The sequence below is a fragment of the Elephas maximus genome, chromosome 11 (assembly GCF_024166365.1).
Source record: "Elephas maximus indicus isolate mEleMax1 chromosome 11, mEleMax1 primary haplotype, whole genome shotgun sequence".
Classification (NCBI taxonomy): domain Eukaryota; kingdom Metazoa; phylum Chordata; class Mammalia; order Proboscidea; family Elephantidae; genus Elephas; species Elephas maximus.
The window spans coordinates 96,824,187-96,964,424 of NC_064829.1; the positions used below are offsets into that span (position 1 = coordinate 96,824,187).

Sequence of the window (140,238 nt, forward strand, 5' to 3'; positions counted from 1 at the left end):
TGTGAAGTGCTCGTAGAAGGCATGGGTAATTGAGCATGTCACACGCTGCTGCAAGGGAGGCATAAAAGAGAACAGAAACCGTCTGTTGGTTTTCACAATTTGAAATCTTTGGTGGTCTAGACAAGAGCAAGCTGAGTAATATAATGGGGAAAAAAGTATGATTGGACCAGGATGCGCAGTAAACCAATAAGGGCAGGTCTTTGGAGAAAGGTTCCTGTGAAGAGAAGCACAGAGAAGTCTCAAGGTTATAAGGAAAGAGGAGGAGGGGGCTGATGGTCTCAGAACCACCTCCAGGAACTTCTTGAGAGCTGCTTCTAGAAGGAAAAAGGTCAATCCGCAGGCAGGGTCCCAGAAGGGTCTATTTTCCCACTCCTTTATATCAAGCCCAGCTCTGCTTCAGTTTGGCTGTGGACACAACAGCTGTCAGACCCCAAGCTGTCCTTACCTGGTCCTAGAGTCCATAGCCTCCTCACTCATATGTCTCTGGAATCAGGCCTGAGGTTCAGTGGGAGACCTAGCCCTCATGGTAGCCCACAATCTCAGGTGGGGGTTGAGAGGCCTCCAGCCTGGAGTACCCAGAGTAGTCACAGATTGGCATCGTCTTCCCCAAGACTCTCTCTGTAAGCCATTCCTGGATGTCCATCTGCTGAGGTAAGGATCTCCCAGGCCACCCAAAAACCCAGTGCCTTCAAGTCACACAGCAGGTGTCAAAGACTCCTCTCTTCCTTCTCTGGCTGTCTAGGCAGCATAGAGTAGTGTGGAGAAACCCACAGAAGGACTGAGGCAATCTGTCCTTTTGGGTCCTACCCCAGTTCATCCTATGTTGTTGTTGTTAGTTGCTCCAACATGACCTTATATACAACAGAATGAAATGTTGCCCAATCCCGCACCATCTTCCTGATCATTGGTATGTTTGAGTCCATTGTTAACAGCTCTTGTGTCAATCCATATAATTTAGGGTTTCCCTCAGTTTTCCTGACCCTCTACCAAACATAATGTCCTTTTCTAGTGACTGGTCTTTCTGAATGACATGTCTAAAGTAAGCAAGACCAAGTCTAACCATCCTTGTTTTTGAGGAGCATTCTGGCTGTATTTCTTCTGAGACTGGTTGATTGATTCTTCTGGCAGTCCACGGTATGTTCAATATGCTTCACCAAAACCACAACACCGCAATTCAAATGCAAGAAATCAGATAACTGATTGCACTGGAAAATTTGCTGTAAAAGATCTCCTTAAAGTTTTAAAAAGAAGAGATGTCACTTTGATGACTAAGATGCATTTGACCCAAGTCACAGTCTTTTCAATCGCCTCATATTTGTCCCACAGAAATATGAAAATGCTCAAAGGCAGAGGTGGGTGGGGCTGAGGGTGAAGCTTCTGGGCCTCATTTCTTAGCTCACTCAGGACAAGCCCCCACCAGCACCCAGGTGTCTTTTCTTTGACTCTGGTTCCCCCTAGGAGAGATACTTCCTCTGTGAGCTCTGGAGAGTGGGGTGACCTGTCTCAGCTTGAGGGCTCCTGGGAGAAGGAAGCCTGGCTCTCCTAAGAGAAATCCTAAGCTAGGCCTTGAGGACTCAGGGCTCAGACTGAAGGGAAGGTGGTGTGAGAGCAAGGATGGGGCTAGGGCAGGGACACCAGAAGGCCACCTCTTCCAGGAGCACTTTCTGACTACCCTGTACCATGAGGAGCTGGGCCCTCCTTCCCGGGGCCCCATCACGAAGGTTTGTCCCAGGATCGAGGCATTTATGAGCACATTAGAGCTTTTCTGTTTCCAAGAACCTTCTAGGTCAGACACTGGGTTTGGTTTTTCTCCATGTCCCAAGCATGTGGCCCAGGGCCTGGCACACACGAGGTCCCAGTGCAGGTAGGTGGAGTAAGTAAGCACAGTGTCTTCACTTGACCAAAGTAGAGAGTCATCCCCACAAGGACTGAGAGAGTTTGTCCCACTCACCCATATCCGCCTGTGCCCTAATGCTGCCTAAAATTCCCCCATATGCATTACCTTTGGGAGCTGGTGTTCACATCACAACAGGTGCTGTGCAGACATACATGTGCTATGAGTAAGCGTTGCCCAAATGTATGGCAGGAGCGAAAAGGAATATCAGGAAGGGGGCCAAGACCAGGGGTCTGTGTGCCCACTAGGGAGGGCTAGGATTAAGACCAACGTGGAGTTGCCATATACATTGAATAAAAATATGAGACTTCCAGTTACACTGGCATTTGATAAACAAATAACCTTTTTCAGTACCTTATTCACTTTTAGTTCTTTTTTTTTAATTTTATGGTGTTCAAATTAAAAAAAAAATTGCCATTTTGTCTGTTTTTAATTATATAATTCAGTGACATAAATTACATTCACCATGTTATACGGTCATCACCACTGCCTATTTCCAAAAGTTTTTCATCACCCAAAACACAAACTCAGTCCCCCTAAAGCAATAATTCTCCACTGTCCCCTCCCCCCAGCCCCTGGTACCTGATAATAAACCTTTGCCTCTGTGGATTTATCTGTTCTAGATATTACACATAATTGGGATCATACAATGTTTGTCCTTTTGTGTCTGGCTTGTTCCACTCAGCATAACGTTTTCAAAGTTCATCCATGTAGTAGCATGTGTCAGGACTTCACTTTTCTTTCAACAAATCTTTTCTTTTTTGAATCTCAATAGCATAATTTTTTTTTTTTTGTAATTTAAAAATGATGGTTTACAGAGCAAACTATTTTCTTATTAAATAATTAATATAAATATTGTTTTGTGACACTGGTTGCCAACTCCATGACAAGTCAACATTCCCCTTCCAGGCTTTGGGTTCCCCATTACCAGCTTTCTTGTCGCCTTCTGCAGTCTTGAACTTGCCCCTGGGCTAGTGTGCTCATTTAGTCTTATTTTGTTTTATTGGCCTGGCTAATCTTTGGCTGAAGGGTGAACCTCAGGGGTGACTTCATTACTGAGCTATAGGGGTGTCTGGGGGCCATACTCTCAGGGTTTCTCCAGTCTCTGTTAGACCAGTAAGCCTAGTCTTTTTTGTGTGGGTGTGAGTTAGGGTTTTGTTCTACATTTCTCTCCAGCTCTGTCCAGGGCCCTCTAGTGCGATCCCTGTCAGAGCAGTCAGTGACGATAGCCGGGCACCAACCAATTGTGCTGGACTCAGTCTGGTGGAGGCTGTGGTAGTTGTAGTCCATAGTCCTTTGGACTAATCTTTCCCTTGTGTCTTTGGTTTTCTTCATTCTCCTTTGCTCCTGATGGGGTGAGGCCAGTAGAGTATCTTAGATGGCTGCTCACAAGTTTTTAAGATCCTAGACGCAACTCACCAAAGTAGAATGTAGAACATTTTCTTTATAAACCACGTTAGGTCAGTTGAGCTAGATGTTCCCAGAGACCATGGTCCCCACAGCCGTCAGCCCAGTAGTTCGGTCCCTCAGAGAGTCTCGATGTGTCTATGGAGCTTCCTTGACCTTGCCTTGGACAAGTTGTGCTGGATTCCCCAGTATTGTGTACTGTCTTACCCTTCACCAAACTTACCACTTACCTATTGTCTATTTGGAAACCCTGGTGGCATAGTGGTTAAGTGCTACGGCTGCTAACCAAAGGGTCAGCAGTTCGAATCCACCAGGCGGTTCTTGGAAACTCTATGGGGCAGTTCTACTCTGTCTTGTAGGGTCATTATGAGTCGGAATTGACTCAATGGCACTGGGTTTGGTTTTTTTTTGGTTTATTGTCTATTTACTGTTTTTGCCTTCTACCCCTCTCCCCCCTCGTAACCATCGAAGATTGTTTCTTTTTGTGTGTAAACCTTTCGTGAGTTTTTATAGTAGTGGTCTCATACAATATTTGTCCTTATTGTGATTGACTTGTTTCGTTCAGCATAATGCCCTCCAGATTCATCTATGTTGTGAGATGCGTCACAGATTCATCATTGTTTTTTATTGTTGCATGGTATTCCATTTTGTGTATGTACCAGTTTGCTTATCCATTCATTTGTTTATGGGCACCTAGGTTGTTTCTATCTTTTTGCTATTGTGAGCAATGCTGCAATGGGTGTGCATATGTCTATTGGTGTGATGGCTCTTATTTCTCTAGGATATATTCCTAGGAGTGGGATTGCTAGATCATGTAGTATTTCTATATTGTTTTCCAAAATGGTTGTACGATTTTGCATTCCCACCAGCAGCGCATAAGAGTTCCAATCTCCCGGAGCCTCTCCAACATTTGTAATTTCCTGTTTTTTTTTTTTTTTTGATTCGTACCGGTAATATCAGGGTGAAATGGTATCTCACTGCGGTTTTGATTTGCATTTCTCTAATGACTAGTGATCTCAAGCATTTCCTCATGTATCTCTTAGCCGCTTGACTATCTACTTTGGCGAAGAGACCGTTCATATCCTTTGCCCATTTTTTAATTGGATTATTTGTCTTTTTGTTGTACAGGTGTTGGATTTTCCTGTAGATTTTAGAGATTAGAACTTCGTCAGACTTGTCATAGCCAATTTTTTTTCCTAGTGTGTAGGTTCTCTTTTTACTCTTTTGGTGAAGTCTTTTGACGAACACAAGTGTTTAATTTGCAGAAGATCCCAGTTATCTAACTTATCTTCTGGAGTTCTTGTGTTGTTAGTTATGTTTGTATCTTGTTAATGCCACATATTTGGGCCTCTAGCATTCATCCTATTTTTAATTCTATGATCTCCATAGTTTTTGGTTTTATATTTAGGCCTTTGATCCATTTTGAGGCATGACATCCAGTTTTGCCAGCACCATTTGTTAAAAAGGCTGTCTTTTCCCCCCATTTGATGGACTTTGGGCCTTTGTCGAAGATTAGGCAACTATAGGTGGATGGATTTATATGTGGGTTCTCAATTCTGTTCCATTGGTCAATACGTCTGTCATTGTACCAGTACCAGGCTGTTTTGACTACCATAGCTGTATAGTAGATCCTGAGGCCAGGTAGTGCGAGTCCTTGTACTTTGTTTTTCTTCTTCAGTAGTGCTTTAGTTGCCTGAGGCCTCTCATATAAAGTTAATGATTCATTTTTCCATCTTTTTAAAGAATGCTGTTGGTATTTGGATCAAGATTGCATTGTATTTGTAGATTTTTTTTTTTTTTATGTAGAATTGACATTTTCACAATCTTAAGTCTACCTATCTATGAGCGTGGTATGTTTTTCCATTTATGTAGGTCTCTTTTTGCTTCTTGCAGTAGTATTTTGTAGTTTTCTTTATATAGGTCTTTTACATCCAAAAAAATTTTTTTAGGGGCTATCATAAATGGTATTGTTTTCCTGATTTCCTTTTCATAGTTCTATTTATTGGTGTAGAGGAATCCAACTGATTTCTGTATGCTTATCTTGTATCCTGCTACTTCGTTGAATCTATTAGTTCCAGTAGTTTTCTTGTGAGTCTTTTGGGTTATCTATGTATAGTATCATATCATCATCAAATAGGGACAATTTTACTTCTTCCTTACCAATTTGAATGCCCTTTATTTATTTATTTATTTTCTTGTCTTAGTGCTCTAGCTAGGACTTCCAGCACAATATTAAGTAGGAATGGTGATAAAAGGCATCCTTTCCTTGTGCCTGTTCTCAAGGGGAATGTTTTCAGCCTCTCTCCATCAAGAATGATGTTGGCTGTTGGTTTTGTATAGATGCCCTTTAACAACAAAGAATTCTTTAATATAAGTATGCCAGTTTGCTGTACTGTGGTGGATTGCGTGTTACTGTGATGCTGGCAGCTATGCCACTGGTATTTCAAATAGCAGCAGGGTCACCCATAGTGGACATTTTTCAGTGGAGCTTCCAGACTAAGATAGACTAGGAAGAAAGACCCAGTGGTCTACTTCTGAAAAAAATTAGCCAGTGAAAACCTTAAGAATAGCAGCGAAACGCTGTCTAAAATCGTGCCGGAAGATGAGCCCCTCAGGTTGGAAGGCACTGAAAATACTACTGTGAGTACGGTCTGTGAGTTCTGTGTGGCCATTGCAATGAATTACAGGACCCAGCAGAGAAGCAGAGAGTGCAGGGACAGCTGGTGTCAGAACTGGTAGAAAGGTTGGAGAGCAGAGGTATGCCTGACCTCTACGTTACAGGAATCAGCTTTGGGTTGATGGTGATTCTCTCTCCTCCTGAAGTTAGATGACTTCAAGCACTACTACTCGAACATTACAAGTTTTACTAAAAAGTTATTGTTTCTCTGAAAGTCAACTTCTACTGTATGCCCTGATTTTATTTGGCAACACCAGTCCCTCCAGGAACCCTCCCTCCTGCCTCCTACCCCCACCACCAAGGCCTAGGAAAGGGGAGCTTGCTGAGGACTTTCACTTCTGCTTCTTCAACAACCCAGGGCCCAGTGGGAGAGCCCCCACCTTCACCCCAGCCAGGCCCCATGGCTGACACCTGTCCTCCCCAGCCCTCCCTCAAAGGTGACTTGGGAAGGACCAGCTCAGCAAGCCCAAACCCAGGCTCCCCAGAAAGACTGAGAGCACCAGTGGGCAAGTAGGGTGGGGCATGGGGAAGATATAGAACGTGGGTCCCATGGTCTCAGGACCAGAAGCTCATTTCATGCATCAGTCCCCAGGCGCAGCTTCCGCCTTCGGCTTCCCCTTCTGCCCCAGCCCAGAGCCAGTCCCGGCGCCAGGGAAATGAGCCGGCACCAAGATGCTGCTGCTGCTGCTGCCCATGCTGTTGGGGGGTGAGTGGGCTGAGGACCAGAGAGGTCTGGGGGAGAGGGTGCTAGGGGTGGGGTTGCAGGTCGAGCCTCTGTCTCTCTTCAGGGTCCCTGGCTCTGGGTGTGAGATTCCACCTGGAAGTGCAGAGTTCAGTGACGGTTCAGGAGGGTCTATGCGTCCTTGTGCCCTGCACTGTTCACTACCCCAAGATTGGCTGGACTGACTCTGAACCAGCTCATGGCTACTGGTTCCGGGAAGGGACCAACACTGACACTGGGGCTCTAGTGGCCACAAACAACCCAGATCAAGAGGTCCACAGGGGGACCCAGGGCCGATTTCAGCTCCTCGGGGACCCCCGGACTGGGAGCTGCTCGCTGGTGATCAGAGACGCACAGAGGGAGGACATGGCCACATACTACTTTCGGATGGAGAGAGGAAGTTATGTGAGATATAATTTCAAGGAACACATGCTGTTCCTGGAAGTGACAGGTATGGAACTGGCTGGAGCCAGGCTGGGCTGGGGAGTCACTGTAGAGGAAGGCTGTGGTCTGGGGCTAGGATCCCCCTCTGTCTGTCCCAGGCCTGACACAGAAGCCTGATGTCTACGTCCCTGAGACCCTGGAGCCTGGGCACCTGGCGACACTCCTCTGTGTGTTTCCTGTGAACTCTGAGGGCTGTCCAGCCCCCACTTTCTCCTGGTCAGGGCCGGCCGTCTCCCCCCAAGGAGCTGGACCACGAGCCTCCCTCTTCTCAGCATTCACCCTCACACCAAGACCCCAGGACCACAACACCGAGCTCACCTGCCGGGTGGATTTTGGGAATGGCATGAGCACCATGAAGACCGTCAGACTTAGTGTGGCCCGTGAGTTTGCAGGCAGGACTCTAGGGTGTGGGGACAGGCTAGGCGTAAACGGAGGTGAGAAATCGCTGTGGCAACTAGCCAACCAGAGCTTGGGAGTGTCTGGGGAGGAAAGGTGTCCAGGGAGGCTGTCTTAGCCCTCGGAGGTGACTGGGATGGCTCTGGCCCTCAGGCCACAAATGTGTCTTCTGAACAGGCTGTCCCTAGTCTTCCCTGGGGTTCACACTGTCCTTCCCAGGATGCTCTGACTGTGGGGAAAACATTCCCCCCAAAACCAGCTCACAATCTTGTTGCAGACGCCCCGAAGGACCTTGTCATCAGCATTTCCAGGGCTAAAGCGTCAGGTACTGCTGCATGTGTGTGTGGGGAGGGGGGTGGTGGTGGTGGTGATCTGAGTGGGGTTGAGCCAGTCTGTTTTGGGGAACAATAAGGTTTTGGGGGGCCTAGGGAGCTGGTACCCCTTCCTGCAACTCTCCCCCCTCTCTCTCCAGCCCTGGAGCCCCAGGGAAATGTCTCACCTCTGGAAGTCCAGAAAGGCCAGTTGCTGCGGCTGCTCTGTGCTGCTGATGGCCAGCCTCCAGCCGTACTGAGCTGGGTCCTGAATGACAGGGTGCTCTCCTGGTCCCCCCTCTCAGGGTCCAGAGCCCTTGAGTTGGAGCTGCCTCGGGTGGGGCCGGGGGATGCAGGGCGCTACACCTGCCGAGCAGAGAACAGGCTGGGCTCCCAGCAGCGTTCGCTGGACCTCTCTGTGCAGTGTGAGTGTGGGTGGAGCGGGTTTCCAGGAGGGGTAACAGTTTGGGGGTGGGGGCTCTGGGGTCAGGGTTCCATAGGTGGGAGGGGGGCTGTCCCCAGGGTGCTGGCAGCAGGCTTCCTACCTGTCTGAATCCTTGTGTGGTTTGTATCTAGGGCTCAGCCATTCCCTCCCGTCCCCAGCCCTGCAAGGGCCCCCTTTGCCCACAGGGAAGCCTCTGCCCGCCTTGAGCCGGGCCCCTGTCTCCCTTTCAGACCCTCCAGAGAACCTGAGAGTGATGGTGTCCCAAGCAAACAGGACAGGTATGAAGGAGGAACAGAGAACCACACCGTGGGCCTGGGTGTCTGGAACACTGGTGTGAAAGAGGGTCCCTGTACCATCAGCTCTGAGTCTATCCTGCCTCTTTCCTCCCCTCCCCCCAGTTCTGGAAAGCTTCAGGAATGGCATGTCCCTCCCAGTCCTGGAGGGCCAGTCCCTGCGCCTCGCCTGTGTCGCCGACAGCAGCCCCCCAGCTACACTGAGCTGGTTCAGGGGGAGCCACCCCGTGAGCCCCTCACAGCCCTCCGACTCCGGGGTCCTGGAGCTGCCTCGGGTTCAGAAGGAGGACGAAGGGGAAGTCACCTGCCGAGCTCAGAATCGGCTAGGCTCCCCGCGCCTCTCTCTGCACCTCTCGGTGCTCTGTGAGTGTGAGGGCCCCTGGAGGCAGGGATCCCAGGTCCTGGGTGGGATTGGCCGCCGCTGAGCCCTCCCCTCCCTCCGCACAGACGCCCCCCAGGTGCTCCGCCCTTCCTGCTCCTGGGAGGCCGAAGGTCTGCAATGTAACTGCTTCGCCATAGCCCGGCCGGCTCCCTCCCTGCGCTGGTGGATTGGGGACGTGCTGGTGGAGGGGAACAGCAGCAATGCCTCCGTCACGGTCACCTCCAGCTCCGCTGGGCCCTGGGCCAACAGCTCCCTGAGCCTCCGCGGGGGGCTCAGCCCAGGCCTCGGACTCCATTGCGAGGCCCGGAATGACCATGGCGCCTACAGCGTCACTGTCCTGCAGTTCTCAGGTCGGGGTCGGCTGGGTGTCCAGATTCTGTTGTGTCAGAGGGTGCGGGGTGGGGCTGAAATCAGAGTGATGTGGCTGGAGGATCTGGGCCATGGACCTGTGGATGCAGAAGGAAGAACAAATTGGAAGCCTGACACCTGGGGCGCAGCAGGGTTTCTGAGCAGCAAGATGTTGGGGTTGCAGGCATGGGAGCCAGAAGCCTGAATGCCTAAAGGTGCAAGGGCACGAGGGTCCACAAGGCTGGGAACAGCTAATCTGACCCTTTTGTTGAACAGATAAGGGACCCATTTCAACAGCCTTCTCCAAGGGCGCATTTCTGGGAACTGGCATCACAACCCTCCTTTTCCTCGGCCTCATACTGATTGTGTGAGTTAGGGGGAACAGTGATGGGGTGTGGGATCTGGGGTTGGGGAAAGGGAGGGTGCAAGGGTGCATACCAAGGTGGGTTCATTTCCTTAGCGCGAAGACGTTAAGGAAGAAGTGGACCCAGGCAGGGGCTCTTCTGGCCCGGGCCTCGAGGGGCAGCTCGGTCATGGATTACATCAACGTGAACCCCAAAGCGCCTCCCTTGGTGAGTAGCTGGGCTCTCCGCCACTCCTCTCTCTTCTCTGACTGTGGTATACGCCCTCCCCTGTCCTGCACCCTCCATCGGCTTAGAGACATCAAGGCATCATTTGAACCCTGGCTCTGGCACCTACTGTCTGTGAGACCTTGGACATGTCACTCACCCTCTCTGAGCCTCCACTTCTCCTTCCATCACCTGTGAGAGCTGGTCAGAGGATTAGAATACACAGGTATTTCTCAATATGTAGCAGCTATTCCATTATTCAAGGAACCCTGGTGGCACAGTAGTTAAGTTCTTGGTTGCTAACCCAAAAGTTGGCAGTTTGGACCCACTAGCCATTCCAGGGGAGAAAGATGTAGCAGTGTGCTTCTATAAAGATTACCCATTGACTGGAGAAACCTTGAGAGTATGGCCCCTGGACACCCTACAGCTCAGTAATGAGGTCACTCCTGAGGTTCACCCTTCAGCAAAAGATTGAACAGGCCCATGGAACAAAACGAGACTAAAGGGGCATACCAGCTCTGGGGCTAGGCCTGGAAGGCAGGTAGGAACGGGAAAGCTGGTGATAGGGAACCCAGGGTTGAGACGAGAGTGTTGACAGGTCGCAGAGTTGTTAACCAGTGTCATACAACAACGTGTGTACTGTTTGATGAGAAACTGGTTTGTTCTGTAAACGTTCATCTAAAGTACAAAAAAAATTACGCATTGCTGTGGAGTCAGTTCCAACTCATAGCAACCCTGTAGGACAGAGCAGAACTGCCCCATAGGGATTCCAAGCCTGTAATCTTTACGGGAGCAGGCTGCCACATCTTTCTCCCTCAGAGTGGCTGGGGGCGTTCAAACCACTGATTTTTTGGTTAGCAGGGACTCCCAACGCCCCATAAAACAAACAAAGAGACAAAACAAACCCATTGTAGCCGAGTGGATTATGACTCATAGTGACCCTATAGGACAGAGTAGAACTGCCCCGAAGTTGTAATCTTTAGGGAAGCAGACTGCCACATCTTTCTCCCACAGAGCGGCTGATGAGTTCCACCTTTGGTTAGCATCTGAGTGCTTAACTACGGCCTTGAAAGCCCTATGGGGCAGTTCTACTCTGTCCTGTAGGGTCACTATGAGTCAGAATTGACACGATGGCAACGGATTCGGGTTTTGGTCTTCTATTATTCACAGTCACCAATGCTATTACCAAGAATAATCAATTATCTAATAATTATTAACATTATTGGGAGGCAGTCAGTCACAGTATTTAAGGGCTGAGACTCTGAAGTCAGCCTGCCTGGGTTCAAAGCCTGCTTTCATTGCTGTGTGTTCTTGAACAAGTCACTTAACTTCTCTGTGCCTTAATTTCTTTAGCTGTAAAGTGGGAATCAGAGCAGTGCCTACCTCCTAGGATTGTACTAGGCATGAAGTGTGCTCATATTGTATCTGTAAAGCATTTAGAATAGTACCTGGCACCTAGTAAGTGTTCAGGAAGCACTGGCTATATGTTAGGAGACAATAAGTATACGTTGACATCTCCAGTATTTACAACTCCCGGCCTCTCAGACTCATATCCAACTGTCTGTGCAGCATTTCTGTGTGGACATCTAATAAACTTGTTGCCATCAAGCCAATTTTGACTCATAGCAACTCCATGCGACAGAGTACAACTGCCCCATAGGGTTTCCAAGGCTGGAATCTTCATGGAAGCAGATCGCCAGGTCTTTTCTCCCGTGGAGTGGCTGGTGGGTTCAAAGGCTGACCTCTCAGTTAGCAGCTGAGCACTTAACCACTGTGGCACCACAGCTCCTTTGGATGTCTAACAGGCATCTCAAACTTCCACTGTCCAAAGCCAAGCTTAAGACTAATTCCAACCCCTTATACTGTCCCCTCCATCTTCCCATCTTAGCAAATACCACCACCACCACCATCTGTCCAGCTGCTCAAGCTAAAGCCTCAGAGTCATCTTTCATTCCTTTCTATCACTCCCCAACCAATCCACCAGCAAATTCCATTCGCTATACCTTCAAGTATAGCCAACGTCAAACTACCTCTCCCCTGTCGCTTCTGCCTCCCTCATCCACGGACCAATATCTTTCACCTGGACACACGACAGTAACCCTCTACGTGGCTTCTCTGCTTCCACTCTTGCTCCTTAAGCCTATTGCCTGTACCTAATACCATTTTAAAACACAAACAGGTACATCCACACCATGGAGTATCACATAGCAATAAAACGAACAAGCTGTTGATACACGCACAAATTGGGCAGACCTCGAGGACAAAAAAAAAAAGTATAAAAAGTCAATTTCGAAAGGTCACCCACTGCATAAGTCCATTTATATAGCATTCTTGAAATGACAAAATTACAGAGATGGGGAACAGGTTAGTGGTTGCAAGGGGTTAGGGACGGAGGGGTGATGAGTGGAACTATGAGGGAAACTATGAGTGGGCTGGGACATCACCAGGTGGGTGCAGGGGGTGTGGACCACACTGGCTGACCCTGTCAGACGGATGACACCAAAATGACTGTCTAAAATTGTTGTGCAGTGTTTCCGCAGAAATTTATTATTCTTTATAAAAATATCCCTGTAGTTAGTTATAACAACAAGAACATTTTTTGTAAGCCAGCTTAAACCTGAGCAAACCAAACCCGTTGCTGTGGAGTCGATTCTGACTAATAGGGACCCCAGAGGACAGGGTAGAACTGCCCCATAGGGTTTCCAAGGAGCGGCTGGTGGATTCAAACTGCTGACCTTTTGCCCAGCTCTTAACCACTGCGCCTCTAGGGCTCCAAGCCCAGTTTACATGTATCGATATACCTACAAGGCTAAAACTCTATGCTGTTTGATTTTTGAACCAAAACCCTGGTGGCATAGGGGTTAAGAGCTATGGCTGCTCTTAACCAAAAGATTGGCGGTTTGAATCCACCAGGTGCTCACTGGAAACTCTATGGGGCAGTTCTACTGTGTCCTATAGGGTCGCTATGAGTCAGAATTGACTCAACAGTGACAGGTTTGGTTTTTGGTTTAATGCACTCCAGTCAGAGCTGTCATTATTACCCGATTACAATGATGCTTCGAATCAATGTGGTTTCATCTGCACTCGCTAGTTGCCGCCAGTGTTTTTATGGTCTGGTAAGGGAGGAGGTCCATGGGGGGTGGGTAATACCATGAGTTACCACACCAGGGGACACCAACCCTAGTGACACCACTGTGGGTGGGACAGGAGTCCTTGGGTGGTGCAGATGGCTAAGTGCTTGTAAAGATGGCCCAGTAGTAGTGTCAGAACCTGTCTTACTTTAAGGGGGATAATGACCAGGATCAGCCCAAAGCTGATGCCCATGAGGCACAGGTCAGACATGCCTCCACTCTCCAGCCATTTTTACTAATTCTGACACCAGTGCTTCACAACTAGCTGAAAGGTTGGCAGTTCAAACCCACCCAGAGGTGCCTTGGGAGACAGACCTGGCAATCTGCTTCCGAAACATCACAGCCTTGAAAACCCTATGGAGCAGTTCTACTCTAATACACATGGGGGTGCCATGAGTTGGAATCAACTCAATGGCAACTAACAACAACAACATGGTGGGACAGTTCTGCATCTTGATTGTGCTGGGGTTACGGGCATCCACATGTGTGAGAAAACTGAATATAACCACACACACACATTGTACAAATGTCAACATCCTGTTTTTTATAACGTCCTATAGTTATATAAGATGTTACTACCGGGGGAAGGGCACATGGAACCTCTACTATTTTTGCAACTTCTTGTGAATCTATAATTACTTCAAAATACAAATTAAAAAAAAAAATCAAGGCATGTCACATCCCTGTTCAAAACATCCAGTGTCTGTCCATTGTACTTAGGATAAATCCAAAGCTCTGATGAGGGGCTACGAGGCCTTATGTGATCTGATCCCCGATGACCTCTCTGACCTCATTTTCGACCATTCTTCCCCCATTCCATTAGCCATTGACTGTCTTGCTCTTCCTTGGACACAGGATCACGCTTCTGCTTCGTGGTATTTGCATGTTGTTCCCTTCCCCGGGGTTAATCCTCTCTCAAATATGGCATGGCGCCCTCCCTCATTTAATCCATTCTCTCTGCTTAAGCAGCCCCTGGGTGGTGCAAACGGCTAAGCTCTTGACTACCAGCTGTAAGGTTGGTAGTTCAAACCCACTCAGAGGTGCCTCAGAAGAAAGGGCCTGGCAATCTGCTTCTGAAAGTCCACAGCGTTGAAAACCCTATGGACCAGTTCTACTCTGCATACATGGGGTCACCATGAGTTGGAATCAACTCAACAACAATTGACAACAATTCTGCTTAAATAGCATCTCCTCAGAGAGATCCTCCCTGATTGCCCTGTTTAAAAATAGTCATCCCACCTGTCCCCTCACTGCCTTCTTAGCCTACTTGGTTTTCTTCACGGCATTTGCCACTACCTGATACTATATTTTGACTTGCTAGTTATCTGTGCTTGCTTGTCACAAGATTGAATGTCAGCTCAGTGGAGGCAGGGACTTTGTTTTTATTCCCCCCTGCATCCTCAGCTCCTAAAACAGAGTCTGGTACATGGTAGGTGCTCAAATATTTGTTGAATGAATGAATGATGGACAATTGTTATCCCTTTAGGCTCGGAATTGGAAGGCCACACCAAACATTCCTTCCCAGCTCCCTCCTTCGGGGGCTAGTGCCCCAGAATCAAAGAACCTCGGTTGCCCGGGATCTAAACCAAGCATTCAAGGCCCAGTATCAGAGAATAACCCAGAGGACTTCCACTATGCTAATCTCAACTTCCAGGGCCTCAGACCATGGGAAACCCAGAAGCCCAAGGACACCCACACTGAGTATGCAGAGATCAGGTTCCACCGAGGGTCTACTGGGCTTTAGGACTGGGAGCTAGGTCACAGAGGAAAGGAGAGAAACAAAAAGGACAAGAAAAATGGATTGCAAAGTCTCTTGTTTTTAATCCCCCAAGGGTGAATCATCTCATCCCAGATTCTAGCATTTGGAATATATCCATCTGGAGTAGCCTTGCTCTGAAAAGCAAGGAAAAGATTTTCCTCGGAAATACCCAGTCATCATCCTAGCTGCTCACTCGCAATCTCATAGATTCTCAAAGGTGGGAGGACCTTTAAAGATGATTAAACCAGGACCCAGCAAACTAGGCCCACAGGCCCAATCTGGCCCACTGCCTGTTTGCCCATTTTTGTACACCCTCAAACTAAGAATGTTTTTTACATTCGAGATGGTTGGGGGAAAAAAAAATCAAAAGAAGAATGTTTCATGACACGTGATTATTTTGTGAAATTTGAATTCCCATGCCTGTAAATAAAGTTTTATTGGAACACAACCATGTTCATTCATTTATATATTGCCTATAGCTCCTTTGGGTCCCTAGGTGATGCAAATGGTGGTTTGCTCTCAAATACTAACCAAAAGATTGGAGGTTCGAACCCACCCAGTGGCATCATGGAATAAAGGCCTGACGATTTGCTTCTGTAAAGATGACAGCCAAGAAAACCCTATGGAGCTCAGATCTACTGTTACACACGTGGTTGTCATGAGTCAGAATTAACTCAATGGCAATGGTTTTTGGTGTTTTTTTTAGTATGGCTGTTTTCATGCTATAATGGCAGAGTTGAGTCACTGGCCTACAAACCCTAAAATATTTACTACCTGGTCCTTTATAGAAAAAGTTTGCTGAGCCTTGAAGGAAACTAAATGAAACTACTTATTTTTACAAAAGAGGAAACAGAAGCAGAGGTCCAGAAAGAGCTCAGGAGTCCCCGCATCAAAAACAACTAGATGTGTGACGGACGAGAAGGAAAGTTCCAGGGTAAGGCCTTGCAGAGGCAGGAGACCACATGGGGGTCAGGTGCTAATACATTTGCAGACCCATGAGGCTAAGCCGGGGTCATACGAGTATAAAACCAAAAACAAAGCCCATTGCTCTTGAGCCAATTCTGACTCATAATGAGTCTATGATCCTATAGGAGAGGGAAGAACTGCCCTGCAGGGTTTCCTAGGCTATAATCTTTACAAAAGCAGACCACTGCATCTTTCTCTTGTGGAGACCCTGGTGGGTTCAAATTGCCAACCTTTTGGTTAGCAGCCAAGCGCTTAACCACTACACCACCAGGGCCCCTTCATGGGTATGGGGAAAAGCAAAACAAATGAGGGGGTAGAAGTGGTTTCAAAATCCAAGAACCAACTTACAATGTGCTATGAATAAACTAACTGGTGCAGCCAGAGAGGAAGAGGAACCCATCTCTCAGGGCGGCCCGTGTCCCTTCTCTACCTTCCTGCTGACCCCTTCCCCAGAACTTGGGGCCCTAACTGGTCCAAAAAAAGCCCTGCTGAGGGATGATTACCACTTGTCAGGCAGAAAATGGAGAAGCACAGAACAAAAGGAGCTGACCTTTGCATTAAAAAAAAAAAAAGGCAATAAATTACACAATTATAAAAAAAAATAGAAGATGGAAAATGTTGAAAACATACAGATAAGGCAGAAAGGTGCCTAGGGTTTTCTCGATTCACGACTATACCTAAGTAACAATAAGGAGAAAGGAGGGGAAGAAAGGGAGTTAATATTTTGTGAACACATACTATAAAGGCAAAACAATACAAAACAAAACCACCAAACCCATTGCTCTCAAGTCAATTCCAACTCATGGCAACTCCATGTATTACAGAGGGTGTTTTTGGCTGTGCTCTTTTACATGGCAGATCACCAGGCCTTTCTTCCACACTGCCACAAGGTAAATTCCAGCTGTCAACCTTTAGGACAATACTCAAGTGCAAATCATTTTCACCACCCAGGGACCTTACTTAATAAAAAAAAAAAACTCATTGCCGTCAAGTTGATTCCAACTCATAGCAACCCTACTGGACAGACTAAAACTGCCCCATAGAGTTTCCAAGGAGTGCCTGGCAGACTTGAACTGCCAACCTCTTGGTTAGCAGCCATAGCACTTAACCACTATGCCACCAGGGTTTCCAGGACCTTACTTACCACATACTATATTGTGAGTTTGCCGTGCGACTGATTACTTTCGGGTAATCTAGCCCTGGTCTTATAACTCCCACCCAGGTGATTGGGCAGGACTGTGTGAAAGGGTAATTGTGGCCCACCAAAGGGATTGGTCAGTTTTGCCTTAAAAGAGAGCCAATTCCAGACCAGAGAGGAGAATCCTACCACCACCAAGGAAGAACAGCCACGAGCAGAAAATGCGTCCTTTGGACCCAGGATCCCTGTGCTGAGAAGCTCCTGGAAGCAGGAGACTGAGAAAGACAGCAAGCTGTAACCCTGAAGATGGTAAGAAGCGGTGGCAGGAGAGACCCGGCAGCAGGAGACAGCATGGTGGGTTTCCCAGCCCATGCAGAGAGAAAGCTGAGTGCCTTTGAAGAGAGGCCTAGGGCCAACGAGAGGCGTTTTTGTGAGTACGGTTGGGAAGAGGCTGTCCTGATGGAAAAACTGTACCCTGAGTGTTCCTGATCCTGAATTGTAGTTGTTAGTTCTCTAATAAACCCCCTAATCGGTAGTATGGTCTGTACGTTCTGTGTGGCCACTGCAATGAATCATTGAACCTAGCAGACAAGTAGAAGAGTGCTGTGGGAGGGATGGCTGGTATCAGAATTAGTAAAGATGGCAGAGAGGAGGCTTGTCTGGCCTCCACCTCATGGGAGTCAGCCTTGCACCATTGATCTTGGTTCTTCTTCTTCCTTGTGGGGTTGGAGGAGGTCACACTGCCCCCAAGGTGTTTTTACAAGAGTTAATTATTTATAGTTATCTTCTTCAATTTGTCCCCAATAATAAGGTAGAGAGTATCTTCATTGTGAAAACATAGGAGACTCAGAGAAGGAATTGCCTTCTTCTAAGGCCACAGGAGCCCTGGTGGCACAGTGGTTAAGTGGTCAGCTGCTAACTGAAAAATATTGGCAGTTCGAATCCACCAGCTGCTCTGCAGGAGAAAGATATGACAGTCTGCTTCCATAAAGACTTCCAGCCTTGGAAATCCTATGTGGAGTTCTACTGTCCTGCAGGGCCACTGTGAGTTGGAATCCACTCAAGGCAGTGGAATTTTTTTTTTTTTTAAGGCCACACAGGGACCAAACAGCGGAGCCAGGGCCCCACCTGTGCCTGTCTGACTCTAAAATCACACCTTCCCTCTACTTCATGATCCCTCCTGCAGGTGCGCTCAGGCGCCTCATCACCACGTTATATTACCCTCCTAAGGCGAGACCCTGGTGGTGTAGTGGTTAAGTGCCACAGCTGCTAACCAAAGGGTCGGCAGCTTGAATCTGCCAGGGGCTCCTTGGAAACTCTATGGGGCAGTTCTACTCTGTCCTATAGGGTCGCTATGAATCGGAATCGACTTGATGGCACTGGGTTTGGTTTTTGGTTAAGGCTTGTTCAGAGGCTGCCACATAAAGAGGTGTGGCAGTTGCAGTGAACGGACAGAGGAAAGGACTTGCATTTGTATCCAGTCTGTCACTTACTACCAGCAGGTTGTTCCTGTTGTTAGTTGCCATCCAGTTGATTCCATTCATGGCCACCCCGTGTGTGCAGAGTAGAACTGCTCTATAGGGTTTTCAAGGCTGTTACCTTTTGGGAGCAGATCACCAGGCCTGTCTCCCAAGGGGCCTCTGAGTGGATTTGAACCGCCAATCTTTCTTCTTGTAGTCAAGCACTTAACTGGTTACACCACCCAGGGCCTCCTTCTGAGCCTCAGTTTCTCCATGTACTAAAAAGATGATAATATTCTTACCTCAAAGACATGTTGCAATGTTTGAATAAGACAGCATAGATGAAGGTACTTCATAAACTATAAACTGTTGTTGTTCAATAACAGAAATAAATTGTATTAAAAAAAGACTATTAACTGACAAAGCCACGCTTCCAAAGCCTCTTCTTTTGTCTCATTTAAATTTAAACTCGGAGACTATAGCATGAGAAAGTGATATTAATTTGCTTTCAGTAATATGCATTTTGACTGCTGTTAACTCCAATTAAAACAAATATAGAAATGAATTCTGAAAGCAAAAAAAAAGAAAAAAATGTTGTTAAAAAAACCCATTGCCATCGAGTGTGTACGCTGTTTGATGAGAAACTGGTTTGTTCTGTAAACGTTCATCTAAAGTACAAAAAAATTACCCATTGCCGTGGATGGAGTCAACTGCAACTCACAGCAACCCTAAAGGACAGAGTGGAACTGATCAACAGAGTTTCCGAGGAGCACCTGGTGGATTCAGACTGCTGACATTTTGTCTAGTAGCCGAGCTCTTAACCGCTACACTGCCAGGGTTTCCGTGTTGTTCTTAGGTGCCATCAAGTCGGTTCTGACTCATAATGATTTTGCCCTGTCCTGCACCATCCTCACACTTGGTGTGTTTGAGCCCATTGTTGCAGCCACCCTGTCAATCCATCTCATGGAGGGTTTCCCTCTTTTTCACTGACCCTCTACTACCCAAATATTAAGCATTATTGTTACAGGGCAGGGCTTCCCAGCTTGGGACTAAGCCTTGCTTAGGTTCTTACCTTCTTCTGACCAAAAATGACCAGGAGAGGCTCAGAGGTTCCACACGAACAAAGATTTACTAGGGAAAGGCTCACGAGGGAGAGATGGAGAGGAGTTTTCACCTACGCTAGCCTCCAGTCTCTCCCTGAACGAAGGATTTCTTAGGGCTTATAAAAAGGCATTATCTTTATTCATTAGATGGGTGGAGATTTTCAGGAGAAAGGGAGGGATTATGAAAATCAAATGCACTTGCAGTTGGAATTCAAGATGGATTTCCTCGCAGCGGTTGCTGGAACTGAGATGGAGTCTATCACAAAGGCTGCTGGGATGTCGAACAGGACTTATTCTGGGATGTTGTGAATGCGTGATGTCTCTGGGTCTTGGTTCCAGTCCCAGCAAGGGATCTTTGTTCATGATTATCTCATGTGGAAGATCATTCATAGGTTAGCTTGATTTTTACTGCGCATGCTCTGCACCTGGTAAGGGACTTGAAAAACAACTCAGGAGGGTTATCAGTAATTTATAGCTGGTCAAGTATGTAGGGACAGGAAATATGGCCACTTATTTTGTCTAAGCACCTAGTTTGTTAGTCACAAGTAGTCCTTGAGTGCCAGCAGTAAAAGTTATATGGTGGTCTGCACTTAGGTTTAGATTCCAAGAATACTGAATCAGAGATTACTTAATTATAGCTGGTCAAGCACACAGGGCCTTGGAATGTAGCCCCTTATCTCATCTGAGCACCTAGTTTGTTAATCACAAGTAGTTCTCGGGTGCTAGCAGTAAAAGTTATATGGTGGTCTGCACTTAGGTTTAGATACCAAGAATACTCAGTCAGAGGTTATTTAATTATAGCCAGTCCGATCTCTTGCCTGTCTCATTATTATCAGAAGTTGGCAAGTACCCTTCTTTGATTCAGAAGTATAGAGAATGTTATCAAGATCCAAATCTTACGTATTTGATGGCAACTGTAATATTCTAAATTTTCTCTGCTTGTAAATGGTATTAACTGACTAATCCAGTTTAAGTAATCACGGGGCTCCAATATGGAGGGAAAATGCAAACAGCTTTGGAGAATAAGATGGAGAGCAAAGGAGAGGGCTGTGCTAGCAGCTTCCTCTGCCCTTCATCCATAGTCACCCAAGGGGATTGGTTTCGTAGTTACTCAGCCATTTATGACATGGTAAGGAGGTCCTCCCGATACATTTTGCTTCCCAGGTGTGGCAGAGCCTCAAAGTGCTGAAAAAAATAACAAACCAAATGAGATGCAAAAACTGAGGTTGGCCACCATTAAGAAGCCAGTATATGGAGTAATAGAATTACAGAGTCTTGGAGTGGGACCAACCGATCCTACTGTGACCCCAATACTCCCCAGCATGTTTTCTCCTTTGTCAAAATGGGTGACTGAGAGCTCGACATAACTAACAGCCAGGATAAACCTGTAAGTTTTTCCTCCTTCCTCTGCCTGCCTCCTCCTTCATATACCTCTGTTAATGACTTTGTTTTGACCAAATGTTAATGACTTAGTTCTTTGTTTTAAACTGATGCAAATAACCTTTCGTTCTGTCGGGCCACCTGCCACTTACAACGCCCACAGGAAAATCAGAGCCCAGGTATCTGATATGTATATCTTTAGTCTGATAAAGAGTCTTTTGTCACCATCCTGTAATGCATAACTCCTCCTGGCCAGGCCATCTGTGGACTACAAAGACACTTCTAACGCTTGTAAGATTCTATATAAGCTGTAATGTAAAATTGCTCTTTGGGACTCCACAGAGACAGCCTGTGTTGCTGCTGGGTTCCTGGTGATGTATACATCCCCTTAATAAACTTTCTCACTCAGAGTATGTTTCATTGGCTCGACTGCTCCAGGGCACGGACCCTGATCAGGTAACAAGCACTACCACCTCATTTTATAGATGGGGCTCAGAGAGGGATAGAGTCTTGCCTAAGGTCCCAAATTGGGTTCAAACTTACACAGACTCCACAACGGATGAGCACTGTGGATTGTTCCATTTCCTTTCACTAGAGTGGGATGGATGCTAGAAGCAACCTGGAGTAAAAGGGGAACTCTACAAGCTACACAAAAGTTGAGTGATTCTGTTCCCTTCCCCCTACCCCAAATCCTGCCATGAGAGGAGTCCTTGAAAGCTTGGTGACTTGGGAAATCACAAGATTGTGTTGCTGGGGCAACAGGTTTGACCAAGGGTCAATAACTTGAAAATATGTGTTAAAGTCCTGACTTCTGCAATAATGACTGGAGACTCTGTGCAGGGGTGGGGTGGTGGGGTAGAGGATGTTGCTCTCTAGTATTCTCTGGAAAAGGCAATGTTGGGTAAATGGAAAAGAGAAAACAAAACAAAAAAACAGAAGTCAGAAGACCCAGTGTCCACTTTCTGTATTGCCAGAAACTGTCTGTAACCAGGTAGTCGGGGACTATTAACTCTGTGAGGAGTCCTGGTGGTACAGTGGTTAAAGTGCTCAGCTGCTAACCAGAGGTTGGCAATTCAAACCCACCAGCCACTCCACTGAGAGAAAGATGTGGCAGTCAGCTTCCATAAAGATTACAGGCTTGGAAACCCTTTGGGGCAGTTCTACTCTGCCCTATAGGGTCGCTGTGAGTTGGAATTGACTCGATGGCAAGAGGTTTGGTTTCTTTTTTGCTGTTGTTGTTATTAACTCTGGGAGATATAAAACAGTTTTATTTTTCTAATCACTGCCTTCAATTGTGCTGTTAAAATAGTTCCTCATCCCTTAACATTTGTTTCAGACATTCCATAACTCTCCAGTCAGTTCTGATTATTCAGACTCATCCTGGTCTTAAATCTTAAGCTCAAGCTTAGTTCAGATCCCATCGCCTCCCCTCCCCAACCAGCACAGGTTTGAGCTGAAACTGGCTCCTTGGAGAACAGAGGGGGAGCAGTCGGCTCTGAGACACCTCCTCTCCCTTCTCACTTCAAAGCCTAGTTTCCCAAAGTACAGGGGCGGAGAGGAGGGACAGACACAAAGACAAGTTACTCTTGACACAAGTGGCCCCAGCGCTGGTGTCCGTTGGCTAAAGCTGCCTCTTTGGGTAACACTGGCTGATGCTGTGTAGCAGGTATCCAAACACTGACTCCCTCATGGAGCACAAGTGTGAGGATTTGCTTGGCTAGTGAGACTTTCTCCATGTCTCAGTTTCTTGACAGAAGAGCTCCGGGTTCCCCTCTCCCATACTTCCTCCGACACCACTCTGGCAGACCCCCACGGCCTCCTTTTTTTTAATGCTTTATTTGTATAATTCAGTGACGTTGATTATATTCTTCAAGTTGTACAACCGTTCTCACCCTCCTTTTCTGAGTTGTTCCTTCCCCGTTAGCTCACTGCCCTCTAAATTTCCTACCTAATCTTTTGAGTTGTTGTCAGTTTGATCCCATATAGATAGATCTTAAAAGAGCACAATGCTCAAGGCAGACATTCTTTACCAGCGAAGCTAAACTATTGTTTGGTTTTAAGAAGGCTTCAGGGGATATTTTTGGTTTCAGGGGTTCATCCAGCCTCCATGGCTCCAGAAAATCTGGATCCCATGAGAATTTGAAATTCTGTTCTCTATTTCCCCCTTTTGATCAGGATTTTGCTATAGAATCTTTGATAAAATGTTCAGTAATGGTAACTGGGTACAATCCAGTTCTTCTGGTCTCATGGCAAAGGAGGCAGTTGTTCATGGAGGCAATTAAGCACACATTCCATTTCCCCCTCTTACTCCTGACTCTTCCTCTGTTGCTCTAGGCATGCACCAGGTTTTGATTGTTGGCTTGTGTCTCCCCAACCAGAACTGGAGCTTCCATCCTCATTCCCTGTTCAGACCTGACACCTGGGGGACTCAGCAAACACTTCATGGAGAAAAGCCTTTCTTCTCATCCACCTCAGTCCCATTTGTACTTCTAGACTCGGCTTAAATGGGAACAACCAGAATGCAGTCAAAGAAAATGTTGACATTTATGAAAAATGTAATTAATGTCACTGAACAATTTGTGTAGAAATTGTCAAATGGGAACCTATTTTGCTGTGGAAACTTTCACCAAAAACACAGTAAGATAAAATAATAATAAAAAAAAGACTCAGTTTAGGTGTTGTTCCCTGGGAAATCTTTTTGACCCCGTAGGCCAAGCCAGATGTCCCATCTAGGTTCCCAAGTGCCCAGTGCTGCTTCCACGACAATACCTATCACCCTGCAATATGGCCACTTTTGCCATGTCTGTCTTCATTTTCAATATGGAAGTTTCTCAAGGGTGGAGACTGGATGTTACTCACCTTGGGTCCCCTGTGTCACCCAGACAGGGCCTGGCACACAGGAGACTTTAGTAAATATCTGTCGACTGAATCAAAGAACGGGCCTCCAGGGAATGAGTTGACAGAGACAGATGTCAAAAGAGTCATAGTTTTATTGCAGTTTCAGGGAGGGGTGCTCAAATGGTAGCCTGTCACCATTCTGTTCTGGTCTCATAGTAAAGGGGGCAGTTGTTCATGGAGGCAATTAGCCTCACATTCCATTTCCTCCTTCTATCCCTGACTCTCCTTCTTTCTCTGTTGTTCCAGTTGAATAAAGACCAATTGCTGTACCATTGCTGCCCTTTTGGATGAGGTACACTCTAGATAGCTGATACCCGTCTACCCACACATGCCGGCCACGCCAGACTGTGGCATGCAACCTGCACCTCACTGCCCCCTGCTTTTCCTCTTGAATGTTTCTCTCCCCTGGGCAGGCAGAGGCAGGGCAGAGCAACATGGCTGCTGTCCAAGCAGACAACCAATGGAAAGATGATATGCTAGTTTCTCCCCTTCTTTCAGAAACCCCCAGCCTTTACTAGAAATTTCCTTGGTGCACCCTCCTCCCACACAAAGCGAAAGTCAGGGAAGATAAACCTGGGGAAGATGAATTGTCTCATCAAGGATTCCATGTCAGGCTATTCCACATTGCACACCACTGGGGTGAGAAGAGAGCGTCAGCCTTGTGGGCTTTTAGATTCTGGAATGAGAGCTCCAAATCCAAGGAGAAAAAGTAGAGGCAGGAAGAGAAGACAAATGGTCAGAAAAGAAATTGCAAAAGAAGCAACTTAGAGCCACCATTTTACCTTAAATAACAGCTTGTTCCATCTTATTTCAGACAGCTCTCAATACTTTGTGCCCCTGAGAATATCACCAGACAGTCCAACTAGTTCTTCACAGAAATCCCTTCACCTTCCTCAAGGCTCCAAAACGATATAAAACCAGAGAAAGAATGTAGCCAGAGCAGCTGTGGTGAAACGAGCTCCTTTCCTGTCCTCAGAGGGCCAGGATACTTTGATACTGATGAGGAGTTTGCTTATATATGTAGCCAACCCCACAGAGATTGGCAGACAGAAACAGAAAGAAGGAAGCAGAAAGGAGAAAAGGTAAGAGAGACAAGAAGAGAGAAGCAGAGAGAGAGGAGCCAAGGAACCTCCTAAAAGAATTGTAACACAGGTCAAGGGCTGTAATACCAAAGAAGTACAGCCAGGGTGCTCCTTGGAAGTGAGGATGGCGAGACTACGTCTCACATACTTTGGACATGTTATCAGGAGAGACCAATCCCTGGAGAAGGGCAGCATGCTTGCTAAGGTAGAGGGTCTGCAAAAAAGAGGAAGACCCTCAATATTGTTACTATTACTTCCCTAATGAGCCCCATAACTTTGAGTTTTGTCTGTGAGCTCTGCATCGCCATTGCAATAAGTTACCGAACCCAGCCTAGAAGTAGAGAGTGCTGTGGAAGGGACAGTTGGTGTTAGAATTGGTAGACAGTGGAGAGAGGAGGCATGTCTGATTTCTGCCTCATAGGAATCAGCCTTGGGCTACTGATCTTGATTCTCCTTCCCCTCTGTGAAGTTAGAGGAGGTCAGACAGCTGCCACACAATTTTTACAGCTTCTTTTCCTAAAGATTGCTATCGTTGTTGCTAAAAAAAAAAAAAAAAAGTTGCGGTCGAGTTCGACTCATAGTGACCCTACAGGACAGAGTAGAACTGCCCTATAGTGCTTCCAAGGAGCACCTGGTGGATTCCAACTACCGACCTTTTGGTTTTGCAGCCCTATCTCTTAACCACTACGCCACCAGGTACGGTAAAAACGGCGTGAGGGGATACAAGGGTAGGAGTGTCAGTGAGAAGAGCGCTCCACCCCGTGTATGTAGAAGGGACCTCAGGGTGGAGGGATTGAAAATGTGGGGAAAGCTCAAGGGAGAAAGCTGAGGGCCAGGGCATCCCAAGGGTCTCCTGGAGGGGGAGAGAAATGGGAGTGCTGGAGAACAGCTGTGGGCTGGGGAGGCCCTGAAGGCTGAATTTTGGAACTTCGATGGTCCAAGGTCTGTGGGGGGCAGCGAAAGGGACAGGTAGGTCCTAATGGGGAGGGGATGTGGCAATGGGGCTCCCAGGGACCAAGGAGACCCCCGAACGGATGCCCGCTCAGCCCTGTCCTCTTTCTCCTCTGCAAGCTCCACAGGGCATGTCCAGTTGCGGGCTGGGTCTCCCCAAAGACACCGTTGCCACCCCGAAGGAGCGCAGAACCGCTACACCGCCAGAGGCCGCCGCAAAACGACTGTTAAAGCCCCCAAGAACTCGCCAATCAGGGCGCGGAAAGGAGCTAGCCAATCAGAGAACGAGGGTGAGGCGCAAGCTCAGTCAAAGAGCGAGGGTGCGGGCTTGGGGCCCCGCCTTCCCAGGGCGGGGACTTGGCGTCTCGAACGAATCATCGCCTGAGTTCCCGGGCGAATTGGAAGCCTAGCTGGTAAAGGACATTTCCTTAGCGACACAAGATCCCGCCTCCTGTATCCTAGCATCGGGGAAGGGCCAAGTACGTGGCAAGTGAAGCGTTCCGATACCTGGTTTCCAAGTGGAGTCTGGCACTGATTGCCCAGATAGGAAAAGCAATAACAAAACAAAACTAGAACCTATCTCTCACGCCGGAATTGAGCGCTGAGAGCTATCTGGGACATAAATGAAGACTCAGCAGCTTGGTCAAGGTCACACGCTTAAAACAGTAAAGATTGCTGTCGTTGTTAGAAGTCCAGTCAATTAGGACTCATGGCGACCACAGGTGTGCAGCGTTGAACTGCTCCATAGGGTTTTCAAGGCTATGACCTTTCGGAAGCGAATTGCCATGTCTGTCTCCCGAGGTGCCCCTAAATGGATTCAAATACCAACCTTTGAGTTAGTAGTCCAGGTTTTAACCGTTTAGGCCACCCAGGGACTGACTCCCTGTAAAGATCACAGCCAAGAAAACCCTGTAGCAGCTCTGTCTATAATACCTGGGTCACCATGAGTCCGAATCGACGACAGCAACGGGGTTTTGTTTGTTTGTTTTATTCTTATAGGAAATGTGTTATTTATGTACTGCCTGGTTCCCTCACAAGCATGAAAGTTTTATGAGTATAAGGGCTGCATCTACTGAAAACTACGACTGGATCCCCAGTGCCCAGCCAGGCCATAGCAGGCACTGAGTAAATATTACTTAAATAAATGGATGTAAGAATGACTATTACGAGGCTCACAACAAGAAGAATGACAATTGCTGTCAATAAAATACTACCACAACTACCAAGAAAAATAAATAGCTCTCGTTTTATTGAGATTACCTGTAGTCCAGATTTTTGTGCCTTCACACATGCCATATCGTTTAAACCTCACAAGATTCTGGAAGGTAATATTAGCCCAATTTCTCAGATAGGGAAACTGAGGCACAAGACTAGAAGGATCTAAGACCACAAAGAAAGAGTCTAGAATGAAATCCAGACTCTAAAACTCCCAGTCCAGCCACTACCCCTCTGTCCTGGGAGTGTCCAAATGTCCAGGTTTCTCTGCCTAAATGTCCGTGTAACCCTAAAGAAAGATGCTCTGGAGATAAACACGATGAGCCCCCACTGAGGGCACACCAGGAATACAAAGCAAGAGGAAGAAGGGTTTGGCGCCCGGACTCCTGGGTCTGAGGAGGAGGGGCTTTTTCCCCAGAAAAGTGAGTGTGAGGATTTAGATCCCAGGACTCAGGACCGAGGCTGAGATCCCCGCCCCTCCACGTATTTGGAGGCTCTGCGCACTCCGCAAGCCACGCCCCATTTATAACTCGCGCCAAAGCCCCGCCCACTTTCTTCCCAGACCCCTCCGTCGCCTTCCTGCGCACTTCAGGGTTCTAGGCGAAGGTACTAGAAGAGACTTCGGAGAACCCTGAGAAGATGGAACAGCAAAAGCAAGGGGCTGGGCCCCAGGGGTGAGAGAGAGAAAGACTTCCCGAGAGAGGGGGGAGAGACCCAGAGAGAGGAGGGAACAGAGAAAATCAGGCAGAGGGGAACAGACCCAGAGAAAGGGGTGCAGAGATGGGGTGGGAAGAAGGAAAGACAGAGACCCAGAGAGAGGGAAACAGAGACTCGGGGAGGAGGGGCTGGGAAGACAAAGACCTAGAGAGAGAGAGAGGGACAGAGACCCAGAGACAGCAGGGCAGAAACCCAGGGAGGGAGGGGGCAGAGTCCCAGAGAGGGGGTTGAACAGAGAGAGAGAGAAATTGAGGGAAAAAAATTGCTCAGGTGTCTTCATATAGAAACAAATTCTTAGAGGATCTTAGTGAAATAAGGAGCTGGAACTAGAAACAGATATTTCTCCACCACTGAGAAAGTTCAACAATGAACCAGGAGAACTGAAGATGTCAGGGACGATTCTAGCTCATGGCGATGCGATGTGTGTCAGAGTAGAGCTGTGCTCCATAGGGTTTTTAGTGGCTGATTTTTTCAGAAGTAAATCACCGGGCCTTTCTTTCGAGGCACCTTTGGGTAGACTTGAACCTCCAACCTTTTCGTTAGTAGCTGAGTGTGTTAACTATTTGCACCACCCAGGGATTCCCAGGAACAGCCATAGGGCTGGAGAAATAATAACAATTGTCCACATTTAAGTGCTTATCAGACTGTGGCCTTTAATATGGATGTGTTTTTGATACTACCCAAAGTCACTTATTTACATAAAAAATTAAGGTTCAGGATATGAGAATGATTTGTCCAAAATCACACTGTAAGTGAGGCAGCCTGGAATTTGAACTGAATTCCTTCTGATGCTGAAATTGTGGCAAAGGTGTTTGCTTCTCTATAAAGAGAGACAGAGGGTAGAAATAGAAGGAGGAAATGCAATGTGAACAACTGCCTCCTTTGCCATGAGACCAGAAGAACTGGATGGTGCCTGGCTACCATTACTGAACATTTTTATCAAAGATTCTATAGCAGAAGCCTGATCAAAAGGGGGGAAATGCAGAACAGAATTCCAAATTCTCATGGGATCCAGATTTTCTGGAGCCACGGAGGCTGGATGAACCACTGAAACTATTGCCCTGAGATAATTTTTAAGCCTTAAACCAAAAATATCCCCTGAAGCCTTCTTAAAACCAAACAATAATTAGCTTAACTAGTAAAGAATGTCTGCCTTAAGCATTGTGCGCTTTTAACATCTCTATCTCTGTGGGATCAAATTGGCAACAACAACTCAAAAAATTAGATAGGAAACTTAGGAGGCAGTGAGTTAATGGGGGAGCAACAACTCAGAAAAGAAGAGTGAGAATGGTTGCAGAACTCGAATGTAATCAGTGTCACTGAATTGTACATGTAGAAATTGTTGAATTGGTGTATGCTCTGCTGTGTATATTCTCAGCAACAGCAATAAAATTACATAAAGAGAGAGAGAAACAAATAGAAACCTAGAGAGATACAGGGGTCGGGGAGTAAGAGGTGAACACAGAACTAATGTTGGAGAAAGATGGGCTCTTGGGAGATACAGAAGCATCAAGGCAGCATAAGGAAAAAAGTATGGAGATGGTGAGACCCACCCCCCCACCTGTCCTCTTATTCTAGGAACGACCAGTCCCCGCCATCACCTGGGACTGAATCGGTGTCCCCTGCACCCTTTCCAACACTGCCACCCTCACTCCTGGGCGCCCCAGACCCAACCCACCTGGGGCTCCCCGAGAGCCTGGCCTCTGTCACTGTTCCCATCCGGCTGGATGCTCTCTCCTACCTCCTGCACAGTGCCTTGCTGGGGGCCTACACCTTTCAACAGTCCCTGCCCTCCTGCCCCTGCTCCTCTGAGGCCTGCTGCACCCAGCCGGGCCCAGCCAAGAGGACAGCCAGGGGGCGTGGGGGTTGGGAAGTCCAGCGAAGGCCAGGCCGGGGTCAGAGCCAGCAGCAATGGGGACGTGGGAGAGCTGAGCAGCCCAAGAGGAGCTGGGCGCGGGGCTCTGAGGCTGGCCCTAAGACCCCGCTGATGATGCCACCACCACCGCTGCCACCACCACCACCTGCCCAGGATGGGAAGAAGGAAGCCCGAGGTCCAGAGCCACCCCTGGACATGCGACCTGCTGCTGAGGACTGGGAGTCTGAATACTAGGACTTGGAAGGTCCAACACCCCGACCCCTGAGACAGCCTCTCCTGTCCAACCAGCCCTACCAGACATACCCCCAGAAACAGTCTACTTCCACCCACCCACCCCCCATAAAAAACTGTGGCCTCAGGATTGGGTTTTGAGAGTCACCTGGTGACACCTCGACCTGAATTAATATCCCAAGCCAGGAAAAATCCCTGAACCTAGTACTCAAACCCATGCTGTCCTCTTCACTGCCTCAACACCATCCCCTTTCCCAACTATAACTATGGCTCCAATCTTATCCTCAACCCCAAGGTCACCTGCAGCCTCATCCCCAACCGCATCCCCAACTCCATTCCTAACCCCAAAGCCACGCCCACCTACATCTCCAACCCCACTCCCATCCCCAACTGTAACTACAGCTCCAATCTTATCCTCAACCCCAAGGCCAACTCCAACCTCATCCCCAACCGCATCCACAACTCCATTCCTAAACCAGAGGCCATGCCAGCCTATCTCTCCACCCCAATCCCATCCCCAGTCTTCATCCCATATCCCCAATCCCACCCATTCCCAGGCCTATCTCTATCTCCAACCTAATTCCTATACCTTAACCCATTCTCATTCCCAACTTTGTTATTCTTGTTCCCTACCTCAGCCCAACTCAATCCTCATCTGTAACTTCATCCTAAACTCTAACCCCCAACTCAGTCCCATCCTGAACCCCAGCCAGCCACAGCCCTCTCTCCATCTTCAACCTCGTTCTTATCCCAGCCCCACCTGTGACATTCCCCAGGACCCCACTCCACAAAGAACCCTGTTGTCCCAATACATATGGTCACTTGCATCCCCCCACTCCATTTCCTGCCCTTTGGGGTGGGGAGCTCTGGGTGAACAATAAATGGATGACTGTCCCCATATCTTGGTGAGTGTGTGTGTTTACACAGCTCAGGCTAACCTGGTGGATGCTATGAGCAAAGCTTGTGAAGGGGTGGTAGGGTGGTGGGAGGGTCACAGAGAGATTCCAGTGGGGCCAGGGGCTGGATCCCTGCTTCAGCGAATTCCATTTGGAGTCTCTGCCACCACTGCACTTCTGCCTGCTGGAAGCTTCTGTGCCACGGGACCATTGTCTGGGGAGGCTTAAGGGATTTGAGGGACCCAGTGGGAACAGAGAGACCAGCAAAGAGAGACCTGGCTCAACTCAGTCTGCAAAGAAGGGCTGTGGCAGACAGAAGGCTCAGGGCAGGCCCTGCCACTCAGGTAGGGACCAGGCATGGGACCTGCAGCCCCCTCACCCCGCAGGCCCAGGAATCCAGACCCCCAGGCCCAACCTTACCCAGGATCCAGGAATCCAGGCCCCTAGGCCCATCCTCCCCCAGGACCCAGGAATCCAGGCCCCCAGCTTCTTCCTCTCCCAGGGCCTGGTGCCCCAGCCCCCAGCCTCCTCCTCCCCCAGGGCACAGGAATCCAGACCCCAGTCCCCAGTCCACTCCTCCCCAAGGACACAGGCGTCCAGGCCCCCAGCCCCTTCTTCTACCAGGACCCAGGAGTCCAGCCCCAGCCCCATCTCTCCCCATAGGTTACCATGTACAGCTTCATGGGTGGTGGCCTTTTCTGCGCCTGGGTGGGGACCATCCTTCTGGTGGTGGCCACAGCAACAGACCACTGGATGCAGTACCGGCTGTCGGGGGCCTTCGCACACCAGGGCCTGTGGCGGTATTGCCTGGGCACCAAGTGCTACCTGCAGACAGAAAGCATCGGTGAGGCTCTGGGGCAGGGTCTCCAGGTATACCCCATGCAAGTCAGAGCCTGCTGCTTAGAAGGCCACCTGCTTTCCAGGTGGAGAACCTTGTGGCTCAGAGGGGGAAAGGGTTGCTTTGCAATCCTGGAAGGGGCAGAACGGGGATTTCAGTGCTACTTTCTAGTCCATCACAGGGTGCACTTGTTTAGGGGTGGTTTAGGGGTTAAGTAGAGAGAAGTGGCATTTCTTGGGCACCTAATACGTGTCAAGGGTTGTCCTGAGTGACACAAATGGTTAAGCCCTGGGCTACTAACTAAAAGGTTGGCTGGCAGTTTGAATCCACCGAGAGGCTCCTTGGAAAACAGGCCTAGTGATCTACTTCCAAAAAATCACAGCCTTGAAAACCGTATGGAGCACAGTTCTACTCTGACACACATGGGGTCGTGGTGAGTCTGAATCGACTTGACAGCAACTGGTTTATATTTTTCTTCTCTTAATAGGTGCCAAGTATAGCAGCAGTTGGGCCTGGGGTTGTAGAAATAGCATATTCTAAGTATTTACTATGTATCAAAACTATGTTAGGTATGGGGGTGGGGGAAACAGAAGCAGTATGGACCCTAAATTTGCTAAATTCTTCCACATTTGTCAAAACGACTGGCTTAATGTGTTCACCAGTTATAATTTGCTCACCACAGTTAGAGCAGGGTCCTGAGCTTACTTCCCAAGAGCCAAATATTCAGCAGCAGATGTGTTTTATTGGGTCTTCAAAGTGTTTTTAAAGTTTCTGAATTTGTAGCCAGTGTTTACAAATCTGGAGATTTTACATAAAAATCTGGACTTCCAGCTCTTTTTGAAAAAAATCCAAATCCTGCCCTCCTCCCTTCACCTGTCTTAGTTTTCTAGGACTGCCATAACAAAATACAAAAACGGGGGTGGCTTTAAACAACAGGAATTTATTATCTCACAGTCTGGATGCTGAAAGTCCAAATTCAGGGCGTTGAGAGGACTGTGCTTTCTCCCCATTCGCCCTAGGGGAAGCCTCCTCCAGCTTTGGTATCCCCAGGGGTTCCTCGTTCCTAGGAGTTCCTTGACTTGTAAATGTATCTTCACATGGTGTCTCTCCACTGTGTGTGACTGTCTCCATGTCTATTCTTTGCTTTTATAAGATACCACTCAGAAGGGATTAGGGTGCACCCTACTCTGGTATGACCTTGCTAACTGATAACATCGTCAAGGAAAACTTGATGATGATTACGACTCATAGTGACCCAATAGGACAGAGTAGAACTCATAGCGACCCTATAGGACAGAGTAGAACTGCCCCATAGGGTTTCCAAGGCTGTAATCTTTATGGAAGCAGACTGCCACATCTTTCTTCCGTGGCTTGGCTGGTGGGTTCAAACCACTGACCTTTCGGTTAGCAGCCGAGCACTTTAACCAAGAAAAATCCGATTTTCCCAAATGAGATCACATTCACAGGTACACATTAGGATCTTAACATGTCTTTTGGGGGAGGACACAATTCAACCCACAACACTCCCCATGACCACCTTCCCTCCTGAGAACTGTTAGCTGGATATGCGCAGTGGTTGCCCCCTTCAAATAGGGTGTATCGGTTATTAAGGAGACAGAAACTACATAGTTATTTGAACAGGTAAGGTATTCTATAAAGATGGAGCTAAAACGCAATAATACATTGATAGTTGGCGTGTGGGACATATGTGTCCAGTTTCCTGTAGCCCCCACCTCAGCCTGCTGTCTCCTTCCTCCTCCCACCCATCTCCTTCCCTTAATTGCAGCTGTAACTAGGCCTCATAGGCATTTGAGGTTTCCACTATTGCGTTAGCATAACCGTAGGAATGAAATAGGCTATTGCATGCCCCATAAGTTCTCCAGACTTTCAAACGCCAAGAGACATCCATGGAGAAATAGCCAGGAAATTTCACTCACTTAGACTCAACGTGAGTCAAAAGATGGCATTTTGCAAACATCCAAAACTTTTTATTGTTCTGGGGCAAGGTCGGAGCTCTGTGCCAAGTATACAGTCGTCCTGGGTGCACCAAGAGATAGGGTAGCCAAGTGGTTAAGAGCAAGGGCTTTTGAACTTAGGTTTCAACCTTTCAGTCCTACTTCTTATTATGGGACCATGGGCAAGTCATTTCACCTCTTTGAGCCTCAGTTTCCTCACCTGAAAAACGGGCATAAAGATAGTGCTTACACTGTAGTGCCCTTGGAAGGAATAAATAGGATCATACATGGTACATAGATTAAAGAAAAGAAACTCAATGCTGTCAAGTTGCTTCTGGCTCATAGCGACCCTATAGGACAGAGTAGAACCGCCCCATAGGGTTTCCAAGGAGCAGCTGGTGGATTTGAACTGCCAACCTTTTGGCTAGCAGCCAAGCTCTTAACCACTGCACCCTCAGGGCTCCAGGGCAGGTAGTTAAAAAAAAAAAAAAAGGTAGTTGGTAGCCCCTAAATGGAAGATAAGGTGAAGGCTTTTGTTTCCAGGACACCTCCTGAGGGGCCAGCTCAGCGCTAAGCACAAGAGAAGATAGATCCCCTGTGCTCAACAGTCACTCATTCAACATTTGCTTATTGAGCACCTATTATGTGCCAGGCAATAGATGCTGGGGGTTCAGCGGTGAACAACACAGACAAGGCTCTTGTCCTCACAGAGCTGAGAATCTAGTGGGGAGAGACAGGCATTATAAGCAAGTTAAAACTGAATAAATAGGACATTTTCAACTCTGGGTAAACGGTACGAAGGAAATGAAAGTGGGCAGTGTGAGAGAGGATAGTGATTGGCAAGGGGGATGTGGAGAATCTATACTGATTAATTGATTCATTTAACAATAAACATTTCTCGTGGTCTGTGTGTAAACCAGACTTGTGCTAGGAATGTTAGTAACACAGAATTAACCTAGTACCTGCCTTCAGGTTGAAGAGTGGTTGTTGTTAGGCACTGTCCAATCGGTTTTCAATTCATAGCAACTCCATGTGACAGTGTATAACTGTCCCATAGGGGTTTCTAGGCTATAATCTTTATGGGAGCAGATCGCCAGGTCTTTCTCCCGTGGAGCTTCTAGGTGAGTTTGAACTGTGAATCTTTTGGTTAGCAGCCAAGCCACCAGGTTGGAGGGGGAGACAGACAAAGAGAGCCACATCTCAGAGGAAGGGGTGAGGATGATGCCTGAGGGGTGGTGGAATGCTTCCTAGCAGAGGGGACTTGGAAGTGGGCCTTGGAGGGTGCGTAGGAGTTTGCCAGGTGAGGTAGAGGGCATTTGCAAGGAGGTGAGGGAGAACCTAGGTCAGGGGTGTGGAGGGGGGTATGCATTCTCACCCCAGAGGTAGCAGCAGTCATCACTGAGAGCAGGGTAGGAATGAGGGTGACCATGGTGTGTTCCTGCAGCGTACTGGAATGCCACCCGGGCCTTCATGATCCTGTCTGCCCTGTGTGCCACCTCCGGCATAATCTTGGGCATCCTGGCCTTCGCTCAGCAGCCTACCTTCACCCGCCTTTCCCGGCCCTTCTCCGCTGGCATCATGTTTTTCGCCTCCAGTGAGTGGGTCCACTCTACCCCCACCTCCAAATCCCTGCCCATCTCCAACCCCACTCTCACCTTCTGCTCCTCCTCACTCCCACTTTCAACTCACTCCCACCCTAACCCACCCCCAACTATAACTTCTTATCTATTTCTAACTCCAATCCTACCCCATTCCCACACCAACTCTATTACCTACTCATCGTTACTCCGGCTTTCAGCTTTATCCCATCCTCACCTCTAGCCTTACCCCCAAGACCCTCCCCCTCTCTTCTCTCAATCTCACCCCACCCCCATCTCCAACTCTCCTGACCACCAATCCCAACCCTATCCCCACCCTCCACCCTTCTCTCACCCCCTACTCATCCTCACTCCCAACTTTACCCCCATGCCAATCCCAACCCACCCCTAACTCCATGCCTATTTCTAACTCCAACCCTACTCCATCCCCACCCCAACCCTACTCCCCACTCATTACTTCCACTTTCAACTCCACCCCCATCCTCACCTCTAACCCTGCCCCTACCCCTTTCCACAGCCTCATCCCATCTGTGTTCTCATTTCCAACTCTCTACCCACTTCCAACCCCACCCCACCCCTATTTGCATCCACACTTCCTCCCCTCTTTCCCCAGCCCTTTTTATCCTCTTGGCCTTGGCCGTTTACACTGGAGTCACCGTCAGCTTCCTTGGCCGCCGCTTCGGAGACTGGCGCTTTTCCTGGTCTTACATCCTGGGCTGGGTGGCCCTGCTCATGACCTTCTTTGCAGGTACTGGGGCTGGCGGGAGTGGGAAGATCAGTGTCTGGGGAAGGCTGGGAAGCACTTCAGAGGGCAAGATGACAGGGTCTCCCACAAAGCACTGAGCCCAAAGGCAGACTCTAGGACAGAGGAGTCTATGGAGACTTGGGACACCAAGAGAGAAAGGGGGTGGTGGAATCAGGGTCTCTTGGGGTGGGAGTAGGGGTCAAGGGGTCATTTGGGATCTCTTCTCACACAGGGATTTTCTATATGTGTGCCTACCGGATGCACGAATGCCAGCGCCTGTCCACTCCCCGCTGAACCCAAATGTATCCCCCAACTTAATCTGCAAGTTAAGAGGAGGCCACTGAAGAGGAGGGGGAGGGTCAAGAAGCCTGGATTCCTGGTTCCTAGTGCCTGGGGGGGATGATGGGGCTCTGTCCTGTTCTCTGGGTGAGGGCTCCTGACTCCTGGGTCCTAAGGTGAGAGGAGGAAGAATGAGGCCTTGTAGGAGAGAGTTAAGAAGACTCAAGCCCCACCCACCAGGGGGTTGTTAGAGAAATGGAATATCCAATAGAGCAATTTGGGGGGGGGTCTAATAAAAGTGATGCGAAACTACTGAAGTGTGAATCTCTGAGGGATTGAGAGAGGAGAAACAGTGTGAGTGCGGTGGGTGGGTTGAGGTGAGGTACTTATTGCTGCGGCTCAACCTTCTCAGTTCCTGTAGAGATGGGGACGGAGATAAATCACACAGTCCCCGCCCAGGGGTTGCTCAGAGCCTGGTGAAACTTCTGAGAAACTGATGTACACCAAAAACCCATTGCCATCGAGTCGATTCTGCCTCATAGCGACCCTATAGGACAGAGTAGAACTGCCCCACAGGTTTTCCAAGGAGCAGCTGGTGGATTTGAGCTGCCAACCTTTTGGTAAACAGCAAAACTCTTAACCACTGCTCCACCAGGGCTCATTATAGAGGCCTTCTTCCTAGAAATAATATTTACTGGTGCCCCCCCCCCAAAATTTTTTTTTTCTTCTTTAAATAATATATTTATAGCAGCTTACTCTAGTAATAAAATAGCTGTGTGATTTACTCTAATAATGGAAACCCTGGTGGCGCAGTCCTTAAGGGGTACAGCTGCTAGCCAAAAGGCTGGCAGTTCAAAGCCACCAGGTGCTCCTTGGAAACTCAATGGGGCAGTTCTACCCTGTTTTATAGGGTCACTATGAGTCAGAATTGACTCAACGGCAAAAGGTTTTTTTGTTTGTTTGTTTTTACTCTAATAATAATGGTTATTGGGGCCTTCTCTGACAATAAATTAGTGAGCCCTGGCAGCGCAGTGGTTAAGAGCTTGGCTGCTAACCCAAAGGTTTGTCAGTTCGAATCCACCAGCTGTTTTTTGGAAACCCTACAGGACAGTTCTACTCTGTCCTATAGGGTCACTATGAGTAGGAATCAACTTGATGGCAACAATTTTTTTTCTTTTAATTTAAATAGAAATATTTAGAGGCTTGTTCATCATATTTTAGGGGCTTACTCTAGCAATGGTAATAATTGCTGCTATAATTATAGCCACAGACTCAAATGTTTAACTGCCTGCTCAACACTTCCATTTGAAAAGAATGGGCATCTCAAATTTCTCCTGTCTAAAATCAGCCTCTTGCTCTAGCTCACTCTCCGTATCTGCTCTTCCCACAATCTCCCCCATCTCAGTACTTATTTTACCTTTCTATGCACATGAAACACTTAAGAAACACTTCCAAACCAGGCAATGCTTTCTCGAGCATCACAAAGTAGTGCATGCATCCGTTATTACGAACTATTGTATTTAACTCAAATTTTTAATATAATAGGCTTTATGGCAGTCCATTCTTAAAAGTACAAATTGTCTGTAAATCAGACCTTGTAACCCGTGGGCTGCCTGTAAGTGATGACGCCGTTGTTTTTCCAGCTGCTCCCGCCAAAAACTTTGGGATCATCCTTAGCTCTAGCTCCGTGGGTTGGCAAACCCGGCTCCACCAAGTGCTTGGAGGCACCGTGCTCCTCCAGCAAGCCTCCTGCTCAAAAGCACTCAGCTTTGGCTCCCAGAGCTACAGCTGAGTGCCTTTCGGCGGAGGCTTACAGGCTGACGGAGTGGAGTGCCTTTTTTAAAAGAGCTCTGCTGGAGCAGGGCAGAGGCCCAGGGCCAGAGAGGCGTGCCTGCAGGCATGGCTGAAAAGACGCCGTCCTGATGGAAGGACTGTTTTCTGAGTGTTCCAGAACCTGAATTGTAGCCTGTTACTTCCACAATAAACCCCATATTTGTGAGTATTGTCTGTGAATTCTGTGTGGCCATTTCAGCTGCTAACTGAATGGTTGACAGTTCAAACCCACCTACTGCTCCAAAGGAGAAAGACCTAGTGATCTGCTTCCATAAAGATTGCAGCCTTGAAAACCCTATGAGGCAATTCTACTCTGTCATGTGGGATTGCCATGAATTGAAAAGCTACTTGACGGCATCTAGCAACAACAAAAACATGGATTGAATTGTGTCCTGCAAAAAAAAAAATGTTGGAGTCCTGAACCCCCTGGTGGCATAGTGGTTAAGAGCTGTGGCTGCTAACCAAAAGGTCAGTGGTTCGAATCCACCAGGTGTACTTGATGGCAATGGGTTTGGTTTTTTTTTTTTTTTGGTTTTGACCCCTATACCTGAGGATGTAATCCTATTGAGAGGCAGGATTTTGTTATGTTAATGAGGCTGTATATTTTTTTTTTATAGGTGTAGAATTGTTGCAGGGCAAGGCTTCCCAGCTTGGATCTAAACCCTGCCTAGGTTCTTGCCTTCTACTGACCAAGAATGACCAGGAGAGGCTCAGAGTTTCCACAAGAACAAAGGTTTATTAGCGAAAGAAAGAAAGTGAGAGCTAGCCTCCGGCCTCTCCCCGAACAAAGGATTTCCTAGGGTTTATAAAAGTTTTTAGGTGGGAAAAAGCCATTATATTTATTCATTAGATGGGTGGAGATTTCCAGGAGAGGGGGAGGGATTATGAATATCAAATGTGCACCCAGTTAGAATTCAAGATGGATTTCCTCACAGAGATTGCTGGAACTAAGATGGAGTCTGTCACAAAGGCTGCCAGGATGTCGAACAGGACTTATTCCGGGATGTTGTGCATGTGTGATGCCTCTGGACCTTGGTTCAAGTCCCGGTGAGGGGTCCCTGCTTAGGTTTGTCTCATATGGAAGGTCATTCATAGGCCATGTTGATCTTTACTGCACATGCTCTGTACCTGGTGGGGCCTTGAAAAACAACTCAGGAGGATTATCAGTAATTTGTAACTGGGCAAGCACACAGGACCTTGAAATGTATTCCGTTATCTTGTCCAAGCATCTGGTTTGTTAATCACAAGTAGTTCTCGGGTGCCAGCAGCAAAAGTTATATGGTGGTCTGCACTTAGGTTTAGATTCTAAGAATACTGAGTCAGAGGCTGTTTAATTCAGCCTGCCTGGTCTCTTGCCTGTCTCAGAATGTGTCCTAAATCTAATCACTTCTGAGTGATATAAAGAGTAACTAGCATAGACACAGAGGCAAGCAAGCAGACACAGGGGGAAGATAGCCACTACTGGAAGACAATGGAAGGATTTGTAGCTACAAGGCCCAGAACTCCAAGAATTGCTGGTTACTACAAGTTGAAGTAGACAATAAAGGACCTCTCCTAGAGCCACATGCTAAATCTGGACTTCTAGCCGTCTGAACTGTGAGAAAATAAATTTCTGTCCTTTAAAGCCACCTGTTTGTGGTATTTCTGTTATAGCACCCCCACCCCACAGTCTATGCTCTACACGGCATCCAGATGAAGTCTTGTTAAAACACAGTTCAATACATGTCACTCCTATGCTCTAAGGCCTCCAGTGGTGCCCATCTCAGAGGAAAAGCTAAAGTCCAATGGCCTGCAAGATGTTACATGTTCTGGCCCCCATTTCTTCTCCAATTTTATCCATCCTCACTCACTGCAGTTCAGGGCTCCCCAAGACCACCCTCAGGCTCAAAGATTCACTAGAAAGACTCATAGAGCTCAGAAAAGCTGTTATGCTCCTCGTTATGGTTTATTACGGTGAAAGGCCACATTAAAATCAGCAAAGGGAACAGGCGCACAGGGTGGGAGTTCCCTGGGGTGATGATGCCAGAGGTGTTCTGTGGCAGTTGGGGCTGCTGAGAAGTTCCTGAGCCTGGAAGAGGCTGGGGAGGGCTAGAGAAAGCTGAAAGAGATTTGGGGTGGTTCGGAAAAACTGATAGTGCTTGGACAAGGCTGATAGAGATCTAGGTAAACCAACTACAAAGATGGTATAGGATACTAGGAAAAGCTTTAGAAGGAAACCTGGGGTTTCCATCTGGCAACCACAAGCCAAATCTCATCCAGAAAGTGGTTGGAGATAATGCAGATTTAACTCCACCTTCAAGGCTGTGTTCAGCTGCTTCTGCTTTGGGCTCTTCTTGGGGTCCTTCATCTGTCCATACTTGCTTGAGGTATGTGTGCCAAGGGGCACCAAGAACCTGGGCCTATGGCCAGCCTGTGATGCCTACGTGTACAGAGACCTGCTGGAGCCAGGTACAGGTAATGTGTGTGCATGTGCGTGCACATGTGTGGTGGTGGTGGGCCTTGGGGAGATTAGAAACAGGGTTAGGCTTGGACCTGGAAGTGGAATGAAGGTGAAAATGGAGGGGGTCATTTTGAAGCAGGAGTTATAGGGACTTCGGAGAAGCATGAAGAAGGAGCTGGGTACAGGACTGCAGGTGGAGTTGGGGTTGGAAATGTGGTCGAGAGTGAGGATGGTAACGAGGATGGGGTTTTAAGTTTTGGGACGAGGATGGGCTTGTGTTTGAAGTGGGAGCTGCGATTAAGGATGGGCCTTGTGTCCTGAATGTCCTCCCACCATGCACTCATGGCCCAGACTTCCTGAAGCCTGTCTGGATGCTCCTCATGGGAGCCATGGCTGTTATGGCACTGGTGCTTCTACTGCTCATGATCTCCAGCCACCTCTGAGAGGCTGTTCTCGCATGTTCTCAGAAGTGGCCAGTTAGCTCATTGGTGAGGACCTGGGTGAGGGATGGGGCCTTCAAATTGGAGTCTCTAGTAAAGGAGGGGACGAGGTCTTTTGGGTCAATCTTGGTTCTTCCTCTTGCCAGCTGTTTTAGAACTGCTGACCCAGATCATCTTCATGGCAGAGGTCCTCTCCTGGGCTGTTCCCCACTTCATAGAGGTCAAGTTTGCCTGGGTCTTCTACTTGGGCGGTGACACCTTCACTTTAAACCTGCTCACAGGTGAGGAGTTGACCAAAACCTGATGCCAGTGCGGGAGGGGGAGGCTAGTACTTGGAGGGCCTGGTACCCTGATCCTGGTGATAGTGCCTATGATCATGCTGGAGGCCACACTACAAGCACAGCTTCCTCTGGATTCACTTATCAGATAAGATGTGAGTGTGTCTTCACCTCCATGAATCTTTCAGAACTGTGATTCTCAATCATTTGCCCGCCCTGGGCTTAAGCCCAAACTAGGGAACCAGAACTCTGAGTCTCCAGCCCCCTCTTCCCTCAGACCCAGGAGTTCTGGCCCTGGTTTCCTCCTTTTATGGGGACCCTAGTGTAGGGGCCCCACTCTTCCAGAGTGGAAAGTTGCAGAACACACAGGAAAGCATGACGCAGCCCCAACTGTCCCCTCTGGGCACATCACCCGCCCACTTTACTCATGTCCTGGCCTCATTTACCACCTCTGGGCCCCTAAACCTCTCTCTTATCTCTTCCCGGAAGCCCCCTCTGGTGTTGAGGGCTCCAAGGGGTGGATGGGTGAGTATAGAACCTGAGACAGACAGACAAGTTCTAAACCGCCACCTAACCACTCATCTTTCAACATCCTCAGTGCCCTCCCCCACAGAAGAGTTAGAGATGTGTGAAACCAAGTCAGCCTCCTCTTCGGAGCCCAAGACTCCCAGCCACCCTTATTGTTTGCTAGTTTCTTTTTCTTGAGCTTAGAGGATCCAGGAGTCCAGGCATACAACCTCCTCTCTCAGAGACCCAGGAGTCTGGATCGCTAGCCTCTTTATCCACCAGAACCAGAAACCTGGCATTCACCACCATGGAGCCCTGTCGGTCCCTGGCCCTGTTCGCTGGCTCCCTGGCCCTGGTTTGCATGCTGGTTGCTCTGAGCACAAATTTCTGGATCGTGGCCATAGGACCCACCTCTTCAGCTCACACGGGCCTCTGGCCAAGTGAGGGCTCAGTGGCAGGTAAGGGGGAGTGGGCTCTGTCTTAGTCAGCTAGGGCTACCATAACAAAATACATCAAGGTGGGTAGCTTTGAGGAAACCCCGGTGGTGTAGTGGTTAAGTGCTACGGCTGCTAACCAAAGGGTCAGCAGTTCGAATCCGCCAGGAGCTCCTTGGAAACTCTACGGGGCAGTTCTACTCTGTCCTATATGGTCGCTATGAGTCGGAATCGACTCAACGGCACTGGGTTTGGTTTTTTTTGTTTCGGTGGGTGGCTTTGAAGAACAGTAATGTGTTGTCTCACAGGTCTGGAGACTAGCAGTTGGAATTCAGGGCATCGGCAGGACCACGCTCCCTCCGATGGCTCTAGGGGAAGACCCTTCTAGTCTCTCTCAGCTTCTGGTAGCCCCAGGTGTTCCTTGGCTTGTAGATGTATTTTCATGTGGTGCCTGTCTTCCCCGAGTTGTCTTCCAGTTGATTCCGACTCATGGTGACCCCATGTGCTGCAGAGCAGAACTGTGCTCTTTAGGGTTTTCAACGGCTGTGATCTTTAGGAAACAGATTGCCAGCTTCCAAGGTGCCTCTGGGTGGGTTCGAACCACCAAACTTTTGGGTAGTAGTAGAGCACTTAACCATTTGTGTCACCCAGGGGCTCCATATGACCTCATTAACTTAGCTGATAACATCTTCAAAGAAAGAACCTATTTTCTAAACAAGGTCACGTTTACAGGTACCAGGGGTTAAGACTTCAACATATCTTCTGGAGAGACATAAATCAACCCATAATAGGCTCTCTTGTGGGGAATGGCCAGTTGGGGACAGGCACTCAGAGGTCCCCTCTTCCAGCAGGCTACATCCATGTGACAGAGGGCTTCAGCATCATGGCTGCCTTGTGGGTCCTGGTGTCCATGGTCATCCTGCTCCTGTCCTTCTTCATCCCCTTGCTGTCCGCACCAGGCCACGGCCCCCTTGTCTCTGCCATCACAGCCTTTGCTGCAGGTAAGGACATGGGGCTGGGCTGGGTTTGGGGGTCGGTGGGGCCGGTGAGCTCCTGCTGAGCTGTCTCTCTTGTTCTTGTCCCCAGTGCTTTTCATGACAGTGGCCATGGCTGTGTATACCAGTGAGCGCTGGGGCCAGGTTCCAGAACCCCACATCCAGGCCTTCTTCGGCTGGTCCTTCTACCTGGGCTGGGTCTCAGTTCTCTTCTCACTCTGTGCAGGTGAGTGTGACCCTCCACCCCCACCCACCCACGGACAGGAAGCTTGGGAGGGTCTAGCTGGAGGCTCTGAAGGAGCAAGGCAGGGGCAAGTGCTAACCTTCCTCTCACCACTCCAGGTGCCCTGACTCTGGGTGCCCACTGTAGTGCTCGCCAGTCTGGGTATGAAGCTGTGTGAGCAGAAAGGCAAGAACAGCAGGATACGCTTTGGAGCACTGTTTTCCGGAAGGCATCGTGAGGAGCCACAGGCATACCTGACCCTCCGTCCCTCACACCCCTCTAGTCCTTCCCTACCCCTTCATTTCTTCATTTGACAAAAAATTGCTAGGATATGTTCCTTCATTCATTCAACAAAAATTTGCTGGGATCTGGTTATTTGGAGACTCATTCAGCCAAGACATAAGCCAACCATGGACCCACTCCATGGTGAGTGACCCTGGGCACCTAGAGGTGTTAGAGCCCACCCTGCCCACAGGAGGACCAGTATGGACACAGGCATGGCCCAATATCCTTCTCTCCTACTCTCCAGCCCTTTTCCTTCTCCCTTCCTCTCCTGTTTGCCCTTTCTTCTTCTCTTGTCTCTAGTTCCCTCTCCTCTCTGCTCCTGCATGCTTTCAATCTCATTCTTTTTGTGCATTCAATCATTCATTCTTCAGCTGGCATTTCCTGAGAGTGTCCCCTCTCTGCTGGGCCATGCTGGGGATGCAGACATGGGTCAGCCCAGGCTCTGCCCACCAGGGTCTGGCAGTTGGTAGGGGAGGCAGTTACAGACAAAAGCAATGAACACAGGCCAGACAGCAGTCAGACCTCAAGGAGAGCACAGTTTAAGTAAGAGGGATGATGGAGGTGGTATTCAGCAAAGCTTTCTGGGGAGGAAGAATTTAGGAACTTCTTGAGGGCCAAGGAAAATAATCCAGGTGGTGTTGTTGTTGGTTGCCATCAAGTTGATTCAAACTCATGGCAACCCCGTATGTGTCAGAGTAGAACTGTCCCCCATAGGGGTTTCAATGGCTGATTTTTCCAAAGTAGATTTCCAGGCCTTTCTTCTGAGGTGCTCTGGGTGGACTTGAACCTCCAATCATTCAGCTAGCAGCTGAGCATAACCATTGCACCATCCAGGGACTGCAGTAATCCAGGTAGATGGGCCCAACGTCCAGTTTTTAGGGGATGAGAATGGTGCTTTGCGGCTGAAATGTAGAATGTGGGGTGGTACAAAATGAGAATGGGGAGGCGGATGGGGGCCAGGGTCTCCAATGCCACATGTGAGTTTCCTCTGAGGCTATGTGGAGCTAGAAGATTGTGAGCAGAGAAGGGACAGTGTTACCTTTGGGTGCCAGAAAGACCCCTCTGGGGACATGTGGTGGAGGCCAGGTAAGGGAGACCTTGGCAATACAATGTGTGGAGTAGAATGAGGCCCACCTGGGGACCAGGGCATGTGATGGAAAGGAGAGAATGAACCAGGCAGATGCAGGGGCAGGAGGAACAGGTCCAAGGGCTTCGTGGAGTGAAGGGCAGGGAGAGGGCAAGAATAGTGGGTGTAGCCCAATGAAGTGGGTGGAAGGGCGGGGCCATCCCAGTTTGGTAGAAGATGCTGAGTTCACTTAGGTTGTGGTTGAGCTTGAGGGGTCTGAGAGAGCCAGGAGCAGATGAGGCTGGAGTCTAGGGCTCAGGAGTGAGATCTCCAGGTCTTTCTTCTGAGGCACATCTGGATGGACTTGAACCTCCAACTTTTCAGTTACCCAGCACATTAACTGTTGCACGACCCAGAGACTCCAGTAATCCAGACAGACAGGACAAATGGCTGGAGATGCGGTTTTAGTTGCTGTCAGAACATAAATGGTTCCTGAAACTGCAGGAGTGAGTAAGCTCACCTGGTAAGAAGGTGCAGGATGGAGCCTCAAGGAACAGGAGTATTTAGAAGTGGAGGGGAGGAGGAGCATGTATGAAGGAACTTCGAGGCCACAGACCAGGAGAGTTTGTGTGGTGCCTCCAAAGTCAAAGACAGAGAAGTTTCTAGAAGAAGGAAATGATCTACCATGGCATGCCCCTCAGGCTGCTAGGACAGAGGGAGGGAAACTTTATCCCTTTAAATGGCTGCTGGGGACAAAGGTTCTGGAACTCCTGCTGCCTCACAGAGAGCCAGTCTCCCTCCCCCCACCCCTCTGGGCTTGGTGTCTAAGAAACCCTGGGGAACCGAGTCTTAGTCACTTAGGTGGGTGGGGTGTGTGTGGGGGATGGGGTGCTGGAGGGCCTGAATGGGGATCCCACTGGGGGAGGTCTATGGGACCTAAGTAGTTTCCTAAGCAGAAAGCCTAAGAGAAGGTAGTCTTGGGGGAAGGGAGTCTCTGGTCCCCAGAAAGGGTTGCAGGGAGGGGTCTGGCACATGAGAGGACCTGAGGCAGAGGCGCCAGGGTCGCCAGGAATAAGAATTCAGGTAGGGGCGGATTATTCAATAGGCAAAGTAAGCCAGTGTTTACCTTGCTTATCAGATCATCTGTAGTAATCAGTGTCATATTTTTTCACCACATCAAAGATTCTGCTTCTAGGTATGGCTGGTATCTGTCTCTCTCTCAACTCCACAGCACCCTCCTACAGAATCAAAGCCTTTTTTAAAATTTATAATCCCTGACAGGGACACATTATCCAGTAAGCAAGGTGAACACAGGCTTACCTGTGCTTATTTACTAATCCGTAGGAAAATCTGGTGGTGTAGTGGTTAAGAGCTAGGGCTGCTAATCAAAAGGTGGGCAGTGCGAATCCACCAGGTGCTCCTTGGAAACTCTATGGGACAGTTCTACTCTGTCCTATAGGGTTGCTGTCAATTGGAATGGACTGGACGGCCACGGGTTTGGCTTTTTTAAAAAAAAAAAACAAACATGTTAAATTGTTAACTACAGATTAGTAAATAGGCACAAATAAGCCAGTGTTTACCTTGTTTATTGGGTAACCCGCCCCTAGTTCCAGGCAGGGAGCCTTGCCAGTGCCAGTAGAAGCCCGTGCCGTCGCGTGGATTCCGACTCATAGGGACCCTATAGGGCAGAGTAGAACTGCCCCATAGAGTTTCCAAGGAGTGCCTGGCGGATTTGAACTGCCGACCCTTTGGTTAGCAGCCGTAGCACTTAACCACTACACCACCAGGGTTTCCTTAGGAGCCTTAGGGTTTCCCAGTTAGGAGGACAAAAAGGCTTGAGGGAAGGAGTCTCCAGGTCCCCAAGCAGGGATGCTGGGGGAGGAGTTTGGGGGGATGAAAGGTGTGTCGGGGGAAGGAAGACACTGGGGGAGATGGCCGGGGAGACAGGAGGTCCTGAAGCCAGGGCCTAGAGCAGGAGGGGTGTTGGCCAATGCGACCTATGTGGCCCCCTGGCAGCAGCCTCCCTGGCATGGGGGTGAAGCGGAGTCTTCAGAGCGGAGGTACCGTGCTCAGCTTCTTAGCCAACATCCTCATGGTGCTCTCCACTGTCACCAACTACTGGACCCGCTACCCCGACGGCCACAGCGGCTTGTGGAAGGAGTGTAATAGCGGCGGCTGTTCCACCATCCCATGCCAGAGTGAGGCCCCGCCCGCGCAGGCGTCAGACCAGGCGTCCGACCCTCCCCCTCCCCCAGACATACAGTACCCAACGCAGACCACTGCAGGCGTCCTCTCGTGACACACCCCTCCGGGCACAACAGCTGGACATGTCATGAGAAACCCCACCACCACCACCCCTTCCAACCCAACCTCAGACCCAGCTGCCCCTCCATAATTGAGGCCACCACGAACCACCCTCCCCAACTTCTGAACTTGTTTCCCTATCACATTAACTACCTGTCGCGACATTAACCGCCGGTCATGAGATAACCTTCAGGTCTCCATTCAGATGCCTGACTCCAGGTTGGCAGAGCGGGGCTCCCAGCCCAAGACTGACTGGTGGGTAGGGGTGTGTGGCTGTCGCGACTGGGGAGGTGCCGGCACACTGATGCGGCCCCCTCTTCCTAGCCATGCTGGCGATGACAGGCGCGTGCATGGTGCTGGCTGCGGGTTCTGGCTTCGTGAGCATGGCCATGGGGCTGCGCATTTTGTGCCACCAGGGCGACTCGCTGCGCGGCCAGACGACGAGCGCCATCTTCTTCCTCAGCGGTGAGACTGCAGCCGAGGGTGGGCCTGGGGAAAGTGGGGACAGGGCCGAGGTGGGGGGGTATCAGGAGCTGGGCTGGGAGCCGAGGGGAGGGGCTGAAGCCCGAGAAAATGGGACGGGACCCGAGATGACTTACGGGCTGGGTTCAGAGGGGAGGATGTGGAAGGGGGCAGGGCCAGGGGTGTGGCGGGGAGGAGAGGTGTCGGCTCTGAAGTCTAGGGGTCGGGGCTTGGAACGATGGGCAGGGCTAGGGAGGAGCAGGTTCGGCCAGAAGGCCAGGAGGAGGGGCGGGTCAGAAGAGGGCGGAGACTGGAACGGAGCGGAGGTCTGGGGCGTGGCTTCAGTGCAACCTCTCCCGGGGTGTGGTGGCCAGGGTTGCTGCTGCTGATCGCAATGACAGGCTACACGGTGAAGGATGTGTGGAAGTCGGACGTCTTCTTCTCCTGGTCCTATTTTTCGGGGTGGCTGGCTTTACCCTTTTCTATTCTCGCGGGTAACCGGGACGGTGGGGTAGAGGAGACTGCCCAAAGGACCCTTCACCCAACCACCCACCCATCCAGAGACTCCCTTGCCGTCCTCCCAGAAAATCCCACAGCTATTTACCTGGACCCGCCCCCGACCCCGACCCCAAGACATTCCACCCTCGATTCCCCCAGACCCTCCAGAGATGCCCTCAGAGCCCCAAAACCCCAGGCCCCGGGGCCCACCTTCCTCTGCTCCCCTCCGGCCAGGCTTCTGCTTTCTGCTGGCGGACATGATCGTTCAGAGCACCGACGCCATCAGTGGATTCCCTGTGTGCCTGTGACCGCGGCCTGCCTGGGGCAGAATAAAGTTACAGCTCCCGCCGTAGCGGCTCCGCGCGTCTTTCTGGGGACGTGGGGACACGGACACGGGGGACATGAAAGTGGGGGGACGCAGGACCTGAGAACATGAGTACAGAGGGAACGTGGAGACACGGGGGAACACGGACGTGGAGGCAGGAACACAGTGGGCAAGGGGCATGGGTTTGGAGGGGAAAGGGGACACTTGGGGTCGTAAGGGGACACGGGCATATGGGGAGGCTGTGGGGACACGAAGTTCGGGGAGACGCGGATATGATGGGACATAAAGGCATGTGCATGGAGGGATGGGTAGATACGGGCAGGGGGGACATGGAGGCCTGAAGATACAGACACGAGATGGCATGGGAACGCCGGCACTGGGTGGGCGTGGGGACACGGATATGGCGACGCGGGGAGCAAGAAAGAAGGAGAAAAACTGGGGGTGGGGGGATAAGGGAGATCCAGTAACATTAGGAAGAGTCTAGGACGACGGAGAGAATTCCCAGTCCTGAAGTGCTGCGCTCGCAGACACGACTTTCACCTAGTTCCCGGCCTCGCCCCCTTCACAAAGCTCTTTCCTTTGGGTCCGCGTCCTATTGGTCCGCATCCACGCCCTCCTCTTCTAGCCTTCTGATTGGTCCTCAGTGGGGGGTGGAGGGCCCCACGGCAGTTGATTGGCTGGCGAAGCGGTGCGCAAGCGTAGAATGGGACGGGGCCGGGGCTTCGGAGCTTTGACTGAGGTTTCGAACTGTTCCAGCCAGCGGCGGTGATACTGGAAGATGGCGGAGCTGCGCGCGCTCGTGGGTGTCAAGAGGGTCATCGACTTCGCCGTGAAGGTGACCGGGCCCCCTCTCCCACCTCCCTGAGCCCCGCCGCCGTGTGCGTCTGGGATCGCGATTGCACACTCTCTCGGGGTCTTCTCGTAACCTTTGACCTCTGCCGCTCTTCCCCCACACGTCAGTCTTATCTGGGGGCAAAGGTCAAGGACTGTGAGGTTCTGACATCGATCCCTCTTCACGCAGACCCGGGCCTCTCTGAGATCATGACCCCGTTTCCCCCTTCCTCCCCCTATCCCCCGGTTTCCCCAGTTCTCCAACGATTTATAACTGTATACAGGGCAAGTTGCCTTCCATATTGTCTGGTGGGGAGTCATCGTCCATGTTTAACAAGGAGAAACTGAGGCACAGAGAGGTCACTTACCTAGGGACAAGTACAGGCCAGATTCCAATCCAGTTCACTCTGACTCCTCACCCCAACTCGTGCTTTGCACACAAGCCAAGCATTAACCCACTAGGCTGCATTCCCTACAAAATTTACTATTTCGGTCCCCAAAGTGCTCTCTAATGGAGGTCATACAGGGCCCTGTGAGAATCCAGAGGGTATCTTTACCCGACGCAGCCACAGGGTGAGTGAGAAGGCTTGAGCTAGAAAGAGAGAGGAAAAAAAAGTGTTTTTTAGAGATGAAAATTCAATTCAAGGAAGTTGCAGCCAACCTGACCGAGCTGGTTGTTGTTAGCTGCTATTGAGTCAGCCCCTGACTCATGGAGACCCTATGTACGGTGAGATTGGACTGTTGTGATCCATCAGATTTTCAATGGTTGATTTTTGGAAGTAGATCACTAGATCTTTCTTCCTACCCTGTCTTCCTCCGGAAACTCCGCTGAAACCTGTTCAGCATCGTAGCAACATACAAGTTTCACTGACAGATGGGTGGTGGCTGTGCTTGAGGTGCATTGGCTGGGAATCGAACGCGGATCTCCTGCATGGAAGACGAGAATGCTATCACTGAACCACAATGTCCTTTTAATTTCTTCATGGAAGGGATAGGGGGCAGCATCTCTGAAGACCTGGCTTGTCCCCAGAGGGAAGCGTGTGTGGACAGAGGTGAATCAGACACAGTCCCTCACGCTAGTTTCTCTCAATACTTGACCTAAAGCAGGTTGAAAGCGGTGACTGTTTGTCTGTGTCTCTACGCCATCAGACTGGGAGCTCACCTCCATGCCCTCAGCTTCTCTCAGCACAGGGCCTGCATCTTCGAGGCCTCAGAATGGATAAGACTGTGGCCACGAAGTTGATGCTGATATTGTCCCTACTTATGTGAGGAGTGGGCTGGGAAGGAGGGGACAGGAGACAGACCTAGGCCTGAAAACTTCAGTGCTCATAGCAGCTAATGTTTAGAGGGTCCTTACTAGGTACCTGGGTGTCACAAATGGTTTGCAGTCAACCGTTGGCCTAAAGGTTGGCACTTCGAACTCACCCAGTGGTGCTCCAGAAGAAAGGCCTGATCACCTGCTTCTGTAAAGATTCCACCCTCAACCTTCTGAAGCAGTTCTGCTCTGTAACACGTGGGGTCACCACGAGTAGAAACCGACCGATGGCAACAGGTTTAGTTTTGGTACTGTGTGCCAGGCAGTGTTCTCAGTCCTCTGTAGAGATTAACTTCTCAATATAACAAACAAACAAACAAAAACATTGCCGTCAAGTCAACTCTGACTCCTAGCAACCGCAAGTGTGTCAGAGTAGACCTGTGCTCTGTAGGGTTTTCAATGGCCGATTTTCTGAAGTAGATTGCCAGGCCTTTCTTCTGAGGTGCCTCTGGGCAGACTCTAACCTCCATCCTTTCTGTTAGCCACGTGTATTAACCATTTGCGCCACTCAGGAACTCCGTCTGGATATTATTAATCCCATTATACAGGTGAGAGAACTGAGGCTAGGGAGACTCTGTTACTTGCCAGATACCCGGGCTAAGGCAGTCAGGATTTAAATCCAGGCAAGTCTGGCTCTAGGGCCTATGCTTTTCACATCTGCACCCTGCTGCCCCTTGGCCTAATGACATCTCTGGCAGCATTGGACAGGATTGCTGTCTCCAGGCTTTTAGAGACACCCTCCTCTTGGGCTGCTGGGACCCGATTCTCCTGGTTTCCTCCTACCTTTTTGTTCCTTGGGGTCCCTCCTTTGGGCCCCCAGAGCCCCTTGTGCCTCCCTTTGCCCGTGTGGAAGCTGCGCTCTCCCTGGGCTGAGATGTCTGTGGTTGTATCCATCTCCTTCATGAGACTGAGGGCAGGCCGGGTTTGACTCCACTCTGGGTCCCAGCATAGCCCAGCACAGGGCCTGGCATGTGGGTGCCTCCTGTGTGTTCAAGGAGAGAGCAAAGAGGAAGTGTGAAGGCACCATTGGATCCGCTCCTGCCCTTTCCCAAGTGTTGGTGCTGCGTGCCCCTCTACAGTGTCCCCGGGCTCCTGCTCCTAGATCCTGTCTTTTACCCTGAATGTGCCTGTGAATGGCCTTTTCTGAACAAATAAATGATTCAAGCACTGCCAGCTACTAACCGGGTCAGGCCCTGGGTACAAACACATACCTTCTTCTCAATCCTCTGCCCCATCCCTCCTGGCCTCTGCATCTCACTTCTCTTTCCTCATGGCCCCAGCAGCTCAGGCCTCCTCCTCTCTTACTTGAACCCTCACCCCAGCCACCTCACTGGCCTCCAGTCTCTCATGTCCAATCCATTCCCTACCAGCCTCAGGGGTCTTCTATGCCCAGAGCTGACCCTACCCCCTCCCCTTCTCACAGCACTGCCATGGCTCCCTGGTACCCTCAGGACAAAGTCCCAACCCCTCAGCCTGGTGTTTGAGACCCTTTGTGGTCCTGCCTCTGCCCCTTCTCAGTCAGTCCCCTCTGTCCCTCTTTCACCCTCTGTGCTTCCAGAACACCAACCTGCTTCCTTTCCTGACAGACCAGCCTGTTTCTTTTTTTTTTTAATTATGATTATTATGGTGGAAATATATACTTCAAAACATTCGCTAGCACAACAACCTCCACATTTACAATCCAGGGACATTGAGTACATTTTTCATGTTGTGCCACCATTTTGGTATCCTTTTCCAAAATATTCCACCATTATTAACATAAACTTAACGCCTGCCCCTCCCCCCCCAAACTCCCCTCTTTTCCTTTCCTCCCACCTCTGGTAACCATTAGTAATCGTTGTTGTGTGCTGTCGAGTCAATTCTGACTCACAGCGACCATAGAGGACAGAGTAGAACTGCCCCACAGGGTTTCCTAGGCTGTGATCCTTACAGAAGGTGATCCTCAGGTCTTCTCCGCGGAAGGTGGGTTCAAACTGCTAATCTCTCGGTTAGCAGCTAAGTGCTTAACCATTGTGCCACCAGGGCTCCTTTATAATCTTTGGTTTCTATATATTTGCTTATTTTGTGTAAGTGAGATCAGACAGTATTTGTCCTTTTGCAGCTAATTTATTTCACTCAACATGATGTTTTCAAGGTTCCCCAATGTTGTGGCACGTACCAGGACTTCATTTCTCTTTATGGCTGAGTAGTATTCCATGGTGTGTATAAAACACATTTTGCTTAGCCATTCATCCTTTGATAGACATTTTGGTTGCAGGCGGTTTTTCGCCTTGAACCTTTGCCTAGCCGTGTCTTCTACCTGGGCTCCCTTCCCTGCTCCATGCCCATGCCCCGTTCCTAATTCTCCCCTTATCAAAGTGTATTGATTTCTAGTGAGTCCCCTCCTCCAGGAAGCCCGCTGACTACCAGGCAGGCATGGGGCTTTGGAAGCCCCCTGGTTTGCCTCTATGGACCTCCCCACACTGGATTGGGATCCTGTTTACCCAGCTGCCCCCTCCTCAAATGGCAGCACCTTGTGGGGAGGCCCTGGTCTCCCTCACCTCCTTCCAGTCTTTGCTCAGACATCACCTTCTCTGTGAGGTCTTCCTTGTCGCCTACTGCAAATCACAGTCTCTGAGGCCCCGTCCCCCTCTTCGCTTTATTTTCACCACAGTCTTCTGATCTTGTGATGCACTGTGTGATTTGCTTACTTATTGTTTTAGTTTCTGTCTCTCCTTCCAGAACTCGAGCTCTGGGGGTGCAGGGAGCTTGTCTGCTGCGTTCACTACTGTCGTAGACAGTGAGTTGTTGTTTTTGGGTGCCCTTGAGTCAATTCCGACTCATAATGATCCCATGTGAAAGAGTAGAACTGCCCCCATAGTGTTTCCTAGGCTGTAATCTTTACAGGTCTCCAGGTCTTTTCTCTCTTGGAGCAGGTAGTAGGTTCGAGCCTCCATACTTTTGGTTAGCAGCTGAGCACTTAACCATTGTACCACCAGGGCTCCTTAGACAGTGGGTACCCTACTGGAATGGTTTAGAGTAGTGACTCTGGAGACCAGCTGCCTACGTTCAAATCCTGCCTTTACCACCTCTGCTGTGTGACCTTGGGGTAGTTACATAACCAGTCTGTATTGGTTTCCTGTTGCTGCTGTAACAAGTCCCCACAAACTTGGTGGCTTAAAAAGACACAGCTTTATTCTCTTGTTAGTTCTGGAACTCCATAGTCAGTCTCACTGGGCTAAAGTCATGGGGTTGGCAGGGCTGGTTCTTCCTGGAGGCTTCAGGAGATAATTCATTTCCTGGCCTTTTTTAGCTTCTACAGGCTGCTCACATTCTTTGGTTAGCAGCCCCTTCATCCATCTTAAGGGCCAGAAGTGTAGCATCTTTTTTTTAATAACATTTTATTGTTTTCGGTGAAGGTTTTCACAGCAGTTTAGCTTCCCATTCACCAGTTTCTACACAATTTGTTCAGTGACGTTGGTTACATTCTTCACAATGCATGAACATTCTCCGTATTTCCTTTCTGGTCATTCCATTTCCATTCATCTAGTTTCCTTGCCCCCGTCCATTCTTATCTTTGTTTTAAAGTAATTGTGGACCGTTTGGTCTCATATAGGTGATTTTTTAAAGGAAGAGTACTTACAGGCGATATTCTTTATTATTTGAGCCAGTTCGTTATTTAGCTACAAGGTGACCTCAGGGGTTCAAGGTTTGAAGAGTATCTCAGGGCAGCAGTGTAGCATCTTCAAGTCTCTTTCTCTCCGTCCCGCAGCTTCCATTGTCACATCGCCATCTGTCTGACCATGACCCTCCTGCCTTCCTCTTCCCTTATGGGGACCCTTGTGATCATGTTGGGATCACTCAGTAATCCAGAATAATCTCCCCAACTCAAGATCCTTAACTTTGTCACATCTCGAAAGTCTCTTTTGCCATGTGAGGTGACATAGTCACAGGTTCTGGGGATTAGGATGTGGACACCTTTGGGGGCCGTTGTTCAGCCTCGCCCATACCCTGAGCCTCATCTCCCTCCTTGGTGTTCGCAAGCCATTGCTGGGATTGCTTGAAGGTCGCTGTCTCCTCCTCTGGCCTCGTCTGTCCTGCTTATTCGTGTGCCCCGAGCACTTGTCCAGCGTCTCACTGGGTAGAAAAGACCAGAGGATGGAACCAAACCAGAAAGCCTTGAGCTGTGACAAGGGTTCAGGAAGAGCTGTGAGAAATCATTTTATGAAAACCCCCCTGGAGTGTGTTGTTTTTGTTAGGTGTCGTCAAGTCAGTTCCCACTCATAGCAACTTCATGTGACAACAGAGCTGCCCCTTAGTGTTTTCTTGGCTGTAATCTTTACAGAAGCAGATCATCAGGTCTTTCTCCTGTGGAGTCACTGGGTAGGTTCAAACTGCCAACCTTTTGGTTAGCAGCTGAGCACTTAAGCATTGTGCCACCAGAGCTCCTAACAGGTGCTATGGAGTTGATTCTGACTCATAGTGACTCCATGTGACACAGTAGAACTGCCCCATAAGGTTTTTTTTTTTAAATGATTTCTTTTTTTGTTGCTGTTGTTGAAAATATATACAGCAGAACGTACAACGATTCAACAGTTTCTACACGTACAATTCAGTGACGCTGATTACGGACATTGATTAGTCTTCAAGTTGTGCAACAATTCTCCAGCCCTCCTTTTCTGAATTGTCCCTACCCCACTAACATTAACTCACTGTCCGCTAAGTTTCCTGTCTATCCTTTCCAGTTGCTGTTGTCAGTTCCATCCCACACAGATAGATAATTCTTTACAAGAGCACAGTGCTCAAGGCTCGGCTGCAATCTTTACAGAAGCAGATCACCAGATCTTTTTCCCATGGAGCTACTGGGTGGGTTCCAACTGCCAACCTTTTGATTAGCAGCCCAGTGCTTAACCGTTTGTGCCTCCAGGACTCCATCGCTGCAGTGTGGTGGGCAACAGACAAAAGGACTGACTTGTTAACTCCGAGGGTAAACTCAGCATGTTATAGAGCCTCGTGGTTCTCAGGATGGAGTGAGCCTGAGCAGCCTGGGATTAGACTCCCAACCCTGCCACTTCTTTGCTGTGTGACCTTGGGTGAGGCACTTGCCCTCTCTGTGCCTCACTTGCCCCATCTGTGAAATGACCATGATCACAGGAGTACTGCCTTCCTAGCTTGCTGTGACTGTTAAATGAGTTGTTGTTAGATGCCATCTAGTCTGACTCATGGTGACCCTGTGTGACAGTAGAACTGCCCTATAGGATTTTCTGGGCTGTAATCTTTTTTTTTTTTTTAATCTTTATGAAGGGAGCCTTGGTGGCACTGTGGTTAAGCTCTCGGCTGCTAACCGAACCCACCAGCTGCTCCACAGGATGTGGCAGTCAGCTTCCATAAAGATTACAGCCTTGGAAACCCTATGGGGCAGTTCTACTCTGTCCTATAGGGTCGGAATCCACTTGTAGGCGATGTTTTTTTTTTTTTTTGGCATATTTACGGGAGCAGATTGCCAGGACTTTCTCCCGTGGAGCCCGGGGGGGGTTCCTAACCGCCAGCCTTTTGGGTGCCAGGCAAGTGCTGAACTGTTGTGACACCAGGGCTCCTAATGAATTACCTAGTGAGTTTAATGCATTACTACATCTAAAGTCCTTAGAACATTGCCTATAAAGCCGTGGCGGTTTTGTTGAGTGTTAGTACATTGAACGTGTAAGAGAAAGCGTGAAAGCTTAATGCTGAGTCATCTACCTAAATTGTATAAAACATCATTATTTAAAAAAAAAAAAAAACCTGTGGCTGATTTTTCATGCCAACCATTATTTCCTGATTTACGTAATTTAACGAAACAGTGTTTCAAACTGGAAATCAGCTCAAGCTTAAACATCTTTCACTGAGAAGACGAGCTGGCACAGTTCCTTGGACCCAGAGGGAGTTCTCCTTTTCTCCTTGGGAGGTGGCATGCAGGAGCGTGCAGGCTCAGAGCCCTTCCCTGATTCACCCCGCATGCAAAGGCATTTGACTGATGGGACAGCTTTCCTGTCTCAACGGGACACACAAGGGAGGGCTTTTGTGTTTTCTACCCCATGCTGCTTAATAAGTGTTTGGCAAGTGAATGGACGGGGCCAGGTTCTAACACATAACTCTTTTTTTTTTTTTAATTGGGGTGAAAATATACACAGCAATACCAATTCAGCAGCATACACGTATAATTCAATGACATGGGTTACATTCTTCAGGCTGTGCAACATTCTTGCTCTCCCAAAGCTAAAACTCTCCCTCCCCCTCCCTCCCACCCCTGATGTTGGTGGTGTGGTATGACCTCTCCACTCATGGCAATGCTATGGGACAGAGTAGAGCTGCCCATAGAATTTACTAGGCTATAAGTGGTTAAGTACACAGCTGCTAACTGAAAGGTAGGCGGTTTGAACCCACCAGCCACTCAATGGGAGAAAAATATGGCAGTTTGCTCTCATAAAGATTACAGCCTTGGAAACTCTACGGGAAGTTCTACTCTGTCCTATACGGTTGCTATGAATCAGAATTGACTCGACAGCAACAGGTTTGGTTTTTGGTTTAATCTTTACTGGAGCAGATCACCAGGTCTTTTCTCCCAAGGAGTAGTTGGTGCGTTTAAACCGCCTGCCTTTTGGTTAGCAGCTTAGTCCTTAACAGTTGTACCACCAGGGCTCCTCTCCCCCTAGGAACCAATAATAATCTTTGGTTTCTATATACAGTGAAACCGTGAGAGCTGGAACTTGACAGGACTGCCTTATTTTTCTGGGTCTCGCAAGTTCTCCACCCTGGAAATGGTGCAGCCTTACCATTTTTCTTTCATTTTAGTGGAAAATATTTGAGTTTTCTTTCTCTGACAGGTTTCATCCTTACACCAGTTCTGGCTTTCGCAGGTTTTACTGTATTTGGTTATTTCATATAAGTGAGATCATACAGTATTTGTCCTTTTGTGACTGACTAATTTCACTCAGCATGATGTTTTCAAGGTTCATCCATGTTGTGGCATACATCAAGACTTCATTTCTCTTTATGGCTGAGTAATATTTCATTGTGTGTATAAACCACATTTTGTTTATCCATTCCTCTGTTGATGGGCATTTCGGTTGTAAAAATGGTGTAGGGGTGTCAGACCTCTAACTTCACTAAGCGGGAGGAGAATCAAGATGAACATCAGCCCAAAGCTGATTCCTATGAGGCTGAGGTCAGACACACCTCCACCTTCCAATCTTTTTACCAGTTCTGACACCAGCTGTCCCTCCTTCAGCACTCTACTTCTCTGCTGCATTTGATAATTTGTTGCATCGGCCACACAGAACTCACAGTTCATACTCACAATTATGGGTTTTATTAGGAAAGTAACGGGTTAAAATTCCGGATCAGAAAAAGCAGAGAGCTAGCGAAGGGGAGGGAAACCATCAATGAGATGGATTGGCCCAATGGCTGCAACGGTGGACTCAAACATAACCAAGGATCATGGAGATGGAGCAGGACCAGGCAATATTTCATTCTGTTATGGAAGGTTGCCATGAGTCAGAGGTGACTCAATGACAGCCAGCTACCAACATCTGTAATACACTTAGGGATATCATAAAATGGATTTCTCGCTAGAGACTGGAGGAACCCCTGAGACTCTGGCCCTAAGTCACTCCCAGCCACTCCCGGAAACCATCTTCCAGTCGAGCAGTTGACAGGCCTGTAAAATAAACAATAACACCCAAAAAGGATGGGCTCTGTAGAACGAACAATTGCACAAGACCGAAAGGGCAACATTTGCCCAAAAGTAAAGATTAGAAGGCAGGAAGGGGTAGGAAAACCAGAGAAAAGAAAATGGGGAACCCAAGATGGAAACGGGGAAAATGCTGACATGGTGTGGGGATTGCAACCAATGTCATGGAACACTTTGTGTGCTGTTTGTGGAAGGGGAAACTAATTTGCTGTGTAAACTTTCACCTAAACCACAGTAAAATATATATTTTTAAATGTATTTCTCACTGTGGGTTATGGTAAACAAAAATGTGAAAAACGCTCTTTCAGGCTGGAGGAGCAGCGACAGAGTAGGGGCGAGAATGTGAAATGTCCCTGTGCTCAGCAACTGTGTGAAATGAGAGAATGAAAGGGTCGCCCACCCCCTGCCTGCGAATTCTAACCCAACTCTGGCCCTGGAACTTTGTGACCTGGACAGGCCCTGCACCTTTCTGGGCCGCCCCCAACCCTGTCCATGAGGGGTTTGGTGGGCATGGGCCCCAGAGCTCCGTGGGCCAGGTGCTATGCCCCCTGACCTAACTCCCTCCCCTCCTGGCTACTGCACAGATCCGGGTGAAGCCAGACAAGACAGGCGTGGTCACAGATGGAGTGAAGCACGCCATGAACCCCTTCTGTGAGATCGCTGTGGAGGAGGCCGTGCGGCTCAAGGAGAAGAAGCTATTGAAGGAGGTCATTGCTGTCAGCTGCGGACCCACTCAGTGCCAGGTGCTGGGGTGGGGGGCCTGGGGCGGGGCTGGGGGCCTGGATTTGGGGGTCTGAGGGAGGAGGGGCTGGGGTCCTGGACTCCTGGGTCTGATGGAGTAGAGGGCTGGGGGCCTAGGCTTCTGGGTCTGAGGTAGGAAGAGGGCTGGGACTCCATGGTCTGAGGGGGAGGAGCTGGGGCCAGGACTGATAGGTATGAGAGAGGAGGGCGCTGAGGTCTAGACTCCTGGGTTCCCCTGGGCATAGAAGCTGAACTGAGCCCCTTCTTCCCTTGTAGGAGACCATCCGCACTGCCCTGGCCATGGGCGCAGACCGAGGCATCCACGTGGAGGTACCGGCTTCAGAGGCTGATCGCCTGGGTCCCCTGCAGGTGGCCCGGGTCCTGGCCAAGCTGGCAGAGAAGGAGAAGGTGAACCTGGTGCTACTGGGCAAGCAGGTAGGTGTGCCCAGCCCCTACTACACAGCCCCTCGCCAACATCTCTGCTTAGGAGGTGGTGGGGCCGGAGGTAACCCTGAAGGGCGTTCAGAATCCAGGCTGACAGCTTGGCATTTTCTGTTTGAACGGGGAGGACACGGTCAGCTCCGAGTATCAGAAAGAGCCCATCGAGGGTCTACTGGGCGAGACTGGAGGAGGCTGGGGCGATGGCCCATGTGAACTAGGAAAAGGGGAGCCAGGGCTGTGGGGACAGAGAGGTAGGGATAGAGCAGAGAGATAGATATGGCAGAGGGAGGGGCTTGAGCCCCGGGAGGTTGGAGGGAGTGCAGGGGAGGGAAGAGGGTGCTGGGAGTTTGACTTGATAACTTCAAGGTGGGAAACCCAGGAAGAGGAGCCCGAGGAAGACATTACGACTTAGTAAGTGTGCCAGCCTGCAGGGACATCTGGGAGAAACAGTGGTGTGGGTTCAAGAGAGAGGCCTGGGCTTGGAACAGAGACCTGAGACTTTTCGGGGGCTCTGGGGATAATGAAGGAGCCCTGGTGACGCAGTGGTTAAGCATCCAGCTGCTAGCAGAAAGGTTGGTAGGTCAAACCTACCCAGTGGCTCTGCAGAAGAAAGATGTGGCAATCTGCTGCCGTAAAGATTACAGCCTTGGAAACCTACAGGACAGTTTTACTCTGCCCTATAGGGTCTCTATGAGTTGGAATCAACTCGACAGTGGTGGATTTGGTTTGGACTGGGGAGCCATGGAGGGCTGTGAGCAGGGGAGGGACGGGACCAGCTCTGGGGCTGTAAGGGATGGACAGGGAGAGGAGAGACTGGAGGCTGGGAGTTTGGGGTTAAGCAGAGTGAGGTGGGCGAGGCCCCAACTAGAACCCTCCCACAACAGTGGTGCCCCCAGGAGATCTGAGAAACTCTTCCTAGGGGGCAGCCTCCTCATCCACCTTCCTGTTTGAGGGCAAACCTCGTGACCCCACCCCGGGGAGGGTGAAGGAGGGTCAACAGCAAAGCCACGGGTAGATGGGAGCAAGAAAGGGAGATCAAGAGGCAGGGAATTAGGGACAGAGGCTGAGGAAGAAGGTCAAGGGCTGTGTGGAGCCCCAGAGGGGAGAGCTGAGGAATTCAGGGAGTAAGGTCACCCCAGGGAAGAGGAGGAGGCTGGCGGGCCGAGGTAAGCCATTGGGTGTTTTGTCAGTCAGAGTGGAGGACACACTCTGAAAGTCAAACAGTAGAAAGCAGATAACAAGCAGCCACAGAATCAGAATATAGAGTACACATCAGCAAACTGGGGCAGAGGGCCTAGCTAGAGAACAGGCCAAAAGGCAGGCCTGGTTGAGGTTGTGTGGTCCCTGGGTGACACAAGTGGTTTGCGCTCAACTACTAAGCGAAAAGTTGGCCGTTCAAACCCACCCAGCAATGCTGCAGAAGAAAGGCCTTGCGGTCTGCTTGCATAAAGATTACAGCCAAGAAAACCCTATGGGGCAGTTCTACTCTGTAACACATAGGGTTGCCATGAGTTGCTATTGACTTGTTGATAATGGGGTTAGGGTGGGGCTGTGGGGGCCCAGGCCTCGTGCCCACTCCCCAGGGCCAGGGTGTTGGCAGCACAGTTTATTGAAGCCCCCTGCACTTGCTGGTGGTCTCAGACTTAGAAATCCTGCTTGACCTCGTGGTTAGGGGCAGTTCCAGGGGCTAGGGCCTCCAGCTGAGGGAGATGCTGGGTGAACTGGGACACTGGGACACTGCTGTGGGTGGCAGAATCACAGCTCAAACTGGCTTAAGCCAAAAAGCAAATGTATGAACTCACGTAAGGCCGGCTTCAGACATAGCTTGATTCAGGGCCACATGTGAGCCCCAGGTGCTGCTCCTATGTTGGCTTCGCTCTCTTGCATCTCCAGGCTCACATTCTACCTGCTTATCAACCCCAGCAGGAAGTAAATAGCCTCTTTCCCAAGAGCTCCAGCAAAGCTCCTAGGGTTGTCTCTTCATTGGTACAACTTTAATGACATGCCCATGCCTGAACTAATCACTGCAGTCGGGGGTGGAATAGAATGTTTTCATTGGCCCAGATCCTGTTCATCCAATTCCCCCGAGTGCCCAGCTCATGGGAAGCTTCTGTCAATATTTATATAGCGGGCAGAGACTTGGCATTGGGGATGATACCAGGTGCCCACATGTGCTGCTGGACAAATGGCCACTCTTCTCCAGGGCCAAGTGAGGGGATTGTTCCAGAAGAGGAGTCAGCAAACTGTAGCCCACAGCAACTGCTTGTTTTCATAAGTTTTGTTGGAACACAGTCATGCCCATTCATCTATGTATCGTCTGTGGCTGCCTTCCAGCTATAACAGCAGAGTTGAGTAGTTGTGACAGAGACCAAATGACCCTCAGTACCTAAAATATTTGCTGTCTCGCCTGTTATAGAATAAGTTTGCCGAACAGTGTTCTAGACAAATGCCTGAATGATGTGTGAGAAGCGCCATCATACAGCCTTCTCTTCTCTTTTCCCACTTAGGCCATTGATGATGACTGTAACCAGACAGGGCAGATGACGGCTGGATTTCTGGACTGGCCACAGGTGAGGCTGGAGTGGGGAGCACATAAGACCAGCTTCAGGCAAAAGATAGCCTCTTTCCCAAGCGCCCCAGCAAAGCTCCCGGGGCTGGCTCTTCACTGGTCCACTTTGAGTCACATGTCCACCCCTGAACCAATCACTGTGGTTAGGACATAGAATGTTCTCATTGGGGCCTGTTCTGGGGGAAAAGGATGCTTGCCCTATCCCTGTCCTTCTAAAAGGAGACAGTGAAGCGGGACAGCTACTCCAAGGAGCTGGAAGGAGGAGGTAGGGGAACCCTCAGGGGCTCCCTCTCGCTAGCTCCTCAGCCACGAGGCGTTTGTACTTGCTGTTCCCTCAGCCCAGAACACTGTTCTCTCAAATTGTCTCATGGCTTTTTTGCTCCTTTCCATCAGGTCTCTGCTTAAATGTCACCTCTTCAGAGAGGCTTTCCCTGCCCACACCGTAGGAAATGCTCATCTCTCCTCCCAGATTCCAGGTTCTCCACTCCATGTCTACACTAGCACCATCCGGTAGAAATAATGTAAGCCACATGTGTAATTTAAAATTTTTTAATAGCCACATTAAAAAGGTAAAAAGAAACAGGCAGAATTAATTTTAATAATATATTTAATATATTAACAATATACATTTTAATATATTGAAAAATATTCTTACATACTGTAAGGAGTCCTGGTGGCGCAGTGGTTAAAGCAATCGACTGCTAACTGAAAGGTTGGCAGTTCGAAACCACCAGTGGCTCTGCAGGAGAAAGATGTGGCAGCCTTCTTCCGTAGAAATTTACTGCCTCGGAAACCCTGTGGGGTCGCTATGAGTCAGAATCCTTTTTTTTGGTGTACCAACATATAATCCACTATAAAAAATTGTTGTGATAATTTACATTCTCCTTTTGGTACTAAGTCTTCAAAATCCAGTGTGTATTTTATGTTTACAGCATATCTCAATTTGGATGCTAAATTTTCACGATAAGGAGTTAATTTAAAGGCCATTAAATTCACGGTTGAAAAAGTAGATTTGTACTCGGGTTGTTCCAAACAAAGTTAAAGATTTTCAGTAACCAAATTGAGCATCAGGGTTTTTAAAAATAGCTTTATTGAGGTATAACTGGTGTGCAATAACTGCATATATGTTTGAACTGTACAATTTGATCGCTTTTCACACGTGTATACATACTGGAGAAGGACATCATGCTTGGTAAAGTGAGGGTCAGCAAAAAAGAGGAAGACCCTCAATGAGGCTGATGGCCACATTGGTTGCAACAATGGGCTCAGACACAGCAACAGTTGTGAGGATGACATAGGACCAAGCAGTGTTTTGTTCTGTTATATGTAAGGTCGCTATGAGTTGGAACTGACTCGACGGCACCTAACAACACGCATACTTTCGTAAAACCATCACCACAGTCATGATCAGATAGCTCAAGTCTCAGTTTTAAAATCTGAACTTAAATAAAATTAAAAATTCAGTTCCTCTGCCACACTGGCCACGTTTCAAGTGCTTGGTAACCACACTTGGCTAAGAGCCAATTGCCTTCAAGCCGATTCTGACTGATGGATACCCTGTGTGTGTCGGAGTAGGACTGTGCTCCACAGGGTTTTCCATGACTGGAATCTTTTAGAAGTAGACCTCCAGGCCTTTCTTCTGAGGTGCCTCTGGATGGACTACAGTCTCCAATCTTTCAGTTAGCAGCCGAGCATGTTAACCATTTGTACCACCCAGTGACTCCCACACCTGACTGTTGTTGTTAGGTGCTACGGAGTTGATTCTGTCTCATAGTGACCTGTGAAAATGGCACAGCAGAGGCATCTGACCTCCTCTAACTTCACCAGGGGGAAGGAGAATCAAGATCAACAGCCATGGCTGATTCCTATGAGTCGGAGGTCAGGCATGTCTCCTCCCTTCAACCTTTTTTACCAATTCCGACACCAACCGTCCCTCCCACAGCATCCTGTACTTCTCTGCTGGGTTCGGTAGTTTATTGCAATGGCCACATAAAACTCACAGACAATACTCACGATTATGGGGTTTATTAGGGAAGTAACAGGTTACAATTCAGGTTCAGGAATGCTCAGGATACAGCTCTTCCATCAGGATAGCCTCTTCTCAGCTGTGCCCAGAATCACATGTCTCTGGCCCCTTTGCCTCTGCTCGGGCAAGTCTTAACAAAGCTCTTTTAGCTCTGCTGATGAGTGCCCGGAGGCACCCCACTCCGCCAGCAAGCCTCCTGCCCAAAAGCGTTCGGCTTTCTCCATGGGCCGGGAAGCCCACTGTGCCGTTTTCTACTGTCTCCTGCCTCTGCTGCTGCTGTTTTTCTGCCACTGCTTCTCACAGTCTTTCACCACTTCCGGTGTTAACAGCTTTCTCTCTCTGTCTCCTGGATCTTGCATGGTCTCAGTGCAGGGATCCCGGGTCCAAAGGACAAGCTCCACTCCTGGCTCTTCCTTCTTGCTGGCTGTGAGGTCCTCCTTCCCACCTCTGGGATGGCTCATTTTAAGCCTACTGGGATGGCAAAACTGACCAATCTCCTTGTCAGGGTTCCATACCTTATTTACATGATCCCACCCCCACAAGGGTGCCATGCACCTTACTTACATTATTAGGAAGCTATCCAATCCCCTTAGTGGGCCATAAGCACCTCATTTGCATAGTCCCACCCAATCATTTGGTGGGAGTTACAAAGATTATGGCCAAAAGGGCCATGTTAAGTAATTCACTGTACCACACGACCCCATGTGACAAAGTAGAACTGCCTCATAGGGTTTTCTAGGCTGTAATCTTTATGGGAGCAGATCGCCAGGTCTTTCTCTGGCAGAGCTGCTGGGTGGGTTCAAACTACCAACCTTCAGTGAGCAGCTGAGTATTTAACCGCTGTGCCACCAGAGCTCCTTTCACACGTGGCTAGTGGCTAATATATAGGACAGCGCAGTTCTGGAGATTTTGTCTTACTCTCTTTTCTTTTCTCCAAAGTATTGTTTACTGTGTAACCAGCTTTTGTAATTGCCCCCCATCTCGCTTTCCAATTAGTGTGTTTTAGTTTATTCATGTGATTTCTTATCTGAAATTATCTCATTTGCTTCAGTGGTTACTGGCTGTCTCCCCCACTAGCAAATATGTGTTTGAAAGCTGGGGCCTTGGCGGTCATGTTCACGGTGTATCCCTAGAGTTGGGCCCACAGGGGCATTTGGGTGAGGCTGTGAATGATGTGACATTCAAACTAAGACCTGAAAGATTTGTCAAATGAATAAGTGAATGAAGAATAACAGGCTGGTTAGACAAAGAGACTGTAGGTCACATCAGTTACCAGGGGGAGGAAATGATCCAGGGTCCATCAAAGACAAAGGGGCTTTGGACAAATAGTGGGCCTGTCTTAGTTACCTAGTGCTGCTGTAACAGAAATACCACAAGGCGGTGGCTTTAACGAACAGAAATTTATTTTCTTACAGTTTAGGAAGCTAGAAATCTGAATTCAGGGCTCTGGCTCTAGGGGAAGGCTTTCTCTGTCAGCTCTGGAGGAAGGTCCTTGACAATCATGTGGCATGTTTCTTCCCCTCTGCTTGTGCTTGAATTCTTGGTTGCTCGATCTGCTCTTTTTATGTCTCAAAAGAGATTGACTTAAGACACACCCCACACTAATACTTCCTCATTAACATAACAAAGAAAACCCATTCCCAAATGGGATTATAACCACAGATATACTCCTTGCCATAGAGTCGTTTCCCACTCAGAGAGACCCTGTCAGACAGAGTAGAACTGCCCCCATAGGGTTTCTAAGGCTGTAAAGCTTTATGGAAGCAGACTGCCACATCTTTCTCCCGAGGAGCAGCTGGTGAATTCTAACAGCTGGCCTTTTGGTTAGCAGCCGAGAGCTTAATGAGCCATCAGGGCTTCTTAACCACAGGTATAAGGGTTAGGAGTTACAACACATATTTTTGGGGGACACAGTTCAATCCATAACAGGCCCTAAGTGGAGAAGAGGAGGATGTTTCGAGGACAAGGGAAGCACAGGAATTTCTGTTGTCAGCCCAGCGGAGGGGTCTCACAGGAGCTCATGGGGATGGGGTGGCAGGTAGGTGAGAGGCCAGAGCCAGACCACCTGTGTACACACTCCAGCTTTCAGGTTTACCAGCTATGGGTGACAGTGGTCACGTTATTCAGTCTCTCTCTGCCTCAGTTTTCCTCATCTGTAAAATGGGGATAATAGCATTTACCTCATAGTGTGGTTGTGAGGATTTGATGATTTAACATGTATAAATTGCTTAGAACCTCATCCAACACTGAATACATACTCACTATTATTATTTATAGTGGGTTCAGTGGTAGAATTCTCACCTTCCTTACAGGAGATCTGGTTTGATTCCCAGCCAGTGCACCTCACGTACAGCCACCACTCATCTGTCAGTCTAGGCTTGGTGTTGCCATGATGCTGAACAGGTTTCATTGGCACTTCCACATTAAGACAGATTAGGAAGAAAGGCCTGGCAATCTACTTCCAAAAAATCAGCCAGTGAAAATCCTGTGGATCACAACAGTCCAATTCCATTGTGCGTGAGGTCACCATGAGCTAGTCAGCACCATGTGCTGACTCAACGGCAGCTAACGATAATTATCATTTAGGGGAAGGAGATCTGACCAGAAGGTTTATAATTTATGCCTTGGCTTCCAGAGAAAATGAAAACACCCTCTGCTAGATTTTTGAAACCCCTTTCTGTGGCTTCCTCCTGTTTTTGTGTGTGTGTGTGTGTAGTTTAAATCTATTATGATTAACTGGAATCTAGATCTTTTTTTTAAAAAAATTATTAAAGTATTTTAATTTTATTTAAATATTTAGATTTAAATAAAATAATTTTATTAAAATAATATTTTATTGTGTTTTTGATGAAAGTTTACATAGCAAATTAGGTTCCCAATTGACAATTTCTACACAGATTGTTCAGTGACATTACTTACATTTTTTATAGTGTGTCTACATTGTCTTTAACTGTGTCTGGTTGTTCTGTTTCCAGTGCTGTAGTTTCCCTGCCCCTTATCTTCTCATCTTTGCCTTAGAGTAATTGTTGACCTTTTGGTCTTGCTGGTTTTTAACTTGAGGTCTATAGGTCACCTTAAAGGACCCTCCCTTTTTATACTTTCCCTCATCTGGTCATGCATTCAGCAATAGGATATAAAGGAGCCCTGGTGGTGCAGTGGTTAAGCGCTTACTTGTTAACTGGAAGGTCAGCAGTTGGAACTCACCAGCTGCTCCATGGGAGAAAGATCTAGTGATCTGCTCCTTTACAGATTACAGTCTGAGGGTCACCATGAGTTGGAATTGACTCAATGGCACCCAACAACAACTGTGCCTGACCTGAGTTAATCTCGCCCACTCTCCTCATACGCTGTCCCTCCCCAGGGCACATTCGCCTCCCAGGTGACATTGGAGGGGGACAAGCTGAAAGTGGAGCGGGAGATTGACGGGGGCCTGGAGACCCTGCGCCTGAAGCTGCCTGCTGTGGTCACTGCCGACTTGCGGCTCAACGAGCCCCGCTACGCCACGCTGCCCAACATCATGGTGTGTACTTGGCAGGGTGGGAGCACTGAAGGCCTGGGGATGGTGAGGGCATCGCAGACCCAGTGCTTCCCTGGTGGTCAGATGGGAGGAGAAGAGGTCCCAGGGAAGATTTTGTCCAAAGGAAGGGGGTCACTTGATCATTTTGGCTGACAAGGCTTACTGGGTCATCTCTGCCAGTAGGAGGTTTTCATGGGGGCTATTTTGGCTAACAAGAAGTGATTACTGTTTATTTAGCCAATAGAAAGGTTGTCTCAACCAATAGAAAGCCTTCACTGGGCAATAGAAAGGGTTCCCCCTTGTCATTCCAGCCAATGGGAAAGTTCATTGGTTAATTTTGGCCAGATAAGAAGGATTCATTAGGTCATCTTGGTTCATTAAGGAGGTAGGAAGGAATTGTTAGGCCCTCTTGGTTGACTAGGAAGAGTTCATGGGTTTTCTGGGCTGGCAGGAAGAATTCACTAATCATCATGGCTAGTAAGATGGAGTCATTGGGTCATCTCAGCTAATAGAGAGGGTTCATTGTGTCATCTAAGCCAACAGGGAGGGTTCATTGGATCATCTCAGCCAATAGGGAGGGATCATTAGGTTATCTTAACCGAGAGGGAGGGTTCAGTGAATCATCTCTACCAATAGGGGATTTATGGGTCATATCAACCAACAGGGAGGGTTCGGTGGGTCCTATCAGCCAAAGGTCCATTGAGTCATTATCACCAAAAGGATAGGTCCATTCCAGCCAGTCAGGAGCTTACCAAGGTGGTTGACTAAAGGAGGACTTTGGTAATGGGAGGGCTTCCCAGGTCATCCCAGCCAACAGAAATTGTCTATACCATGTGTGGCCCTCCAAGAGCCCTCATGTGTCCTGGACAGTGGGTAGGTCCAGAAGGATTCAGCCAGTTGAAATGGTTCTGCAGATGTGGCAGTCATGGGAAGGAGGCTTTAGGTGTTCTGGACAGTGGGTGGGGCAGGGGCTTCAGCAGCTCTGTGAACCGTGGCCTCCCATGTGCAGAAAGCCAAGAAGAAGAAGATTGAGGTGATCAAGGCCGGGGACCTAGGTGTGGACCTGACCTCCAAGCTTTCTGTGATTAGCGTGGAGGACCCCCCCCAGCGCTCAGCTGGGCTGAAGGTGGAGACCACAGAGGACCTGGTGGCCAAGCTGAGAGAGATCGGGCAGATTTGAGCCCCCCTCCCTGAAACTGCAATAAAACTATGACTCTCTTGACATCTGTCTCTGTCAACTCATTCCTTGGAGGCCTGTTTTCTGATTCAGTCAACAAACATTTAAGAATCTCGTGTGCTAGGCCCTGTGCTGGGTGACGTAGGGGACCCAGGTGAGTCACATCCAGTCTCTGCCCTTGAGAAGCTTCCATATTGAAGAGTGAGACAGACATGGGTAAAGGTGGCCATATTGCAGGGTGATGGATATTGTCATGGAAGCAGCACTGGGCACTTGGGAACCCAGATGGGACACCTTGCTTGACCTATGGTCAAAAAGACTTCCCAGGGGATGACATCTAAACTGAGTTTTTTTTTTTTTAAATAATAATATCTTACTGTGTTTTTGGTGAATGTTCATACAGCACATTAGGTTCCCATTTGACAATTTCTACACATTATTCACTGACATTAGTTACATTTTTCACATGTCAACATTCTCTTTAACTTTGTTCTACTTGTTCCCATTTAATCTGAGTCTTGAAAGACAAATAGGACTGAGGTGGGTGAGAAGAAGGGCTTTTATCCATGAAGTGTTTACTGAGGCCACCAGGCATCAGGCCTCAGCAGGGAATGAGGGTGGGAGCTCCGTTCTGGTTGGGGAGACACAAGCAACAATCAAAACCTGGGGTGCATGCCTAGAGGAACAGAGGGAAAGTTAAGAATAAGAAGAGGACATGGAATGTGTGGCTAATTGCCTCCATGAACAACTGCCACCTTTGCCATGAGACCAGAACTGGATGGTGCCCGGCTACCATTACTGAACATTTTTATCAAAGATTCTATAGAAGAATCCTGATCAAAAGGGAGATGCAGAACAGAGTTTCAAATTCTCATAGAATCCAGATTTCCTAGAGCCATGGAGGCTGGGTGAACCCCTGAAACTATTGCCCTGAGATAATCTTTAAACCAAAAATATCCCCTGAAGTCTTCTCAAAACCAAACAATAGTTTAGCTTAACTAATAAAGAACGTTTGCCTTGAGCATTATGCTCTTTTAAGAACTATCTATATAGGACCCAGTTGACAACAGCAAAGATTAGATAGCAACCTTAAGGGGCAGTGAATTTGTTAACAGGGAAGGACAACTCAGAAAAGGAGGGTGAGAATGGTTTTGTGACTGGAAGAATGTAGTCAATATCACTGAATTGTACATGTAGAAACTCTTGAGTTGGTGTATGTTTTGCTGTGTATATTCTCAACAACAACAACAAAATAAATTACAGTATTAAAAAACAAACAAGACACCTGGTGTAGCATAAAGAGTCCAAGACCTGGAGTCAGACTTACTGGTTCCAAAGCCTCACTGTCATGCCTGCCAGCTATGAGGTCTTGGCTGATTCCTTCATCAGGCAATGTATTAGTCTCCTGTGGCTGCCATAACAAAGTGCCACAAACTGTGTGTCTTAAAACAATAGAAATTTACTCTGTAATAGTTCTGGAGGCTAGAAGTCTGAAATCAGGGTGTTGACAGGGCTGTTCTCTCTCCAAAGGCTCTAGGGGAGGATCCTTCCTTGTTTCTTCCAGCTTCTGGTAGCCCGAGGTATTTCTTGGCTTGTGCCACGTCACTCCAGTCTCTGCCTCCATCTTCACATGGCCATCGTCCCTCTGTCTCTGTCTCTTCTTAGAAGGACACCAGTCATTGGGTTAGCACTCACCCTAGTGACCTCATCTCAACTTGATTACATCTGCAAAGACCCTATTTCCAAACAAAGTCATGTTCACAGGCACCAGGGGTTAGGACTTCAGTATGTCAATCCGTAACAGGCCATTAGAGATAGTAACAGCATAGTGTAGTGGTTAAGGGAATGGGATCTGGGTTCTTGGCTTTGTGAGGACCTTAGACAAGTCACTACTCTCAGCCTAGGTTTCCTCCTGTGTCAGATGAAGTTAGTAATAATATCTGTATTTTGGTTGTCTATTGCAGTGTAATAAACTGCCCCAGAACTTGGTTCTCTAGAGAAACAACCAGAGAGAGACATTTACTTCAAGGGATTGGCTCACACAATTGTGGGGCTGGCAAGTCCAAAATCCATAGGCCAGGTGGATCCATAGGTCAGGTGACAGGAAGAGTACAGAGTCGAGAGAGAGAGAGAGAGAGAGATCTGCCAAAATATCTATAGTTCAAAGGCAGACAACAGTCTAAGAAGCTCTCCTTTCACCTGATTGATTGATTATTTTACATTGCATTATATTACAGAACAGCAACTAGTCCAGCGTTCAGCAAAACCACTGGGAACCATAGCATAGCCAAGTTGACACATAAAATTGACCAGAGTGGCTTAAAACAATTATTTATTTTGCTCACAAATCTGTAATTTGGCAAGGATTCGGCAGAGATAGCTTGTTTCTCTTCCATGCAACATCAGTTGGGGTGGCTGAAATGGCATCTGCAGTGCAATTGATCACTTTTATATGGCTTTTCTCACCATGGTCTTGTAACTCCCACCAAATGAATGGGTGGTACTATGCAAATAAGGTACTTATGGCCCACCCAGGGGATTGGACAGCTTGCTAATAATGCAAATAAGGTGCACGGCACCTTTGTGGGGATGGGACGATGTAAATAAGGTGTATGGAACTCTAACAAGAGGATTGGTTAGCTTTGCCATCCTGCTAGGCTTAAAATGAGCCGTCCCAGAGGTGGAAAGTTGGGACCTCACTACCACCAAGAAAGAAGAGCTAGGCGTGGAATGCATGCTTTGTACTTGGGATCCCTGTGCTGAGAACCTCCTAGACCCAGGAGACAGAGAGCTGTAACATCACAGATGGCAAGAGTCAACGAGAAACAGTGGCAGCAGAGACAGCAGAACCAGGAGACTGGCAGGGGACAGTGCGGCAGGCTTCCCAGCCCATGGAGCAAGAAGGCTCAGTGCCTTCGGGCAGGAGGCTTGCTGGCAGAGTGGTGTGCCTCCCAGGCACTTGTTGGTGGAGCTAAAGAGCTTTGTTACACTTGCCCGAGCAGGGCAGAGGCCAGGCCAAGGGACCGAGGGCCAGGGAAAGGCCTGCCTGTGGGCGTGGGCAAAAAGCTGTCCTGACCAAAGAACTATATCCTGAGTCGTTCCTGATCCTGAATTGTAACCTGTTAACTTCCCTAATAAACCCCCTAATCCTGAGTATTGTCTGTGAATTCTGTGTGGCCATTGCAAGCAATTGTCGAACCCAGCAGAGAAGTAGAGGGTGCTGTGGGAGGGACAGCTGGTGTCAGGATTGGTAAAAAGGTTGGAGACAGGAGGTATTTCTGACCTCTGCCTCATAGGAATCAGCCTTGGGTTCACGCTGATGGTGTGATTCTCTACCTTGTGAAGTTAGAGGAGGTCAGATGCCTCCACAAAGGCATTTTTACAGGACTAGAGGATCTACTTCTAAGATGGCTCACTAACGTGGCTGGAAAGCTGGTGCTGGCTGTTGGCTGGGATTCTCAGCCAGGGCTGTTGACCAGGGGCCATGATTCCTCTCTGAGGGCTGCTTGGGCTTCCTCACAGCATGGTGGCTGGATTCCAAGAGGGCATGTTCTATGATACAGGAGGTGGAATACCCCAGTCTCTTAAGGCCTAGATCCAGCAACTGGCACAAGGCCACTTCCACTGTACTCTCTTGGTCAAGCAGTCATGGAGCCCACCGAGATTCAAGGGGAAGGGACATAGACCCCACCTCTCAATGGGAAGAATGCCAAAGAATTTACAGCCATCTTTAAGCTACTGCAACCTGCCCCATAGGGTTCTAAAGGGTTAAATTTTGTAGCAGCCCCAGAACCACCCCGACATACAGAAAATGCTCGATATGTATTATTAGCATAATTAAAAAAATGTTTTTTGTTGTTGTTGAAAATATACACAGCAAAAATACACCAATTCAGCAATTTCTACAGGTATAATTCAGGGACATTGATTACCTTCACTCAACCATTCTCACCCCCCTATTCTGAATTGATCCTCCCGCATTAACATAATCTCACTGCCCGCTAGGTTTCCTACCTATCCTTTCAAGTTGCTGTTGTTAATTTGAGATCCCACCCTGGTGGCATAGTGGTTAAAAGGCTCGGCTGCTAACCAAAAGGTCAGCAGTTTGAATCTACCAGCCATTCCTCAGAAACCCTATAGGGCAGCTCTACTCTGTCCTATAGGGTCGCCGGTAGTTGGAATTGACTTAACAGCAGTGGGTTTGGTTTTGGTTTATAGGTAGTTCTTTAAACGTATTACTAGTGGTAGTGTTTTAAGCATAGGGAAAACTGTGTTGGGAGTCAGCTCAGAGGCCTGGGGGCCTAACAGAGGCTCTAACCCCAGAGTTGGGTGGGAGGGAAAACTTTCTGAAGGAGTGAGCAGTCTGATCATCCTGGGTCAAGTCCAGCTCCTCCCTCTCTGGCTGTGCAACCTCCAACAGGCCCCTAGACCTCTCTGAGCCACAGTCCCCTGGTCTGTCAAATGAGAGTAACAACACTCGACTCATAGGGTGTTTCAGAGGTTTCAGCCAGATCCTGCATGGGACGCATTTAGCATGGTTCATGGTGCATGATAACCTGTAATTATTATTATTGTTCTTAATAGGATGAGATCTGAAGGACAGGTGTGGTTAGCCAGGTTGGAGGAGGGAGGGGAGTGAGCAAGAGCATTCCAGGAAGAGGAAACAGCACCATGTGCAAAGGCTGGGAGGTGATAGATGGGGCAGGTGGTAAGTGGTTTGGAGTGAGTAGGAAGAAGTGGATGGAGTAGGTGAGTCTAGGCAAAACAGGGCCTAGAAGTTCTGCTGAGAAATTTGGACTTTCTCCTGAGGGCACTGGGAGCCATGGGAAGGGTGTGAGCAAAAGAGGGGCAAAGTCATCTCTGGTTGTAGAAAGACCCTCAGGGCCATGTGGGGAACTGGAGGGACTGGAGGCCAGAAAGGAGGCTGGGCAAGGGTTCAGGAGGAGAGGACCAGAGAATGGGGACAGAGAAGGGAAGAGGGCAGGGAGATTCAGGGGGCAGGAGGGACAGACCTTGGAGATTGGAGAATGAGGGGGAGGGAGAGAGTGAGGACAGCTGGCCCAATGACTGCAAAGATGGTGGAGCCAACCTGGAGATGGGAAACCCAGGAGGAGGACTGGGTTAGAGGAAAGATGCTGAGCTTAGGGGGACATGGGGCATATGAGGGGCTTGGGAGGACACAGAAATGCAGATCTGGGATGGAGGAAAGATGTCAGACCTTTAGATGGTGACTTGAGACTCGGTTCTGAGGGTGACAGGGAGCCATGGGAGAGTTTAGAGTGGCAGAGGAGCAGGGTCAGACTTGAGTACGTATCAGAAGCTGTAAGGGGGAATAGGAGGCTAGGGAGGAAGAAGCCTGAGCTGAGACCATCAGAGGTGGGGCTCTCTGAAAGGGCACCTCCTTTTTCTCCAGGAAGTCTTCCCAGCTTTGCCCCACCCTACCACATTTCCAGCTGGCACTCAGTTCCCAAGGAGCCCTGGTGATGCAACAGTTAAGCACTCAACTGCTAACCAAGAAGTTGGCAGTTCGAACCCACCTAGTGGCTCCTCAGGAAAAAGACCTGTCAATCTGCTCCTGTAAAGATTACAGTCAAGAAAACCCTATAGGGCAGTTCTACTCTGTTACACGGGCACCCAACAACAACACTCAGTTCTCACCCTCTTCTGCCTGGGGGTAGGGAGTGCAAGGGTCAAGCTCGGACTCCCATCTAATGGGGTCAGCTGATGAAGGCATGTGGGGTGGGGTGGGAGGCTTAGCCACTGGATCAGGGTGGGATATCCTGGCACCTCTCACTGAGTCTGGCTCCCTTCCCCGCCCAGGAAGCTACCTACCCGTCCTGTTGGACTAGTCCTGTCCGAAAGGGACTGGCGCAGGCCCCGGGACTCGTTCCAGTGTCCTGGCGGGTGCAGCCAGCACCATGGACATCTCTCAGGCTCTGCGGCTCTTCCTGCTCCTGGGTGAGTCCCCTGCCCAGCCCCTTCCCCAGCAGCCCCCTTTCCCACAGCCTCCCCCAACAACCTCCCTTCCTCTCCTCTGCAGCATCCAGAGAAGGGGTCCTCACCCTCAGAGCCTCTGCTGGAGCTCAGCAAACCAATTTCTCCTCTGCCTCAGAGAGCTCTTCCCAGGGCCTGGATTCCAAAGTTTCCTCCACCAAAGTCACCAGCTGGAAACTTCCAGATCCATCTCCAGGTTCAAAAACCGCTGCTGACACCCCTGATTCCAAATGGTTTACTGAGGCCTTGAGTTCAAAAGATATGTCTGGGTCCCTCTGGGCAAATGTTTCTGCTGAGGGCCCACGTTTGAAAGTCCCTGCCGAGACCCTGGATCCCACCTCACGTGAAATCCCTGGATCCAAAGTTGGGTCCGAAGTTTCTGCCAAAGACCCCAAGCCTTCCTTCCCTGTTAAGACCCCAGCTTCCAATATTTCTGCTCAAGGCCCAGATATGAAAGTCGGTTCAAAACTCTCCCCCGAGGATCTTGAATCCTCTGCCCAGAGCCGGGAATCTGGAGTTTCTGCAGAAGCCCACCCAGCCTCAAGCTTCCCCCAGCAGGTACGGGGACACCTAGCGGTGCTGGTGGGTGCTACCATCCAGCTTCCCCTGGCTCCAGCCCCTAACCCCAGGTCCCCTGCACCTCTGGTGGTCTGGCGCCGGGGCTCCACGGTGCTGGTAACCGGAGGCCTGGGGCCAGGAGCTCCGCTGATCAGCCTGGACCCTGCTCACCGACGCCGCCTGAGATTTGACCAGGCCACAGGGGGTCTGGAAGTCTCCTCTGCCCAGCTGGACGATGCCGGGGTCTACACAGCCGAGGTCATACGCGCCGGGGTCTCCCGGCAGATTCGGGAGTTCACAGTGGGCGTGTATGGTAAGTGGGCGCTGAGGTCTGCTCTGCTCTGGGAGACCTTTGGGCAATTCACTGTGCTGTTCTGAGGACGTTTGCATAAAGTCCAAACCGATTGCCTTCCAGTCGATTCCGACTCATAATGACCTGATAGGACAGAGCAGAACTGCCTCATAGGGTTTCCAAGGCTGTAATCTTTACGGGAGCAGACTGCCACATATTCTTCCCACGAAGCTGCTGGTGGGTTCAAACTGTCAACCTTTCAGTTAGCAGCCAAGTACTTTAACCACGGTGCCACCAGGGCTCCCTAAGGCCCCTGAGGAAGGGTGAAAAGGGGATGGTGGGCAAGACATGGGTGCTTGAGGGAAGTTGGGCTTGGGGTCAAGACTCCTGTTAGGGGAGAAGGGACCCGGAGGCCTCAGACTCATGACATCGGGTTTGGGGGCCTGGAGTCCTGGGTCTAAGGGACAATGGGGCTGGGGGCCGGACTCACGGGCCAGGTCCTGAGCTTGTTCCTCCTCTTCCAGAGCCCCTGCCCCAGCTGTCGGTGCAGCCCCAGGCCCCAGAGACAGAGGAGGGGGCGGCCGAGCTCCGGCTGCGCTGTGTGGGGTGGAGGCCGGGGCGCGGGGAGCTGAGCTGGAGCCGGAACGCAAGGGCCCTCGAGGCGGCGGACCGCGAGGGAGCAGAGCCGCCCCGGATCCGCGCGGAGGGCGACCAGCTGGTCATCGAGCGCCCAGTGCGCAGCGACCATGCCCGGTACACTTGCAGCGTCCGCAGCCCCTTCGGCCACACGGAGGCCGCAGCCAATGTCAGCGTCTTCTGTGAGTGGAGCACCACCTTCGGCTGGGGACAAGGGGGCTGAGGGCTCAGTCTCCGGGGGTCCTGGAGGAGTCCCGAGTGACCCTGCCTCCTCCACCCAGACGGTCCAGACCCGCCGGCCATCACTGTGTCCTCGGACCGCGACGCCTCCCCGGCCCTGTACGTCACCGCAGGCAGCAACGTGACCCTGAGATGCAGCGCCGCCTCGCGGCCGCCCGCCGACATCGCCTGGAGCCTGGCCGACCCGGCCGAGGCCGCTGTGCCAGCCGGCCCGCGCCTCCTGCTGCCCAAGGTCGGGCCGGGCCACGCCGGCGCCTACGCCTGCCTCGCTGCAAACCCGCGCACCGGCCAACGCCGCCGCTCTCTGCTCAACCTCACCGTGGCAGGTGAGCGCGGCCGGGGCGGGGCCAAGCCGGAAGGGCGGGCATCTGGGGAGGGGGCGGGGCCAGCAACGGGCCGGGCTACCTGGGGAGGGGGCAGCACAAAGCAGGAGGGAAGGGTGCCAGGGTGAGAGGGCGGGGCCAGCGGGAAAAAGCGGGGCTAACAAGGAGTGGAAACCTGAGGAGGAGCCACCTGAGAGGGAGCAGAGCCAGCAAGGGACGGGGCTTTCAGGGGAGCGGGATACCTGGGGAGGGGAGGGACGAGGCGGGAGGGGAGGGTACCAGGAGAAAGGGCGAGACCAATGAGGGATACCCGGAAAAGGCAAAAGCAAGAGAGAGTGGTGGTGGGTGCCCGGGAGAGAGGTCGGGGCCAATGGGGAATACCTGAAAGAGGGCGGGGTCAGCAAAGCGGGGGACCAGAAAGGGTGCAGGGGTACCCGGAGAGGGGTGGAACGAAGCCGGAGGGAAGGGCGACCGGGAGAGAGGGCGGGACCAACCAGAGGGAGGTGATGTCTCGGAGAGAGAGCCAATACAGCAGGGCGGGGCGGGGATGCCAGACGGAGGGGCGAGGTCATTGAGGACAGATGCAGATTCCCTGAAGGGGCGAGGATGCCCAGGAGAGCAACGGGACCTAGACGCACGATGGGGCAAGGGTGGCTAGGAGGGGGAGCGGGGTCAGCAAAGCGGGCAGAGAGACCCAGGCTCACAAGACCGGGCAAGACCAGCAAGGAGGGCGGGATACCTGGGGAGAGGGGAACAAAACAGGAGGGGAGGGCATACCCGGGGGAGGGGCGGGGGCAGCAAGGAGCAGGGGAGATTCTCTGAAGGGGGTGTATGCCCAGGGTAAGAGGCAGAGTCAACAGGGGTAGGGATACCCTGGAGAGGGGGCGGGTCTAGCACTGAATGGGAGGAGATTCCTGGGCAAGAAGCAATGTCACCAAGTAATCTGCAGAGTTGAATCACAAAGAATGGAAGTCAGAAAGGGAAGGAACTAAGTTGCCTAGGCCAGTAAGTGGAATCAGCAAAAGAAGTTACTGGGAAAGTGGGCAGAGACACAAGAAAAGGGGCGGGGTCATCCTAGAAAGAGGGCGAGACCCGCAGGGGCGGACATGTCTGGGAAAAGAGGAGACATCAGCAAAGAAAGGCTACCTGTGGCATAATCAAGGAGGGGGTGGAGTAACCTGGTAAAAGGGATGGAGCCAGAAAGGAAAGGGCTGGGCTGTATTTGGAAGGAAAAGAATCACGGTGCCAAGATGCAGTGCGTAGGTTTCTTTCCTAGAGGCAGTCAGGGTGGCTGCTGGACGCCCCCTTAGGGGTGGAGTTACTGGGCAAAGGAGGTGGGTTCAGCAAGAGAATGTAGCAGGGTCAACGCCTAGAGGGACGGGGCTAGATGAGAAGGGGTGGACTCAATGCACCAAGAGGCGGGGCTAGAAGAGAAAGAGGGGAGAGACTGTATCCTTTGTCCCTGTCTCTCCCTTCCTCAGATCTACCCCCTGGGTCACCACAGTGCTCAGTCGAAGGAGGACCCGGGGACCGCAGCCTCCGCTTCCGCTGCTCTTGGCCTGGCGGGGTCCCTGCCGCCTCTCTGCAGTTTCAGGGTCTCCCCGAAGGCGTCCGCGCCGGACCGGTGCCCTCTACACTCTTAGCATCAGTTCCTGCCCACCCACGGCTCAGCGGCGTCACTGTTACCTGCGTTGCTCGTCACCTGGTGGCCACACGTGCCTGCACCATCACCCCGGGTGAGAAGGGGAGGGGCTTTCTTCTGGTTCCCGAGGAGGGAAGGGATTTTTCCTTTAATCCTTTAAACCTTCATGAAGGGTTCAAAACAAAACAAAACAAAACACCAAACCCCTTGCCCTTCCAGTCGATTCCGACTCATAATAACCCTATAGGATGAGTAGAACTGCGCCATAGTGTTTCCAAGGCTGTAAATCTTTAAGGGAGCACACTGCCACATCTTCTTCGGTGGAGCAGCTGGTGGGTTCCAACCGCTGACCTTTCAGTTAGCAGCCAAGCGCTTAACTACTGCACCAAAAGGGCTCTCCAAAAAGATTACAGTCTTGAAAATCTTATGGGACAGTTCTACTCTGTCCAATAGGGCTGCAATGAGTCAGAATCAACTTAATGGCAACGGGCTTTGGTTAGTTAAAGGATTTCCTAGGCTGTAATCTTTTCGGCCCCCACGCGTCTGTCAGTTTGTCCTACTGTGGGGGCTTGCATGTTGCTGTGATGCTGGAAGCTATGCCACTGGTATTCAAATACCAGCTGGGTCACCCATGGAGGACAGGTTTCAGCTGAGCTTCCAGACTAAGACAGAGTAGGAAGAACCTGGCAGTCTACCTCTGAAAAGATTTAGCCAGTGAAAACCTTATGAATAACAGCAGAGCACTGCTTGATATACTGCCAGAAGATGAGCCTCTCAGGTTGGAAGGCATTCAAGAGGTGGCTGGGGAAGAACTGCCTTCTCTAAGTAGAGTCAACCTTAATGACGTGGATGGAGTCAAGCTTTTGGGACCTTTGTTTGCTGATATGGCACGACTCAAAATGAGAAGAAACAGCAGCAAACACCCATTAATAATTGGAACCTGGAATGTATGAAATATGAATCTAAGAAAATTGGAAGTCATCAAAAATGAAATGGAATGCATAAACATTGGTATCCTAGGCATTGGTGAGCTGAAATGGACTGGTATTGGCCATTTTGAATTGGACAATCATATGGTCTACTATGCCAGAAATGACAACTTGAAGAGGAATGGCATTGCATTCATCGTCAAAAAGAATGTTTCAAGATCTATCCTGAAGTACAACACTGTCAGTGATAATAGGCATAGGCCTACAAGGAAGACCAGTTAATGCAGCTATTATTCAAATTTATGCACCAACCACTAAGGCCGAAGATGAAGAAATGGAAGATTTTTACCAACTTCTGCAGTCTCAAATTGACTGAACATGCAATCAAGATGCATTGATAATTACTGGAGATTGGAATTGAAAAGTTGGAAACAAAGGAGAAGGATCAGTAGCTGGAAAATACGGCCTTGGTGATAGAAATGATGCCAGAGATCGCATAATATCAAATCAACTACACGTGTGGGAAGAGACGATGGAAAAGCTCAATATCATCAGTCAGAACAAGGCCAGGGGCCGACTACAGAACAGACGATCAATTGCTCATATGAAACTGAAGAAAATTAGAACAAGTCGACTAGAGCCAAAGTATACCCTTGAGTATATCCCACCTGAATTTAGAGACCATCTCAAAAATAGATTTGACACATTGAACGCTAATGACTGAAGACCAGACGAGTTGTGGAATGACATCAAGGACATCATACAGGAAGAAAGGAAGAGGTCACTAAAAAGACAGGAAAGAAAGAACAGACGAAAGTGAATATGAGAAGAAACTGTGAAACTTGCTCTTGAAGGTCGAGTAGCTAAAGCGAAAGGAAGAAATGAAGAAGTGAAAGAGTTGAACAGAAGATTTCAAAGGGTGGCTCGAGAAGACAAAGTAAAGAATTATAATGAAATGTGCAAAGACCTGGAGATGGAAAAACAAAAGGGAAGAACATGCTCTGTATTTCTCAAGCTGAAAAAATTGAAAAAATTCAACCTTCAAGTTGCAATGTTGAAGGATTCCATGGGGAAGATATTAAATGACTCAGGAAGCACCAAAAGAAGATGGAAAGAATACGCAGAGTCACTGTACCAAAAAGAACTGGTCCAAAAGAAGATAGTAGGAATACACAGAGTCACTATACCAAAAAGAATTGGCTGCCGTTCAACCATTTCAGGAGGTACCATATGAGCAGGAACCAATGGTACTGAAGGAAGAAGTCCAAGCTGCACTGAAGACATTAGCAGAAAACAAAGTTCCAGGAATTGATGGAATACCAATTGAAGTGTTTCAACAAACGGATGCAGTGCTGGAAGTACTCATCTATGCCAAATTTGGAAGACAGCTACCTGGCCAACCAACTGGAAGAGATCTATATTTATGTCTATTCCCAAGAAAGGTGATCCTACTGAATGAGAAAATTATCGAACAATATCATTAATATCACACGCAAGTAAAATTTCGCCAATGATCACTCAAAAGTAGCTGCAGCGGTATATCGACAGGGAACCGCCAGAAGTTCAAGCCGGATTCCGAAGAGGATGTGGAACCAGCAATATCATTGCTGATGTCACATGGATCCTGGCTGAAAGCAGAGAATACCAGAAAAATGTTTACCTTTGTTTTATTGACTATGCAAAGGCATTCGACTGTGTGGCTCATGACAAATTATGCATAACATTGCGAAGAATGGGAATTCCAGAACACTTGATTGTGTTCATGAGGGACCTGTACATAGATCAAGTGGCAGTTGTTCAGACAGAACAAGGGGATACTGAGTGGTTTAAAGTCAGGAAAGGTGTGTGTGAGGGTTGTATCCTTTCACCATACCTATTCAATCTGAATGCTGAGCAAATAATCAGAGAAGCTGGACTATATGAAGAAGAATGGGCCATCAGGATTGGAGGAAGACTTATTAACAACCTGCGTTATGCAGATGACACAACCTTGCTTGCTGAAAGTGAAGAGGACTTGAAGCACTTACTGATGAAGATCAAAGACCACACCCTTCAGTATGGATTACACCTCAACATAAAGAAAACAAAAATCCTCACTACTGGACCAATAAGCAGCATCATCATAAATGGAGAAAAGATTGACATTGACAAGGATTTAATTTTACTTGGATCCACAATCAATAGCCATGGAAGCAGCAGTCAAGAAATCAAAAGATGCATTGCATTGGGCAAATCGGCTGCAAAAGACCTCTTAAAAGTGTTGAAAAGCGGAGGCGGAGCCAAGATGGCGGACTAGGCAGACGCTACCTCGGATCCCTCTTACAACAAAGACACGGAAAAACAAGTGAATCGATCACATACATAACAATCTACGAACCCTGAACAACAAACACAGATTTAGAGACGGAGAACGAACTAATACGGGGAAGCAGCGATTGTTTCCAGAGCCTGGAGCCAGCATACCAGTCAGGTACGGCACAAGCACAGAGACCTGCTCCACCCCCCTGAACTAACCCCGGGAGGGGGACTAGCCGGTTCCACGGGCGGCGTGGGACGCAGCCGTTAGGAGAAGTCCCCGGGAGGCAGTGACTGATCTTGGAGCAGAAAGAGCAGCACCCGAGCCGGGGAACCGTCCCACAGGGATATGGACTGCACGCAGGTACGCCATAAACACGGAGAGTTGCTCCACCCCCTGAACTAACCCCGGGAAGGTGACCATCCGGGTCGCGTGGGCGGCGTGGGACGCAGCCGGTAGGAGAAGTCCCCGGGAGGCAGCGACTGGTATTGGAGCGGGGAGAACAGCGTTCCAGCCGGGACACTCGGTCGCGGCACAAGCACGGGGAGCTACTCCACCCATCTGAACTAACCCCGGGAGGGGGCCCACCTGGTTCACGGGGGCGGCACGGCCACGCGGCTGGAGGGACGAGAAGTCCCCAGGAGGCAGCGACTGATTTTGGAGTCGAGAGTGCACCGTCCCAGTAGGGGAGCCTTGACGCTGGGCGTGGGGCTGGAAGCGGAGGATCTGACCGTGACTCCAGCGGGCCAGACCCCCCGGGGGCAATCTCCACACAGACAGCACACATAGGCGACGCGCCCGCGGGAATCTCAGATATAATAGTCTTTCCAAGCAAGACAAGCAACTCTGGCTATATTCTGAGGTGCTACTCTCCTATCTCTCTGTTCCCTCCCCCACCCTCCCCAGGCGGCTTCATTAACATCTGAATAGCCTGAGCCAGAGGGAGAACTCTGATAGGGATCTGACTGCTGTTTTTTTTTAGCGGATTTTCTGGAAAAACTAGTTTCCCAGTGATGGCTCAGAGACAACAATCCATATCAAACCACTTAAAGAAGCAGACCGTGACAGCTTCTCCAACTCCCCAAACAAAAGAATCAAAATCTTTCCCAAATGAAGATACAATTTTGGAATTATCAGATACAGAATATAAAAAACTAATTTACAGAATGCTTAATGATATCACAAATGAAATTAGGATATCTGCAGAAAAAGCCAAGGAACACACTGATAAAACTGTTGAAGAACTCAAAAAGATTATTCAAGAACATACTGGAAAAATTAATAAGTTGCAAGAATCCATAGAGAGACAACATGTAGAAATCCAAAAGATTAACAATAAAATAACAGAATTAGACAACACACTAGGAAGTCAGAGGAGCAGACTCGAGCAATTAGAATGCAGACTGGGACATCTGGAGGACCAGGGAATCAACACCAACATAGCTGAAAAAAAATCAGATAAAAGAATTAAAAAAAATGAAGAAACCCTAAGAATTATGTGGGACTCTATCAAGAAGGATAACCTGCGGGTGATTGGAGTCCCAGAACAGGGAGGGGGGACAGAAAACACAGAGAAAATAGTTGAAGAACTTCTGACAGAAAACTTCCCTGACATCATGAAAGACGAAAGGATATCTATCCAAGATGCTCATCGAACCCCATTTAAGATTGATCCAAAAAGAAAAACACCAAGACATATTATCATCAAACTCACCAAAACCAAAGATAAAGAGAAAATTTTAAAAGCAGCCAGGGAGAAAAGAAAGGTTTCCTTCAAGGGAGAATCAATAAGAATATGTTCTGACTACTCAGCAGAAACCATGCAGGCAAGAAGGGAATGGGACGACATATACAGAACACTGAAGGAGAAGAACTGCCAACCAAGGATCATATATCCAGCAAAACTCTCTCTGAAATATGAAGGCGAAATTAAGATATTTACAGACAAACACAAGTTTAGAGAATTTGCAAAAACCAAACCAAAGCTACAAGAAATACTAAAGGATATTGTTTGGTCAGAGAACCAATAATATCAGATATCAGCACAACACAAGGTCACAAAACAGAACGTCCTGATATCAACTCAAATAGGGAAATCACAAAAACAAACAAATTAAGATTAATTAAAAAAAAAATACACATAACAGGGAATCATGGAAGTCAATAGGTAAAAGATCACAATAATCAAAAAGAGGGACTAAATACAGGAGGCATTGAACTGCCATATGGAGAGTGATACAAGGCGATATAGAACAATACAAGTTAGGTTTTTACTTCGAAAAATAGGGGTATATAATGAGGTAACCACAAAAAGGTATAACAACTCTATAACTCAAGACAAAAACCAAGAAAAACGTAACGACTCAACTAACATAAAGTCAAACACTATGAAAGTGAGGATCTCACAATTTACTAAGAAAAACGCCTCAGCACAAAAAAGTATGTGGAAAAATGAAATTGTCAACAACACACATAAAAAGGCATCAAAATGACAGCACTAAAAACTTATTTATCTATAATTACCCTGAATGTAAATGGACTAAATGCACCAATAAAGAGACAGAGAGTCACAGACTGGATAAAGAAACACGATCCATCTATATGCTGCCTACAAGAGACACACCTTAGACTTAGAGACACAAACAAACTAAAACTCAAAGGATGGAAAAAAGTATATCAAGCAAACAATAAGCAAAAAAGAAGAGGAGTAGCAATATTAATTTCTGACAAAATAGACTTTAGACTTAAATCCACCACAAAGGATAAAGAAGGACACTATATAATGATAAAAGGGACAATTGATCAGGAAGACATAACCATATTAAATATTTACGCACCCAATGACAGGGCTGCAAGATATATAAATCAAATTTTAACAGAACTGAAAAGCGAGATAGATACCTCCACAATTATAGTAGGAGACTTCAACACACCCCTTTCGGAGAAGGACAGGACATCCAGTAAGAAGCTCAACAGAGACACGGAAGATCTAATTACAACAATCAACCAACTTGACCTCATTGACTTATACAGAACTCTCCACCCAACTGCTGCAAAATATACTTTTTTTTCTAGCGCACATGGAACATTCTCTAGAATAGACCACATATTAGGTCATAAAACAAACCTTTGCAGAGTCCAAAACATCGAAATATTACAAAGCATCTTCTCAGACCACAAGGCAATAAAACTAGAGATCAATAACAGAAGAACGAGGGAAAAGAAATCAAATACTTGGAAAATGAACAATACCCTCCTGAAAAAAGACTGGGTTATAGAAGACATCAAGGAGGGAATAAGGAAATTCATAGACAGCAACGAGAATGAAAATACTTCCTATCAAAACCTCTGGGACACAGCAAAAGCAGTGCTCAGAGGTCAATTTATATCAATAAATGCACACATACAAAAAGAAGAAAGAGCCAAAATCAGAGAACTGTCCCTACAACTTGAACAAATAGAAAGTGAGCAACAAAAGAATCCATCAGGCACCAGAAGAAAACAAATAATAAAAATTAGAGCTGAACTAAATGAATTAGAGAACAGAAAAACAATTGAAAGAATTAACAAAGCCAAAAGCTGGTTCTTTGAAAAAATTAACAAAATTGATAAACCATTGGCTAGACTGACTAAAGAAATACAGGAAAGGAAACAAATAACCCGAATAAGAAATGAGAAGGACCACATCACAACAGAACCAAATGAAATTAAAAGAATCATTTCAGATTATTATGAAAAATTGTACTCTAACAAATTTGAAAACCTAGAAGAAATGGATGAATTCCTTGAAAAACACTACCTACCTAAACTAACACATTCAGAAGCAGAACAACTAAATAGACCCATAACAAAAAAAGAGATTGAAACGGTAATCAAAAAACTCCCAACAAAAAAAAGTCCTGGCCCGGACGGCTTCACTGCAGAGTTCTACCAAATTTTCAGAGAAGAGTTAACACCACTACTACTAAAGGTATTCCAAAGCATAGAAAATGACGGAATACTACCCAACTCATTCTATGAAGCCACCATCTCCCTGATACCAAAACCAGGTAAAGACATTACAAAAAAAGAAAATTATAGACCTATATCCCTCATGAACATTGATGCAAAAATCCTCAACAAAATTCTAGCCAATAGAATCCAACAACACATCAAAAAAATAATTCACCCTGATCAAGTGGGATTTATACCAGGTATGCAAGGCTGGTTTAATATCAGAAAAACCATTAATGTAATCCATCACATAAATAAAACAAAAGACAAAAACCACATGATCTTATCAATTGATGCAGAAAAGGCATTTGACAAAGTCCAACACCCATTTATGCTAAAAACTCTTACCAAAATAGGAATTGAAGGAAAATTCCTCAACATAATAAAGGGCATCTATGCAAAGCCAACAGCCAATATCACTCTAAATGGAGAGAACCTGAAAGCATTTCCCTTGAGAACGGGAACCAGACAAGGATGCCCTTTATCACCGCTCTTATTCAACATCGTGTTGGAAGTCTTAGCCAGGGCAATCAGGCTAGACAAAGAAATAAAAGGTATCCGGATTGGCAAGGAAGAAGTAAAGTTATCACTATTTGCAGATGACATGATTATATACACAGAAAACCCTAAGGAATCCTCCAGAAAACTACTGAAACTAATAGAAGAGTTTGGCAGAGTCTCAGGTTATAAAATAAACATACAAAAATCACTTGGATTCCTCTACATCAACAAAAAGAACACCGAAGAGGAAATAACCAAATCAATACCATTCACGGTAGCCCCCAAGAAGATAAGATACTTAGGAATAAATCTTACCAAGGATGTAAAAGACCTATACAAAGAAAACTACAAAGCTCTACTACAAGAAATTCAAAAGGACATACTTAAGTGGAAAAACATACCTTGCTCATGGATAGGAAGACTTAACATAGTAAAAATGTCTATTCTACCAAAAGCCATCTATACATTTAACGCACTTCCGATCCAAATTCCAATGTCATATTTTAAGGGGATAGAGAAACAAATCACCAATTTCATATGGAAGGGAAAAAAGCCCCGGATAAGCAAAGCACTACTGAAAAAGAAGAAGAAAGTGGGAGGCCTCACCTTACCTGACTTCAGAACCTATTATACAGCCACAGTAGTCAAAACAGCCTGGTATTGGTACAACAACAGACACATAGACCAATGGAACAGAATTGAGAACCCAGACATAGATCCATCCACGTATGAGCAGCTGATATTTGACAAAGGACCAGTGTCAATTAACTGGGGAAAAGACAGCCTTTTTAACAAATGGTGCTGGCATAACTGGATATCCATTTGCAAAAAAATGAAACAGGACCCATACCTCACACCATGCACAAAAACTAACTCCAAGTGGATCAAAGACCTAAACATAAAGACTAAAACGATAAAGATCATGGAAGAAAAAATTGGGACAACCCTAGGAGCCCTAATACAAGGTATAAACAGAATACAAAACATTACCAAAAATGATGAAGAGAAACCCGATAACTGGGAGCTCCTAAAAATCAAACACCTATGCTCATCTAAAGACTTCACCAAAAGAGTAAAAAGACCACTTACAGACTGGGAAAGAATTTTCAGCTATGACATCTCCGACCAGCGCCTGATCTCTAAAATCTACATGATTCTGTCAAAACTCAACCACAAAAAGACAAACAACCCAATCAAGAAGTGGGCAAAGGATATGAACACACATTTCTCTAAAGAAGATATTCAGGCAGCCAACAGATACATGAGAAAATGCTCTCGATCATTAGCCATTAGAGAAATGCAAATTAAAACTACGATGAGATTCCATCTCACACCAGCAAGGCTGGCATTAATCCAAAAAACACAAAATAATAAATGTTGGAGAGGCTGCGGAGAGATTGGAACTCTCATACACTGCTGGTGGGAATGTAAAATGGTACAACCACTTTGGAAATCTATCTGGCGTTATCTTAAACAGTTAGAAATAGAACTACCATACAACCCAGAAATCCCACTCCTTGGAATATACCCTAGAGATACAAGAGCCTTCATACAAACAGATATATGCACACCCATGTTTATTGCAGCTCTGTTTACAATAGCAAAAAGTTGGAAGCAACCAAGGTGTCCATCAACGGATGAATGGGTAAATAAATTGTGGTATATTCACACAATGGAATACTACGCATCGATAAAGAACAGTGACGAATCTCTGAAACATTTCATAACATGGAGGAACCTGGAAGGCATTATGCTGAGCGAAATGAGTCAGAGGCAAAAGGACAAATACTGTATAAGACCACTATTATAAGATCTTGAGAAATAGTAAACCTGAGAAGAACACATACTTTTGTGGTTACGAGGGGGGGAGGGAGGGAGGGTGGGAGAGGGTTTTTTTATTGATTAATCAGTAGATAAGAACTGCTTTAGGTGAAGGGAAAGACAACACTCAATACATGGAAGGTCAGCTCAATTGGACTGGACCAAAAGCAAAGAAGTTTCCGGGATAAAATGAATGCTTCAAAGCTCAGCGGAGCAAGCGCGGGGGTCTGGGGAACATGGTTTGCGCGGACTTCTAAGTCAATTGGCAAAATAATTCTATTATGAAATCATTCTGCATCCCACTTTGAAATGTGGCGTCTGGGGTCTTAAATGCTAACAAGCAGCCATCTAAGATGCAGCAATTGGTCTCAACCCACCTGGAGCAAAGGAAAATGAAGAACACCAAGCCCACATGACAACTAAGAGCCCAAGAGACAGAAAGGGCCACATGAACCAGAGACCTACATCATCCTGAGACCAGAAGAACTAGTTGGTGCCCGGCCACAATCGATGACTGCCCTGACAGGGAGCTCAGCAGAGGACCCCTGAGGGAGCAGGAGAGCAGTGGGATGCAGACCCCAAATTCTCATAAGAAGACCAAACTTAATGGTCTGACTGAGACTGGAGGAATCCCAGCGGTCATGCTCTCCAGACCTTCTGTTGACACAGGACAGGAACCATCCCTGAAGACAACTCATCAGACATGAAAGGGACTGGTCAGCGGGTGGGAGAGAGACGCTGATGAAGAGTGAGCTAATTATATCAGGTGTACACTTGAGATTGTGTTGGCAACTCTTGTCTGGAGGGGGGATGGGAGGATAGAGAGAGAGGGAAGCCGGCAAAATTGTCAAGAAAGGAGAGACTGAAAGGGCTGACTCAAGACGGGGAGAGTAAGTGGGAGTAGGGAGTGAGATGTATGTAAACTTATATGTGACAGACTGATTGGATTTGTAAACGTTCACTTGAAGCTTAATAAAAGTTATTATAAAAAAAAAAAAAAAAAAAGTGTTGAAAAGCAAAAATGTCACCTTGAAGACTAAGGTGTCCCTGACCCAAGCCATGGTGTTTTCAATCACCTCCTATGCATGGGAAAGCTGAATGATGAATAAGGACGACTGAAGAATTGATACCTTTGAATTGCGATGTTGGTGAAGAATATTAAATATACCATGAATTGCCAGAAGAATGAACAAATCTGTCTTGGAAGAAGTACAACCAGAATGTTCCTTAGAAGCAAGGATGCTGAGACTGTCTCATATACTTTGTATGTGTTGTCAGGAGGGACCAGTTGCTGGAGAAAGACATCATGCAGGGTAAAATGGAGGGTTAGTGAAAAAGAGGAAGATCCTCAATAAGACGAATTGACACAGTGGCTGCAACAATGGGCTTAAACATAACTACTGTGAGGATGGTGCTGGACAGGGCAGTGTTTCTGTTGTACACAGGGTCATTATGAGTCGGAACCGACTCGATGGAACCTAACAACAACAACAACAATCTTTACGGAGGCAGATTGCCAGGTCTTTCTCCCCCGGAGCTGCTGGGTGGGTTTGAACTGCCAGTGTTAGCAGCCAAGTGTTTAACTATCTGCATCACTGGGGCTCCTTTAAATCCAGGGTAAGGGCTTGACTTGCTTACTGATATTTTCCCACCTTCAGAGGCCCCCCGAGAGGTGCTGCTGCATCCGAAGGTGGAAGAGACACGGTCAGGGGAGGCAGAGGTGGTGCTGGAGGCCTCTGGCTGTCACCCACCTTCGCGAGCATCCTGGGCCCGGGAAGGGCGGCCCCTGGCTCTCGGTGGCGGAGGTCGCCTGCGGCTAAGCCAAGATGGACGAAGGCTCCTCATTGGCAACTTCAGCCTGGATTGGGACCTAGGAAATTACTCTGTGTTGTGCAGTGGGGCACTGGGTGCTGGTGGTGACCAGATCACCCTCATTGGTGAGCCCCATTCTTTCCCAGACCCAGGAGTCCAGGCTCCAGCCCTTCTTCCCTCAAACCCCCCACCCTGAGTTCAGGCCACCAGTCCCCTCATCCTGCAGATCCAGGAGTCCAGGGCCACAACCCCTCCTCCCTCAGACCCAGGAGTTGGGGGCTGCAGCCCCTTCTCCCTCAGACCCAGGAGGTCAGGTGTCCAGTCCTTTCCTCTCTCAGACCCAGGAGTTCAGGCCCCAGCCTCCTCCTCCCTCTACACCCAGTAGTCCAGGCCCCCAGCCCCTTCTTTCCTCAGACTCGGGAGTTTAAGCCTCCAGTCCCTTTCCCCCTGCCGCTCAAGGACACAGGAGTCCAGCCCCCAGCCCTTTTCTTCTTCTAGGGCCTTCCATCTCCTCATGGAGGCTGCAGAAAGCCCAAGATGGGGCTGTGCTGACCTGGGACGTGGAGCGCGGGGCACTGATCAGTGGCTTTGAGGTCCAGGCTCGGCCACAGGGGTCTGACCTGGGAAGAGCCACCACCTACAAGGACTGGGTGTCCCTGCTCATCCTGGGACCTCAGGAGCGGTCCGCTGTGATGCCCCTCCCCCCTCGGAGCCCTGGGACCTGGGCCTTGCGCATCCTGCCCACCCTGGGGGGCCGGCCGGGGACCCCTTCACAAAGTCGGGTCTACAAGACTGGTGAGTTGGCGCTGTGGGTGATTCTCCTTGGCTTCCTCTTGGCTCTCCAGCAAGTGTTTCTTGGTCTGTTTCGTTGGTTCCTCTTCTCCACAACCTCTAAACACTGGAATGTCTCAGGGCTTGGTCCTCAGACCTCTTCTTTTTTTTTTTTTTTTATTGTACTTTAGATGAAGGTTTACAGAGCAAACTAGCTTCTCATTAAACAATTAATACACATATTGTTTTATGACATTGGTTGCCAACCCCACGACATGTTAACACTCTTCCTTCTTGACCTTAGGTTCCCCATTACCAGCTTTCCTGTCCGCTCTTGCCTTCTAGTCCTTGCCCCTGGCTGGCGTGCCCCTTTAGTCTCGTTTTGTTTTATGTGCCTGTTTAATCTTTGGCTGAAGAGTGAGCCTCAGGAGTGACTTCATTACAGAGCTAAAAGGTTACCCGAGGGCTGTACTCTCAGGGTTTCTTCAGTCTCTGTCAGACCAGGAAGTGTGGTCTTTTTCTTTTCAACTAGAATTTTGTTCTACGTTTTTTTCCAGCTCTGTCTGGGACCCTCTATTGTGATCCCTGTCTGCACAGTTGGTAGCCAGGCACCATCCAGTTGTGCTGGACTCAGTCTGGTGGAGGCTGTGGTAGTTGTGGTCTGTTAGTTCTTTGAACTCTTTCCCTTGTGTCTTTGGTTTTCTTTATTCTCCCTTGCTACCAATGGGGCGAGACCACTGAAGTATCTTAGATGGCTGCTCACAAGCTTTTAAGACCCCAGACTCTACTCACCAAAGTAGAATGTAGAATATTTTCTTTATAAACTGTTGTCATTGTTGTTAGGTGCCGTCGAGTCGGTTCCTACTCATAGCGACCCTATGCACAACAGTATGAAACGCTGCCTGGTTCTGCACCATCCTCACAATTGTTGCTATGCTTGAACCCATTATTGCAGCCACTGTGTTAATCCATCTTGTTGAGGGTCTTTCTCTTTTCCTCTAACCATCTAGTTTACCAAGCATGATGTCCTTTTCCAGGGACTGATCCCTCCTGATAACATGTCCAAAGTATATGAGACGTAGTCTCACCATTCTTGATTCTAAGGAGCATTCTGGTTGTAATTCTCCCAAGACAGATTTGTTCATTCTTTTGGCAGTTCATAGTATATTCAATATTCTTCTCCAACACCATAATTCCAAGGAGTCAATCCTTCTTCAGTCCTCCTTATTCATCGTGCAGCTTTCCCATGCATAAGAGGCGATTGAAAACACCATGGCTTGGGTCAGGCGCACCTTAGTCTTCAAGGTGACATCTTTGCTCTTCAACACTTTAAGAAGTCCTTTGCAGCAGATTTGCCCAACGCAATGTGTCTTTTGATTCCTTGACTGCTGCTTCCATGGCTGTTGATTGTGGATCCAAGTGAAATGAAATCTTTGACAACTTCAACCTTTCCTCCGTTTATGATGATGTTGCTCATTGGTCCAGTTGTGAGGATTTTTGTTTTCTTTATGTTGAGGTGCAGTCCAACTTTATGTCAGTTGAGCTAACTGGTCCCCAACACCATGTCAGACCGCTTTTCTGTCTGTATTTCTCTTCAGTGTGATCTTGTCAGCTCTCGCGGCTTTGTTGTTGTTAGTTGCTGTCGAGTCGGCTCTGACTGATGGCAACCCCACGTGTACAGAATAGAACTGCTCCATAGTTTTCAAGGCTGTGACCTTTCGGAAGCACATCGCCAGGCCTGTCTTCCAAGGTGCCACTGGGTGGGTTCGAACCACCAACCTTTCAGCTAGTAGTTGAGAGCTTAACTGTTTGCGCCACGCAGGGACTCTGTCATGGCTTTAAACATCATTATTATGCAAATAACTCCTGTCTTAGTTATCTAGTGCTGCTATAACAGAAAGACCACAAGTGGGTGACTTTAAAAAATAGAAATTTATTTTCTTACAGTTCAGGAGACTACAAGATGAAATTCAGGGCACTGGCTCTAGGGGAAGGCTCTTTTTCTGTCTGGGAAAAGATCTGTTCTCTTTCAGCTTCTGTTTCTTCCCTGATGACCGACTCGTGACATCTGTCTTCCCTCATTTGTGCTCGCTTCTGTAGCTAATCTGCTCTTTTTATATCTCAAAAGTGATTAGGTTTAAGACACCTCTACACTGATGCGGTCTCATCAACATAACAGAGAAAACCCTATTCCCAAATGGGATTACATCCATAGGTATAGGGGTTAGGATTTATAACATGTATTTTGGGGGGACACAATTTAAGCCACAACACTCAGGGACTTTTCCTCACCATCCTTTCCGTATGTTACCTCCCCTCACATATCAAAGCACATTTTTTCCTTCTTACTGCAATCTGTAATTATGTAATTTATTTGTTCATTTACTTGACTTCCCTCCAAGAATTGATCTCCAGAGGGTAGATACCTTGCCTGTTTTGTCCACCATTGGATCCCCAGCACCTAGCAGAGTGCCAGGCACCTGGGGTCCCAGATTCCAGGGTCTGAAGCAAAGAGGGGCAGGAGGTCTGGACCCCTGGGTCCCTGAGGGGCGCGGGAATTACGGGCTTAGAAAACTTGGGTGCAGCCATGGCTCCTTTTCTCTCTTTTCTTTGTCTCTTCTAGGTTCCACCCTGAGCCCTGGGGCCATCGCTGGCATTGTCCTGGGCTCCCTACTGGGCCTGGGGCTCCTGGCAGCGCTTCTTGTCCTGTGCATCTGCTGTCTGTGCCGCTTTCGGGGTGAGTGAGGGACCTGCTGAAGAGGCAGCCTCTACCAGACCACCTGGGAGGGTCACTGAGAAGAGGCCCATCAGAGACCTGGCTGAACCAATCAGTGCAGGCATAGGTCATCTGTCCCACCAACTTCATCTCCATATCAGCCAATCGGAGTCAGGCTCCGTCTCTCAGTCCAGCTTTCCTTGCCATTGGCTGGGGCCCATGGGGGCGTGTTTGAGCATCCAATCATGGATTCCCATTTCTCTTCCTTGTCTTTCTCAGGAAAGACTCCTAAGAAGAAGAAGCTCCCTACCTTGACCCCTGTGGTCATTCTACCAGAGAAGACGATGCAGAATGTGACCCCAGTGCAGACTCCACAGCCTGTGGCCCTCAAAGTTCCCCTGGAGGATCCTAGTCCAGCCAGGACCCACCAAGTGAGTGTGGGTGCCCCAATTTCTTCCCTGAACAGGGATTTTTTTTTTTTTAAGTCAGGGAAATGAAATGCTCTGAATTCATTCTCCAGTTTTACTTTATGGTTTACGAAGTTGGTGAAACTTTACCCTTTCTACCTACCTACCTACTTTTCTCATTTCCTTCCTTCCTTCCTCCTTTCTTTCCTCTCTCCCCTTTTCCTTCCTTCCTTCCTCTTTCCTTCCCTTCCTCCCTCCCTCACTCCCTCCTTCCCTTTCATTCTCCGTCCTCCCCTCATTCTTCTTCCCTCCCTTCATTTTTGTTTCTAATATAAAAGTTGGACAGGGCTTCCCATCCAACTTTTATATATTAAAAAAAAAGAGTGAATTACAGTTTTCCCCCAAAGAAGGATGGAATTGAACCCTCCCCCCATAAAAATTGGACAAGACTTTCATTCCACTTTCCCCGTAAAAGTTGGGTTGTTGAATGTCTTATCTCCCCCATGAGTGACCAGCCATTTATTTTCACCTTCCAAATGGAGAGAGCCCAGCTAATTTCTGAATGGTGAGCACTGGAGCAAGAAAAGGTTAGGGGAGCCGTGTCACATCCAGGGTGACTCCTGAGTTCCTCCCTTCTCTCTCTTCCAGGCCTCAGGCCCCAGTACAGTCATCTCTCCTCGTGGTTACCCCAGGACTGTGCGGGCAGCCACACAGGTGTGAGCAGGGACAGTGACCTGCACAGCACAGAACATTTTGGGGCAGGACTTCCTGTTTCACTCCCAGCAGTAGGCAGGGCCTTCCTGGCCTGCCATAATGGAAGGTTGTACCCCCCAAATGGGACCTCCTGTCTCCTTGTCTCACCACAGAAGAAGACTCCATTTGTATTTGTGCAACCAAGGGGATGTGACTGCTGGGCTGGGAGAGACTCCTGCTAACAGGGTGGTTTGCACAGCCTCAAAGCAGGCAGGTAGCTCTGGCGCTACAGAAGAAAGACAAGACTTGCTGCATTTCTTAGCGTTGGTGATGAAGCCCAGCCATGTTCTCTGAAAAGTTCTCCCTACACTCACTTTTCCCTCCTTTAGGCCATGCTTCATCCAGCTCCCAGAGCCTTCATCTTAAAACAGATCAAATTCTGTCCCTCCTCTCTTAAAACCCTTCCGTGGTTGCCCATTGTCCATCAGATATTATCCAAACTCCTCACCACGACCTTTCTCTGCCATGGGGCTTGGCCTCTATCAGCCTCTCTGATCCTCCTCTCAGTACTTCCGCCCCTGCTACTCTAGTGTGCGTATGTGTTGGTTGCCATCGAGTCGACTCCAACTCATGGCCACCCCATGTATTACCCAGTAGAACTGCTCCATAGTGTTTTCTTGTCTATAATCTTAACAAAAGCAGATCGCCAGGGCTTTTCTTCCATGGTACTGCTGGATGGGCTCAAACTGCCAACCTTTAGCTTAGTAGTTGAGTGAAAACCATTTGCACCACACAGAAGTTCTCTCCCCAGCCTCTAAATATTGGTCCCAGGGAGTGTCCTCAGACTGTTTACCTACCTGCATTTTTCTTCAATGTGATCTTGTCCACTCTCATGGCTTTAAATACTAACATACACATAACACCCAAATGTCTTATCCCCACCTGACCTTTCCCCAGAACTCCAGACTTGAAAAGCCAACTCCCTACTTGACACCTTCACTTAGATGTCCAGATGGCATCTCAGACTTAATGTGTTCAAAATGGACCCTTTGATGTTTTTGTTCTGTGAATGTGTGACATTTTATCTTGCCTCGTTGCCAAGTTTTCTAGGGATCCTGGGCCTGGGAGAAGAGAAAGGGTCTTGGAAGGCAGCTTGAGAGGATGAGACCCCATGTGCGGCTCTTCTGGGCCACCTGTCTCTACGTTAGTCTCAGAGAGTCTCTTTTGCACCTGCTACTCTAGAGGACAGAGTCCTTGAGCGGTGCAAATGGTTAACATACTTGGCTGCTAACCAAAAGGTTGGCAGTTCATGTCCACCCAGACACTTGGAAGAAAGGCCTGGCGATCTACTTCTGAAAAATCAGTTATTGAAAACCCTATGGGGCACTTTTGTCCCTGAAATTCACTCCACCTGGAACACTTCTCTTTGCCTTGTGTCATTCACTTCTCAAGTCTAAAGGTAACCATTGCCATCTCAGAAGACCCTTCCCTAACTCCCCCCTTGGTCATGTGTTGGGTCGCTGAATCCCTAAGCCCCCCACTCCTCATGCGTTCCTCTGACTCCGTCTCTAAACTGAGAGTTACTTGAAGGCAAGGCCCGTGTTATTACCCTCAACACTTTACACAGAGCATGACGTGTAGCAGGCGATTGATAAATATTTGTTGATTGACCAAATGATGTGGTGCCAGTGAATGATTGCACTAGCGTGATGTCTTTTTTTTTTTTTTCCTCAGCTGGGTTTCTCATTGTGAATTTAGAGAGTGTGTCAATGAGGATGCTTTTAGCTGCAAGTAACAAAATACATGGTAGCAAGAAGGATGGAGGTGAGTGGTTTCAGGAAGGTTCTGCAACTCAGTGACCCCATCAAGGACCTGGGCCCTTTGCATCCTTCTGCTCTGTCACCCTCAGTGGGTTGGCATGTTGTCTTTAGACTTGTTGCATCATGGCAGTGGCAAGATGGCTGCTGTAGCATCAGACATCACATCATCCTTCCACTGTATCATAAGATAAAAGGAAGGGAGCAGGGCTGCCTTCCCACCTCTCTATCTCTCCTCATCTGTTTTTGTCTTTCTCCCTGTGTGTTTTTGTCTCTGTCTGTCTTCCATATTTCTGCCCATCCCTGGCTTTCTCTTTCTATGTCTCTCTTTGTCGTCATCTCTCTCTCCAACTCTATCTTCCTCTTTCTCCTTTCTCTCTCTCATCTGTCTTTGTCTCTTTCTGTGTGTCTCTGTACCTCTCTCTCCCTGTCTGTCTCATCCTGATTTTCTGTGTCTCTCCTCATCTCTCTCCCTGTCCCCCTCCCTCAGGAGAAAAACTTTCCTGGGAGCCTAGTAGCAAACTCCCCTTTATGTTTCATTGGCTGAAACTGGACACATAGCTGCAAGGCAGGCTGAAAAACCAAGTATCTCAGTTTGTATCATGGGAGGTGAGTTGACCAGCTAAGAAGAAAGAGGAAGCAAATCACTAAAGTGTAGGCAAGCAGTGTCTGCCTCCAGGAAGGAAGGGATGTGAGAGGGATTCTGCTTAAAGTTTGTGGTGGATGCGGGCCTTGGAAATAGAGTCCCTACATCTTTTTGGAAAGGGGAGGGTTCAGGTGCTGAATGTTTGAACTCTGTATCTCTTCATCAGTTAGGTTTTTTCTGTTAAATCTCTAGAGACAGATAAGCTAACACAAAGTGGCTTAAAAATGTTGTTAGGTACCATTAAGTCGATTTCAACTCATAGCGACCCCTATGTGACAGTAGAATTGCCCCATAGGGTTTTCTTGGCTGTAATTTCTCCTGTCAGCCTGATTGGGCCCTGTGCCCATCTCTGAACCAACAATCACACTGGGCTGGGCCGAGTGGCTTAAGCCAATCAGGGTCTCGCCTCTGGAACTGGGGTCCATTCCAAACCCACCAAAATAGGGGGAAGGAATGATGCTGGGAAGGTACCACCAAATGCCCACTACCCTTTTCTCCCCACTCACCCAAACTCTTAAAGCCATGGATATTTGCAGGCACACACTTTGGAAAAAGGCGTTTATTGGTGTGGTGGTCTCAACACTCCCCATGAATCGGAACACACAGCCCCCAGGGCCCCCCACCCCCCTCCCTCGGGCTTCTCCCCCTCCCCTCCCTGTCCCGCGGACCCTGGGAATGGAAGACAATGTGGGATGGGGCCCACGCCCCTGTCTGAGGTACAGTCACTGCCCCTTGCCTCCCTGCCCCTACTCTGCCCTCTTCCCCACCAAGCTCTGGGTGGTGTGGTTTGGGGTGGGTGTGTATAGAGGGTCTCCCAGGAGTCAGAGCTGGTGATGTGGCATCTTCATTTGGGCTCTGGATGTCCAGGTGATGCCTCTCTGTCCCCTACTTGGTGTGGTATGTACCAGGGTGGAGTATTCCTACAATCAGAACTGGGGCTGCAGCCTCTTGGAGTCCTTTCCTGACAACAGTTGCCCACCCTTGGGGGAAACTACAGCTGGTCACCAGCTTCAGGACAGCTGGAGCCAGGGGGCTATTGCTGGTCACAGTCGCTGGTGTGCGTGTGTGCGTGTGTGCCAGGGTGGTCAGGACAGCCTTTGGGAGGCAAAGTCAGTGAAGAGCTGGGGACTGGTAGGCCAGCAAGCCCACACCTGGGCAGCTGTGGGCCAACTGCAGGAGTTCTGAGGGCACCTGGCTGGCGCTGCACGTGGCCAAGGGGAGGGGTGGGAGAGGCAGGGCAAAGCACTGAGACAGACAGGTGACTACAGCCACTAGCCTGACAGTCAGATGGAAGCACCGATTAGCCCAGGAGGGGGCCAGAAATTCCAGGGTGGGGAGGGGGGACAGGGGAAGCGGGAGGGTCTCAGGCTGCTGAGCTTGTTATGGGACCTCTGGCTACAGGCAGCTGGTGCCAACATGGGGACCTCCCACCTATTCCCAAAGGCTGGATGACAGCTCGACAGGACAGGCGAGTGTAACAACCCCTTCCCACCCCCAACCTGCCCAGGAAACCTTTCAACAGGTGGGGAGTGGGGATTGGTGTCGTGCATATATTGGGGAAGCAGGGAGCCTAGACAACCTCTCTTCACAGCTTCCATTGCAAAGCCCCCATACCTACCTCCAGCAGAAGTGAGAGGCAGCATGTTGGGGACAGTGGCCACGGGGGTGTCAGGGGAAGGAGGCCTGCTGAACCCCCTTCTCTACCACACACATACACACACACACACGCCCACATGCACACTTGTGCGCGAGCGATCCAGTTGACAGCCTGAGCTAAGAGAGGGGTGTGGGGTGGCCAGGGGTGGGTCACAATCGGAAACGTGAACGGGTGGCGAGAATGGCTGTAGAAAGATGCATAATTTTGTGTTCTCCCTCACAGTGATGGGTTCTCTAAAGATCTCTCTTCCTCCTCCTCATCTTCCTCTTCTTCTTTTGTGGCCGAGAGCTCTTCCACCCCCTCGAGACCCATGGCGCTTTCTCCCTCTTCCTCTCTTGCTCTCGGCCTGAAGCCCCCCTGGCATGGGGAGGCCAGCTGCACGGGGTTCCTCCTACATCCTCCACCACAGCCAGCTCAGGGCGGAGAGGAGGGTCAGGGGCCCTGGGGGCCTCGGGGCCGAGTTTTCCAGGGATCCTGGGCCTGGGGGAAGAGAAAGGGTCATGGGAGGAGGCCTGAGAGAAGGAGACTCTGTATATGTCTCTCCCAGGACCCCTGTCTCTGCATCAGTCTCTGAGAGTCTCTTTTGAGCGTATTACTCTGGAGGACAGAGTCCCTGGGCAGTGCAAATGGTAAATGTCCTCGGCTGCTAACCAAAAGGTTGGCAGTTCAAGTCCACCCAGAGGCACCTCAGAAGAAAGGCCTACTGATCTACTTCTGAAGACTCACTTATTGAAAACCCTCTGGAACACAGTTCTACCCTAACACACATGGGGTCGCCATTAGTTGGCGTCAGCTGGTTTCTCTAGCGGACCTGCCTGGGATTCTCACTTGTGTGTCTGCCTTTTCGACTCCTTCTGGGCATGTTTTCAGTCTTAGGAGCTCGCTGAGCAGGTATCTTTCTTGGCCACTCAGTCTCTCTTATCTCCCTGTCTCCTTCACATCTTATCTATGCCCCCCACCACCACGCTGTCTTGGCCTGGAACTGTGTTTGTCTTTGTGTCTTACAGCTTCTATCTATTCAGCATTTCCACAAGGTGTCTCATACTCCACACGCCCCAAACTGCACTCTTAATTTAATCTTCTCCCCTAAACTGGCTACTCCCTGATACTTCTCCATTTCAAAAAATGTTATCCCTATTCCTCCAGCTGTTCAAGCAAAAATCTTGGAATCACTTTTGACTCACCTTCACGCTTCCCTCACCCCTTCACATCCAGTGCAGCAACTTAGCCCAATGGGCTCTACTCCAAAGCATCTCCCAGATACCGAGTCCTCACCGTACTTCCACTACCACCACCATGGCCCAAGCCACCATCCCTCCTAGCCTGGAGGACCGCAGCAGCTTCTTCCCTTGTCTCCCTGCCTCCACCTTGCCCCCTACAGGCCACTCTTCAAACAGCACCCAATGAGTGACGCCTGAGTGGCTGAAAAGGTTTGCCATCAGCTAACCTAAAGGTTGGTGGTTGGAACATAGCCAGCCGCACTGTGGAAAGACTCGCAATCCACTTCTGTCAAGATTTCAGGCAAGAAAACCCTATGGAGCACAGTTCTACTCTGTAACACGGGGGGTCGCCATGAGTCGGGATCAACTTGACAGCAACAGGTTTGGTTTGTTTATATGCTCTCTTTAGAAGCATCACTCACTCAGATGCTACTCCCCTGCATAACAGCCTCCAGTGGCCTCACTCTGCAGTAAAGTAAAATTCAAACTCCCCACCATGGATTAAGGAATCCCTGGGTGGTGCAGTTAAGTGCTTGGCTACTAACCAAAAGGTTGGCGATTCAAATCCACCCAGAGGCGAGTCAGAAGAAAGACCTGGAGCTGTATTTCAGAAAGGTCACTGCTATGAAAACCCTACGGAGTGCAGTTCTGCTCTGTAATACACGGGGTTGCCCCGAGTCAGGAACGGACTTGATGGCAAATGGTTTTACTGGTCTTATCATGGCTCATGAGCCTGACCTCGACATTCCTCTTTAACCTTATGTCCCACAAGATCTCTCTGCTCTGGTCCTGCTAGCTTCTTCACTGTACCTTTGCATACACGGTTCCCCCTGCCTGCAAAACTCTTTTTCCAGATTTTAGCAGTACTGGTTTCTCCCCATTCAGGTCTCAGTTCAAATGGTGCCCCCTGCAGGAAGCCTTCTCTGATTAGCTTATCTAATGTTGCCACCCCCAATCCTCTCTGATTTATTTTCTTTGTAGTCCTTATTGATATCCAAAAATATTTATGTATCTACGTATTTGCTTGTTAAAGATCCCTGTGTGCTGTAACCAGTTTGCACTCAACTACTAACCTAAAGGTTGACAGTTTGAGCCCACCCAGCTATGCTGAGGAAGAAAGGCCTGACAATCTGCTTTCATAAAAATCACAGCCAAGAAAACTCTATGGAGTTCTACTCTGTAACACATGGGGTCGCAATGGGTTTGGAATGGGTATGTATGTATTTGCTTGTTGTTTATTTATATATATATGTGTCTACTTGCTCATTACTTTTCTATTACTAGAACGTAAGCTCCTTGGGGCTCCCGACCTTCTCTGCTTTATCCTCGGCGGCCAACGCCGGGCTTTTTAGTGGGCGCTCAATATCTGCCGAATGGATCAACCTCTTGCTCAGTCGCGTTGCTTCTGAGTCGCAGGGTCTGTCTCTTTGCCAAGTCCAGCTGTCAGTCTGGAGGGTGGCCCCGGAGTCTCCTCCTCCTCTGGCCCCGCCCCTCCCTCCCTGGCCCCGGCCCCGCCCCCCGCCCCCCACCGCCCGCCAGCGCCCGCGGACGCACGCAGGAGCCGCATGGAGGCGCTGGACGCTCCGAGCCGGTTGGCAGCGCGACACGTGTAGTTGCCGTAATGCCGTGCGCTCACGTTGGCGAATAGAAGCATCGAGCGGGTACGCTCCGTCTGCACCTTCAGGCCCTCGGTGGTGCCGCTGCTCAGCCTGCCGGGAAGTGGGGTCAGGGGCCAGACCGCGTGACCCCGGCCCGGGACCCCCTGGGGCCCAGAGCCCAGTCCTCGGACTCTGGTCTCCAGCCTCTGGGCCCCCAATCCCCGGGGACTCTGGTCTGCAGTCGAGGGACCCCGAACCCCCCGGGGACTCTGGTCTCCAGCCTCGTGGGGGGCCTCTTATTCCCGGGGACTCTGGTCTCCAGCCCCAGGGTTCCCTGATCCCCGGGGACTCTGGTCTCCAGCCCCGGGGTTCCCTGATCCCCGGGGACTCTGGTCTCCAGCCCCGGGGGTTCTCTGATCCCCGGGGACGCTGGTCTCCAGCCTCAGGGACCCTGAACCCCGGGACCAACATTTTGCCCCCATCGCAGTGACCATTAGAACTTGGGATTTAGCTACTTTTGGATCCCGGACCATTCCCCCCGGAATTTCTCCATGGACCGGCTCCCAAATGCTGATGGACTCCAACCCTAATAGTCCCCGAAATCTCCGCCAGAGCCTCAGCATGGACCCCCGACCACACTCCCCTCCTTGCATAGCCGGCGCAGCACGGTCTCCAGCATTTAGCTTCCTAGGACCAGAGTTTCCAGTACATCCCCACTGTCTCTCCGGGGCCCAGCAGACACTATATCTGAGAATCTAGGCCCCACCGGTTCTTGGGACCCAAGACTCCGCTCCCTCCAGCGACCCAGCTCCCCAGACGAAGGGACCTAGAGCCCTCCTCCTCTGTCCCCACCGCCCGCTCCGGGGCTGTCCTCACAGTCTGTCATCCTTGTACCACTGGAAATCCGCGGGCGGCACCGCCATAGCTTCGCAGCGCAGGAGGGCGGCGCGGCCCAGGGCGGTGCGGGCGCTGGTCACGTCCGTGATGGTCGGAGGATCTGGCGAGGGGCGGGGGTCAGCAATTGCTCCCAGCCCCCTCCGCCCTCAGACCTAAGAGTTCAGGACCCCTAGCCCACTCCTCCCTCTGACTCCTTCTCACCAGGGACCCAGAGTCCGCCCCCTTTCTCGCCTGGGACTCACAGTTGACTGTGACCAGCACGCGGCGGCTGTCGGGCGCGGAGTTAACCCCGTTGTGAGTCACGCACTCGTATTCCCCGGCCTGGCCCCGCTGGATATCAGAAATCTCCAGGATCTCGCCCTCGGAGGTGAAGCCGTCTGTGGTGGGAGGGAGGGGAAGGGGGCGGGGCCGGACACAAACACTTAACACGGGACAACACGGGCACAACACGGACACACATCAGCGGGGCGGGCACCGCAGGGCCTGGAGTGCCCGGTCTAAGGGAGCTGGGGGAGGGGGGCGGGAGAAGAGGGGCGCGGCTTATGGGGGGAGGGAGTGGGGATCTGGGGTTTGTAACTGCAACCCGGTAGGGAGGATCTCAATATCCTGGATCTTTGGTCTTAGAAGGATCTAGGAAATACAGATCTAGTGGGGGAGGGTCCCAGAGTTCTGGGATCTAGCTCTTAAAGCTCTTAAAGGATCCAGAAATTCAGGGTCTGGTGACTGGGATCCAAAAAACCAAAAAAACCAAGCCCAGTGCTGTGGAGTCGACTCCGACTCATAGCGACTCAGGGACCCAGATATCTGGGATCTCACGCCAGATCACCGGGCCCAGAAGACCTGAGATCTAGACTGAGACCTGGGACTTAGGGTATCCAGGATTCCAGGGTCTCAAGAGCAGGGTGGTGGTGATCAGGTGATTCAGTGGGGAAGGATCCAGGGATCTGAGGTCTATAGTCAGTGGGTTCTGGGGTCTCAGGGAATTCAGGGAACAGGATCTAGTGATTGGCACTATGGGTCTCCAAAGACCTAGTGGGTGAGCATCCAGGAATCTGGGATCTGGTGGTGGAGGTTCATGTAGAAGAGGTTGGTAGGTGATGTCTGGGGATCTGGAGGTCATGTGCTGCCACCTGGACACTATGGGGACAACCAAGAGCTGTGGTCCTTCAACTTGGCCAGCATCAGAATCACCTGGAGGGCTTGTTAAAACAGTGCGGTGGGGTGGGGGGGTAGTCTTCTGATTCAGTAGGGTCTGGGTGGGGCCCCAAACCATCAAACCAAACCCGTTGCTGTTGAGTCGGTTCTGACTCATAACAACCCTATAGGATACAGTAGAACTGCCCCATTTAGTTTCCAAGGAGCGCCTGGTGGATTTGAACTGCCAACCTTTTGGTTAGCAGCTGTAGCTCTTAACCACTACATCACCAGCGTTTCCGGGTAGGGCCCAGAAGTGTGCATTTCTAACAGGTTCCCAGGTGATGCTGATGCTGTGGGAGGGCGGACCATACTCTGAGAACCGCTGGACTCTCAGCAGACAAGACATAGGAACGTGGACCAGAGGATCCACTGGGTGTAACCCCACTTGTTGTTAGGTGCTGTCGAGTCAGTTCTGACTCACAGCAACGTTATGTACAACAGAATGAAACACTGAGCAGTCCTGCACCATCCTCACAATCATTACTATGTTTGAGCCCACTGTTGCAGCCACTGTGTCAGTCCATCTTAGGGGTTGAAAAAACGGGAACCTGAGTCGGGGAGAATCCTGTGAGGGTGAGGGGAGAGTCTGGGGATATAGGGGTCAGGGGAAAGGGGCAAGCGGGGATCCAGCAGATGACTTGGAGGCAGGTCCCAGGCCTGGGATGGCAGGTGGAACCCGTTGATGAAGGCTCTAAGAATCTGGGGCCTGGGGGATCAGGGTGGGAGGTAGAAATTAAGTCATGATAGGTTAGGGGGCAGAATGAGGGAGAAGAGGGGCTGGGAATGCAGCCCAGGGGTATGGGGAATTGAGGGACCCAGACGGTGGAGTAGGGGAAGGGGCTTTCAGCCGGGGGTGGGGTCCTCACCTCGGAGCTGCCTCCAGGTGACTGTGGGCTCCGGCCTCCCCATGGCCAGACAAAGCAGGTTCACATTGCCCCCCTCATTCACTGTCACAGGTGAGGAGATGTTCACAATGCGGGCCGGGACTGCCGGGCAGGGGAGAGTCAGTGAGGAGCCAGACACCATCCCCCCTCAGACCCACAAGTCTTGGCTTACCCTCCTTCCTCAGACCCAGGAGTCAGGGTCTCCAGCCCTGTCTGTCAGACCCAGGATCCAGACCTCCAGGTCCCTCCCCTCGGACCTAGGAGTCCATGTTACTAGCTCCTCCTCTTGGAGTACAGCCAGTATTCACTGTTTCTATAAGAATTTCCCCCAAGCCCCTCATACCCTTCACCCCCCCTGGCCTGGGCCATGTGCTCACCGTGGACGATGAGGTAGACCTGAGTGGTGTACGGCTGGTGGCGGGTCTGGAAGGAGCAGGTGTACAGGCCCTCATCGCCGAGCCCCACCTGGGTGATGAGGATGGAGAACTCCTCGGGCGTGTTGATGAGCAGCCGCACCCGCGGGTCACTGGTCCAGCGGTCGTTGCCCGCATACAGGATGTTAGAGCGGTTCAGCCAGGCCACACGGGTCACATGCTCGTCGATGAAACAGCTGCCCCAGAAGAGGGGGAGAGGAAGGCTCTTCTCCCCGCATCCCTTGGAACCTGGCCTTCCATGTTCCCCAGTCTAGGGTGGGTTGGGGTGGCATGGAGGCCTACTACATCTGAAATTTCCACTGCAGCCCTACGAAGCAGATATTCTAGTGCCCATTTGACAGGTGGGTAAACTATGCCTCAGAGAGGACAAGTTGTGTGCCCCAAGCACCACGATGGAATAATAGCTGATGGTTATTAAATGGCTGTTTGCCACGACTCCAAAAGAGGGGGATAGAAACCCAGAGAGAGGGGTAAAAAAGACCTAGGGAAGGAGGGACTTAGACCCAGAGAGAGGGGGACAGGACCCAGAGAGAGGGGAATAGAGACCCAGAGAGAGAGGGGGACAGAGACCCAGAGGAAGGAGGGACAGATACCTGGAGTGGGGGGAGAGGCAGAAATCTGGAGGAAATAATCACAATGGAGTAGATACAGTGTGCCAAGTTCTTTGAGCACTGTATGTGTATAAACTCATAAATCCAACAGTCCCCAGGGTGGTTGCTGTTCCTCCGCCCTCTTGACAGATGGGGACACTGAGCCCCAGGGGTAGAGCTGGGTTTGGCGTCACTCCTGACCACCTCTCTCCTGATGAGGAGGCGTCAGGCCAAGTCCTCCCCATGTGGCAGGCTGTCTCTGTAGGTCAGGGTTTCCCCCCTGAATCTCTTTCATAGAGGCAGAAAGTGAGGCTCTGGAAGGTAAAGGGGCAGAATCTGAGTCCCCTGGGTGGGAGGTACCTGAGGGTGGCGTTGTCGCCTTCGCACACGGTGTAGTTGTCCGCGGGAGAGTTGAACTCCAGGCTCTGGGACAGCAGCCCTGCAGAAGGGAGGACGTCACAGAAACTGTACGCAGGTGTGGGTGCATATGCACACATGCACAGGCCTTGCAGACACGCACATTCCTACACCCACTGGCACACACATCCACTGATGTTTTCCAAGGTGCACACATGGCAGCTGCACTCAGAGCAGACACACCAAACACATGCAACATGGACCCTCCCACAGGCCCACGCTGATGTACTGACATACTCGGGTAGGTAGGCTCCCACAGACACAAAAACATACCTTCAGAGACATACAGACAACAGCCCAATCACAGTACTCAAACACACATATACATACACACAGACAGGTGTACCCTGACATGCACATACACATACACACATAGACATGCAGAGACACACATATGCAGACACATATGTACAGATATACACATAGAAACACAGATACACAGATACGAACATACATATGCACACAGACATGTATACACACCTACAGACACACAGACACTTGTATACACAGATACACACAAATGCAAGTTACACATATATGCAGAGATGTGTACACAGATACACACATATACACATTCAGATACAATGTGCTGACACATACACCTGCACACACACACATACACATATGCACACATACACAATGTAACGGTGGCACACACGTACAGATACAGGCACACATACATCTTAATACAGAATCACATAGAATGACATACACATGTAGACCCTGCTGCATGCAGATACCCAACACAGACACGAATATACAGACGTTCAGCCACACACAGACACATGCCCGTAATCACAGAGGCACACAAACACACGGACATATGCCCATATGCACACAGACACACATCTGTCACAGACACACACGTGTGCCCACGCTCACCAGGGCAGGCACTCACAGGCGCACACCCACACCGCCTGCACACCCACACCGCCTGCACGCTCCAGTGCAGCATGCAGGCCAGCCGCCCCACCCCCACTCATTCATCTCTATGTGGACCATGGCCAGCGGGCTGGACCGTGGCCAGGGAGTGGGGGCTGGGCACGCAACGCAGAAGCGGTGGAGACAGCACCAACCAAGCGGGGAGGAAAGGAGGCCGGATGACCTTGGATGTCTGGGGAGAGAGGGAGGGCCTCCGGAACTGGGCTGCCCTTCCCCCTACCCTGGCATGAGGAGCTAATTAATCTGATGAATTAATTGCCCCTGCCGCCCCAATGACTCCCGGGGGACCCTCTCCAGCAGCAGCCCCTCAGTGTGGGGCTGGGAAAGAGCCAGGACAGTGGGCTAGCCAAGCCCTGTGGTTTGGGGCTGGAAGCCGCAGTTCCTCACCCTGGGTTCACCCAGGTCAGGGTCACTTCTGGGCTTTGGAGAGGCCAGGATGGAGGCAGGGGGCTTGCTGTCCCTGAGCCATACACAAGACACTGCTACACACAGCCCTAGTAACAACAGGAGATGGTAAGGTGGTGAACATACACACACGCACACACACACAAGGTCACAAGGGCTTAGACAAGACACAGAGAGTTCCTAGGCCAAGAACGACCCTCCTCAGAGGGACCGACATACAGTCATACCATATACGCAGTTCAGGACACACATTCAGCAGAAGGTCAGTTAGACAACAGCTCTCCCCTGGAAGCAGTCGTAGTATCTGTCACACTCAGCCACAAAGAGATAGCTCTAGGCTAAGTAATAGTTACACACTGAGTCACCACCATATGTAGTCGGATCTCACGTGGTTAGAATGACACAAACAGCTCGACGTGCACAGGTGGGAGATCCTTACATGGTTACAGCCCTACCCAGAGGACAGTCACGCACACAGACTGTCCTAATGGGTTCTGTGGGCACTAATAGCCACAGGGCTGTGGCTCCTCCCACTCTGGATGTTGGAAAGTCATGCACAAAACTATGACCTGTGCAATGACACACTTACACCATCACATCCTCTCAAATATAAAGCCCCCTGCCCCCCTGGGCCAGCCCAATTGCACATAGTCACTCTCTCACCCATGGTCAGATTGCACATGGTCACTTAGAAGAAAGGCCTGGCAGCCTGCTTCTGAAAGGTCATGGCCTTGGAAATCCTATGGAGCACAGTTCCACTACGCACACACCAGCTTGCCATAAGTCAGGATCAACCTGATGGCAACCACCACCACCAACAACAAACACTCCCCCGCACCCAAACACGCATACACACCGAGTTGAAAGTCACACATGAGAAAGATACACCTTGGGCCAAAGAATATTCACAGGGGATGTTAACTCCAATTCTGGAACCTAGTCACAGGTGCACACCAAGATTGGATTCCAGGCTGGCCGAAACAGACACACACACCACAAACTTTGTCATGTTCCTGGTCACACATGTCCTAGATCAGGGTTTCTCAACCTGTTCACACTGGGAGCTGGACATTCTTTGTGGTGGGGCCTGTCCTGTGCATTGGAGGAGTTAAGCAGTATCCCTGGCTTCTGCCCAGTAGATGCCAATAGCAGGCCCCTCCCAAGTTGTAACAACCCAAAACGCCTCCAGACATTTCCAGATGGCTCTTGGGTGAGGGGTGAGGGGGGCAAAATAGCCCTGGTTCAGAACTACCCGCCTAAAGGAACCAAGAAGAAAAAAAAGTTGACCCTGACTCATGGTGACCCCATGCACGTCAGAGTAAAACTGCGCTCCATAGGATTTTCAATGGCAGATTTTTTTCGGAAGTAGATCGTAAGGCCTTTCTTCCAAGGCACCTATGGGTGAACTTGAACCTCTAACCTTTCTGTTAGCAGCCAAGCTACCGTTTGTACCACCCAGGGACTCCGAGGAGGGGAAGCCCAGCCTGGGGTTGAACAGGGAGCTGTCCAAGGTGCTTCCCAAAGGTTCAGGGAGCCCAGGGCTTCTGGATTCAGCCGCTAAGTCCAGCCAGGTGCCACCCTCCCCCAACAAGAGCTGAGCCTGCAAACTAGGGTTCTGGGGTGGGGAGTGAACCACATACAGGTGGGCAGAATCTTAACCACATGTTCTAGCTAACAGAGACGCTGAGAGACAGAAAGACACACACACACACACCCTCCTTGCTAGAGAAATCATTCCAATACCCAAAGCCGACCCTGACTCTCCTCTGCTCACAATCCTCCCGTGGTTCCCCAGTGCCCCCAGGACCTGGCTTCACTCTCCTCCTCTATCTCCCCTGGAGGATGCATGGCCCAGCTCCACATCCATCCCCTTCTCCCCAACTTTCTGTCCCCACCATTTCCCTGCAAAACTTTTCTTGCTTTGTTGTGTGCTGCCGAGTCGATTCAGACGCATAGTGACCCCATGTGACAGAGTAGAACTGTCCCATAGGGCTTCCTAGGCTGTAATCTTTATGGAAGCAGATTTCCAAGTCTTTTCTCCAGCAGACCTGCTGGTGGGTTCAAACCCCTGACCTTTCAGTTAGCAGCTGAGTGCTTAACCATCGTGTCACCAGGAGGCTCCTTGATAACATCTTTAAAGACACTATTTCCAAACAAAGGCACACTCAAACAGGTATTGGGGGTTGAGACTGCAACAAATCTTTTGGGGGAACACAATTCAATCCATAACAGAGAGCAATGAACAAGTAACTTAGAGTATGTGACAAGCGCCACGAAGAAAAATAAAGCAGGGTAAAAAAAAAACAAAAACCAAACCCAGTGCCATCGAGTCGATTCCGACCCATAGCGACCCTACAAGACAGAGTAGAACTGCCCCATAGAGTTTCCAAGGAGCGCCTGGCGGATTCGAACTGCTGACCCTTTGGTTAGCATCCATAGCACTTAACCACTACGCCACCAGGGTTTCCAAAGCAGGGTAAGGATGATAAAAACCAAAACCAAACCCATTGAGTTGATTCTGCCTCATAGCAACTCCATGTGACAGAGTAGAACTGAGCTCCATACAGTTTTCCTGGCTGTAATCTTTACAGACGGAGAACACGGGATCTTTTTCTGGTGGGTTCAAACTGCTGACCTTTCCATTAGTAGCCAACTGCTTAATCACGGTGCCACCAGTACCCCTTCCTTCTCCCTTTTGAGGGGGCTAATTTAAATGGTGCCTCTCTTAGGAGGCCTTTTTAGCTGCCCAGAGCCAGATGTGACTTTCTGCCTGCTCTCAGGTCACTGTGCACCTGGGATTTGAGCTGTCCGCCTCCCTGTCTGATTCCCCACCTCACCGGAAGCTGCTCCTTCAGAGCAGGACCTGGGTTGGACCATTTCCGTGTCTCCAGCACACCCAGCTTGGGGCCTAGCTCATGGCAGTCCCGGGAGATGTGTGATGAAGGGATCAATGCCTCAGGTGGGCTTTTGATTCCCAGTCTGTGTGTATATGAATTTGCATGTCTTGGGTCTGTATATCTGTCTTACACAATCCCGACTCCAGCATCAGGTGTCCCCTCTGTGCTGAGTGACCTTGGGCAAGTACTCTCTGTTGCTGTTGGTTGTCATGGAGTTGGCTCCGCTCATGGCGACCTTATGTATAACAGAATGAAACGTTACCTGGCCCTGCCCCATCTTCATGATTGTTGGTAATTTGAGTCCATTGTTGCAGTCACTGTGTATTTTGAGTGACTTCCAACTTAGGGAGATTACTTTCTAGCACTATATTGGATGATAATCTGTTGTGATCTGTAGGGTTTTTATTGGCTAATTTCTGGAAGATTACCATGCCTTTTTTCCTGGTCTTAACCTGGAAGCTCTGCTGAAACCTGTCCACCATGGGTGACCCTCCTGGTATTTGAAATACTGGTGGCATAGCTTCCAGCATCATAGCAACACCCAAGCCACCACTGTATGACAAATTGACAGACAGGTGGTAAGCGGGGGTTTGTGAGGGGGGTAAGGTTAGCCATTATGAGGCCTTTGTTCACTGCTGACCTTTTAGAGTTCTGTGACCTGCTCTGTTCCTGGCACCGGTCCCTCCCTCTACTGCTGCTCTGATCAGCCAGGACTGTGTCCATGTCTGCCTTCCCAACCAGACTAGAGCCCCTCCAAGGCGGGGTCTGGATCTGACCCAACTCCAGAGCTCTGGCATTGCCCAGCTCAGCACTTGGCCTGCAGAAGGCCTCAAGAGACGTTTATATATAAACATACAAGCCAGTGCACACGGGCTCCTCTCTCTGGAAATTCTGGAAAACTCTTAAAGTTGCCATGAGGCTCAGTTCGGAGTAGCCTTGCCTGTCCCTCTGGGCCTGGCCTGTGTTCCTCAGACAGTGCCTGGATTGCCTCCATTAGCACCCAGATCACACTGTGGTGACTGTCTATGTCTGTCTCCCCCATCAGACTAGTAATTCCTTGAGGACAGAGCCTGGACCTAACCTATGTCTGTGTCCCCAGAATCTCCAAGCATAGGCTTGGCCCACAAGAGGCCTAAGAAAATATTTGTTGAATGAGTGAATATAAATGACTGCCTGCAACACCCTTCCCCAACTCTTGAACTCCTCTTACTCATTCTTCAGAGTCGGGAAGGGTTTTGTGGAGGGAATGGATGGTCACCAGAGACCTCAGAGTAAAACCCTGAAGATACTGGGTTTGGAGATCAAATGTCTATTTCCGGGCTGGGTGAACTTGGGCCAATCTGAGCCTTAGTTTCCTTATCTGTAAAAGGAGAAAAATAATATATTATGCAAGAAAAGTATTTCATTCAGCGCTTGGTATATAGAACCAAAAAACCAGTTGCCACCACATTGACCCCAACTAATGGAGACCCCATGTGTGTCAGAGTAGAATTGTGCTTCATAGGGTTTACAGTGGCTGATTTTTCGCAAGTAGATTGCCAGACCTTTCTTCTAAGGCACCTCTGGGCAGACTCAAACCTCCAACCTTTTGGTTAGCAGCTGAAGGTGTTAACTATTTGCACCAGCCAGGGACTTCTGGCATGCAGAAAGGGCCCCAAAACTGAGCTGTTCCTAACACTGACTTCTTTTGTAAGAAACATCTGTTGCTATTTCTGGTTTGGCATTGGTCTCTCTGCAGTAGATGTTGTGCTCTCGGGGGGCAGGGCCATGTCTAGGTATTTTCGGTTGCTCAACACTCATCAGCCATGCCTGGGTGAATGATTCACGTATAGATGCCCTGCAACCATCCACACTGTGACTACACCAAGGCAGCATAACCAGTACAGAGGCACACAGAGGCACACAGAGGGAAGATGGCCATGTGAAGACAAAGGCAGAAATTGGAGTGGTGCATCTACAAGCCAAGGAACGCCAAGAATCGCTGGCAACACCAGAAGCTAAGAGAAAAGCATGGAACAGATTCTCCCCTAGAACTCTGAGAGAGACCTGGGACCTGCTGACACCTTGATTTTGGACCTCTGGCCTCCAGATCTGTGAGAGAATAAATATCTGTTGTGTTGAGCTTCTCTTTTCCACCACAAAAAGAACAGCATAACCAGGTGGCTAAGGGAGGGACACGACACCAGGAAAGACCATTCGCTTGAACATCATGTTTGGTAAATTAGCAGGTCAGTGAAAACAAGGGAAACCCTCAATGATATGGATTGACACAACAGCTGCAACAATGGACTCAAACATACCAAGGATCACAAAGATGAAGCTGGACTGGACAATGTTTCATTCTGTTACACATAATATCACTATGAGTTGGAGTTCACTCAACAGCAACTAGCAACAACAAGGGAGGGGGTGGTGAAGCCAGGTTGCCTGGGTTCCACTGAGTTGTGCAAGTTACTTAAGATCTCTGTGACTCAGTTTCCCCGCCTGTAAATGGGTGTCATCATGATGTTGTGTGCCATCAAGTCAACTCCAACTTATAGTGACCCTATAGGACAGAGCAGAACTGCCCCATAGGGCTTCCTACGCTATAATCTTTCCGGGAGCAGATTGCCAGGTCTTTTCTCCTGTGCAGCTGTCAGGTGGATTTGAACGGTTGACCTTTTGGTTAGCAGTGGAGCACTTAACTGTTGTACCACCAGGGCTCCTTGGGATCATAATGGGGCCCTCCTTCGCTGGCTCAAGGGAAAGATTAAAGAGGTAATCCAAGTAAAGGGTTTACAAGAGCACCTGCTAGTTAAGTGCTGGTAACCAGCCATATATGTGTTGGCTATTAGGACGATTATCCCTGAGGCTCTGGCCAGTACGGGGGATGGTGGGTGGGCAGAGATGAGAGTAGGAATCATACAGGTCCCTGCCCCCCAGGAATTTACAGTACAGACCGTTGTTGTTATCAGCTGCCGAGGAGTCAGCTCCTGACTCCACGGAACTTTCACTGGGTGAGTTTTTGAAGTAGATCGCCAGGCCTGTCTTCCTAGCCTATTTTGGTCTGGAAGCTCTGCTGAAACCTGTTCAGCATCACAGCAACACTCAGGCCTCCACTGACGGACGGGTGGTGGCTGTACATGAGGTGCACTGGCCAGGAATTGAACCCGGGTCTCCTGCATGGGAGGCAAGAATTCTACCACTGAACCACCACTACCCCTACAATAGTTATGTGCTGTTGAGTCGATTTCGACTCAAAGTGACCCTATAGGACAGAGTAGAACTGCCCCAAAGGGTTCTAGGCAGTCATCTTTACGGGAGCAGATCAACAGGTCTTTTCTCCCACAGAGTCGCTGGTGGACTTGAACCACCCACCGTTCGGCTAGACGCTGAGCTTGTGTCACCAGGGCTCCTTACATAATAGACTAGTGGGCCACATAACTGATAAATCAAGGAATGAAAGTTGCAGGTGGGTGAGTTCCCTTAAGAAAGAAAGAGATTCCTAATAAGCTGAGCGACCTTGAGTTGCAGATAAGAACCTCCTTGACACCCGCCTGCCTCTTTAAGGAACTTAGGAAAGCAGGGGCTCTCCAGCCAGGGGAATACTTGGATTCCACAGCCCTAGAAACCATGCCTGGGTGGCACAAACAGTTAAGCGCTTGATTACTAGCCAGAAAGTTAGTGGTTTGAACCCACCCAGAGGTGCCTCAGAAGAAAGGCCTGGCAATCAGCTTCTGAACAGTCAGAGTCTTGAAACCCCCTCTACTCTGCACACATGGAGACACCATGAGTAGGAATCAACTTGAAAGCAATTAACAACAACTAACAAGAAACCACTGGGTGGGCAAACAGTTTGCACTTGACTACTAACCTAAAGTTTGGTGGTTTGAACCTACCTAACCACACTCAGGAAGAAAGGCCTGGCCATCTGCTTCCGTAAAGATTACAGCCAAGAAAGCCCTATGTAGCAGTGCTACTCTGCACACACGGGTTCACCGTGAGTCAGAACAGACTCGACAGCAGAAAGTTTGGTTTGGTTTACAAACCACAGCTGAGGAACTTGAGGTCCAGGGAGTCATCGAGTCAGTGGCAGAAGTGTGGCTCAATCTAGGAAGGGACAGAGGAGACTCCAGCAGGGAGGTGGTGTGTGGCTCTGGAGGGGAGGGGCTGTGAGAAGGGGTTGGGCCTGGTGTAACTGGCACCAAGGATGCCCCCACTCCTCCTCCTCTTCTTGGCTGACCTTGGAAGCCTGGGGGACTTTCAATCACTGTCTCCTGGTTCCGGATGCTGAGCCCTCTCAGTGTATGATGGCCACTACCTCCGCCTGGTCTCCTGCCACGCAGGCCTCCTCTCTGCTGGCTCCCACCCCAGGGCCTTGGCCCTGCTGCTCCCCCAGATCTTTTAAAGCCTGACTTCTTCTCTTCCTTCAGGTCTTAACTCTACACTCATCTGTTTGGAAGCGGCTTCCTCAACCACCTGAGCTAAAATGGCCAGCTCATCATTTCCTAAACAAACAAAATTCTGACTCATGGCGACCCCATGTGCTGCAGAGTAGAACTGCTCCATCGTGTTTTCTTGGCTGTGATCTTCACAGAAGCCAATCACCAGGCCTTTCTACAGCAGTGAGGCTGGGTGGGTTCGAACTGCCAACCTTTAGGTTAGCAGACAAGCACAAACCATTTACTCCACCTACACCCCTAAATGCAGCCCTGGTGGCACAGTGGTTAAGAGTGCGGCTGCTAACCAAAAGGTTGGCAGTTTGAATCCACCAGCTGCTCCTTAGAAACCCTATGTGGCCATTCTACTCTGTCCTATAGTCGCTATGAGTCAGAATTGACTCAATGGCAACGGGTTTGGTTTTTTTTTTTTTAGTCCCCCAAGTAAAGAAGCCTTGGTGGTACAATGGTTAAGTGCTTTGCTGAGAAAAGAAAGGTTGGTAGTTCGAACCTAGACAGCAGCTCCGCAGGAAAGACCTGGCTATCTGCTCCCATAAAGATTATAGCCAAGAAAACCCTATGGGGAAGTTCTACTATGTCACGTGGGGTTACTATGAGTCGGAATAGACTCGACAGCACCAACAACAACAGTCCCTTAAGTCACTCATATTTTCTTAAGGGCATCATCACCATCTGAAGTAATCTTATTTACCTGTTTATTTTTAGTTTTTGTTTTGTTTTGGTTTTGGACTCTCTTCACCCCACTCCTTGAGGGCAGTGACCGCGTCTGGCTTGCTTGTTGCCATGTATATATAAAACAGGCCCCTGAGTGTTTGGGTGGCGTAAATCGTTTTCGCCCAATTACTAACCTAAAGGTTGGTAGTTCAAACCCACCCAGTGGTACCACAGAAAAAAGGAAAGGCCTGGCAATCTTCTGTAAAGATTATAGCAAAGAAAGCCCTATGGAACAGTCTTATTCTGTAACACCTGATATTGCCATGAGTCAGGATTCACTTGATGGCAATGGGTTTGGTTTTTGGTTTTAGCACTTAGAACAGTGACTATTTGCTCAAAAATATTTATTAAAAGAACCAATGAAGCAAAGCCCCAGTCCAAACGAATGAGGAGCTCACAGGTTCTATGGGGAGCTGGTCTGGACAGATCCAGGACTGAAACCTGGGGTTCCTGTCCCCAGATCTGGGTTTGCTCAGGTGGCGCAATGGTTGAGTGCTTGGCTGCTAACTGAAAGGTTGGCAGTTTGAATCCACAGAGAGGTCCTGCAGGAGAGAGACCTGGCAATCTGCTTCTGTAAAGATTACAACCTAGAAAGCCCTACGGGGCACTTCTACTCTATGACATAGGGTCGTCATGAGTTGAAATCAACTGGACGGTACCTAACAACATCTCAGCCACAGGGGCTGCCCACGGAGCAAAGGAACTGCCCCCCACCCACTTGTTGCTGTTGAAGCTGCCTATTGATGCTGTTGAGCTGTTTTAAAAGATAACAATGTTGCTACTTTTGTAAATGACTATATAGCTGTGAATGTGTGTGTGTGTGCACATAAAGAATTTAGGGAAAAAAATTAAAGGTAGATCAATATCTATAAATGCTAGGGAGAGATTTGTTGTTGTCCTTGCTAGTTGGACTCTGACTTGTGGTAATTCACAACAGAATTGGACCATTGTGACCCATAGTGTCTTTGTTGGCTGACTTTTGAAAGTAGATTGCCAGGCCTTTCTTCCTAGTCTGTTTTATCTGGGAGCTCCACTAAAGCCTGTTCAGCATCATGGCAAGCCTCCACTGATAGATGAGTAGTGGCTGTGCATGAGGGGCACTGGCTAGGAATCAAACATGGGTCTCCTGTGTGTAAGGTAAGAATTTTATCACTGAGCCGTAGTTAAGTGGGAAAAACACCAACAAACCAACCAATCCCTTTCGTACGTTGAACTCTGTGAGCATGAGTTTGTACAAGCGAGAGAAAGCTGTGGAAGGATGAGCCTCAGGTATTGACCCAACTTCTCTCAAGACAGCGGGTTTGAGGGAGGGTGGGGTGGGGGTGGAAGAATGATGAGGTTTGCTCTTAAATATATTCGTAGTAGACCGATCCACTGGCATGCATTTTTCTCATAATTTGGAAAATATCAAACCAATAAAAGAGGAGATACTATTTTGTGTATCTTGCCATGGGCTTTTTTCAGAAAGCACTAATGTGTGTGGGATGTCTCTCTGTCACCTAGTGCTGTTTCAGCTCACCTCCACCCCACCCCACCCACCCCATCCTTACTTCTCAGATGAGGAACCTAAGGCCTAGAAGTGGGAAAGGTCTTGGTCAAGGTCACAAGGCACCTCCTGGCTCTACTACAGCTCTAGCACAAGGAGTGTGCACAGTGACGATTTCTGGGGTCCTGAAGGATCCTGGGTGGCTCAAATGGTTAAGCACACAGTTACCAACAGAAAGGGTGCAAGTTCGAATCCACCCCCAGGTGCCTCGGAAGCAAGGCCTGGAGATCTGCTTCTGTAAAGATCACAGTCAAGAAAACCCTGTGGGGGTAGTTCTACTTTGTCATGAGTCGGAATTGACTTAAAGGCAACGGGAAGAGCAGAGTGGGAGAATGAGGAGTTACCCTGAGGGCACAGGAAGAGAGAAGGAGAGGAAATGAGGGAGGAAGGGAAGAGGGGAGACAGAAGGGAGGGAAGGAGGTTGGAGGGAAAGAGAGACAAAGGGCACCAGGAGTGGGGTAAAGAGAGAGAGGACGGAGAAGAAAACCAAATCAAACCTGTTGCTGTAGAGTCGATTCCGACTCAGAGACCAGGCAAGGGAAAAAGACAAGAAGAGAGAAATGCTACGTGGGCAGAGAGGAGTGAGAAAGAAAGCATGTTTGAGGGAGCCAGGAAGAGACTGTGGGAGAGACACACACAGGTTGCGCAACAACGGGAAACAGTTTGAGAGGTGGAGAGACAGATGCGAAACTGCTGAGAGCAGCAGGGATGAAGAGACAGAGACCCAGAGACAGAGACAAATGGAACGACGCTGAGGTAGCGTCAGAAAATAACAGGGACAGGGCCTCTGGAAATGACAGAGACAAAAGACACAGAGACAGACATAGAGACAAATGACAGAGACGCAGAGAGTGATGCAAACACAAAAAACAGACACAAAGAGAAAAACGCAAAGGCAAACAACAGAAACACAGAGAGAGATCCAGAGACAAACAACAGAGACACAGTGAGAAAGAAGCAGAGCCAGGCAGTCAGGAAGTCAGACAGTGACTCAGACAGCCCAGGTGGGGAGATGCCCTGGTCCACACTGTAGTCCCTCCACAGCTTCCCCTCCCCCCACACCCCAACCCCCCCCCCCCCCGGCTGAGGGCATGAGGGCACCTTCATATGCAGACACGGGTGACCTGGGTGTCTGGGGAGGTGTCTGTGTGACCGCGGGTGTCTGCTGCTGCGGCTTTGGGGCGGTCTCTCTGACTGTGTTTATGTGGCTGTTCCTGATCAGGTCTGTGTGGGTGGAAGGCTGCCTGGGAGGGTGACTATGAGAGTGGGGGGTTCTCTGTGCCAGGCTATCTCTGTGTGTCCCTGACTCTTGGCTCAGGGCAGGGCCTGGGGGACTCCTCCAGACATACTGAGTTCTCCCTTCTCCCTGCCTCCTGACCCTCCAGCCCCTGGCCTCCTGTCTTCTTGTTCTCTCTGCCCTTTTCCTAGGAGGCATCTCCTTGACCGTCTTCTCCCTGGAAGGCCTGGCTAGCTGGAGAAACATAAGTCCAGCTACATATCCTCCCCCTAGAGACTGCCCAATCCACCCCCTGAGCCTCCTGCCCCAACTGACCTTTCCATTCTCCCAGCCCAGATCGGTGGCTGACCCCAGCCCCCTCTCCCACCCCCCCGTTGACCCCTGCTTTAACCCTTCCCTTCCCTCTTCTACCAGCAGATGCCCTCCCTCCTCCATCTGTCCATCTCTCATCCTCTGTCCAGTCTAGGAACCCTGATATCCAGCAAGAGCTTCTCACCTCGGAGTTCTCAGCCCAGCACCCCAACTTCCTAGACCCCCAGCTCCATTGCCCCATGTAACTGCAACACCCCTAAATACCAACACTTTCTCCCAAACTAGATGACCCAGGAATTGCAGCCCCTTCCCAGCTGGGAGACCAGAGAGATCCCCCCTCCCACTTTCTTGGCTCAGGGACCTAGGTATCTAGAAGCCCCCTTTTGCCCCCTCCTCTAACTGACCTGGGAAGGTATCCATCCCCTGACCTTTGCCCAGAGACAGATACCACTCCCCGCCCCCAAGACAGGCCCTCCTCTACCCAAGGACCCTTTCCTAGAAGAGATGAAGACCCTCAGCTGATACCGATCGTAACCCCCTCCCACCCCAACTCAGCTCAGAGATCCTGCCCGAGGGTAGGGGACTTCTATCTAGGGTCCGACCTGCTCTTTGATCAGGAGCTGCAGACTCCCACCCCCAGGCTGGGACCAGGCGTCCTCTCCCCGGCCGGGAGCCACAGCCCTCCGCCCCTAGGCCCCCGGCTCCGGCCCCGGGACGCAGACCCCTGCTCGAGGGCTCGGATCCAGACATCCGAGGACCCCTTTCCCGGCTGGGGGATGCAGCCCCCGCCCCCAGGGCCCAGACCTCGGCGTCTGGGGGACTTCTCTTCCCGACCGAGGTTGCAGCCCCCCGCCCCCATTCCTCGCCCGGGGACCCTGGAGTCCCGGCCGAGCCCCCCGCCCCCGGCGCTGCGGTACCTCGGCTGATGACGGCCAGGCCGGCCAAGGCGGCGGCGGCGAGGAGCCGGAGCCGGGCCCCGGGCGCAGGGGGGGGCATCGCGGCAGCGGCGGCGCGAAGGGGGAGGGGAAAGGGGGGCTGGTCCGGGGCGCGCGAGGCCTGGGGGGAGAGGGGGGAGGGGGAGGGGGACCCCGCCTGCGGCTGCACCGGCCCGGGGGGCGGCGGGGGCGGGGGGAGGGGGCTGGGGGGGCGCGACGAGGCGGCCGGAGCTGCTGCAGACCCGGGGAGGGGGGCGGCGCTGACGGGCAGGGAGACCGGCCAATCAGGGCAGAAAGGGGGCCGGGGAGGCGGGGCCGAGGGGGGGTGCTTGTTGGAGGGAGAGGCCTTTGTTACTGCGGCCCGGCCCCTACCCCCTCCCGCCCGAGGCGTCCCCACATCCTCCCAACCCGATCCCCGAAATCCCGGGTCTGGGACACTTCCTGGAGACCCTCTCCGTTCTCCTTCAGGTCCTTAATCTAGTCCTCCTCCCTCAGAGCTAGGAGTTCAGTCCCCTTGCACTCCCCAACCCTCCTGGGACCCTTGGGACCTCAGCCCCCTCCTCCCTCAGACCCAGGAGTCCAGGTTCCCAGCCCCCTCCTCCCTCAGACCCAGGAGTCCAGGTTCTCAGCCCCCTCCTCCCTCAGACCCAGGAGTCCAGGTCCCCAGCCCCGTCCTCCCTCAGACCCAGAAGCCCTGCCCCCAGCCCCCTCCTCGCCAGGACTCAGGAATCCAGACCCCAGATCCCTCCTCCTGTGGCACAGGGTCCACTCCTCCCTACGTCCATGACTAACTTTTAACACTGTGACTTCTGGGGTGGAATGTCTTTCCTTCTGCCCCAACCCTCATCCCCAAGATAACAGGAGAATAGAGAGGGCCTTAGGACTTGATCTTGGGGCTAGGAGTTGGGAGATGAAGTTAATCAAGGTATTAGGTGCAAACAATTCCAGCTCCCCATTCTTTCATTTACTTGGCTGTGTGACCTTGGACAAGTCACTTGTGTCCCTGGAGCCTCAGAGTCTTCACTTGCAAAATGGAACAGCTTGTATTTCCCAAGGTTATTAGATTTTCTTACTTGAGGACTAATTATCATTTATCTTGAGATTGTTGTCAGTTGCCATTGGGCTGATTGTGACTCACGGTGACCCCATGTGTTACAGAATAGAATTGCCTTATAGGGTTTTGTCAGTTGTAATCTTTACAGAAACAGATTGCCAGACCTTTTCTTCCACAGCACTACTGGGTAGGTTCAAACCACCAACCTTTAGGTTAGCACTCGAGCTGAAAAGTTTGTGCCACCTAGGGACCTTCCCTAGTTTGTTGAGAATAAATGAGATCCTGGAGGAGCTACTGGCTCCACCCAGCAGTCTAACTACCTGTAGTCAGTTCTCCCTTTCCAGTCCCCCTATCATCCATTCACTAGGTGTAATCCTCGTCCTCCAGCCCACAAGGTGAGGAGTTCCTGTCCCTTCTTCATAGGCCTCTAAGGCAGGAGGATAAGAATTCATGAGTCTACTCCATGTCTAGGAGCCCTGGTGGCTCTTAAGCCCTTGGCAGTTAACCCCACCCAGTGGCTCTGCGTGAGAAAGACCTGGCCATCTACACCAGTAAAGATCATGGCCTAGAAAACCCTATGGGGCAGTTCTACTCCATCACATGGGGTCACTATGAGTCAAAATTGACTTGATGGCACCTAGCAACAACAACTCCATGTTTGGGTCAGTTTGAGGCAGAAGCTTTTGAAGTCTGCCAATAGGGGTTGTTCTACCTCAGAAACATCCATCCTCAATTCATTCTCACCCCACCGTCCCATCCACATCCAGTCTATCTACACATTAGAGATGAGACCTAAATGATAAGAGACATGTGCCTTTTGTTCAAGGTGGAATCTCCAGAGTCCATCACAGTGCCTGGTACATAATGAGGATCCTGGGTGGGGAGATGTGAGGATGCCTCAGCTCTGCCTCCAGAACATTTCTACTCTGTCCACTTCTTCCCACTCTACCACTACCACTCTGGTCTGAGCCATCACCAGCCATCTCTCCAACCACCTCTCCCTTGTAAGACTGCTCTGACTTCAGCCTATCCTTGGTCTCCTGGCCTCCACCTTGGCCTCCACACCTTTGCTTCCACTCTCCGGTCAACAACCACTTAACACATGAACCAGCTGGTGCCACAGCCCCACCTCAACCACTCACTCAGCTCTAGCTGCTCTGGCCTTTTTTCTGTTCTTTGAACAAGCGAAGCTTGTTCCAGCATCAGGGCCTTTGCACTTGCTGTTCCTTCTACTGGAATCCTCTTCCCACAAGAGGAAAAAAAAAAAAAAAAGCCCAAAGCCATAAATATTGAAGAAGCTATCTGCCATACATGTTTCTGAAAATGAACTTGTACCCAGAATATATAAAGAACTCCTACAAATCAACAAAAGGATACAATTTAATTTTAGAAATGGGCTAAAGACTTGGACAAATTGTTCACAAAAAGATATCCAATAAGCACGTGAAAAAATACTCAACATCATTAGTCATGGAATGTCAAATCAAAATTACAATGAGATACTCCTACTCACTAGCCAGAATGACTAAAACTAAAAGGACTGACAATGGCAAGTGTTGACAAGGATGTGGAGCACCTGGAATGCTCATACATTGCTGGTGAGTGTGTAAATGGGTATTGCTGCTTTGTCAATATCTACTAAAGCTAAATATGCCTTTATCTTATAACAATTTCACTCCTAGAGTGAGAAATCAAAACATATATCCACACAAAGACTTGCATATGAATATTCGTAATAGCCCCAAGCTGAAAATAACCAAATGTCCAACAGCAGGTGAATGGATAAATAAATTATGGCGTATTCATACCATGGAATACTATCCAGAAATAAAATGGAATGAACTATTGATATGTGCTAAAACAAGGATGAATCTCACAGATATAATATGGAGTGGAAAATGCCAGGCACAAAAGAGTACATGCTGTGCACTGATTCTGTTTATATGTAGTTCAGTAGCAGGCAAAAATAACCTATGGTGATTGAAGTCAGAAAGGCATTTATTCTGATGCAGGGCGGGAGAGACACACAGTGTTGGACATGTTTTACTTCTTGACCTGGATGCTGGTTGCCTGGGAGGATATTTATATTATATTGTATTGCATTATACTGTATTATATTTGGACTACTAACTGAAAAGTTGGTGGTTTGAACTCATCCAGAGGCACTTTGGAAGAAAGACCTGGAGATCTGGTTCCAAAAAACCAGCTACTGAAAACCCTACGGAGTGCAGTTCTATCCTGCAACACATGGGGTTGCCATAAGTTGACTCAGTGGCAAATGGTTGTTTTTTTTTTTTTTTTTTTTGGTATATTCTACTTGTATTTACATATGTATCTACATTTCCCTCAAGCTGTAACACTTAAGATATGTGCTGTTTACTATTTATTATACCTCAATAAAAAGGAAATAAATTGTCCAAACTGACCAATCCCCACCAAATGGTTCGTTTCCCGGGTTTATGCTCTTAAGCCATTATGCTATGTTATCTCTCAGTATTGATTGCTGACCTTTGTTGAGTTTTATTATGCTCTAAGCCATTTCCATATATTAATAAAACCCCCCCAAAACCAAACCTGTTGCTGTCGAGTCAATTGCGACTCATAGAGACCCTATAGGATGGGGTAGAATTGCCCCATAGGGTTTCCAAGGCTATAAATCTTTATGGAAGTAGACAAGGCTGTAAATCTTTATGGAAGGAGACTGCCACATCTTTCTGCCATGGAGTGGCTGGTGGGTTTGAACTACCGACATCTGGTTAGGAGCCAAGCGTTTAACCACAGCGTCACCAGGGCTCCCTAATATATATATATATATATCATTTAATTCTCAGACAACCAATCCCAAGAGTCCTGAGCCCTGAAGCAGGAGGAGGGTAGGGGTTCAGGCTCCTTGTTCTGAAAGAACTATTATCCTTGTTTTCCAGATTACGAGACTTAGGCATAGAGTGGAAGTACCCCGTCCACAGCAGGTGGGACTCAAGCATAGGCAGCCTGGCTCTCCACACACTGAGCTTGATCTTCACTGCTGGCTTTGGAGAGGCCTCCTTTAAGGACTCCTCCTGCCCCTCAATGGGCAGGGTCCTGGCTTCCTCTCTGGGGCTCCCACAGCCCCTGGGACCTTGATCTCTGGCTGTGATGTAGAACACCCTGCTGTCCGTAACCCAGAGCTGACAGTGGTGTTCTTTCCCTCAAATGCCTTCCATAGCTTCCTAGGTCCCTCAGGATAAAACCCTGGCTCTTCAACCTGGCACCCAAGACCTTCTTAAACTGGACCCAGTTTACCCTTCCTGTTGCCTTTCCTGGTCAGCCTTACCCCATTCTTCATCAGTGTGGACTATTCACTATTCTTTGAAATATTTTAGGCTCACCATATTTTTTGTGTGTGTGTGCTATGGATTGAATTGTGGCCTCCCAAAATATGTGTTGTAAATCCTAACCTCTATGCCTATGGTTATAATTCCATTTGGGAATGGGCTGTCTTTGCTACGTTAATAAGGCAGGATTAGTGTAGGGTGTGTTTTGAGTCAATCTCTTTTGAGATGTAAAAGAGATTAATAAACAAACAAGCCCGTAGGCAGAGATGGGGGAAGATAGATGCCAAGCCACACGGAGATCTCCAAGGAACTAGGAAACTGAAGCCAAAGAGACAAGGGCCTTGCCCCAGAGCCCAGAGAAATAAAACCTTCCCCCGGAGCTGGCACCCTGCATTTGGACTTCTAGCCTCCTAAACTGTGAGAAAATAAATTTCTGTTTGTTAAAGCCATTCACTGGTAGTATTTGTGTTATAGCAGCACTAGATAACTAAGGCACCATGGCTTTGTGCTTTTGTCCAGGCTCTTTCCTCAGCCTGGAGCATCCTTTCCTCCCTTCTATGTCTGCTGAAGGTCCCATTCAAGTACTATATGTATTCATGTACATGTCTGTGTTCTTCTCAACTGATATTGCCTCTTCTAGATTGGACACAATGCATAGATAATAATACTTGGTTGGGGGTCCCTGGGTGGTGCAAATAGTTAAGCACTCAACTACTAGCCAAAAGGTTGGTTGTTCGAACTCATCCAGAGGTGTCCTGGAAGTTTACAGCCTTGAAAACCCTATAAAGCACAGTTCTACTCTGTACACATGGAGTTGCTATGAGTTGAAATTGACTCCACAGCAACTAATAACGTTACCTTTGAACCATCCTTTGCTCTGAAAAAATGGAGTGAGACATTTAAATATTTCTCCTTTGTGGTGAGCGGAGTCTCTGGGCGGTGCAAACGGTTAACGCGGCTCTTGGCTGCTAACCAAAAGGTTGGGAGTTCGAGTCCACTCAGAGACACCTTGGAGGAAAGTCCTAGTGATCTCCTTCTGAAAAATCATTGAAACCCCTGTGGAGCACAGTTTTACTCTGACTCACCAGGGGTCACCCAGAGCCGAAATGACTGGATGGCAACTAGTTACCGATTTGGAGGGAGCCTGATGCTCAATTTGGTCAGTAGAGGGCGCTGGAGAGACAGCGAAGGAGGAACAAGGCTTCTCTTCCTGGATTGGGTGCCCTCCGTTGGCTTCTTGCCCCCAACTCACAGCTGTCAGCGGCACGTGTGGGGTATGGTCCGTGGCACTCCCCCACCAAGTTTCAGTAGCGTCCGTGTGAACAGCCTCTCCTGTTTTCAGTGGCTTTTCTGCTGACAGCTTCCCCATGAGTCTCACAGATAGACCAGCTCCAGCGCCTGAGTGTCCAATCGCAAAGGCACATGCTCCCATGGCCCCCTCGCAGTGACCCAGTGGAGACAAGGACAGTGGCAGCCCTGACCACTGTTGATTTTCCAGGCTTAGCAGGATGTGGAAACCCTGGTGGCGTAGTGGTTAAGTGCTACGGCTGCTAACAAAAAGGTCGGCAGTTCGAATCTGTCAGGCGCTCCTTGGAAACTCTATGGGGCAGTTCTACTCTGTCCTATAGGGTCGCTATGAGTCGGAATCGACTCAATGGCAGTGGGTTGGTTAGCAGGATGTGGGGCACACAAAGGATTAACTCTGTGACTGGAACTGAGAGAAGGAACCATTGGGGAATGAGATGGAAGGAGGGGGCTGGACCTGACAAGGCTCCAGATAGGTCCCTTCCTCAGTCTGAATCCTAATCTTCCTGGCTCAGAAATGGGGAGATGCAGTCCTCTTGGGCCTTGTTTTTAGTTGCTGTTGAGTCGATTCTAAATCATGGCAACGCCACGTGTTGCAGAGTAGAACTGCCCTATAGTTTTCAAGGCTGTGAGCTTTTGGAAGCAGACTGCCAGGTCTTTCACCAGTGCAGCCTCTGGGTGGGTCTGAATTGCCAGCCTTTTGGTTAACAGCTGAGTACTTAACCGTGTTGCCACCAGGGCTCCTTCTATTGGGCCTAGCTCCCAGGAAACTGTAATTAGTGGAGCAGATAGGAGAGAGCAGGGGTTAATTGCCTGGACTTTGGAGACAGACACCAGAATCTGACTTTGCTCTCAGGCTGTGTGGTCCTGGGAAGGAGCCTCCCCTTTCTGAACTTCAGATTCCTAGTTGGTAGGAAGGGGGCTGAGTCCCTGGGTGTTGCAAACAGCTAAGTGCTCAACTACTACCAGAAAGGTTGGTGGTTCAAACGCACCCAGAGGTGCCTTGGAAGACAGGCCTGGTGATCTGCTTCTGAAAGGTCACAGCCTTGAAAACCCTATCTATGGAGCGGTTCTACTCTACACACATGGGGTCACTAAGAGTTGGAATCGACTTGATGGCAACAACAATTAGAGGACTACGGTAGCTCTTGTTCCGTAAGGTTGAGGTGTGACCTTGACTGCTTTTAATCCATATCCTTTCACTGTTGGAAACCCTGGTGGCACTTGGCTGCTAACCGAAATGTTGGTGGTTTGAACCCACCATCTGTTCCATGGGAGAAAGACGTGGCAGTCTGCTTTTATGTATTACAGCCTTGGAAACCCTATAGGGCAGTTCTAATCTGTCCTGTAGGGTCACTATGAGTGGGAATTGGCTAGACAGCAGTGAGTACCCTTGTACTGAAATAAGCGATAACTGTGGGCATACAGCTTTCGGTGAGTTCTTGTTAGTCCTTCCAGCAAGTTATCAAACCTGAAGGTGGTCTTAGGAATCCCTGAACTTGAAGTTAGTGTCAGAAGTGAGGGTGGCCTTGTGGACTATACTCTAACTTTACAGTCCCCAGCCCAGGACCAGGTGCATGGATGGCCTCAGGGAATGTTGGTGGCCTGCACGTGTGAGTGAGTCCCTGGAATATTCTTCTCCACCTAGGAAATTCCTCCTCACTCTTCCAGACCCAAGCCTCTTCCCAGTGCCTGGGGATTCTGTTTTCACCTGGGTTATTTGCACTTGCCAAAGTGTTTGTATTTTAAATAATGCCACCTTCTTTTGGCAGAAGGTTGGTTTAAGTTGGTTTAACTCCATATCTAAGTTTCCGATCAGATTTGCAAATGCAAGGTGCACATATGGCTTTTATTTGACTCATGCTGCTTTTTAAAAACATGTTCTGAATTACTAACATATTTGAGTCAAGACATTTTGCACCGAAATCTGGATTTCTGGATTCTCCTGAAAAAAAATCAGAAGACCTGGAACAGTGGACCTGCATCCCGGCTCAGTGGAAAAGGAGTTGGAGCAGAGTTCGCTGCTGTCAGTCGCTCCCTTCAGGTGTGGCACCTGCTCTCAAGCCGGACATGGCCCCCACCAGGCCAACTGCACTCATGTTGTTACCTGCTGTTGTGGAATTTTGAGTTTACAACCTCTGCATTAGAGCCTTACAAGATCAAGAGAAAATGGCAGGGGCAGAGGCAACTGCTCCAAGGACTAAGAGTCCTAGGACTCAGGAGTCCTGAGCAAGTGGCCTGAGGTGCTGTGAGCCTTGGTTTCTCTGTTTGCAACCATAGGGATGGGTGAGAGTAGGTCTTGTACTCACAACGTCCCTGCAGAGAGATCCTAGGGGTTTTCTTAGTGTTTAAGCCATTTGCCTTCTGTGGATCTCAGTTTCTTTCTCTGTAAAATGCTGAGGCTGGATTAGATCACTGGTGCCCTCAAGACTGTCTGGCTGCAGAAGGGTCCCTTGTCACTCTGGGTTCTTAGTGCTCCATGCAGCCTCCATGATAGGCCAACTGCTAGTGCTGCCTCCTCCCTTCCATGGGGGATCTGTGCTCTTAAGTGTTGGCCTCCCAGTCAAGACCGTGCATTCTTTGAGGGCAGGGATTAGACGTGTCTGAGAGGGTGTCGCTCATGCTCTGTAGGTCTGTGCAGGTCTGACTGAGCTGGTGGATCTACACGTCTGTGAGCCATGCATTTGTTACAATCTGCCTCCGAGTTTGGGTGTCTACCGTCTTCTTTCTCACTAAAGAGCTGTAGACTGTGGAAGAACCAGACCCTGCTGTTTTTCTACCTTGGGCAAGCCCCTTCTCCTCTCTGGGCTTCTCAAAAATAGAGGAATCCAACTAACTCCTTTAGGCATCCCTGGGTGGCACAAGCGGTTAAGAGCTAGACTACTAGCAGAAAGGTTGGTGGTTCAACCCACTCAGAGGCCTGGCAATCTACTTCTGAAAGTTTACAGCCTTGAAAACCCTATGGAGCAGCTCTGGTCTGCACACATGGGGTCAGCATGACACAGCATCAACTCAATGGCAACTAACAACAACAACTAGCTCCTTTTAACCTCCTTTTCTAGGGTATTTTTGGGTGGAGGGGATTCATGCATGTTTACATCCTTTGGGAAAAGGGTCAGTAAAGAAAAAAAATGATTGAACATTTAGGAGACAGAGGGGCTGATTAATGGAGTATGGTTTCTAAGGAGGCAAAATAAATGGATTGCCAAGTAGAGGAGGTGGATCTAACCTTGGACAGGAAGAGAGATGCCTCTTTCTCTTTAAAAGGCAAGGAGGAAATCATCAATGCCAACGGTAATAGCTTTGTAGTGTGTGGTTCCTGCTCAGCTAAGGCCCAGCCCTGGCTTTCCATCCCAGCCACATATCAGAATCAGCTGAGGAGCTTGTGGCAAGCACAGGCCAGTGGGACTCTGGCCTTGAGAGTTTGGGTTCAAAGATCTGGGGGTCCCCAGGAATCTCCATTTTTAGTGAGCACCCCTGGTGATACTGACGGGTAGAGCATGAGCTCTGCTTGTTGAGAGCCTAGACACAGTCAGATCGTCCCAGGGACTTACCTTCCATTTGGGAAGGTGGGGTTTGAGCTTCAGGCTTCTTGAATGTCCTGTCTCCTTTAGCAACTCTGGTTTCTTGAGAATCGAGACTTCTTTGGTCTTGAGAATTTGATTTTCCTCCCACCATTTAAGCATCTTCATTCTAAAGCAATGAGCCCTGCGATTAAGGCTAGGCTCAACTACCCCTTGGTTCCCAGAAGGAGCCCTAGGCTGGGGGTCAGAATACAGAGGTTCCCTTTGTAGGGCCTCCACACCTAGAACAATGTCACTGTTTACTCTTTCTCCCCCAGTGACCAAGCACTGATGGGAGGAAACATCACACAGCAATACGACTTGGCACCATTAACAATTAATCATCTCCAGTATCACCACTGGGCCTTTGCTGCTGCTCATCAGTTATTCTCCTTGTCCTCAAACAGATTCTGTTCATTCTCCTCAATGATTATTCACTCCCACCACCATGACCTCTCTTCTTAAGTCCTCTGCCTCTCCTCCGTGCCCCCACCCATATCACTTTCAGGAGATAACTTTGCTATACTTACTTTGCTGTGAAAAGAAGTCATCGGTGGGAGGTCCTCATCTTTCTGCCCTGCAGCCCACCCACCTCAATCATAAATGCAACCTAAATGTGAAAAAGAAAAAGGCAGAACATCTGCCATTGGATTTTGAGAAATAAGGACAACTGATTGCTTTAGAAGCGTTGTTTCAGAGGTGTAACGCTGGAGAGCAGAATGCGATGGATTGCAAATTGTAAGGGTGATGAGAATTGAGAAGTGAGTGTAAGCTATTTTTTCAAAAGTATTAGATGGCACATAAGGGAGTTTGTAGGGCTGAGATGGGGGAGATTTGTGCACTTTTATATCCTTTACAGAAAAAGCCAGTAAAGAAAGAATGATTGAAAAGTTAGGAAACAGAGGGGATGATTAATGGAGTATGGTTCCTAAGGAGTTGGAGGAGACGGATTCCCAGGCAAAGGAGGTGGATCTAACCTTGGACAGGAAGACATATGCCTCTTTCTCTAAAAAGGCAAAGAGTAAACCATCAATGCCAAAGTTATTAAACTTTGCACGTTTTGGGAATCACTTTTTTTCACCAAACCCATTGCCATCGATTCTGACTCATAGCAACCCTACAGAACAGACTAGAACTGCTCTCAGAGGGTTTCCAAGAAGCAGCAGCTGCTGGATTCAAACTGCCAACCTTTTGGTTAGCAGCCAAACTCTTAACCACTGCGCAAGCAGGGCACCTCTTTGAAGTAGGTAAACTTTATTGCTGAGAGTGAGAAGGGAGCAGATAAAAAAGTTGGAGATAAAATAAGAACTACTGCCTGAGTGCTGTGCTGGACAAAGATGACATAAGAATTTATGGGCAGCATTGACAGCTCACCCCAAGGATGACATTCTGAAGGGGTAGGGTTCCCTTAGTATTTCTCTTGTACAGACCGTTAGAGGTCTGCTTACTTGTTTGTCTACCTACATGGAAAATACAGGAGACAGGGTAAGAGAAAAAAAGAAAGTAAAGAAGTCTAACAAACATTAAATAAAAGCCCCATAATGAAAGGGAAGATATAACCAATAGATGAAGAAATAAGGGTTGATAATTTTCTAGAACTAATAACAGCACCAGACACAGATTAAAGAGGTCAAACAAATAGAAATAGCAAATAAAAAAAGAAATCCACACTTAATCACATCAGACTGAAACTGTTAGTGCTAATACCTACAAGTCCGGGAGGCTATGGGAGCCTTGAAGAGTCACCCAATCCAGGTGAGAGGCCGGGGAAGGAGCACACGATGCCTGGAGCACATGATATCAGTGCTGTGAGCTGAGTTCCAAATGGTGAGTCAACAACAGCTAGAGTAAGAGAGGGGACAGGGATGGGAGTTGGAGTGTAGAGAAGGAAGGCATCCAAGCGGAAGACACAGTGTCAACAAAGGCGCAGGACAAGAAGCAGTGTGATTGTCAGGAAAACATAAGCAAGTTGGTGTTATGCAAGTTTAAAGTGTGAGGCAGGAGCAGAGGAACTGAAACTAGTGAGGTAGAACTGTGGAAATCCCAGAGACAAATACATTTTAAAAGCAGAATCAGGAAAAGACAGATTATTTTCAAAGGAATGACAAATCAGATTTACAGCTGACTTTTCTTCAGTGACAACGGAAGCAAGAAATAGTGGAATGCTATGTTCAAGAAAGAAAATAGCTTCCAACATACTATTCCAAATCCGGCGAAAATACATTTCCATAATGAAGGCAAGAGAAAGTTGTAAATAAAAACCAAGGTTGTTTTCTATGAGGAGACCAACTCTACAGGACTTTCTAGAATATATTTTGGAAAGGAAATGATTATGCATGGAAGGTTTGATATGCAAGAAGGAATAAAAAGTAAAGCCATATGGTAAAAAGGTATGGAAATAAAAATGAGATAAAGAAGATTATTAGAAAATACTGATGTGTCTAAGTAACTCAAGTCAAAAACTATCATGGGGGTTAGAAACATTTTATCTGAATGATAATAGAACATCTCATGTTAAAATTTGTGGTTTGCACCTAAAGTCATGCTTAGAGGGAAATTTATAGCCTTAAGTGAAAATATTGGAAAAGAAGAATGGCTGAAAATTAATGATCTAAGAATCCATAACAAGAAAGTAGACAAAACAAAATAAACTGGAAGAAAGTATGAGGAAGGAAATAAAGAACAGAAATAAAAGTAGTAGGCTTTGAGATAGGCTTGCTGATAAACTTGAGTACTCACATGAAGAGGACGAGGAAGAAGAAGAGCAATGGCTCCATACACAATGCCCTGGATCAGCCCTTTCATGAACACACTGGAAACTGAATTCTTATCTGGAACCAGAGGAAAGTGAGAGCAGGTTTTTTTCCCCTAAGGCTCTGAAGTCTGAGCCACAATTCTGCTTTTTCCTCTGGCCCTGTGCACAATCTCATCCTGGTTCTTATGTACTGTCTTTCTAACCCAGTCACTAGGTCCTCTGTTTACTCACTTGGTATCAGGAAGATGCTTGAAGTGTGGATTCCATATTGATTCTTCCCCTCACAGCGAAGGCTCATGACTATTTCTGGCTTTCCAACTAGGTTGATGGTGCTGTTGGCCCATGGGGCAAATATGGTGGAAGTCACTTGGAGGACATTATCCATGCTGTTCACACCCACAGGAACATCTCCCATCCACCACTGTATGGAGGGTGTAGGGATCCCCTGGAAGGAACAGCTGCACTGCAGTGTCTTCTCAAAGGAACATGAGAAATTGAGCAGCCTGGTGGGTGCTGCAGGGATGGAGGGTCAGGAGTCAGCAAGGCATCCTCACTTCCCTTCTCCACCTCCTCCAGGACCCAGCCTTCTGCTTAATTTATGATTCACAAGGAGCTTTGGAAGGACTTTCCAGAAGCCCAGAGATGCTGGGTGCCACAGACTCATTTCCTCTTATCCTCTCTCCTCACTTGCCTCATACTTGGGCTCAGGTCTTACCTCTGGCCTTTCAGCCCCAGAGGCCATGAGAAGATGCGACTGCTTCCCAGACTTCCTCCCTCTAGGACTCAGGTCTTTCTCTCAGGGCCACCATTTTTCCCAGTCTCTGGACCCTTCCCCTGCCCACCAGTACTCACAAACCACCTGGAGACTGACGATGCTACTTCTGGTCAAGTTAGCTAGGGAGAAGCTCAAGTGACATCCGAGGGTGGTTCCATGGTCCTCCAGCTTCGGGGTGAAGTACAGCACTGAGGAGGAGTAGTTGCTGGAGATGGCTGTGTTGGAGAACACGGTGGGCCCTTTCCAGGTGAGGAAGAGGGCTTTGCTTTCTTTGCAGGTGCCTTTGATGGTACAGATCAGGGTTACAGGCTCCCCAGCCATAAGAATCTCTGGAATGTGGAGCTCTGGTTTCTGGGCCAAGTCTGGAGAAGAGAGAGTGAGTGGACCCAAAACTTGATGAGGGACCTCATGGACACTTCACTGCTGCACAAGGTTACAAAGTGCTTTCCCACCCATTAGCTCATTTGGCACCACCAACAACCTTATGGAGCCTGGGATCATTATTGTTGGGTGGCTTTTCGCAAACAGGTTTCATTTGTGTGGAACTTTCAAGGCTGATGGTAAGTGAATTTTCTGAGGATCTGCTTTGCCTACAATCTGTTGCCTGCCCTCTCCCAGGCTAGACTTCCCAGCCCTAGCTCCTACTCTACCTCTCTCCTCCCACTTCCAACTCTCCCCTTAGGCTCTGCCCCTTCTCAGCCCAAGCTATGACCTATTTCCTCCTCCATCGCTTATTGTCTGGGTGCTGGTGGGCAAGTCATTTCTCCTGTCTTGCTGTTTCTAACTGGAAAAATAAAGTTACTAATTGTACCTTTATTGTTGTAAAAATTAAATGACCCAAAGTTTTGTAAAGCCCAGTGCTCAGTGAAGTAAAAGCCAAAAAATTGCTAGAACAATTTCTGGATCTCTTTCATTCCAAACCACTTATTGCATAAGATTGAATGTCACCTGACACAGAGAGTTCGATATTCTCCCTCAGGAAAGCACTCCTTTGTTCTCCTAGATCTGCATAGAATAAGTATGTCATGCTGTCACTTTTGAGTATATCGTGGATCAGCAGGGTACAGTCTCGTTCTTCAAGATTTCCAATAATGTGGAACCTGTCCTTGGTGTTATCATCTATGGTCACATTGGGCTTATTTGTAGCTACGAGAGAGCTGATATTTTTGTTGAGCCAGTAGCCTACAATCATGGAATTGCTTGGGGATCCTTCAGGAAATTCAAACATACAAGGGATTGTAATGCACATTCCCTCTTCCACTGGTATCTTCCTGACTTCCATCAAAACTTGAGAAAGTGACCCTGTGAAGAGAGATTAAAGCTGAAAAACAGACTCTCCTAGTGTCCCCTGGCATCCTGCCTGTGCAGTAAAGGATTAACCTTGCTAAGAAAGGGTTGGTTCTTGTTCAGCTCCTGGGAGATATTTTCTAAAGCCCCTGGAATGCCCTGCCTGATGACAGTGTCTTTGTTTACCTGAAGCCTTGGGTCACATCAGTCTGTACTAACAATGGGATTTATGGTGGGGTCCTTGAGCCTTATGGTATCAGCTTGATCTCTGGAGGGGCTAGAAACTCAGGTCAGCCATGTCTACATGGCCAACTCCCAATATAAACCATGGGCACCAGGGCTTGGGTGAGCCGGTTGGCAATACTCCACGTGGGTTTTCACATATCGTTGCTGGGAGGTTCTGTCCATGACTCCACTGGGAGAGAACAACTGGAAGATCAGGACTGTGGTCTTCTAGACCCTACCCTAGGCACCTCTTCTCTTTGTGACCCTAACACTGCCCGGCATGTTTTCTCCTTTTTCAAAATGGGTGACTGAGAGCTTGACAGAAGCAACACCATGATGAACCTGTAAGTTTTTCTCCTTCCTCTGCCTGCCTCTTCCTTCACGTATCTCTGTTAAAGACTTTGTTTTGACCTAATATGAACGACTTTGTTCTGTGTTTTAATCTGATGCAAATAAGTTTGTTTTGTTCTGTCAGACCACCTGTGACTTACAGCCCCCATAGGAAAATTAGAGCCCAGGTATCTGATATGTATATCTTTACCCTAATAAAGAGATGTCTGGAAGGTATCTTTTGTCACTATCCTGTAATGAATAATTCCTCTTGACCATTCCTCCAGCCAAGTAACTACAAAACAAAACAAAACAAAACAAAACAAAAAACCCAGTGCCATTGAGTCGATTCCGACCCTATAGGAAAGAGTAGAACTGCCCCATAGAGTTTCCAAGGAGCACCTGGTGCATTTGAACTGCCAAACCTTTGGTTAGCAGCCATAGCACTTCACCACTACACCACCAGGGTTTCCAAGTAACTACAAAGACACTTCTAACCCTTGCAAGATTCTACATAAGCTCTAAGGTAAAATTGCTCTTTGGGATTCTGTAGAGACAGCTGGTGTTGCTGCTGGGTCCCCGGTGATGTATGCCCAGTGCCGTCGAGTCGATTCCGACTCATAGCGACCCTATCACCTTAATAAACTTTCTCACTCTTTCTGACTTGGAGTATGTTTCATTGGCTTGACTGCTGCAGGGCACGGACCCTAATTGGGTAACATCTTTGCTGATTTTAATCTGTATCCTTTCACTGTAATAAACTGTAATTGTGAGTATAATGGCTTTTCTGTGTTCTGTTAATCTTTCCAGTGAATCATTGAACCTGAGGGTGATTTTGGGGGCTCCCAAAAAGCACCACCCCAACCTGGTCTGCTGGTTGTTGTTCTTGTTGTTGGTATTAATGGTATCTTGTGACCCTGGCCATGTCACATCCTCTCTGAATCTCAGTTTCTCAATCACAAAAATGGGTATAATAATACTAATGCTGCAATGTTGTGAGAATTAAGAATAATAACTACAGAGGCACAGGCCCCTGTAATAATTGCAGACTGTAACTTAGCTGTTGGCTCTCAGTGAACAACTATTACTTCCCCTTTCTGAGTGACAGCTCTCTCATGTAAAAAGTGGAGGAATTGGGTGAACTACATGGTTCCTGTGTCCACTTCCAGTAATGATGGTAGTAATAATAACTTGTGTTATAACTAATAATAAATTTAACAGATTTGCCAGTGTCTTCATAGGCATTCACTTAAGCCATTCTCATAATGGTTTTATTATTACCATTATAGGCATATGGGGAAACTGAGGCTCCTGGATATTAAGGGTACTACCCCAGGTACCCTGGTGGTGCAACGGTTAAGCACTCAGCTGCTAACCGAAAGGTTGATGGTTAGAACCCACCTAGTGGTTCAGTGGGAGAAAGACCTGATGATCTGCTTCTGTAAATATTACAGCCTAGAAAACCCTAGGGGGCATTTCTACTTTGCCACATGGGATCTCTATGAATGGAAGACCAACTCAATGGAACTCAACAACAACAAGCACCCTAGGTCATAGATCAAGGAGTAACGGCATGAGGGCTGGAACTCAGCTTTCTACACTCTATGCCCAGTTCTACAGCCATCACATCATAGGGGTCTTAACACACTTGGTTCTGGCCACCATGCTGTTTCTCTTCTTTCAGATGCGAAGCAGGAACACCCACCATATGCTGATGATTTTGGAGAGACCAGATGTGGACACAATTATTATTTAAGTCCTAGAAAGGCAGAAAGGGTGTGGCATTAAGGTATAACTGCTGGGCACTCCACTAGAGAAAGTTTTAGTGATTTGGGCAAGTTGCTTAACCTCTTGATCAAACCTCATCGATCAAATGGGGATAATAATTTCTCAGGGAGTTGTTGGGTTGATGAAATGGGACACACGGTGAGCCACAATGTCAGTTACAGAATGCACACACAGACGATGTCTATTACTTATTATTTATGTGGTACTTCATTCTTTGGAAACCCTGGTGGCGTATTGGTTAAGTGCTACGGCTGCTAACCAAACAGTCTGCAGTTTGAATCCACCAGGTGCTCCTTGGAAACTCTATGGGGCAATTCTACTCTGTCCTATAGGGTCACTATGAGTCAGAATTGACTCGACGGCAACATGTTTGGTTTTTGGTTTTTCATTCATTATGTCCTCACTTCTTCACCTTAACTTAGCCCATATATTGCCCCACACCCACCCCTGGCCCATGCTTGGCTTCCTCAGACCCCTCCCATCCTGCCTTTCATTCTACTTACCCAACCATAGCAGGGGCAGTGCCATCAACAGCGACAGATCTCAGGGACAGGAGAGGACCAGGGCCTATCTTGCTGCTAACTGTGGCCTCAGGTCCATATGACCTGGAGAGCAGGATTTGGAGTGGATGAGGAAAAGGGGAAGCAGTAAGAGGAATGGAGTAGTGGTAGAAGTAAGTTCACTGCTTACTAGGGGCTCTTGTCTCTTCAATCAGTCCTAAGGTCTGTTAACCTCATGAATTAGGACTAGAGCTGTAGAGCTTTAAGTACAGGGCAGCACCCCGGGGACTCTGTGAAGGTGAACACCATATATGCTCTCTTTTATCTTCCAGTCCCCTCCCCCATTTGAAGGGCCTCAGACGCCAGGCTGAGAAGCTTGGACTGTCTCCCGTCAGTGGGGAGCCATGGAAGTGTTCTGAACCACAGTAGAACAAGGTCAGGTTTGCATGTCGGAAGGGTCCCTCTGGGTCTGCACTGAGGAGGGGACAATGGTCCAGGAGAAAGACGATGACGCCTTAGGGCCAGTGGTTATGGAATGGAGATATGGAGAAGAGGGGATATACTTAAGAGATATCAGAGAAATAAAAGACATTTCTATGGTTGGCAGGATAAATTCCAATCTCCTTTGCCTTGGATTTGAGGCTGTCCATGATTTTGCCCTACATTTACCCTGCCTCCGCTCTCCCTTCCTTCTCTATGTGTCTGCCCATTCTTTCATTTTCAAAGGGAAAAATGTGCTCATACATTCCTATCTCTGAATGTTTACTCAGATCACTCCTGTCTTCATGGTACCCTCCTGCAAATTACTCTTTGGCCCATATTCAAATCTTAACTCTTTTTACAAGTCCTCCTGGTAGCCTCTCTGTATCTCCATACCAAAAGAAGCCTCCTTTCTCAGATTCTCTTTAACACCATCATCTGCTCATCTCTTCAAGAGCAATGTCTGTGGCAGACCCTGAGAACCACCTACTTGAAACCCTCTCCCCTGTACCTCCTTATTATTTCAATTTTGTTCAGGTCATCAAGCCTCCAGTTTTGTTTTTTTTTAATCTCTATTTCCATGCCTCCTTTACATTTGGGGTATCTGTGTGAGCCTTTGGAAAGAATGCTTATTCTGCTATTGTTGAACGATTTAATGATGCAATGGCATCCAACAACAACATATGAGACAGCCAGTAAGCCAAGCAGGAAAAAAAAAATGCTAAAATATGATTATCAGCAAACAAAAGCCTCTTCAATCTTTTCCCCAATTTTTTTTTTTTTTTTTTTGCCAGCGCAATTGAACTCTGAAGGTCTGTGCTTTGCGTATAATGCTAACTAGTAAAATCCCAGAGCCTGGTTGTTTAAAAAGCAAGTTTTCATAATAAAGAAAATGAGTCTCAAAATGAGTCCAAGGTGATGCCACCCACCCTGCACCCCCCACCCCCACCCCCGGCAGCTAAAAATCAAGATATTGTTCTGTGTTATAAAATGGTTCAAGAAATCTGATTTTATATTGTGCAAAACTGAGGCTGTTTATAAGAACATCAGTTATGTTCGCCTCTGCAATACATAGCTTTGTGTGAATATTCATGACTGTTACTGACTTGTTGTTTCCTGTTAATACGCATTTATCCTTGGAAGAACAATTTACGCAAAGAGGTCTTATGAGACTCCAAAGACATTATAAATTGTTCCATGTCTTATGAAAATAATCTCCAAATGAAACGTAATTCTGATAGGGTGTCTTACTTGATAATTTCTTGCTCCGGTAATGATCACGTTGTGATTGACATCTGTTTTCCCATCTTGTATACTTCTCTGCAGGGCTGCACCACTCTTCTCTTTTTCCACACGTGCAATGCAAAAACAAAACAAAAACAAACAACTTCCCCCCCAAAAACCCAAATTTCTACTCCGCTATATTTATTATTAAACAAATATTTTGAGAAACTTTTCTATTTAAAATACTAAACATTAGAGACTGTTAAAGATTTTGGAAGCTTGGCTTTTCTGATACTGGTACCACAACTTTGTCCTTGTTACTTTCTTCTTCGTCGTCCTCCCTGGGATATGAACGTGATACTGTTGGAGAAGAATACTGAATATACTATTGTTACGGATTGAATTGTGTCCCCCCCCAAAATGTGTGTCAACTTGGCTAGGCCATGATTCCCAGTATTGTGTGATTGTCCACCATTCTGTCATCTGATGTGATTTGCAGTAGATCCTACTACTATGATGTTAATGAGGCAGGGTTAGAGGCAGTTACGCTAATGAGGCAGGACTCAATCTACAAGATTAGGTTGTGTCCTCAGTCAGTCTCTTTTGAGATATAAAAGAGAGAAGCGAGCAGAGAGACAGCGGGACTTCGTGCCACCAAGGCTGAAGAACCAGGAGGGGACCACGTCCTTTGGGGTCCCTGAGCTGAGCAGTGCCTACACCGGGGGAAGATTGATGACAAGGACCTTCCCCCAGAACTGACACAGAGAGAAAGCCTTCCCCTGGAGCTGGCATCCTGAATTCGGACTTCCAACCTCCTAGACTGTGAGAGAATAAATTTCTTTGTTAAGGCCATCCACTTGTGGTATTTCTGTTATAAGCAGCACTAGATAACTCAGACAGAATGAACTGCCAGAAGAAAGAACAAATTTGCCTCGGAGGAAGTACAGCCAGAATGCTCCTTAAAAGCTAGATGGCAAGACACTGTCTCGCTTACTTTGGACATGTTATTAGGAGGGACCAATTCCTGGAGAAGGATATCATGCTTGGTAAAGTAGAGGGCCAGTGTAAAGGAGGAAGATCTTAAATGGGATGGATTGACACAGTGGCTGCAACAATGGGCTCAAACATAGCTACTATTGTGAGGATGGTGCAGGACCAGGCAACATTTCTTCTGTTATACATAAGGTTGCTATGAACTGGAGCCAACATGACAGCCCCAGGCAACAACCACAACACTGGAAGTGGAGCAGCATCTGTCAACCATGAGATAACCACGAGGATGAAAGCCCAAGACTGAGGATGTTGTTGAACAACAGCACAGAGATCCTGGTTCACTGACGCCTTTGTGGAGCTGCTATACCAGCTCTGCACTGCCTACCTCCATACTTCTTCATTTGGTTAAGTCACTCTAGGTGGGAAAATGATGAAATATCTTACTAGGGAATATACCCAAAAGTAAGCTCCTTGAGGGAATGAAGGCCCCACGTCAAATAGACCTCTGTGTCCTCCCCAGGGCTAAGAAGGGATCTTGTCTGATATATTCACTGAAAAAAATGAACAAGCCCAAGTTTTTCCTTTCCAGAAACTATTTTTCCTGGTTTTTGAAGAGCATGTACCCAGGTCAGGATACCCGAATTTGAGCCCCATCTGTTCTTTGAACCTAATACTGTTTTCTGGATGACCCAGTGGATAGTTCCTATCATGTTACCTTTTGCTGCCTCCACTATGGAGTCCACAAACAATAAATGCTCACTTTCCCAGCCTCCCTTGCAGCTAGGGGTGGCCACGTGATCCAATTCTGATCAATGTGATATAAATGGAAGTCTGAATGGGCTCTGAGATTAAAAAAAAATCATCCTTAAATTTACTATCTCATTCCTGATATTTGTAATTTGTTTCTTCTCTATTTTTTCCTTGATCAGCTCCCTCAAAGTTTATACATTATATTGAAATTTTATTTCAAAGAAAAAGCTTTTGGTTTCTGTCCTCATTCTCTATTGTTTTTCTGTTTTTAATTTCACTGATTTCTGCTTTCTATTATTTATTTTCTTCTGCTTGCTCTGGTCTTAATTTGTTCTTTTTTCTAGGTTCTTAAGTTGGCAGATCGCACCATGGATTTGAGTCCTTTCTTATTTTCTAGTCTAAGCACTGCTTTAGTGACATCACACCATGTTTGATATGTTGTGTTTTAAAATACATTCAATTCTAATTCTGTTTGTGATTTTAATTTGGTGATTTTTTTCTATGGCCCATCCATTAGTTGTTTAGAAGTACATTGCTTAATATCCAGATATTTGGTATTTTCTAGCTACCTTTCCGTTATTAATTTCTAGTTTAATTCCACATGGTTAGAGAACATACTGCATATGATTTCAATTCTTTTAAATTTATTATTTGTTTTATGGCCCAGAATACAGTCTGTCTATTGCTAAGTGTCCCAGGAGGCCTTGAAGACAATGTATATTCTACTATTTTTGAATGAGGTTTTCTCTAAAGGTCACTTAGGTCAAGTTCGTTGATAGTGTTCTATATTTGTACTAATTCTTTTCATCTACTTCCTTTCCCAGTTACTGAGAGGGAAGAGTTGATTTGTCTAGTTCTCCTTTCACTTTTATTAGTTTTTTGTCTGTTGGTTTGGTTTTTGCTTTTTGAAATAATTTTTGTTAGAAATTAATTCCCAGAATCCAATCATTTCAGAGAATATAGTGAT

General features: G+C 48.7%; 7 protein-coding genes, 1 long non-coding RNA gene and 1 other non-coding gene across 12 annotated transcripts; 6 read left to right on the forward strand and 3 right to left on the reverse strand.

The window, feature by feature from the left end:
• Nucleotides 1-6,522: 6,522 nt before the first annotated feature.
• LOC126086008 (sialic acid-binding Ig-like lectin 10) lies at nt 6,523-15,217 on the forward strand. Its single transcript, XM_049901960.1, has 11 exons — nt 6,523-6,684; nt 6,767-7,150; nt 7,242-7,523; nt 7,817-7,864; nt 8,012-8,275; nt 8,526-8,573; nt 8,694-8,951; nt 9,036-9,320; nt 9,595-9,685; nt 9,779-9,890; nt 14,505-15,217. The coding sequence occupies exons 1-11, from the start codon at nt 6,651-6,653 to the stop codon at nt 14,760-14,762; spliced, it is 2,064 nt and encodes a 687-aa protein (XP_049757917.1). The 5' UTR covers nt 6,523-6,650; the 3' UTR covers nt 14,763-15,217.
• Nucleotides 15,218-27,609: 12,392 nt separating this feature from the next.
• On the forward strand, nt 27,610-29,797 carry C11H19orf84 (chromosome 11 C19orf84 homolog). The gene is made up of 2 exons (XM_049901982.1): nt 27,610-27,644; nt 29,266-29,797. The coding sequence occupies exons 1-2, from the start codon at nt 27,610-27,612 to the stop codon at nt 29,795-29,797; spliced, it is 567 nt and encodes a 188-aa protein (XP_049757939.1).
• Nucleotides 29,798-31,359: 1,562 nt separating this feature from the next.
• Nucleotides 31,360-36,120, forward strand: LIM2 (lens intrinsic membrane protein 2). Its single transcript, XM_049901985.1, has 4 exons — nt 31,360-31,534; nt 34,928-35,077; nt 35,695-35,829; nt 36,059-36,120. The coding sequence occupies exons 1-4, from the start codon at nt 31,360-31,362 to the stop codon at nt 36,118-36,120; spliced, it is 522 nt and encodes a 173-aa protein (XP_049757942.1).
• A 5,529-nt stretch (nt 36,121-41,649) lies between these two features.
• On the forward strand, nt 41,650-43,613 carry NKG7 (natural killer cell granule protein 7). Of its 2 annotated transcripts, none has more exons than XM_049901984.1 (4): nt 41,650-42,061; nt 42,889-43,038; nt 43,124-43,258; nt 43,375-43,613. In XM_049901984.1, exons 1-4 carry the CDS (start codon nt 41,911-41,913, stop codon nt 43,431-43,433), a joined length of 495 nt encoding a protein of 164 aa, XP_049757941.1. In that variant the 5' UTR covers nt 41,650-41,910; the 3' UTR covers nt 43,434-43,613. The 2 variants fall into 2 exon arrangements, with proteins under 2 accessions (XP_049757941.1, XP_049757940.1); XM_049901983.1 differs by having other exon boundaries at nt 41,651-42,061; nt 42,886-43,038; nt 43,375-43,612.
• A 127-nt stretch (nt 43,614-43,740) lies between these two features.
• Nucleotides 43,741-48,789, reverse strand: LOC126086029 (uncharacterized). 3 transcript variants are annotated; one of them, XR_007519391.1, is made up of 3 exons: nt 48,081-48,789; nt 45,127-47,822; nt 43,741-44,442 (listed from the first exon to the last, which is right to left on the reverse strand). It is a non-coding gene; the product is annotated as an uncharacterized LOC126086029 (long non-coding RNA). The 3 variants fall into 3 exon arrangements; XR_007519390.1 differs by having other exon boundaries at nt 43,741-45,844; nt 45,927-47,822; nt 48,081-48,786; XR_007519389.1 differs by having other exon boundaries at nt 43,741-45,268; nt 45,733-47,822; nt 48,081-48,786.
• A 124-nt stretch (nt 48,790-48,913) lies between these two features.
• On the forward strand, nt 48,914-68,565 carry ETFB (electron transfer flavoprotein subunit beta). Its single transcript, XM_049901980.1, has 6 exons — nt 48,914-49,030; nt 58,634-58,792; nt 59,067-59,225; nt 61,739-61,801; nt 67,188-67,346; nt 68,353-68,565. The coding sequence occupies exons 1-6, from the start codon at nt 48,974-48,976 to the stop codon at nt 68,521-68,523; spliced, it is 768 nt and encodes a 255-aa protein (XP_049757937.1). The 5' UTR covers nt 48,914-48,973; the 3' UTR covers nt 68,524-68,565.
• A 5,870-nt stretch (nt 68,566-74,435) lies between these two features.
• On the forward strand, nt 74,436-95,787 carry VSIG10L (V-set and immunoglobulin domain containing 10 like). The gene is made up of 10 exons (XM_049901957.1): nt 74,436-74,478; nt 74,561-75,385; nt 75,889-76,182; nt 76,282-76,566; nt 78,045-78,299; nt 89,404-89,682; nt 90,056-90,352; nt 92,952-93,065; nt 93,324-93,475; nt 94,100-95,787. The coding sequence occupies exons 1-10, from the start codon at nt 74,439-74,441 to the stop codon at nt 94,169-94,171; spliced, it is 2,613 nt and encodes an 870-aa protein (XP_049757914.1). The 5' UTR covers nt 74,436-74,438; the 3' UTR covers nt 94,172-95,787.
• A 1,513-nt stretch (nt 95,788-97,300) lies between these two features.
• IGLON5 (IgLON family member 5) lies at nt 97,301-107,155 on the reverse strand. Its single transcript, XM_049901979.1, has 8 exons — nt 107,076-107,155; nt 105,445-105,523; nt 104,438-104,670; nt 104,043-104,162; nt 102,222-102,356; nt 101,959-102,079; nt 101,039-101,193; nt 97,301-98,744 (listed from the first exon to the last, which is right to left on the reverse strand). Exons 1-8 carry the CDS (start codon nt 107,098-107,100, stop codon nt 98,656-98,658), a joined length of 957 nt encoding a protein of 318 aa, XP_049757936.1. The 5' UTR covers nt 107,101-107,155; the 3' UTR covers nt 97,301-98,655.
• Nucleotides 107,156-112,873: 5,718 nt separating this feature from the next.
• On the reverse strand, nt 112,874-112,944 carry TRNAG-CCC (transfer RNA glycine (anticodon CCC)). The gene has a single exon. It is a non-coding gene; the product is annotated as a tRNA-Gly (tRNA).
• Nucleotides 112,945-140,238: the final 27,294 nt, after the last annotated feature.

Coding starts and splice junctions, on each gene's coding strand:
- LOC126086008 (XM_049901960.1), top strand. CDS start 6,651: ATGCTGCTGCTGCTGCTGCCCATGCTGTTGGGGG. Junction 7,524..7,816: donor CGTCAGACTTAGTGTGGCCC/GTGAGTTTGCAG, acceptor ATCTTGTTGCAG/ACGCCCCGAAGGACCTTGTC. Junction 8,574..8,693: donor GTCCCAAGCAAACAGGACAG/GTATGAAGGAGG, acceptor CCCTCCCCCCAG/TTCTGGAAAGCTTCAGGAAT.
- C11H19orf84 (XM_049901982.1), top strand. CDS start 27,610: ATGGAACAGCAAAAGCAAGGGGCTGGGCCCCAGGG. Junction 27,645..29,265: donor CAAGGGGCTGGGCCCCAGGG/GTGAGAGAGAGA, acceptor CTCTTATTCTAG/GAACGACCAGTCCCCGCCAT.
- LIM2 (XM_049901985.1), top strand. CDS start 31,360: ATGTACAGCTTCATGGGTGGTGGCCTTTTCTGCGCCTGGGTGGGGACC. Junction 31,535..34,927: donor CCTGCAGACAGAAAGCATCG/GTGAGGCTCTGG, acceptor GTGTTCCTGCAG/CGTACTGGAATGCCACCCGG. Junction 35,078..35,694: donor CATCATGTTTTTCGCCTCCA/GTGAGTGGGTCC, acceptor CTCTTTCCCCAG/CCCTTTTTATCCTCTTGGCC.
- NKG7 (XM_049901983.1), top strand. CDS start 41,911: ATGGAGCCCTGTCGGTCCCTGGCCCTGTTCGCTGGCTCCCTGGCCCTG. Junction 43,039..43,123: donor CATCACAGCCTTTGCTGCAG/GTAAGGACATGG, acceptor TCTTGTCCCCAG/TGCTTTTCATGACAGTGGCC. Junction 43,259..43,374: donor TCTCTTCTCACTCTGTGCAG/GTGAGTGTGACC, acceptor TCACCACTCCAG/GTGCCCTGACTCTGGGTGCC.
- ETFB (XM_049901980.1), top strand. CDS start 48,974: ATGGCGGAGCTGCGCGCGCTCGTGGGTGTCAAGAGGGTCATCGACTTC. Junction 58,793..59,066: donor GCGGACCCACTCAGTGCCAG/GTGCTGGGGTGG, acceptor CTTCCCTTGTAG/GAGACCATCCGCACTGCCCT. Junction 59,226..61,738: donor TGGTGCTACTGGGCAAGCAG/GTAGGTGTGCCC, acceptor TTTCCCACTTAG/GCCATTGATGATGACTGTAA.
- VSIG10L (XM_049901957.1), top strand. CDS start 74,439: ATGGACATCTCTCAGGCTCTGCGGCTCTTCCTGCTCCTGG. Junction 74,479..74,560: donor GCGGCTCTTCCTGCTCCTGG/GTGAGTCCCCTG, acceptor TCTCCTCTGCAG/CATCCAGAGAAGGGGTCCTC. Junction 75,386..75,888: donor GTTCACAGTGGGCGTGTATG/GTAAGTGGGCGC, acceptor CTCCTCTTCCAG/AGCCCCTGCCCCAGCTGTCG.
- IGLON5 (XM_049901979.1), bottom strand. CDS start 107,100: ATGTGTGTCCTGAACTGCGTATATG. Junction 104,163..104,437: donor GGTCTACCTCATCGTCCACG/GTGAGCACATGG, acceptor CCTGCCCGGCAG/TCCCGGCCCGCATTGTGAAC. Junction 101,194..101,958: donor TGGTACAAGGATGACAGACT/GTGAGGACAGCC, acceptor ACTTCCCGGCAG/GCTGAGCAGCGGCACCACCG.